The sequence below is a fragment of the Papilio machaon genome, chromosome 18, assembly GCF_912999745.1.
Source record: "Papilio machaon chromosome 18, ilPapMach1.1, whole genome shotgun sequence".
Classification (NCBI taxonomy): Eukaryota; Metazoa; Arthropoda; class Insecta; order Lepidoptera; family Papilionidae; genus Papilio; species Papilio machaon.
Window position 1 is genome coordinate 786,661 of NC_060003.1, and position 119,245 is coordinate 905,905.

At 33.2% G+C, this 119,245-nt stretch overlaps 6 protein-coding genes across 11 annotated transcripts; 2 read left to right on the top strand and 4 right to left on the bottom strand.

Moving 5' to 3' along the window:
- Positions 1 to 1,652: 1,652 nt before the first annotated feature.
- Positions 1,653 to 9,997, bottom strand: LOC106714339 (E3 ubiquitin-protein ligase TRAIP). Its single transcript, XM_014507362.2, has 9 exons — positions 9,944 to 9,997; positions 9,673 to 9,790; positions 9,268 to 9,480; positions 5,008 to 5,166; positions 4,420 to 4,521; positions 3,912 to 4,025; positions 3,230 to 3,386; positions 2,647 to 2,769; positions 1,653 to 2,033 (listed from the first exon to the last, which is right to left on the bottom strand). Exons 2-9 carry the CDS (start codon positions 9,783 to 9,785, stop codon positions 1,719 to 1,721), a joined length of 1,296 nt encoding a protein of 431 aa, XP_014362848.2. The 5' UTR covers positions 9,786 to 9,790; positions 9,944 to 9,997; the 3' UTR covers positions 1,653 to 1,718.
- An 825-nt stretch (positions 9,998 to 10,822) lies between these two features.
- Positions 10,823 to 26,730, bottom strand: LOC106714332 (putative peptidyl-prolyl cis-trans isomerase dodo). 2 transcript variants are annotated; one of them, XM_045682144.1, is made up of 6 exons: positions 26,580 to 26,730; positions 14,052 to 14,086; positions 13,460 to 13,582; positions 11,920 to 11,959; positions 11,426 to 11,629; positions 10,823 to 11,101 (listed from the first exon to the last, which is right to left on the bottom strand). In XM_045682144.1, the coding sequence occupies exons 2-6, from the start codon at positions 14,052 to 14,054 to the stop codon at positions 10,896 to 10,898; spliced, it is 576 nt and encodes a 191-aa protein (XP_045538100.1). In that variant the 5' UTR covers positions 14,055 to 14,086; positions 26,580 to 26,730; the 3' UTR covers positions 10,823 to 10,895. The 2 variants fall into 2 exon arrangements, with proteins under 2 accessions (XP_045538100.1, XP_014362845.1); XM_014507359.2 differs by lacking the exons at positions 10,823 to 11,101; positions 11,426 to 11,629; positions 11,920 to 11,959; positions 13,460 to 13,582; positions 14,052 to 14,086 and adding an exon at positions 25,586 to 26,290.
- Positions 19,666 to 24,104, top strand: LOC106714334. Its single transcript, XM_014507358.2, has 2 exons — positions 19,666 to 19,767; positions 22,940 to 24,104. Exon 2 carries the CDS (start codon positions 22,944 to 22,946, stop codon positions 24,006 to 24,008), a length of 1,065 nt encoding a protein of 354 aa, XP_014362844.2. The 5' UTR covers positions 19,666 to 19,767; positions 22,940 to 22,943; the 3' UTR covers positions 24,009 to 24,104.
- Positions 26,731 to 29,677: 2,947 nt separating the features above from the next.
- LOC106707937 (tachykinins) lies at positions 29,678 to 72,379 on the top strand. Its single transcript, XM_045682114.1, has 3 exons — positions 29,678 to 29,872; positions 71,045 to 71,759; positions 72,072 to 72,379. The coding sequence occupies exons 2-3, from the start codon at positions 71,054 to 71,056 to the stop codon at positions 72,098 to 72,100; spliced, it is 735 nt and encodes a 244-aa protein (XP_045538070.1). The 5' UTR covers positions 29,678 to 29,872; positions 71,045 to 71,053; the 3' UTR covers positions 72,101 to 72,379.
- LOC123720931 lies at positions 37,041 to 42,146 on the bottom strand. The gene is made up of 2 exons (XM_045682113.1): positions 41,809 to 42,146; positions 37,041 to 41,286 (listed from the first exon to the last, which is right to left on the bottom strand). The coding sequence occupies exon 2, from the start codon at positions 41,193 to 41,195 to the stop codon at positions 37,053 to 37,055; it is 4,143 nt and encodes a 1,380-aa protein (XP_045538069.1). The 5' UTR covers positions 41,196 to 41,286; positions 41,809 to 42,146; the 3' UTR covers positions 37,041 to 37,052.
- A 4,185-nt stretch (positions 72,380 to 76,564) lies between the features above and the next one.
- LOC106707921 (MAP7 domain-containing protein 2) lies at positions 76,565 to 117,763 on the bottom strand. 5 transcript variants are annotated; one of them, XM_045682125.1, is made up of 20 exons: positions 117,624 to 117,763; positions 104,660 to 104,844; positions 104,087 to 104,125; positions 95,472 to 95,674; positions 94,674 to 94,712; positions 91,229 to 91,323; positions 88,504 to 88,683; positions 86,220 to 86,360; positions 85,689 to 85,835; positions 85,208 to 85,320; positions 85,002 to 85,073; positions 84,566 to 84,670; positions 83,943 to 84,177; positions 83,338 to 83,452; positions 82,495 to 82,633; positions 81,462 to 81,671; positions 80,275 to 80,524; positions 79,246 to 79,418; positions 77,638 to 77,742; positions 76,565 to 77,018 (listed from the first exon to the last, which is right to left on the bottom strand). In XM_045682125.1, exons 1-20 carry the CDS (start codon positions 117,667 to 117,669, stop codon positions 76,743 to 76,745), a joined length of 2,868 nt encoding a protein of 955 aa, XP_045538081.1. In that variant the 5' UTR covers positions 117,670 to 117,763; the 3' UTR covers positions 76,565 to 76,742. The 5 variants fall into 5 exon arrangements, with proteins under 5 accessions (XP_045538081.1, XP_045538086.1, XP_045538085.1 ...); XM_045682128.1 differs by having other exon boundaries at positions 76,566 to 77,018; positions 85,208 to 85,281; XM_045682130.1 differs by lacking the exon at positions 104,087 to 104,125.
- Positions 117,764 to 119,245: the final 1,482 nt, after the last annotated feature.

Sequence of the window (119,245 nt, forward strand, 5' to 3'; positions counted from 1 at the left end):
TTTGGTATGGTTAACTGTTAACGATTAACTTTAACTTGCGTTAAATTTTCGAGAATTTAACGCTTTAACGATTAACGAAGTTAATTTTTTAATTAACGAATTAACGATTAACGAAGTTAACTTTTCGATTAACTGTGCCCACCTGTGCTGTTACCTCTACAAACTGGATATAATAAAAAATTAAAACTTGTTGTATTAAATTCAATCTTTGTATTTTCTTCAAAAACTACAGAAAAACTACACACAAAAGTAATTCAAACAGTAGATTGATTGATACTCTAAAACAGGGATTCCCAAAGGGGTTCAATATCAAACTTAAAGCATTGCTAATTCTCACTCTGTCTTCTATTGACCTAAGTCAGAATGAATAATAATAATAAAAATAATTGATCTTAAAAGTAGGTAATTTGGCCATGGGGGTCTGTGGTAATAGTTCATTTTGGAAAAGAGGTCAAAATAGTTTGGGAATCCCTGCTCTAAAATATAACTTACAATAATTATACAACTAAATTTGTCAATAGATTTTAAAAAAATCAGGCTTAAATTGCCATGATGGGAAAATTGAACGTTAGTCATCATCACCCTGGTCTTATCCCACTCATGTGGTGTTGTCACACAAGGGTTAATAAACCCTAGAGTTTGTCTTTAACGTTTTGACTTTTAACCTTGTTAAAAATAGGATGTGAGTTGTATATTAATTAGTTTATTTTCAAGATATTTTTGAAAATGGAGTGAATATTGCATTATTATAAAAAAACTAATTTAGATTAAGAATTTGCAGTAAGTAATGTAGAAGTTTCATTATAATTATGACAGAATTCATATTTAATTAATAATTAGTCAAATGTCTGTAATAAATGTTTTTATAACGTTAAACTTGTCTTTTTACAAATTATTGATATTTTATATCAACTTATCCAATGAAAAAATTACATCTCTTAAAAGATCCAAACAAAAGTGAAATACATTTTCATCAGATATCAAATTTTAATATTTTCCCACAAATTTTTACTGAAAACACAAAACACAGTCAATTCAAAAATGAAAACTCAATCTCATTTTATGTAATACACAAATACACAATTTTCTAAATTCAAATCTTTGTTACACAAAAATAAATAGCTTGTACACATTTACACTTACCGAAACATGTAATTTCACTGCATTGACACTTGTGTAATATTGTCTCTGTTTTGTTAAAGAGATTTAAAGAAATGGTTGATTGAAGAAATGATTTAAAGAAATGTATTAAAAACAAGTGTCACAGTAATGTTATTCTGTGGTGCCCGCACCAAATATTTTTTAGTTATTAAAAAAAACTTGTATTTATTATTCAAGATATTAAGTATTAAGTTTTATTTATTCTATATTTACGAATGAAAATATTAATGAAAAAAAAAAATTGCCTAAAATAGGTAAAATGTACACAATTGAAAAAAATCTACTAGCATTGTTGATTATATTTGAATTATATCTCAAGTCAAAAAGCATTGGAGAAAATGTATTAATTGTTCTTTTTTTTTTTAAATACACTTAATTTTTTTTAACTTTTTTATAATACTTTTTACAAATCATTCCTGTGAGATTTGACAGCTTAAAAAAATTGTAAAAAATAATATACATAATTTTTTCTCATTTACTCTGAAAAAAATAAAATCAGTGATGTTTTAGGTGGGTCGAGTATTTAATTCTTTGCCTACATCAATATAGACTTTTTGTTACGAATCTCCGTCTGATAATTTCTCAAACATTTTACTTATGTCCCGACTGCCTGTAGTATTAGTAGGTCTTCTGAGTTTGTGCTTAGCTGTCAACTTAGGTAATCTAGGCTTAGGTGATTTAGTCACAGGGAAGAAACTAGGCTTAGAATGTCCGCCTAGGCCATCATAAGTTACATCTAAGTTAATCACTTGATCATTATTCTCAAAGTCCAGTCTGGCGGGCTCCTTTTTGTGGAATATACTTGTGTTTGTGCTAAATGTTTTTTTTAATATTGAACTTTTTGCAGGCTTCAGTATTCCAAATTCTGATGGCTGTAAAAATTTTAATAAATTAATATTAATAAAAGTTTTTAATTAGCTAAACATAACTATTTGGTAGAACTTCTAAATCTTACTAATAATTAGATGAATGTATGTATGGATGGATGTTTGTTAGAAGGTATTTCCGGAACAGATCAATGAATCTAGATGAAATTTGGCATAGATGTAGAACATAGTCAAGAACACATAGACTATTTATTAATTTTATTTTATAATTCAGCCCAGATGGAGTTGTGAGTGACAGCTAGTTAAGTGTAGAGCTAAATGTCAAAATTCATACATGACTGCCATAAAGTTTTTTTATTATTTAATAAGAATTCTGATATAAAATAGAATATGGATACCTAATGTTATTTCTGTGAATAAATTATGTTAAAGTAAAATGTACTGTTTTTTTATGCTTAAAATTACTCTGTTATGGAACAATTTTTTTTTGCCTTATGGTGAAAGAAAACATCGTGATACAATCCAAACATATCTGTGATGAAATTCAAAGATAATTAACCCGCACTGAGTCAGCATGATTGACTGGATAGGCCGAGTAGACCCTAACTTGGATTGACTCCGAGCTAATCGGTGAGCAATTATGACCTGATGGTGGTACCTTTAATGCCTTGTTTGTGACAGCGGGTGGATTCCTCTGTTGCAATGCAGCAAGAGCAAGAGTACTTTGCTTCAATCTTAGATATGGAGAGTCCGAGTTCTCGATTGCATCCACAAGAGTTGTCTGAAAGTAATTTCAATAAGTTTTTTTTTAACTTAAAAATTAAAACTATTACGGAATACAAAAAAAATAGTCATGTAGAAGATGTAATTGTGTTTTTTTTACAACCAAAACACAGATAATTTTTTTTTTTAAAGATAATGTTGACTTTTTTTGTATATGTTTCTTGATAATGGAAATTGAATGGAATGGAATTGGCCTCGCACGGTGAAATACCACGACCACATAGAAGACTGTCGTGAAGTGGAAGTAATTCCGCGTTTCGTATGATGAGTGTGGTGCCTAATTATAGTCCTCTTTCTCTTCCCACCCCCTTTCTTATAAGGAAAGGATGGGAAGGGGAGGAGGTGATGAATAGGAAGATGAAATATTCTCTTTTTGTGCGTCTCTTCCTTCATCGAATGATGGGTAGGCAACATATCTGCAATTGCGTATATATATATAAAAAAAAACATACACTTACAACACTAGGACTATCCACTTTGATTGCATCTTGATCCAACTTTTGCACTTTAATTTCAGTAATATTTTCAGTTTCAACACCAAATGCTTGTGCTGCATCACGTTTCTGATCTTGGAATACCCGAAGACGGTATTCTTGGATCTCATCTTCTGCTAACCTGATTTTAAATGTTAATTTTTTTTTTTATAAGAGAAGGGGGCAAACGAGCAGCGGGAACACCAAGGTGTTCATCGACGCCCATGGACATCTGCAATACCAGAGGAATCGGAGATGCGTTGCCGGCCTTTGAGATGGTGATACGCTCGCTTCTTGAAGGACCCTAAGTCGTACTGGTTTGGAAATACCGCCGAGGACAGACCATTCCACAACGCGGCCGTGCGCGGCAAGAAATTTCGTGAGAACCGATTAATTGATTAATTTGGTAGAAATTTACAATGGCATTAGTTAAGGAACGCATTTGCAACTATGGATTTTTATGGTCAGTAGTCATTTCGCTATTTCAGCGAAAACAAGTGACCCCTTGCTTGTTTGCTATCTTATAAACATTACACTTTAAAACACTCAAAAATAAGCATAAAAGTACTGATTTTAAAACAAATTATTTGTGTATTTTTTCCCTAAGATATTCAGATTGCATTAGTAAAAATAAAGTTATTTTAAGAAATTAAGTTATAAAAACTACCTTAAATTTTGTCTCGCATCAGCTAGTTTATTTGATTCTTCTACAAGCATTTTAGTAACTTCATCCAGACGATTGCGTAACTCATTTTTCTTTGCTTCCGATTCACATAAGGCCCTTTAAAAATACAGAGAACTTTGGTATTAGTAAGGACGTCAATACTTATAGAGTAAAAATAATTAATTTAATAAAGAGAATTTAAAAATTTCTTCTTATAAATAACTAGCCTTTACCCGCGACTCCGTCCGCGCGGAATAAAAAATAGAAAACGGGGTAAAAATTATCCTATGTCCGTTTCCTGGTTCTAAGCTACCTGCCCACTAATTCTCAGTCAAATCGATTCAGCCGTTCTTGAGTTATAAATAGTGTAACTAACACGACTTTCTTTTATATATATAGATTTTTGCTGTTTTTTTTTAATATCGATTTTGCTTATATTTTTTGTATTTTAAAACTCCAAAAGCAATTTTTTTTTGGTAGAACTAGATCGTTAAAAGCTATAGATAATTACCTTTTTAGTGCTGTTGCAAAAACTGCAACAGTTTTAACATCAGAATAACCTTCTAACATTGTCTCCACTTCACTACTGGTTGCATTCAATACTTTCTGTAGACTAAAAAAAAGTGAAATAAATTATAGCTAAGTTACCTGCAAGTTAGAAAGTAGTTAGCTTCATGTAAAACATAAAATTTGTAGAATTTTTTTTTATATTACAAGGTGGCAAACGAGCAAGCGGCCACATGAATTCATCGAAATAGCGAAGCGACCGCTGCCCATAGACATTCGCAATTGCAGATGCGTTGCCTACCCTCAATCGACGAAGGAGGAGATGCACAAAAAGAGAATATTTAACCATCCTATGCATCTCCTCCTCCATCAAATCCACCTCCCCTTCCCAACCATTCCTTATAAGAAAAGGGGTGAGAAGGGAAAGAGGACTAAAATTAGGCCTCTGCTATTTCCACTTGACGCCTATCTTCTGTGTGGTTGTGGTATTTCACCGGGCGAGCCGGCCAATTCATGCAACAGATGTTGCTGGCGTCTACAACTGTGAAAATGAATGTATCAACTTGATAAATAAAAAGCAAATATATTTTACCGATGCATTGTGCTTATATTCTTTTTAAGGTTCTGGTTCTCTTCCCTTAATGCGTTCACTTTTTTACTTTCAACTTTAAGACAATTGTTGTATTCCTTCAATGCTGTGATAGCTGATTCCTGCTGCACCAATCTTTGCTCACAATTCGATAACATCTCTCTGCAATAGCACAGAGTTAATACTAAAATATAATTTCAAATATGCTTGCGGCCCAAGGTCTTCAGAGTGTTGTGCAGTGTCATCCCCCTGCATCAGACAATGCTCCTCTACTCAACATGCACTCAACATTGTATTTGACGTGCGAGATGCTAAAAGCCGTCTAGTTATCAGAAAACTACTATAATTAGAATAATTGTGAACACCTTTCATCAGAGATGAAGTAAAACAATGAAATTAATGTCCAAAACAAATTATCCTAATAATCAAAGGTGGGCATTAACTTGTTAATCCGTTAATCGTTAATTAACGAAGTTAACATTTTCCTTAACGGATTAACTTTTAAGTTAAATTCAAAAAGTGTTAACGCTCTTGTTAACTTCCGTTAAATTCTACTTCCGTTAATTTAGTCCGTTAATTGTTACAATAGACACTTATTGACGTGTTGTCATATTATTTAAATTATGCATCAGGCTACATTCGTAAGTTCGGCTATGTTCGGCGACCGTCGGCGAGTCGAATGGTGAACGAGAACGAGCGAGTGTGATGCATGTTATACAAATACAATACACCGAGCGGCCGGGATAGACGTGATCAAAAGAGTACCACAGAATCCTTGTTAGAAAATAGTGACGATTTAAACAAACTTACCTCTATCAAATATTGCGAAGTTTAGGCGCTAGACACCTTCAAAGTTTATTTCACATTTACACAAATGTCTCGAAAAGTCTTTATTACATTTGATTCACATTAAAACTGGTTTTCATTTATTTAACATCACTTTTTTTAGAACAAAACTTTGTTATAAAATCAACATAAGGTTCGAAAACACTTTACTCTTAATACAATAATTGTTATACGTGAGACGCAAAATCTATTAAAAAAGATAAACTCTACGTTGAATAGCAATCAAAATAATCGAGAGTGCATTACTCTTCAACGTCGTACCTAAAATATAACTAAACTTTGTTGCAGACAAAATGTTTATTTTAATGTTGGAGTTTAAAGACAACAAAAAATATAAAAAAAAGATAGTTTATGGTTCATTTGAAAAAGCGTACAAATAGGATTTTTTTGTCATTGCGTAGATAAGAAACAAACAATGAAAAATAAATTTAAAAATTCGAAAGACGAAATGTGCACGCAATAAACGTTCCTCAAAAACAAAAGGGATTTAGGTGTTTATTACCGTCGTTTGTTTTTTGGGGCTTCTTCGTAGTAAACGAAAAATAATTTTACATTTTAAAAATATGAACAAAGGATCAAATGGACAGCCGCACAGAGAATACGATAACGAACTCGATGGATTTATGGCCCCAACTCTTCTAATGGTCGGGGATGCACGTGCGCTGCGCAAAGACAATAGCGAAGATAATTTGTTTGTTTACAAAAAAAAGTATACGATAAAACGAGAAAGAATGAGGAAAAAGATGAAATGATCATGTTAGTGAAATAATGTTAAACTGTGTTATACTAAATTTAATATATGAAATGTCGCTACAAGTGACCTTTACAAAAAGACATCGATTTTTTTACGTATATCGAAAGTTTATGTTAAAATTAATCGATTGTCGTTGAAAATAATTCAAAACATATTCTTACTAATTAACTATAACGATTTTATAGGTGATAAGAAAGAGAGAAGACATCACCCGCGATCGGTTGTTTTCGTTATGTCGTGTAACTTATGCTCTATACACTGAGAGTAATTTAACTTGATTTAACATATAACAATAGATCGGACGATAAATCATTAGATGATAGAAGTTATCGAAGGCATCTCAGTTGTATAGTCGATGCGTTGAGATGTATCACTGGATTGGTTATATAGTTTATTTATCAATGTTATAATAAGTTTCCTCTGATGTTAGAAGTTTTATTAATAAATCTATATTAATAAATAAAAAGTACGTAAAAATTGATAAGTCTGTTCGTGGGTCCTTAGCTAAAATAAAATAAAAAATACTACCAAATTATTACATAAAATTAAATGTTCAGTTGTTGGAGTATGAGCAAATGAATATCCGGGTGCAAATAGTAACAGATAAATGTAAATACTGCACAAAAGTTTTGATTGTTTTTTTTTAATATTATCACATGTCTTAACTGTTTAATAGAAAATTTGTGTTGTCTAAATTTAGTTAGCTATCTAATTCCGTGACGTCGGATTGTCGATAAAAAAATTGACTGAAAAAGTCAATTGTCCATCATTGTCACTGTAGTATATAAGTGTGTGTAACTAGTGTATGCTATGTCATTGTTATGGTACAGGCATTAGTACATCGCTCCTATTGTCTAAATTATATTTTAGTATATTATATAACTAAACTATAGATAGGATTAGAGATCGCCCGAGATTTCGTAAGCGCAGTAAAAAAATAGCATAAGTTCTATTGAAAGTCTCGACAAAATCGGTCCATACGATTCGGAGATTATTCGTATGGCCATTTCCCGCTTGCGCCTTATCGTCGTTGAAGTTCTATTCTAACACCACGTATGTCAAAAATAGCAACTTTTCAGGAGTGAGAAAAAACTGCATAATTTTGTATAGATACTATAATAATACAAATTTACTATATACGTATACTTAATTATAGTTCTGTTTAATGTAGAATTATTTACTATTTATAAAAAACAGTTATTAACCCAAATGTAATGACATACGTTGTTTTGTCACTTTAATATCTAAAATCGACGAATTAAACAAGAATGTTATATTTATTAATTTATTTTATCACAATGCAATGAGTCTTTTTATTTATTAAACACTAGCTTTTACCCGCGACTCCGTCCGCGCGGAATAAAAAATAGAAAACGGAGTAAAAAATATCCTATGTCCGTTTCCTGGTTCTAAGCTACATGCCCACCAATTTTCAGTCAAATCAATTCAGCCGTTCTTGAGTTATAAATAGTGTAACTAACACGACTTTCTTTTATACATATAGATTATACCTATTATTTAAGTATTTAAACATTTACCCTTACCAAGTATTTTAAATTTAATTGCACTTTTATTACTATTGTCCATAAATTTACTTTGTACTGGAGGACATCGATACTAATTGACCAAATCACATAAAGCCTTACATACATAATTATACTGTAATAATAATTATAACAGTTAAATATTTAACATTTATTATTAAACAAAAATATCTTAAAACAATAAACAGTCTCAAAGACATTTTAAATATTCCCAAAAAAAACAAAACTCAACAAACTTCAACAAAACTTTTCATGAAATAAACCTAATAACATTACACAATATCAAGATAAAATACCTAATAATAAAATTTGAGGTCTTATGTGGCAAACCGTCATAAAAGCTATGACAATCACTAGGTATGACACATTTTAATTCTTGTAAATGGGTCCATTTTATCTGAGAAATTGGTATTCTGCTTTGGTACAACTTTGGTTTTGGCAGAGTGCTTCTTGGTTTAGGTATTTTGGGTATTAATACATAGTCGTCATCATAGCTTAGTTTGTATTTTATAAGCCCTTAAGGTGTAACTAATGTGACTTACGTGCTGTTTCCAAATATAACGCCGATTTGGTGGATTCCGTGTAGATGCATTTTCTTAATTTCACGAGTTTCTATGGGCCGATACGTGTTTCTGATTGGCTAAATAGATGTGTCTTTCGATTCTCTAGCAAATGGCATCAAAATGTCAAAATGGCCAAAAAATGACTTACGTGGTGTTAGAACTTCAACGACGTTATACTCGTAATATAAACAAAAATTAACTTTAACTGTTAACTTTAACTTGCGTTAAATTTTCGTAAATTAAACGCTTTAACGATGAACGAAGTTAAATTTTTATTTAACGAATTAACGATTAACGAAGTTAACTTTTTGATTAACTGTGCCCACCTATGCTAATAATAAATATTGAATTAGATTTTGTACTATAATAATATACCATTTTAGTAAAAAAATACAAAAATCTAAAATTGTTTGGTTGCAATAGAAATTTTATATAATTTTATTTTGGTTTGTAAAATTGTTTACTGTTTGTTTCATACAAGAATGTGATTATTAACAAAACACAATAAAACACTGCCTCATTAGCACCCTACTTTATATTGATACTAAATACTTACTTATTAGTAGCCAATTCGGATTTCAAACTATTGAGCTTTTCTTCCTTTTCTTTGCACACCGACTTTTGTTCATGCAGCTGGAGCTGAACATTGTCCAGTCGGGATTGAAGAGTTGCTGCATCATCTCCCGTATTGTCATTACATATTGTGGGGTAAAGGCGGAACATACATTTCTCTGTTACCTTGTTACGACATTGAGGGCATGATTTGGACCTTGAATTAAAAAATAATATTGGCTGTAATAAAGATTTTACTTTGTTTTTTTCAGTGATAGTTTTTTTATTTATTTGTATGGGTAAAAACATAGGTCACAGTAAATTATGCCATTTAAAATTAACAATTTTAAATGCATAATACAAGATTTAACATTGATTCAACGTTTTTAACCAAACCATTAGAACATACCTTGCTATCCATTGCGCTAAGCAATTATGATGGAACATATGCCCACATTTTATCGCGTATATACTCTCAGTTTGATTCAACAAATCGTTACATATCGAACATAACATATGCATTTTTTCTGAAAACAAGACATCAGCAACATAAATATGACAAACTTGAGGTTAGGAAACATATTTAACAAGATGATAAATTACATATAGAAATAAAGAATTCATGAATAAATAAATATTTTTCTACAGCAAAGGGTATTCACAATTAAAATATAACCTACCATTTAAGTATTTGTGGTACGTTATTAAGTGATATTTGTAATAGCTCGGAATTATATCCCTTGTTTAAACTTATTTTAATATAAAAACCATTTTAATAAAATCATTTTACTTTATTTAACGTACAAACTTGGAAAACAAACTTAAAAAATTAAAATTAAAAACGTAAACAATAAGTAAACAACTTTCAAATTCAAATCAAAGAGTAGACATTTGTCACGAAATGTCACGAATCCAAAGACTAAAACCATAAATATAAAAAAGGATAACCTTACCAAGAATTTAAAAATCCTAGTGGCCTCAGGACGCTATAATCAGTTTCATATAAAATTACTTTCTATATTTTCCATAATATGACGAAGGTTCCTGGTCAGTCTATAGATCATTTTTTACCCAGAAGTACAATCAAGTACTTTATAAAATAAGTCCATGTACACATATAGAAGTTAGTTACTGTAAAACTCCTCTGCCAAAAGACATGGAGTATTCTTTATTAACATGTCAATATTTTAACATTCAACTAAAAATTATTTTCAGAAAGATTCAGATTTAAACAGACCTGGGCGGAGAGCAGAGCAGATTTATTATCGGAAATAAAATTGGGCTGGATATTATTGAAACAAGGTTTAATTTTACATTGTACATATTTTTTATTGTGAAATTTAAATTAGGGGAAAATTAAACCTTTTTTCAATCGTTTAAAGCTCAATTTTCATTAAAATAAATATCTACTATGCTCTCCACCCCGGTCTGTGTGAACAGACGCTTACAGTTACTAGTTACACAGTTATTTTAGTACGTAAACAGAAGCTCAATATTAGTTCTATTTATTACTTGATTGAGGTAAGAAGGATATTTAAAAATTAAGTGCGAATTGCGGAATGATTTATTAAATTAAAATATAACGAAACTAACATGTTACAAGCTTCAAAAACATATTCATTCTGTGATCGATTAATTTACTTCTGAATTAATTTCCTCCATTTTCTTTCTTGCAATCTTCAACTCTTCGAGCATAGTTTTCAACATAGACTTATCAACTAAGAGATCTGTAATCCTCTGTTCTCCGCTGAACACTTCGTCAGAATGAAACGTCACTTTAACAACATCTATTGTCCCATCAGGACCTGGGGCTGTAGTAATGTCTGTTAGTTCATTCACTGGAATTTAAAATATAGTATATTATTAAAAAAAACAACTTAACTTAAAAATACGCAATCTTACTTCTTACTAATATCAAAAACGCGAATGTTTAGATGGATGGATGGATGGATTTTTGATATTAGGTCTCACCAGAATAGCTAAATGGATCTTGATGAAATTTGGTATATATGTAGAACATATTTTTACAGTTCCTCCAGATATAGTTTTTGCTTTGCGACTTGCTGTAACGATTGACAATTTAAAGTTAGGTGGTAAAAGATTAAAACCTGTACATAGTACTGTGTATAATGTGGTTTATGTTTAGGGATCGGGTTACTTACCAATAAAAGCTTTTTCTCGAGCATTCTCAACGTATGCTTCACGTGTATTATCCGCGGCCTCAGCGAATGCAGCGGCGTGCGCGCGCGGCACTCCCAGCACTAGCAGGTCTCGTGCCAGCTGCACGCCGCTGCAGCCGCAGCGCTGCGCCTGCTGTAGCGTCCAGCGGATCACTGCTGCTGCGCGCGCACTCTCATCGCGAGACGCTGCAATTATTGTTGCTAACTAACTGTTGCCCGCGACTATTGCCGTGCGGAATTAAAACAAAATCTAACTATAAATATAGCCTACAGCACTTTTTCAAATAGGTTCAGTAGTTTTGGATGCCTATTTAATGCAAAAAAACAAAGACAACGATTATTTTAGACACACTTAATATATTTTTCCCACTAACTGATTAGTCGATTCCTATGCAATATTATGGGCTGTTGCGCCAGTGGAAACGAGACATTAGTCGCTTAGTGGAAAAAGGGTCTACGGGACAGACAATACTTACATAAGTTGGTGTTCTTTAATATCTCCATGATGCCATCGTCCTGAAACAAACATAAAAAATGAATGCATTATTTAAAAACGTTGATACATTTAAACTTTTAATTCACTTTTAAAAAAAAACAATTTTTTTTATATCATAAGCTGACAAACGAGCTAACGGCCACCTGAATTCGTCGCAATAGCGAGGCGACCGTTGCCCATAGAAATCCGCAAATACAGATGCGTTGCCTACCTTTAATCAACTGAGAAGGGGACGCACAGAAAGAGGATATTTCTCCTTCCTATGCGTCCCCTCTTCCGCCAAATCCACTTCTCTTTCCCTTCCTTTTCCTAATAAGAAAAGGGTGGGAAGGGAAATAGTACTAAAATTAGGCCTCTGGCACCACAATCATCAGGAGGAAACGCGGAATTGCTTCCACTTCACGCCTATCATCTGTGTGGTCGTGGTATTTCACTGGTCGACCCGAATTTAAAAGAACATTGTTGCAAATATAATAAACATTTACTAAGATACGTTTTACATTTTTTCACAAATTATTTCGAGAATCATCCAGCGATCATAAATATTAGATCATAATGGACGTTACTAATTATTTTATACAAGAACTAAACATAGACCATAATAATACATGTTTGAAAAATATCACAGTATCGTGTTCTAGCAACAAACGGAGGATTTCTTGTGATACATTATTATATTAAGGTTAAGGCGAGAGTATTCGAGTGGGTGACCAAATGTTATTTGTCAGCTGAATATTTACAAAGGTCTGACATATTGTCATTTTCTTCCAAAGTCCCTAAAGATATCGATTTTAAGTTATTTACGGACAACGGAATTAACATCAAATTTATCAACAAGTGCTCATTTTTGGCCCGAAACTAATATATAAGGCACTAATTTGTGCGTTTGTGCATTTAATTCACCTTAATAAAGTTAATTTTATATGAATAAAATTTATTTTTAAAAGTTCATTCTTTACCTGAAATATTGGAAAATATAATTATGTTTTCGAAGATAGGTGTCAAACTCAATTTGCCAATTGATTCAGTGTCTACGTGCACATGAACGTGCATATGAACATTGTAGTGTACATTAAATATTTTCAAATTGCTACTACATCTCGCATGGAATTATTCAAACAAATTTTATCTTCGTCTTATATTGAAGTCTTTTTAGTTTTCAAATGTTTAGAATAAATTGTAGAACACGTCAGACTTGGTTGAAGACGAAATTCTAGCGATACCTGTTAATAATTCAGATCAATTAAGCAACTGCAACTAAGATGTGATGATGTGATGTCCTTTAATTTCAATTTCGGGCTCTGAAAAATTCTCTGAAAATTATGAGAATTTTCAGGAAATAATTACTAAATAATATAAATTGTCTAATGGCCGCCATGTTAAAGCCATCGATTCGTTAAATTGGAACGAGGTAAGATATTTCACGGTTCATAAATAACGATCAGGATTGCTCCAAACTGGAAGTTTTTGCCTACTTGGTCTATAAGTTACAGGTATGATTGATATAATCTATAGCAAACCGGTTGTTCCTCGGTGATATGATGCAGCAGGGTCCTGAAGAGTTGTGCGGGTAGGCCGCCGAGCGCGTGCAGCGCTGCCAACGCCCACAGCGGGCAGTCTCCCTCAGAGCAGAACTTGAATTTCTAACAATAACATATAATATAGCGTAAAGCATAATTATTTTATAAGATTCGATTTTTCGTCAAGATGAGCAGGCAAATCTCCAGGTTACCTAAGGTCCTTTCAGATAGACGTGGGCGGAGAGCAGAGCACAAATAAGATTAAGCTTTATTGAAACAAGGTTAATTTTACTTTACATGCCTTTTTTATCAAGAACAAGCGTAAAAAATAATAGAAAAGTAAAATTAAAGCTAGATTTAATCGTATAAAAATCTGCTCTGCTCTCTGTTTTCGTCTACGTTAACGGACCTTTATTGGTAAGAGATCATCAACGCCCATTGACATCCGCAACACCAGGGAAACAGTGGATGCTTTGTTTAAAAATTATCCATGAAAAATGACAGGCCTATGACAAAAATTCCTCCCACCCCAAGACTTTTGAAACCCACGCCTCAATCTTATAAATCATGAATTTAAATTCAAATGACTTACCATATCTGAGTTAAAGTGGGCAACAGCTCAACGATCTGAAACAATTGCATATTTTCATGTTATAAAATTAACATGTAAATTCATATCAAACGTATGAACAGCACATAAACATACATGGGCGGTTAATTTTCAATGTGTCAAAATTACAGCCGCCATTTTGTTTAGACGTCATTGTATTCTTGTTTAATAATTTTATGCTAGAAAACTAGTGTAACTAACCAAGGCTGTTAACTTTAATTTTATTGTTGAAACTAGCTGTCGCACGCGATTCCGTCCGCGCGGAATTAAAAAAACTTAAAAACTTCTTCCAGACTGTGTTCTACATCTATGTCAAATTTCATCGAGATCCGTTCAGCCGTTCCGGAGATACTTAACAAAAAAAAAAGTTCGTCTGTGTCTGTCTGCAACTACCCATTTGTTCCGCCTAATCTCCGAAACGACTGAACCGTTTTAGTCACAAATTCTAATGGAAGGCTAATGTATACAGGAAGAACATAGGCTTATTTTTAATATAAGAAACATGCAGAAGACGCGGGCAACAGCTAATCTATATATAAAAAAGAAAGTCGTGTTAGTTACACTATTTATAACTCAAGATCGGTCGAACTAATTTAGCTGAAAATTGATGGGGAGGTAGCTTAGACCTAGGAGACGGACATAGGAACTTTTTTATCTTGTGCGCATTTTTTTTTATTCCGCGCGGACGGAGCCGCGGGTAAAAACTAGTATGTAATAATTTAAATGAATCTTTCTAGTTTCATTCATAAAATCGTCTAAGATGGAAAATTGCGAACTCAATGAAAAGAAACTGCAATATTGTTCCTTACATTAGAAATCTGAACTCAGGGCACAATTTTAAATCGTTCTATTTTAAAACGTCGAAGCCTCTTGAACAAAGCCTTTTGAAGAAAATATATTAGTCTTATATATAAAATTTCCATGTCACAATGTTAGTTACCATACTCCTTCGAAACGGCTTTACCGATTTGTACCAAATTTTATATGCGTATTCAGTAGGTCTGAGAATCGGCTACTATCTATTTTTCATACCCCTATTAAGTTTTTTTAATTGCGCGCGGACGGAGTCGCGGGCGACAGCTAGTAATAATATAAATGGGAATGTTTGGATAGATATTTGTAAAAGGTATCTTAATAACTGATGAATGGATATCGCTGAAATTTACTATAGATGTAGAACATAGCTTTAAGTACAAAGGCTACTAGTTAAGATTGTTTTTTGGTTTCGCGCGGATGAAGTCGCAGGCGACAACTATACTAGTTACTACTACTAACTACTACATCCGCGCGGTTCATTTTAGCTAGATATCTGTAACACGGAGCACTTTCACAATTTATTCTTTCACGACGAATAAATATAACAACCACCGATCACTTTCATGAGATTTTTCTACTCTTTGAATTTGCCTAGGCAAATTCCAAATGGGCGACATTTACAATAGGACGGTTACTTATACATATTATGTTATCAATTAGAATCTGAGTTGCATATTTATGCTATATTCACACGAGGGTAGTAAACTGATATTAACAGAAGAATATCCATCTCTACGTAAAGAAGGATTATTTGTTCCTTCAGTACTGCAATCTCTACTGCTTTGTCATATTGTGCTGCCGTCGTGTGAAACACGCATTAGTCATCACATCCATAGAGTATTAACTCCCATCAAAGCCATAAAGTAAATATTATATAATAACAATTTCACTGTCTGTTGGTCCCCATCACATTCCTTCATACAAGCATTCCAGAAATATAATAAAATTGCACAAACAAATTCACGGGCGATATAAATCGCATTGAATGGAAGCAAATCTTTGAATAATAAAAGCCATAAACTATTTAAAGTCTGTTTAACAGTTATTTGATTTGTTCATAAAAATATTGCACTCAAGACCAAAATGAGATATTGCAGTTCGTCCAAGCATTATGGCGACAATCAAATTCGAAAAACGCTTGAGCTTTGATCAACATTAATTTCAGGATATCGGTTAAAAAGAATTTCAATTTGAACCGATTCTGGAATACCCATCGCTTTTATTATATTAATTACTTTATATCATTGACACAAAAGGTGACAAAATTCGTATAAAAACTGAATTATACTTTAACTCAGTTTTACCGGAATTAACGCGAAAAATAATAGATAATCGTCCGCGGGGAATTAAAAGAATATAGCTTGTCACCCGGGGATGTCAGCTTTGTAACAATTAAAGAATCTTTCTTATCGGTTCAGTAGTTTCGTAGTATCAATGCAAACAAACAAACGAACCTTTTCTCTATATAATACTAGCTTTTACCCGCGACTCCGTCCGCGGGAATAAAAAATAGAAAACGGGGTAAAAATTATCCTATGTCCGTTTTCTGGTTCTAAGCTACCTGCCCACCAATTTTCAGTCAAATCGATTCAGCCGTTCTTGAGTTATAAATAGTGTAACTAACACGACTTTCTTTTATATATTTAGATAAGTATAGAAAATCTTGTTTAGCATATAAATTAACTTTTCTTTGGTTAATTTTATAAGTAAATGAAAACGCGTAAAAATTACAAACACATTTTTTTAAATCTTCTATAATGTCTAGGCTATGATAATATTATATTAATATTATAAAAACGAAAGTTTAGATAAATGGACGTTTGTTCAAATGTATCTCCGGAACGTCTCAACTGATCTTGATGAAATTTGGTACAGATGTAGAACATAATCTCGAAAAACACATAGACTACTAATAAAGTTAATTTTAATTCCGCTGATTTCCTTCACCGTAAGAACTTCGGATAAATGTACATATGTAAACCGAAAATCAAAAATCATATTAGTACATGGCGGAATTCGAGCCCAGGACCTGCAGATTGCAAGTCAAGTGCTTAACCTCTGAGCCACCGACGCGACGTTCTTGTAAAATGACAATTTTCACTGTAGTAAAAATATTACGTGCAATATCTATTAGTTATTTAGTCTGTGGGCGGGTAGGGCAGATGAAGCCGCGGTACGCTAGGCGTGTTTTCATTCAATCAACTTAAAAGTGTCAGGTGCCGGGCCCTGTCAAAATACTCCCATTTATTACGAATCGTCTTATCTTCACACCTTGTTAATTTTATCATCTCCTAAAAACGACTAGGTACAAATTAAAGAAAACAACTGAATTAAGAAATCTAAGAAGCAGACAGTTTGGGCGGTTGTTTTAAAGCAAAATCGTATTACATTTGTTATGTAATAATAATATGCTTATTTAATTCATTCAGAAAGTAAAAAATAATAATGTAATAAAAAAAATACTGAAAGGAGGGAAAAAACACAAAATCTATATAAAAAAGCAACATGCATGTACATATTAACAAGTATAAAGATCAAGTTCCTACTAGGTTTGCAATGCTGAATGGACAAGGCCTTTACTCAGCATGTCGAGGAAAACGTTATAATCTTAAGTCTATTGCATAGACTCCTTTTAACTATTAATTTATCTTTAATAGATAGTTAGATTATAACAAAAAAAATTCAGATTTAATTAATGCATGCAATGTATGACGATAGAAATAAATAATTTAATGAAAACTTTTTTTTAATACATCTATGATAACATAGAAAATTATTCAGATCTGTGTAACGTTTAAAAATCCAATAAAACAATGAAATGTATCCAATAAGATCTTATATCATCTTCAGTTTAATAGGAATTCCAAAAACTTTATTGATTCCGTAACGACATTGAATCGAGAACAATGGATAACGTTCGTGCGGATTTTCAAAAACAAACGTAGGTGTATATTTGTCAACTGAGAGCTCGCGACGATCGCGTGGCCGATGGGTACGAATGGATACAAATACTTTGGATACCATGAATCCTAGTCTGCTAACTTTTACAATATGATGGAAAGTCCTTACCCTATCGTTGTTAAATAACACACTCTGATAGAGTTTCTTATACAAAACCTACACTAAAACCTCCCTTAGTAATCACTTAACGTTTCTGAGTAAACGGCAGTATTAAGCCTAGAAAACTATATTACAGAATGAACTTTAAAATATACTACACAAGTCGTAATTATACCTAAAAAAAATTCTTACAAAATATAAAGGATTTTTTTTACAAAGTAAATAATTATTTTTTGCCTTCAAAATGGTTCAATTCTCTTTGAGGTACAAATTAACTGGAACAAAAATCTTGCAGACATTTTTATATAAAATACGCGGAAAAGTGAAACGAAATTTTTATAAGGAGAATTAACCAAAATAGATTGTTAATTTATTTGACCAAGTATTCGGTCAAAATTTACTTGTATATATTAAATTAAGTTCCATTACACAAGTTTTTACAATGGAAGCCGAAGTTAATAGCATGCAGGAGTTAGGCAAAGAAGGTAATTAAACAAAATATCCCATATCATCGAACTTGGATTTTAGTCTTCTAGAAGCAAAAGGTTAGCAAGATGTAGGCAATGTTATGAAAAAGGAAGATTCGCATAAGACTAGGAGAACTTTAATTATTAATGTGGAGCGCTGCACTGGTAGGGATAAGCCTAAAAAGAGATGGATAGATTTCATGAAAGGAAATGCCGGAAGATAGATCGATCGAAGTTTCAATCACAGATTTCTTAGTCATTTGTTCATCGAATTCGATATTCTAAATAAAAAATCGTAACAAGATAAATAAAAAAATATAGATATTTTTCAAGGAAAATGGATGTTGCGAATGCCAAGGGGTAACAATGATAGCAAACAATTTTAGCACAGCAAACTAATGAATATGAAGTATGGGGTTGGCAGAGTCCTACGATGCGGTGGGAATGGCCCATTGCAATTCAACAGTTGATACAGATAAGTACCGTCCGCAAAACAGATTCAACGTAACGAAAATGTTACGTTCATTATTTTATTTTGTCCAAAAATTATCTTAGATTAAACGGTTGTTAACTTTTTACAAGAACATTTAAATATAAACCTTTAAATATAGCTGAGGAAAAACTTGGCAAAAGACTACGAGAAAATGTTTTTAACTACACAATTATGTATGTGTCATCGTATTTCATTTAAAGTTTGGAAGTCAAAGTTCCATTACAAAAACATACTAAATATTAATATTTACCTATTACCTGTAATATAATATAAAAAGTGCTAAATAAAGCAATATAATAAACAGTAATAGTGTCCAAGTTAGTCCCAAAATACATGTACTAAAATATACGGTCATCGTCAGCCCACTATAAGTCTCCACCGAAGGTCTCTGAAGTCTACCCAATTTATGGTTACTAGGCCATAATCAACCACGTTGGTTGAGTGCAGTTTGGTTGAATGGACATATATTTTTTCGCAGATATGTGCAGGTTGATAAAATATCGAAAAATTTACAATCCGGACAGGTCAATAGCTTAACAACTGCGCTACTGACGCAAATTAAATACATATAATAACATATATAAAAAAGCAAAACATATAATTGACGTTTATTCTCTTGAAATAGATATAAAAATTTATTTCATACAATTTCATACAATATATTGCGAGCTGTTTTTGCTGACGCTCCTCATTTGCTGCTACAGGCTATATAAATGGTGGCGCGCTTTGTTCCGATCACAACACTAGCGTTGGTCGTCGGCGTTGTTCCTGCGCCGACTATATTTTAAAAATTTACAGTTTACACGTGTTGAGTGCTGTGTGTGTAATTCTGTGACTCGCTGTTATGCTGTAAATTATTCAGGTGAGATATAACTTTTATATGCGGATTTGCTAGAAATATTATTGAATTTTATTTTTTAGGAATAATTTTTCATTGTATTAATTCAGCTTTGTTTCTTAGAGTAAATTATTAGTATATTTTTGTTTAAATAATTATTTCTATTTGCATTTATAATTAGAAATAAATTATAACAAGGAGGTTGCAGAGTCTAAGAATTTGTTTATAACTTTATTTTTTAATTATTATTACCAATTGTTTAATGAAAATATTAATTTTTATCGTAATTTGTTATTTATTTTGGCATTATTATTTATTATTTTTTTAATAGAGGGAAGAAATATTTTATTATTTTGAGTTGTCTCTTTATCGCGATTTTTCTTTTGATAATTTCCACATTAAACTTCTTTTATACAGCATCCTACTTAATTGTTGTCAAAAACAATTTTTTTTGTTCATAAATAACTAGCTGTCGCCCGCGACTACGTCCGCGGAATAAAATAAACCAAAAAAACGTAATTAGTAGCCTATGTGTTTTGTGCCAAATTTCATCAAGATTCGTTGAGCCGTTCCGGAGATACCTTCAAACAAACATCCATCCATCCGCATTTGAATTATTAGTATTATGTCCTTCACAAAAAATATTAATATAATAATGTTTATTTTTACTTTCTATGATATTTTACTTAGGGATCTAAAAGCTTCTAAAAAGTTTAAACTTCAATAAATTAAGGCGATAAAAAGTTTTCGATAAAAACCAAATACAAAGAGACAAAGATGTAAAAAATGATTACAAAACAATGATTTACCGAACGCTTTACGTTTCGTCGTAGGTTAAAGTAATTATAACAAAATAATTTTACATTAGAACAAGGGAAAAGGGTTAATACAAAGGTAGAAAAGGTTAGGTGGTAAACGAGTTAGCAGCCATTTGAATTCGCCGAAATAGCGAGGCGACCGCTATTGATAGACACCCGTAATTGGATGCTTTGCGTGCCTTTAATCGACAGAGGTGTTGCACAGAAAGATAATCTTTCCTCATTCTATGCGTCTCCTCCTCCGTGATATTTTTTCCCATTCCCCTCCTTACATTATAAGAAAAGGGTGAGAAGGGAATAGGACTAAAATTAAGCCTCCGGAACGCACACTTATCACACGTAACGCGGAATTGCTTCCACTTCACTCCTGTCTTCTGTGTGGTCGTGGTATTGCACCGGGAGAGCCGACTGATTCTTGCAACAGATGTTATTGCTGGCTTCTATCATTGTTAAAATATTTGGCTATCCTTTCCTCTATCTTTATCTCAAATAATAATGAATGGAAAAAATATATTTACTATTTTTTATATATTATTTGTGTTTGCTATAATTGTGATAAAAAATTTAGATGTTATTTATATGTTTTTTTACACATAAACCTAGTTGATATACAGACGATTTATTTATGCCAAGGAATCATTGGAAACATATTTTATGTACTATATTAATGTAATACATAAATATTTTCTATATAATTTAATTCTTGTTGTTAAATTTGAATGGTAAAAAAACATAATACGTCAGTGGTTCAGTAATTATTGTTTCTGGATGACATCATAATTATGTGATATTATAAAACGAAAGACAACAATTGTACACCCATTATCCTTTCTTCCAATTCAAACCTGAACTAACTAGCTTTCCCTATATATAAGGTCCTATGTATAAGGGCCAAAGTAACAACTTGATGATTTTTAATTTTTTGTGTTAAAAGTTACCTCTTAGTTTAGTAAACAACTGAAAAGTTGTCAATTTGCACATTGGCCATCGTAATATCCACCCATACTTTCGCATTTATAATACTACAGTTGTCGACCGCAACTCCGTTCGCGTGGAAATAAAACAATTTTTTTTTTTAGTAGCCTTTGTGTTCTTTCAGACTATTATCTACATCTATGACAAATTTCAGCCAGATCCATGCAGTCGTTCTGAAGAAACCTTCTAATAAACATCCATCCAAACATTCGCATTTATAATATTAGTAAGATTTTTACTAAATAACAGAGAAAGTGTAACGCAATCACCCCTCGAACGTTTCTCTGTTCACCTAACTTTCATACTATGATTGCAACTAGCAAGTTTGCACCTGCATATTTATGAATGAGATTCGAAATCAAACAGAGTTGATTCAACAGTTCAAGAGTTGTTATAACACCAGCTTAATAATATCTACGAGTAGATTCTGGATGGAGTCATATCAAAATACGTTGGCTGTTGTAAAAACATTTCAAACAAACACCGGAAGTATCAAGCAAACGCATACATTGTATTATAAAGAGAAGAGATATATAGAGAGGCTGTACGCTTTAGTTTTTCACTTTATCAAACCTTTTTTATCCCTTATTATTATCAGTTTTCACTATAAACATATCACTGTTTTTTTTGATTGACCGTGGATTTCTGAAACTTAAATCTCCGTTCAAAACATATTGTCACCTTTTCAAAGATGACAGGGATGAAGATATGTTATATACAGAGACTATGGTCTCAGAAACCCACGATGAGAGAAACTATGAAATGTTGGAACGAAGTTCCTTATCGCGCGTTGTGAAAGGGGGCTGGACGGAAAAAATTCTTACGAAAAGTTGTCACGACACTTTTTGCTATATCACCATGGCAACGACGTGACAATATATAACGAAAATTCATTGGAACTTCGTTCCATCCGGGTGTCCCTTGACACCTCTCAAGTTTTTTTTTTATGTGATGATTTAATGATGAATTCATTTTCATTATTTTATTCAAGTAGATCTGGTAATATGTTAATTTTAGAAATACGTGGCAAATTTGTAGGAAGAAATGTTTTCTTAGCGCAAAATAAACTCACACTTTCGTTAAGATCGCAAAACGAACAAACTGTAACAAAAACTTATATTATCTTTTGGAATATCTTATTGTTTTATCAGACGTATCTCAACCCGCTGCGGAGGGTTAAGTTGATAGACATGTGTTAAACTTTCAACATTAATGTAAACAGCGAAAATAGACTGACTTCTTTATAATAACTAGGATAACTACAATTAAAAAGTATATTCAACGCCTTAATTATTTTCAACGTATATAATATTTCATTTAATTTACATAAATGATTGTCTTCTGCTTACATTAACTTAATGTTGAAATAAATATTTGTTCATAATACTTGTATATTGTTCCAGAAACATGACGTTTCATTGGCTCTTCCTAACGTGCTGGTGTGTTGGCGGTGCGCGGCTGCAGTACGTCAGCAGCAGCGGCTCCGGCACCGACGCCTTGATCGATAACTTCGATTCCGCAATCTCATACCCTCAGCTTCCCTTCGCAGCATACTACAACCTTCCAGCCCGGAATGAATTCGACTACATCAACGACGTACCCATCACCGACCCTCACACGCAGTACTACGAAAACGATGACAATCCAACGACCGATCTTAAAAGAAATCGACGGATGGTTGATTACGATAACGCCGGGAGAGAAGGCAACTGGCCTCCTAACGTAGCCGCCATTGCGGACATAGACAAAACGGCGTACGGCCCCGAGGAAGACAAAGAGGATAATGGCGTCATGATACAAAACATCTCCAATATCCCCGATGAAAATGCTCGAGAATTCAGTCTAGTTAATGATTTTGAAAAGAAGAACTTCAGTCCATGGGGAGGGAAGAGAGACAAGGCGAACATCGAGCACATGTGGACGTGGAAGCGCGCGGCGAACGTTCGAGAGCCGAACATGCCAAAACGAGTGCGCTTCAGTCCCTGGGGCGGGAAACGGAGCGGACAAATGGTCTACAAATCGGGAACTAAAGGAACCAAATTCATCTTTTCGACTACGGTGCCCGAACTCACGCGTATTGTGACAAATTATTCTCCGAATAGTAAGAGGTTGGATTTAAGAGGATTCCAGTTCGTTCCATCGGTGGACAAACGGCATCCTATCAAGATCTTGGCGCTGAGTACTAAGGTTCATGATCGTGCGCTCCGAGAAGCCCTTCCTTATAAGAGCTTTATGGAGAGTCTCCCGCGGGTATTCAAGCCTGGCCACACGTACTCAGATGTCACATTAAAAACTGACGGCAAAAGGAAAGTGAAATTTAGCGCTTGGGGAGGAAAACGATCTCCACCCATCATAGGTCCGATCTGGACTCCGGCACCTCAGAATGTTAAGGAATCAACTCTTGATGCAATTCTCGTTATCCGAAATAACCCAGACCAAACGCAGTTGTTAACTAACCCGAAGCAAATTTAAATACGGACATGAGTGACGAGTATCATTTTTTTTAAAGTAATCGTAACTATGGCTTCATAAATTAAGGTGTTTAAAATTAAGTGCCATAATGCGTACTGGTCGGAAATATAAAATTAAAAATATAAATTGTCCTCTGTGAGGAGGCTGGCTTTACAGAGGACGAGCTTTGCTTCTTTAGTAATATAAAAAAAATTACAACAGATTAATAAAAATAATAACAAATTAATCAATTAATTATCAAATTTTTGTTAGCGGTTACTTGTTAGTTATGTAAATTAATGTTGAAGTTGTATTGTTATTAAATAATAAAGTGGTGAGCAAAGATTAAACAAATAAAATTAATATTGAAAATGTATTCATTTCATACCCAAATCCCTGGTAAGTCATTTTTAGTTTAATAATTGCAAGACTCATTATGTCTTTGACAATAATCAGCCAATATTAAAAAAAAATCACTTATTACTATTAGACAGGAAAAAATATTTTGGAATATACTCAGTTTAGTACAAAATATGAAGCTTGCCCTATATTTACTAGGTTAAGTTCCTGATTAAGGGTTAGTCCATCAATTCATCATAACTCTTAAGGGTAACAGTGTCCAAGTATAGGGAATACTTGGACACTGTTACCCTATGAAAAATATAACATTCTGTATAATGTCAACTCACTGTCATCGGTACAATCAGAAACAAAAGTGTTATTTTTTTTAATGAACATTAATTAAAAATTTTTTTTTAATTACTAACCGTGACTTTTCGAATAGATATTGCTATCTCTGTGTTGTCAAAGATAATGACTGGGATGATGATGTTTTATACAGATATTTTGGATTTAGAAAATAACGGTTACTTAAGTACAACTTATAGTTCTGTTTGCATGTTATAGAGTTAATTTTCTTAATAACTGTAGGTGTGACTGTACAATACTACACAGGATGTTATAATTTTCACACGAGGGATACTTGGACATCTATAATCCGTAGGGTTTATAATTCAGGTGCAAAATATGGACTTACCCATACTAATAATGTTGACAGAAATGAGACATGATCTACTGGAAAATTAACATATATGACATTAAAGGTTTGGGTAAAATAAATAACATGGAGCCAAATGCTTTTTCGGGCCTTGTTTTATTTAAGGAAAAAAGGATGATTGAAATAAACACAAAAAATTTATGACATATTTATTTAAATTAAATTGACAACTTCAAAGTAATGTTTTAACTGCCTTAGTATAAACAAAATGAAAATTTAACAGATGCTTTATTAATTTTTAAGACAAATTACAGTAGTTATAGACATATCTTGAATGTTGTTTTTATTTCAGAAACTATTACCACACATATAAATCTTTTTTTTTTTAAACGATACTGCCTGGCTATATGCATTTGTTGAAAAAAAAAAAATCAATTTGTTACTAAAAGAGAAGAAGGAATAAGGTTAAATATTATATTTTTATAATTTTACTTTCTCCAACATACAGACATATGATCAAATTTTGAAATGATGTATAACAAATTGTTTTTTATGTCCGGCTGAACTAATAAAAATTATTTATTTTTAGATAGGGACTCCGAGCCCCTCAGTGGGTATGTATGGTGAGCTGATGATGATGATGATGATATTCATCATCAGTCAGATATTCAATCCATAGTCTCAGTATCAATCAAAAAAGACAATAAGAATTTCTATAGCTGAACCATTTCATTTTATAATGTTCCTAAACTATCTAAATTTTAAATGTTGTGAACTGTTCTGGAAGATAACAAATAAAGTTGACAAAAGATGGAAATAATAACTTGAATATGTTTACATAGTTCTTAAAATAATATGAAAACCAGAATCTGTTTCTACTGGCTTACTTAACTGACCAACTTTAAGTTTGAAAGCCTCCTCTTCAAATGGTGCTTGCATTTGTCCACGCTTGAACATTCCGAGGTCTCCACCCCGTTTGGCAGATGAGCAATCGGAAAATTTTGTTGCAAGATCAACAAATGTGGCTTCATTGCCAACAATCTGCTTACGGTAAGTTTTTAACTGTTCTAAAGCTTCTTCTTTAGTTCTCGTGATGGATTCCTCGCGCCACGACGATGGACGACGACTTTCAGCATGTTTCACCAGTATGTGCCTGCAACGGATTTCTCCAGCGTCAGCTGGTGCCTCAGGTCTCTCCCACTGAGACTTCTTCGTGTAGATGTTGAGAAAGTACGTCATGCCCGTCGACCGACTCGTTCTCATCTCCCAGCCCTCGGGTAAAGGCGATTCCTCTTGGTTTGACATTCTGGAATTTTCGTTGAAGATATTGCACAAGTTTTAAGCACTTAAATTGTTCAAGCTTTATGTTTTATTTCGTTTTGGAGGGTTACGGTAATTTTATTTAGATGGTATGAAATAACGGAATGGGTCGGTAACGAATTCAAAAATCGTCGTAATGCATCTACGCTCATCATTAATCTATTTAGAAGTATAGTACGGTAAAAGTTGGTGCTTTAGTTAAATTGCAAAATAACAAACCGGAGTTAAAAAACTTAACCTAGTTTTATTTAGAAAGAATGGTGTTTAAAACTTACCTTTTGGTTTAGCAAGGTTTTTTGAATAACGACAACCTCCGTAACCGTTTTAATATCTTCCAAATGTCCTTTTCTTTAAAAATCAACGAATAATTACAATACAAATTGCAATTTACGGCAGGAAAACGACAAGCAATAGAAACCACAGATTCTAGAACTACAAACAACTTGCAAATAGCTTGGGCTTGTCAGATTACTCAGATTCTTGACCATAGACATATTTTTTCTTAAAAAAAAATCAAAAAATTACATTACACTATGATTTCTTTGTAATTTTTCAGCATAGAAAACAAACAATAAATTTTCCCATTAGTTAATCAAGCATGTGAGTTTGTGCCACGTAAATTTTACATCTTACCACGCTATCTTTTACTTTATCATGGAAACTTTAAAGTACACAACTCTTTTCTTATGGTCTCGTAGTACAAAAGATGGCGCTGTTAAATATGTTCAGGTTTGATTTGGAATCTGACAATGTACATTTTTTAAATCAAGAAGGCAAACAAGCAGCTTGGGAACAGAAAATCCACGGATTTTAGTGGACACTATCCGTATTACTCCAAAAAATACTGTTAGACACTGTTTAGTCAAACACGTGATTTAACCCTTTGACCGCTGCTACTTCATTATTTATTAGTAATAATTATTTATAAAAAATCTGCGCCGGGAGCTAGAGTCACGGTATAAAAGGGTTGACGTATGTTTAAGCTAAAATGTATTTGAAACACTGTCTAAGTTTTTTACGGTAAACTCCTATTTCATTATTCAAATACTGATTACTATTAAATGGTTACTGAAATAACTAAACCTTAGTAACAATAGATGTCTCTGAGTATAGAAGTAGGAGGAGCACAACAATTAACAACATCCACATGTCATGAATATGTTATAGGATGGAATATTATGATATGGGTAATAATTAAATATTCTCTGTGTAGCCCAAATTGTCTCTGGTAGGCATCGGGTGTTCGTGCAATCGGCGCAAAGTTGATTATTTTGACGTGCGTAGAAACAATGACTAGATGACCAAAATTTATTTTATTTCAAACTATCTAAAACCAGTTCCTATTCGAAATCAATTCCACTCAAAGCACAAAAAATCTAAATAATAAAAATAGTAATCTTAGTTACTTAGTATTTGTATAATTAAAAAAATAAACTCTTTTTTTAAATATAAAAATTCAAAAAAAAATTCAAAAAATTATTGAAATAAAATAGCAATAATTCTCTCAAGATTTCTTTGCTTTTATGTTCTAGTTTTAATTTCTTAGTGTCTTTTAGTAGAACGCAGGGTTCTTATCCTAAACCTAAAGGATTTTAGTACATAATTAAAACTAATTAAAAAAAATAAGTTAGATTTCTTTATGACGAAATGAAGCCGGAGCTACGCTTATATGAAATAAAATATAATTGTGTAAACTCAAAACCAATTAAGATTAAATACTTAGCGGATTGAAAGTTTTCGATTGAATTTTTCACATTATGAAACTTTAAGTTCATTGCGAAATACGATATCGATTGCGGACGGGGAAGCCCCTTATAAATGTTAAGGATACCTTTTAGTATATATTTTGGTAGTTTACAATATTACTAATAATTATATGAACTTACCATTTACAATTTGACTATCAAGTTATAATAGCGACCTTTAAAATATCATCCATTATATCTAAATTTCTATATAACTTAAACTTACTGAATCAAAATACAGTTATCAATTAGCCGATTTAACTAATACACGTCAAATTGTCAACCTTTAATTTCCAAATTGCAGTCAATTTATAATATTGCTAGTAAGATTGTAAATTAACAAAGTTCGCAATCTAACAGTGGTATAAGTCAGCAAATTACTCTAATCACGTTTTATTTTCATAAGACTTGATCGACAGTTATTAATTTAATTGAATTTTTTCTGCAATATTTTTTTACATCAAATAATAAGTAATGTTCTTACTGCGAACGAAAACATTATGTTGCAACCTGCACATATTCAGAATTCAAAATATATGTAAGTCAATCTGCACTGAGCGAGCGTGGTTGACTATGGCCTAATCACCCCTTTTTTTTTTTTAAGTCAGGAAATGCATTTACGCACCCCTACGTCGAGCTGTGCAATGGCGTAGGGAGTGTGGGACTCGCCGGCCGCAGAAGGCGACCGGAAACCCACTAAAACCTGACTGCCCTCTGACGCGTTACGGCGGGGTCACGGGAAACGCGTGAGCTTACTTCCGTGACCGGCCTAATCACCCCTAACTTAGGTTTGGCTCCAAGTCACTTGGGAGGGAAGTGATAAAAGCTGACATTAAAAGCTTTATTTACTTATCTTTAGACCACTTTTTACTATGTTGGGTGATATTGAGCAAGATGTTATGAGTGTCCCACTGTCGAAAATCTCTGTTTCAAGGATTACTTTGCTCCCAGCTTCCTGTTAAATATTAACAACACCATTGCTCGTCTTTATCAAAAAGCCATATGTAATGTAATCTTTCGGCGAATTTACAAAGCTTTTTGAATGGATTACTGACAATTATGTTTAGTCATAGATTCCAGCGAGCTCTGTGATTATCAGCTGTATATCGTTTGATGTATTTATCTGTCAATGAAAAGCTGATATTGACAATTACTACTCATTTCAAGCAATTAAGCATAATACGGTAACAAATATAATAATCCTATGTACTTATGTCAGGCTGTGTTCTTTATTTATGAAACATTTATTTAAATTGCAAAAAACAAAAATCCTAAAAAACTATTAATGACATTTCAAAAAATTACAAACACATGATTGCATCTACCTTTTGGCATACAAGTTGTCAACGCATAGTAGATAGGAGACAAACCAGTGGCTAAACTTATATGAACGTAGAAAAACTGTGATAGTTCGACCTTTTTACCCTATCCTGAATATATGTAAAAAAAAAATTGTTTACTAATTTTGTTAGTGTAAGTTACAAAATATCAATTAAAATGTATTGATGGAAAATAGACAAATCCGAATGCATTCCGCAAGCTTATGATAATGAAAGTGATTCAACATGGACATGAAAAAACCTTTAAACCTTTAATATTTCGCCTTTCACTCGATTGGTGGAGATAACTTCGCGGAGGCGTCCGACGTCCGCCATTGGTTGAGAGAAGGCGTAAGTACGTGCGCTTTCCCGCGTTTTCCCGCAGTTGACAGTTAGTTTCCCGCGCGCCGGACAACACGCGAGCCATTGCTGCGTTTAGAAGTTGCGATCAAAGTTATGAAGAGCGTCTGATTTTTATTTTCCCGACGAAATTTACTGTTCAAGGTAAGTGAATTCAGAAATATTTATACTTATCATACACGTTATGAAATTGTTTTAAACAGTAATAAAAAATATAACTACGTATATTTATCATAATAAAGGAATAATTAAGTTCTGTAAATTTATTTCAAATTTCTGAAAGTCACATGTAAAGTAAAATAAATTTTCTTTTCATTAGTTTGAAACATTCAACGAAACAGAGGCAAAATGAATAGGATAGTTGGTACTTATCTATATATATAAAAGAAAGTCGTGTTAGTTACACTATTTATAACTCAAGATCGGTCGAACTGATTTAGCTGAAAATTGATGGGGAGCTAGCTTAGAACTAGGCGACGGACATAGGAACTTTTTTATATTGTGTGCATTTTTTTTTATTCCGCGCGGACGGAGTCGCGGTTAAAAGCTAGTTTCATAACATAATAAAGAAGAAAGTACTTAATCGATTTTTTGATCGAATATTTTTATTAGTAACTAGCTTTTACCCGCGACTCCGTCCGCGCGGAATAAAAAATAGAAAACGGGGTAAAAATTATGCTATGTCCGTTTCCTGGTTCTAAGCTACCTGTCCACCAATTTTCATTCAAATCGATTCAGCCGTTCTTGAGTTATAAATAGTGTTACTAACACGACTTTCTTTTATATATATAGATTTTATACTACATAGTTTTATATTGAACATTTAAAATAAATGGAAACGCTGTATTCACACGCATAAAACTCTGGTTGTGATTTATTTGCGTCATCAACAATGTTGTATATTGCAAGCGTGCCTTCTTTGACAAATGAAGTGTACGGAACACTATACAGTTTAAATGTTATCATTTCTTCTCATTTTATATTCACTATTATGTGATTTATTAAATTAACTGACATCAAACCACAGACTTCATGATGTACAATCGAACTTGAATATGCGACAAACTTATGCTAAGTCCCGACGGACGATTCCTGTTAAATATGGCCGTAAATAATCTAACCAAACTCTTTATAAATTTTTATATACTCACTTCTTTGTGACAATTCTTTATCAATATGTCAAATAAATAGAAAATTTTAATATGTGAAAAATATATACAGTCTGAATGGACCGCAAGGACGAAATAAGTGTTTTATTTTAGTTATTCCAACAAACCCCCATAACCGAGAAATTCGCGAGTATAAGCGAAAAAAATGTCGCGGTCCCTTACATTGTCTGTTAACCAGGTTCGACTGTATATATTAATTTTCATTCCTTTGTCTGTTAGGGTATCATGGCAATTTATTATTTACTATTTTCGCTAACTTCTCTATCTTAATTTTACTTTGTTCTTCAAATATTTGTTTTCTGTGACCTTTAAAAAGCATAGATAATGTTAATTTCAATTTAACTGGATACCTTTTTTCGTGTTCAATTTCCTAATAGCAAGTTTAAAAAAATTAAAACTAAAATTTTATGCGTATAGTTCACGTGAAAGGCAGTTTGTTTTATCGTTAATATCTTTCCCAACTTGGAGTCATCTTTTGTCCTCTAGGCTATTCCCGTTATCAGGGGAATTTTGACCTCTTTCCCGATGATAAGAACTTGGGGACATTACGAGATAATTCCAGCAATTAAGTTTCCCCTACAATAGTTATTTACTTTTTGGATATTTTACAAGTTTTACATAGTTAGAATCGGTTATGATTACGTAAGATATTTATAATTTTTATAGAAAAGCCGGTAGCGATTATTTTTTTACAGTGGTTTTCCACTACTGAAAGAGTCGTAGAAAAACATTGCCATTTCCTTTAAAAAAATTAGATAAAAGCATAATTTTATAGCCACTCAACCCGTGTTTACATTTTCAATTCTTTTACCCCGAAAAATGTGTATATTTCTAGCTTCCGAAACAAAAGCAACTTACTCTTACAAGAACATGGTATCTTAATTTTTACAAAGATAATAAGAAGGATAATATGTTTTTGTACTTGAGTCTTGGGAGAAACTCATGTTTATCAATGGTAGAGCCAGCAACAATAACATAAGTTGAACAAATGGGCTAGCTCAACATCTGCGTTACCACGACCACACGGAAAACATGCTTGAAGTGGAAGTAATTCTGCGTACAATCTGATGAGTGTGCGTACCGAAAGCTTAATTTTGGTCCCCTTTCCCTTCCCACCATTTTCTTATAAGGAATGGATAAGAAGGGGATTTGACGGAGAAGGGAAAGCATAGATAGGGGAGATATCTTCTTTCTGTGTGTTGCGATCTTCAACAGTCTATGGTATGCATGGTATTGCACATGACCATGGGTGTCTGTAATCATCTCGGTGTTTCTGCTGCTCGTTAGCTTTTTTTTATATGTTATAAGGTGGCAAACGAGCAAACGGTGACCAGTCCGCCTAATAGCGAAGCGACCGCTGCCCTTAGACATCCGCAATTGAAGATGCGTTGCCTACTTTTAATCGACAGAGGAGGGGATGCACTGGAGACATATCCTCTTCCTATTCGTCCCCTCCTCCGTTAAATCCACTTGCTCTTCCCGTACTTTCCTTATAAGAAAATGGAAAAGGAACGTGGACTAAAATTAGGCTTTCGGCACTCATCAGACGAAACGCAGAATTACACCCACTTGACGTCTGTCTTCTGTGTGGTCGTGGTATTTCACCGGTCGACCCGTCCAATTCGTGCACCTAACAAAAATTGTTGTTGCGGGATCTACCACTGTCAAAATCTCACTTATAACAAAAAAAAATGGCGGATGTCTATGGGCAGTGGTCGCTTTTTGCGAATTTAGACGATCGCTTTCTCGTTTTTCATCTTATGAAATAAAAAGGGTAATAAAGTTTATTATATTTATTTATATTTAATATACAGTTACCTGTAGTGCCTAAACGACATAATTGCCTACAGATTTATTACACACTTGAAGTAAGTAATTCTAACAACGGTTAAGAAACTTTATAACAACATGTTGGCTTGTTTTAGTTATGCTAATGCCTATTAATTAATAATCATAGCAAAAGGATTATCTTCAATAACTTTATCATATCAAGTTACTTTGGTTAAGTGGGTCGTGAATGTACAAAGTTTTATCCATGTCTGTTTGTTTGTCTATTTCGATATACAAAATGTAAATATATAGAAGCTAATAATATTTTCTCATTTAAAGACATTAACACAAAATTTTAATACATGAAATAAAATTTAGATTTAGAGGCAGAGACAATATTAGATACAAAATAAGTAAAAAAAAATCCTTTTCAAACATTCAACATATTATTTTTTTATTTAAATTCATTTTAAGTTGTAATTATGGGGCTTTTAACAAAGTTATATTAAATAGATAAAATAAAATCTAAGTGCGCTAATCGTCAAAGATTAAAGATGGTATAGGAACTTTTAGAACAAAGCGAGAAGTTACACAGAAGCAAAGAGAACATGCGGACAAGCTATTGTTCATGGCCTACTTTTAAAACCGTGTAAATATAGCTTTATTAAAACTATTTGTCGTTAATCTGCTGTATCTAGGCCTAAGAATAGTTATTTTTCTATCATGTCTTATAAAATATGAAAAAAACATTGATTTTATTTAAAAAATGATTTTTAAAAAATTAAAAACGTCAATATCATTTTCCTACATAACCAAGCTTATGTTCTTAGGCATTTTTACTCCGTTTATTGCTTTCTTAGAGTATTTTACAACAAAACTAGCTGTCTCCTGCGACTACGTCCGCGCGCAATTAAAAAAACTTAATAGGGGTATGAAAAATAGATGTTGGCCGATTCTCAGACCTACTCAATATGCTCACAAAATTTCAAGAGAATCGGTCAAGCCGTTTCGGAGGAGTACGGGAACGAACATTGTGACACGAGAATCTACTCGTATCTATCTATATATATAAAAGAAAGTCGTGTTAGTTACACTATTTATAACTCAAGAACGGCTGAATCGATTTGACTGAAAATTGGTGGGCAGGTAGCTTAGAACCAGGAAACGGACATAGCATAATTTCTACCCCGTTTTCTATTTTTTATTCCGCGCGGACGGAGTCGCGGGCGACAGCTAGTTTTATATATAAGAAGATGTATCAACTTTTTACGGAAATATATAAATTTGCGTATATTTATTACGTAGGCTACTACAGAGGAACGAAGCAAAGGTTTTAATAATATCTCTCATACCGCTCGGATTACGGGTTGAAATAAATAGGCAAATAATACCGTAATAAAAGGAACGACAACCAGCGCCACCTGTCGCCTTGATTAAACCACTCACGACTCTAGGGATCATTTGTGTCATGGTAATAAGTTTGCTGATGATCCACAGTTCTGTATGTATTAATTCTACTCGGATTTGTGACGTAGGATGTATTTGAGTGAACTCATATTGGTTGGTTGTCTTTACCTTGATATTTTTAGTCATGGGTACCTAAATTAACTAAAATTGATGACCTGTAGATCAGCGATTCACATGTGTGAAGCAGATCAGTGAACCGGTTCGTAACTCAGCTCAATTAGTACCTATGGCGGTTATAATTTGCGTTTCGAGCTGCGAACTGCGAGTTACCAGGCAGCTCGCGGCTTGTCAGCTAGTGTATCGCGATGTGCCGTGAGCTGCAAATTTAGTTGTTGAGCTGCAGCAGTTCAAGTCTGTGTGACCGGTATTTATGAGTGGACTGTATGAACTCAAATTAAGGCCGGCAAAATTACAATTGCGATAAACTATATAGACTAATTGGTTCTAAAAATGGGGCCCGATTGCCGCGCTGAAGTGACGAGCAAGTGACCCTTGCTGTCGTTCAGTGTTGCCAAATTAATTCGAGTTTTGCTTTTTAATTTGTCATAGACAAGTAGTAAAAGTTTTCCCTGAAATTAAATGTTTTATGCACGTGGGAGGAAACTGTCGATTGTCTTTGTTTTTTTGTGTGCGATTATGATAGTTATAGAAAAAAATGTTCAATAATTAGGTCGGCAAAGCATCTGCACTACCGTTAAGGGTTCCCCATTTCGTCTATAAAAGGTTGATGTACGTGTGTTAATTCGTAAAATAAAACATTTTAAATCTGTGTTAAAACACTTAAAGATAATACAAAGTTTACGTGAAAATACAAGTCTTTGACGTCCCTAAAATAATTCTGTTCGAGAGAAAAATTACTGTAATGTAAACTTTTATTTTTCCATGCATCGGCGAAGTTTTGTCAACGAAAAGTTTAAGGATATTTTTCCGGATCAATTCGATTTGTAAGTTTATAAAAGTAATTAACTTTTTCCTTTTAGTAGAATGATGTTTTAAATTCCTTCCACGTGGGAGACAATCTTTTTAATATGTTTCGTCAGATTAATGATTTACCAAAAGGCTCTAGTCTAGTTTGGTTCCTAAGCCTTTTTATCCTTTGACCTGATTCTCTTCATAAAGGTAAAGTAAGCAACACACAATTGCCCGTTCATATCAATTGTTTTTTTTTTTCAATCAAAAGGTGGCATACGAGCAACGGCCACCTGAATTCGGCGAAATAGCGAGGCGACCGTTGCCTGTAGACATCTGCAAATGCAGATGCGTTGCCTATCTTTAATCAGTGGAGAAGGGGAAAGAGGATGCATCCCCTCTTCCGTCAAATCCACTTCCCTTTCCCATCCTTTATTAATGAGAAAAGAGTAGGAAGGGAAAGAAGACTAAAATTAGGCGCCCGGCATCACACTCATCAGACTAAACACGGAATTGCTTTCACTTCAAGCTTGTCTTCTGTGTGGTCGTGGTATTGCACTGATCGACCCGGCACATTCTACCACTGTTAAATTTGTTATTTCACATGATCGCACTGAAGAAACATTCACATGAAAACGCTATATATTTTTATGTGACAGATTCGACTGTGTTAATCCACAATATTGTGTGATTTTTTAAAATTTTAATCGAAAAAAACGCACATATATTTAGTTTGAACTTTAGAAAAACTATTTTTCCTCACATAAAGAGCGAGTTGAACGTTAAAACACGACATGTTCATTCACAAACTTCATACCGCATCCGTCATACGACAAGAGAAAAGGTAAAATTATTTCAGTTTGCATCACGTTGTGTACAGAATTCTGTTTTTAACGTTCAATGTTTAAAAGCTTGCACTATGTCATCGTGATTTCCGTACATGTCAACATGTTATGTAAAATTGTATGATTCTTTTACCTTTTTTATCTTTCTTGTAATTTTTATATCATAAAAAAAGAATTGAAAATGTAGTACTCAGTTTTTCTTTTTGTTTTTCTCTGTATCTTTGACAAAACAGAGATAATTTGTTTTATACAGGGATATTGGTTTCAGAAATTAACGATTAGATGCTTGCAAATTAAAAACCTTTTGAAATTATCTTTAGTAAAAAATTTATCATAATATCACGTTTATGTATGTATAAAAAAGTAATATGAATTATATACTATAAGTGATGCTTTTTTATTCTTTGCTCAAAGTGAAATTATTTAAATTTCATATTTAATTAGATTTAAAATTGAATTCTAAAATCAGACATTTAAAAATCTACACAAAATAATTCTAAAACTGCCTTTCTGTCTGTTACACTATTTATAACTCAAGATCGGTCGAACTGATTTAGCTGAAAATTGATGGGTGTTACAAAAGTTTCCGCAAGGAATTAATAATTTTTTTTACATGTCATAGACATTGACTTTTTTTTTTTTTATTAATCCGTAACATACACCCCCTTGCTGACGAAGTCTGAATATAAATCAAATGTGAGGTGATGTATTAAAGTTAATTTGAATTTGACAAGTATACAAGTTTGACATTACAATTGACAATTAAGTGACATGAGTTATTGACAGCTATTGAGATAATAAATTGAAGAAAATAAATAAATGCTTTAATTACAATTGCTAAATTAATGCTAGATAAAGTAATAATTGAAACAGAAAATAATTTTAAAGTGATGTGAATTTACAAGTTTACGTGACAGTGTTGTGCTATTTGATAAATATGAAATGAAAAGTTGCAGTAATTATTTTAAATCATTCTCTGTTTGTTAATTAAAATTAAAGTTAAATTACAATAAATTGTAGTATTATTTCTATTACAATCTTAGATCTATCTTAAATATAAGTCTAGGGTATAGGATATTACATCTAGGAGCTAAATTACATAGTTATAGTAAAATTTAGAGTTAGATTTTAACATTTGTTTAAAAAAAGAAAATATAAGCAGAATTACTGAGATGGTAATAAGACAAGTTTATGTATAGGGCGCTTGTACTGTCCCTTAGCAGTTTTGACCAAGACTGACCGGGTTAGGTGGTCATCTTTTGAACTATAAATCTCGATAATTCTCCCCATGGGCCAACACATTGGCGGAGTGTTTTCATCTTTAATAAGAACTATATTTCCTACTTGTAAATTAGGAGAGTCTGTAAACCACTTTTGTCTAGTTTGAAGTTCAGACAAATATGTTTTGTAAAATTCTTTCCAGAATTGCTGTTTAATTGATGTAATCTTTTGCCAAATATTAAGTCTATTGTCTGAAATTTTAGCTAGACTGGGCTCTGGTATATCTAACATTGTTGTGCCAATAAGAAAATGACTTGGACTTATATAATTAATTGAATCTATATTATCAGTAGTTGCAAATAATGGTCTTGAATTTAATATTGCTTCGATTTGACAAAGTATGGTAGACAATTGTTCATAGGTCATCCTACAATTACCTAATTTTCTTTTGAGTAAATATTTAGTTTGTTTAATGCAAGACTCATAGATTCCTCCCATATGACTAGCGAGAGGTGTGGTGAAATTCCACTTTATATTTAGATTGTTAGTATAATCCATAATCTGACTGTAAGATGTCTCATTTTTGAACATATTATACAGGTCATGTAGTTCATGATCTGCACCTTTGAAATATAAAGCATTGTCGGATAAAATGCTGCTGCAGATACCTCTACGAGCAACAAATCTTTTTAGGCATGAGATAAATGATGGTGTTGTAAGATCAGTTGATAATTCAATATGTATGCATCTAGTTGATAGACAGACTAGTATTAATATGTAGCTCTTTATAAATTTAGCATTGCGTAGATTTGAACTTTTAATGTATATTGGACCTCCATAGTCTATTGCTATGTGTAAGAATGGTCTTTCTAAATTGACTCTATGAGATGGTAGGTTAGCCATCATTTGCCTACAGGTTTGACCACGATATCTGGTACATACTGTGCACTTGTAGACAATTTTCTTAACTTCAACTCTAGCATGGATAGGCCAATATGTAAGTCTTAAGTTTGAGACTGTGTTCTGAATGCCTGAGTGAAAGAGTTGTATGTGATACCTTTGTATGATGAGAGATGTGACATGGCACTTGGGTAATATTATAGGATATTTCTGATTATATTGAATGTTTGCATGTTTAATTCTACCACCTACTCTTAATAGAGAGTCTTGACTGTCTATAAATGGGGATAGTCTTTTGAGTGGACTATTTGAAAAGGTATAATTAGTTTTACCTGACTTTAGTTCTAATATTTCTCTTTTAAAGTGAGATGCTTGTACAATCTTGATTATGAAGTTATGACTAACTTTTAATTCTTCAGGTGTGAGAGGACCTGTGATTCTATGATTGTGTTTGAGATTATGACAAAATCTGTGACACTGAGCAATTGTGTTTAATAATCTTTGAAAACTTGAAAATCTTTCAAATATGTTCATAAAGTATTCTAAGTCATCATCATTATAATATTCTGAGACAGTTTGATTTTTATTAGGGCTTACTACTTTAATGAGATAGGTTTCTACTTCGGTTTTTGTCTGAGCACTACCGCATGGCCAGTCACTAGGTGGTGAGAGCAAGTATGTCGGACCGTGCCACCATAGTGATAAATTATTAAAATCTTTAGCGTGTACGCCATGAGTAAGTAAGTCTGCAGCATTGTCATAAGTTCTAGTATGATGCCACAAATTAGAATCTGAGTTTTGTAATATTTGCGAGATTCTATTTGATACATAAACTTCCCATTTTTTGTAGGGTGAGTTTATCCAATTTAAAACTATACTTGAATCTGTGTAATAGTATACAGAATGTATTTTAATAGCTACCTCTAAGGCAAGTTTGACTTTTTTCATTAATTTTGAGAGTAGTGTAGCGCTAGAAAGTTCTAATTTTGGTAAGCTGACTGTGCGTACAGGGGCAACTTTGCTTTTGCTAATAACTAAATTAGAAGTTGGCTTTTGATTAGGATAATGTGCTACAATGTAGATACATGAGCCATAAGCAACTAGTGAGGCATCACAATATCCTACTAAGTAAATTTCATTTGGTATATCTGAGAAACAATATCTAGGAATAGTAATATCTTTTAATATCTGAATATTATCATAGAAGGACAGCCATTGTTGAAGTAAATGTTTGGGTAAGGGTGTATCCCATTGTATGATATTGGATTCTTTCCATAGCTGTTGCATGAAAAGTTTTGCAGTGATAGTAACGGGTGATAGGTAACCGAGTGGGTCATATATCTTGGCAATAATTGAGAGTACAATTCTTTTAGTAAAATGTAAGTTACATTGCTGAGAGGGAATGTTAACTTTAAATGTATCTGTTGCGGGTTCATACTTGAGACCTAATGTACTAGTTTCATCACCAATAATAAGACTGGTTGGTGAATGCTGACCTTTGTTGCTTTCAACATCTTGTAATATCTGAGGATTGTTAGATGACCATTTATGTAGTTGAAAACCACCTCTTTTAAATAGGGAAATTAATTGATTGCAAAGTTCTCTAGCTTCAGAGAGTGAGTTTGTTCCACAATGGACATCATCCATAAATGTTTGATATAAAATGCATTGTGCTGCTAATGGATAAATGTGACCATCCTGATGGGCAAGCTCTAGTAATGTCCTAAATGCTAGATAAGGAGCACATCTAGTCCCATATGTGACTGTATTCAGTCTAATAACTTTAAGATCATCGTTAGGCGATGCTCTCCATAGTATACATTGTAGGTTACGATGTAAGGGATCTATGTTTATATTTCTGAACATTTTAATTAAATCACATGATAGTACATATTTATAGGTTCTATATCTTAATATAATGTCTATTAAATCTGTGTAAATGTTAGGACCCTCATGTAAGACGTCATTGAGAGAGATAGATGTAGATGACTGACTGCTTCCATTAAAAACTACACGTAACTTGGTTGAAACACTACTTGGTTTTAAAACTGCATGATGAGGCAGAAAGAACCTTTTGATTTCCTCTTGTGTGTCTGCTGAAAATGAAGAGGCAGGTATGTAAGATGCATGGCCTAAGTTTATGTATTCATCAATGAATTCGGAATATTGTTTATGAAGTTCTGGATTGTTAGTGAATCTTTTCTCTAAAGACATAAAGCACTTTTGAGCGATACTGTAGGAATCACCTAGCTGATCTAGCTTGTCTTGTATAATTGGAAGTTTTACTGTAAAGCGACCTGTGGGGTCTCTAGTAGTTGTGCTTTTGTAAAGTTCTTCGCAAAAGATGTGTTCCGGTGTAAGTATTGGGGAAGGTTTTAGTTCCTCTTGCTCCCAAAACCGTTTTAATAATTGATCACAAGATTGTTCACAGGTTAAATGTGCTGATATAACTGAGTGTTTGTAAAAGTGTGCGTCTGCATGAGTTGAAGTGTGGAGATTGTTCGATGTGTGGACTGTATTATGATATAAAGATTGCATTGTTAATTCAATTTCTCCTGTCACTACCCATCCAAAGACTGTATTTATGAGTGTGGGACGATTTTTACCTAATTGTATACTGCCCTGTAGAAGAAGCGAGTAGAATAAATGTCCACCAATGAGCAGGTCAATGGCCTTTGGAACATTAAATGTGGGATCTGCTAATTCATATTGTTTAGGTAACTTGAAGTTAGCAAGTGGTATGTAATTCTGTGGTAACTTTGTTGAAATTTGTTCAGTAACTACACAAGTTAATGCTGTGGCATAATTGCTGTTGCAAGATGCAATATTAACTATTGTTGATTGAGATGAGTGTGTGGGATCGCTACCTACACCATATATAATGTAACCTTTCTTGTTAGAAAGTGGCAGGCTGAGCTTGTTAGCTAGCTGTTTTGTTATTAGAGATACTTGGCTTCCGCTATCCAGTAAGGCATGACATGTAGTCCATTCACCATTATCTTGCTGAACTTTAATAACAGCTGTAGAAAGGTAAACTTGAACTTGGTTTGAGTGTAAATGCATAACTGAAGCTTGTTTGTTATAACTTAAATTATTGGTACTTACCTTTGATTGGGACTCAGGTATCTTTTCTGTAATTAATTTGTCTTGTGTATTGCCTACACTTGCAGCAGTATTACCAGACATTTTAGCCAAAGAGTAATTGTCAATATGAATAGCTGTATGATGCTTTTTAGAACAGATAGAGCAGCTGTTCTTTGAACATGTATGTTGAATCCTGTAAGGTTTTAAACAATTGAAGCATAATTTATTAGATTTTACATAATCATTGCGTTTGACTGCACTCATTTCAAGGAAAGATGGACATTTGTATAGTTCATGAGACATATTACATAGACTGCAGCTAGAAGTAACAGTTCCTACATGGGTGGATACTCGAGTCAGTTTAGGCTTATTATGTATCTGTGTATTAGATTTTGTAACATTTTGATTCTGATCATACATAAGTTCAAATGCTCTTGCACGATGATTTAGAAAGTCTAATAATTGTGAAAGCTTTGGTAATTCTTCACTTTTATAATCGAGTTCCCAGGCAGATCTGAGACTCTGGTCTAACTTTTGAATAATAATGTACATAAGTATTAAATCCCAGGTATCTACTGGTACATTTAATGCTTTGAGTGAATCTAGGCTTTGTTGTAATGTTATAAGGAAATTTTTAAGATTAATTTTACTAATAGATGTAACAGATAATATGTTTTTTAAATGAAAGTTAACAGTAATTAGTTTGTTGTCGTACCTCTTAGTAAGTATACTTAATGCATGTTGATAATTTTCTTCTGTAACTGTTAAGGAGTCGATGAGACCTGCAGCTTCCCCGCGTAGTAATGACTTCAGGTATTGGAACTTCTGGAGGTGTGTCAGTTGCTCATGTGAGTCGATTACTCCATCGAATAGCGATTTGAAATTGGACCACTCCGACAGGTTTCCATCGAAGCTTGGAATTTGTAAATTTGGAATTTTAATAACTGGTGATTTTAAGCTGGGTTGTAGAACCGATTGACACGAAGATGCAGAGCGGTTGAGTTCGTGTTCTTTCAAGATTTCTGCGATCTTTGCTGCATACGAGAAATACTTTTCTTCAATTGGTTCTTTAATTGTTTCTAATTAATTAATAATTCTTTTAATTGTTTCTTTAATTGGTTCTACGGTTAATTAACCTTTCTAGGGTGTCTGTAGACATGTTGAAGTCTTGTTTAAATGCTGGAAGTGCGCTATTGCGCGGCAGGCGTTGCGGGCGTGATGCCGCTGTACTCCGATGCCGTTTGTTTTAAAATAATAAATAATCACTGTATAATCCGTATCGATGGACCAAAAAGAGATATGTTACACTATTTATAACTCAAGATCGGTCGAACTGATTTAGCTGAAAATTGATGGGTGTTACAAAAGTTTCCGCAAGGAATTAATAATTTTTTTTACATGTCATAGACATTGACTTTTTTTTTTTTTATTAATCCGTAACACTGTCAATTGCAATCAATTCCAAGTAGTCCATATGACCGCAACCTTCTCAATTGGACTGCACTGCCAAGAATTTACGACGCATCTCTTGAATAGCTGGAATAACTGTTTGTGAATATGCTCTGTTGTGTCTAAAATTATTCGAATAGGAAATTATTGTCATTTTAAAAATAAACTATTGAAATTGATGGCGCATGATAATAATTTTAATTTACGAAATATCTAAAGATTTTTCAGTCAAATAAATATTCAATTAACAATCGTGATAATTACTGAAACTGTCTTCAAATGTCACAGAGTTCTCATAGGGAATATTAAGTATGAAACTGGCTGTCTCTCTGGCTGAAAGTATGAGGGGCTCGGAGCCTATCCCAAGTTTTTTGGGGTGACTAGGCCATAGTCAACCACGCTGGCCCAGTGAGGGTTGGTTGACTTCACACTTATCTTTGAATTTCTTCTCAGATATGTGCAGGTTGCATCATGATGTTTTCTTTCACCGTAAGAACGTCGGATAAATGTACATATGTAAATCGAGAGTCGAAAAACACATTGGTACATGGCGGGATTCGAACCCAGGACCTGCAGATTGCAAGTCAAGTGCTTAACCCCTGAGCCACAGACGCTCTTGAGACTGTGAGTGCGGCATCTAAATAGTATATACTGCGACTTTATCTATTTTTGATAAACTAAGGGCCTTTTAAATTACAAAGTTTGACGTTGTGCCCATTAACCAAACAGATTGAAATATTTAATATTAGTTATAGAGCGGACATTCGATAACTTTCGTTTTAATATTTTAATCATAATTGGCACCTAATTCGCAGTACAGTTATCTGTCACAAGTGTCTAACTAGACAACTGAAACTCTACTAGTAGAGTTTTTAAACCTACAGCTTGGTTCGTAACGTCTTATCTATTGATGTACAGTAGTGGAAAACCGCGGTGTTCCACTTACAATATACATGTCTTGTTTCTTGCAATAAGATAAACACCGTCTCTTCTTACATACAGGGGATTAAGTAGCATTGAGTTGCGCAAACGACGGTATAAAAATTAAAAACAATTAGACGTATACGTTATTTCGTAAAGATACATTAAAAGGAGCGTCCTATTATTATTCCGAAACGTAATCTCAATGTGTACAAAATAACTGTAGATTTTTATGTGGCACACCACCAGATTCCTCTATTGTATCTATATTTATTAAATGCCTTGGATACTAAAATATCGTGAACTATTGTTTTAATAGTTTAACTTCACGTTCCTAAGTTCAAAGTCATTTCAATATATGAAAACTCAACGCTTGCAACTTGTATGCAATGAAATATGAATCATGAAATCAAATTTAAATTTGGAAAATTTTACGAGAAACAACGCATTTGATCGTCATTTGTTTTTGATGAATTGGCGAAATTGAATGGAAAATCTCTTATAATCTTACTAATATTATAAATGCGAATATTTAGATGGATGGATGGATGAACGGTTTGTTAGAAGTTATAACGGCTCAACTGATCTTGATGAAATTTGGCATGGATGTTGAACTTAGTCTGGTAAAACACACAACACAGACTAGTAACTAAGTTTATTTAAATCGCAGACGAAGTCGAGGGCGACAGCTATTTTTAGCTACGAGTAGATATGTTTAGACAGTGTCAACTTATGTTATACTTTTCTGTACAATATCAACAATGTAAATAATGGTGTTTGTTTATTAATAATCCAATTGTAATGTAAATGCGAGTGTTACGTTACATACGGTGTCTCAATAACGCCGGCTTCCCCTCCGGTCATAAATTGATACGTGCCTAGAATTGAAATATTATTTATCTTATTAAATTATATAGGGCCTTTTTTATTCTGTGACGTATAACTATAAATATGGTAAACTTTTTTTGCTCGGCTGGATTCTTAATATTGTCCACGATAAAAGTCCAGGCTCGAATCTATAACCACGTGATCGGATGTCCATGCCCTCAACCAAGCTATTGACGCTGCAAATCATTGGCCCGCTTGTAATATGTTCTAGAAAAATTACCAGTATAATGGTGTGAATTTAGTAACTTAAATTTTGTTGCCAAATTTTTTGTTCACTTTCTTTTCTAAATCAAATATAAATAATGTTAATGTAAACGCTACCTATCCGTGGCGTTGTTTGAGCTCGGCTCATGCATGATTGCCTGTGTAATAGAGTTTCTAACTTGTACGTAGACTGTTAGTTTTTACTAGGATATATAGGTTGTTGCACATAATTGTTTAGTCAAAAACTTTTCGAAAGCTCGTTGCAGTAACTTCAAAAAAGTTCTTTAAGTTATGATTGAATTTTGTTAAAAGTTGTAAAGAGTAATTTTGGTAATTTTTAATTATTGATTTTTATAAATGGTTAGTTTTAGTTATTTTTTTATTAAATTTACCACTATTATAAAATGTTGCTCTTAAGAAGAAGTCGGAACTTAATTCAGAAGTTATATTCTATGTTAAATGTTGATCTTCACTAAAAATTTCTATATACCCTAAGGGTAACAATTAATAAAAGGAAGGTCTAATATTTTAATTAGGTTTTTAAGGAAATAACACAAAAAGAATTTCCTGTTAAATAAAGCCAAAAGCTTTTTATTTTACTATTCACAAAGAGAAGTCAAACATTTTATTTCGTGTTATTTTAACCGATTTCTAAGACTAATTAAAGACTGATTAAAATACTGTTTCATTAATAATAGTCTAATGGACGTAACTGACGCATTTTTACATTTCGTTTTGTATTTTTAATATACATTAAATACTTCTTTCTTACATAACATTATTATGTAAAAACTATGAATAACTTCTTTCTATGTAGGGCTAATATTTTATACGTTTCATCAAAACCACGCCACAGAGTATCCAACTGTTGTGTTACGGTCACGTGACAGTCACGTGCCGGGGAAAAGTTTTTTTTTTATGTTCGCGACGCGTTGACAACGAATGGAAATAACAATTTGCATTGTCTATTCGTATAATATAGGTCAAAATTATCAGAATGACATATTTGAAAGCTTTTTAAATATGTTTTATTATAGAAAAGCTTTTATTATAATTTTCAAAAAAGACTAAAAAATATTTAATTTATAAGTATAAGAAATGTGAAGAATACGCGTGATTATGAAATTTGCGTATTTTTAGTAAGTTAAAAAATGAAGAATATAATAATGTAATGATTAATTTTAATGAAATATTAACTTAAATATTATGTAGAGGAAATGGTTAAGGGTGTGGTTTAACAGTTAAGTGCTTTTAACTGTAGAACTTGATGTCACTCGTTTATAATTAACCTTTACTATTACATTATAGATGGCGACATCTAGAGTTAAGCTTGTATAAATTGAAAATAGCAACACGGCAGTCAAAAATGTTTTTTTTATTCGTTGTTAAAATCACTTATTCTTACACTATGTACATATTTTCGCTTAACTTCCATAAAACTCTTATAATTACTACATTCCTTTGTTAACACACTTTCCGTGCTATTCTTCTACCATTTCGTCAACTATATTTTTTTAATACAAATGGCAAAGGTCTTGGTGGCCAGTCTGCCACCTCTTTGGCAAAACGCAAACTTCTTGTCTACCAAAGAGATGGGATACATAATTGTCACTTACTTCGACCGATAAAACTCTTATAAAGTTTATACAGTAATCTTAATTTTTTAAGTTATTTCCTTCCTAGCCTTTTTTAGGAAGATACATAAATATTTTTATAGTAAAATTTGTATGTACTGTAAAACTTTAGGTTATTACGTCATTAATCTGTTGATCAGTACTGGAAATAGGAATTACATTCTCTTCAATTATAATGCTAGTCACACACGATAGTAGAATTGTAAATCGTACTGTTATACCCTCGTGTGAAACTAGTTTCAGCAATTAGCCAAGTTGATTATGACTTATCTTCACTAGCTAATGACAGGAGATAGTTCACGTTAGTCCCGACAGCCGCCAATTAACCTCTGCAAGGAATATCCGATTGATTTGCAGAGTGCCTTAGTGTCCATCACCTTGTATGTGATTGGATACATTCATAATTTATGAGGGTAATAGCTCTAATCGGTATTATTTATTATTCAAACCAAGGCGATTGCAATATGAACATTTATATTGGACTGCTTCTACTGGAGTAACTATGTCAGTGGCTGACAAGTTATAAATGTGTAGCTGTTATTTTCAATTACATGCTTTCATCTAAATTCACCTGTCCCTGTTCGTCATCAAATCTTGCAAATTTTGATTCACTTCTCGGTTACTGATTGAGTTGAAATTTTGCATTCAATGTAAATCGCGTGACAATGCAATATTATGATGGCATGGTGTTGATCTGATGATGATGCTGGAAGATGGTCATAGGAACTCGGGCTCGTTTGAATTGTCTTGACTCGATTTTTTTTTATTAACTAGAATGTAATAAAAGCTAAAAATCTTTTTATTTTTTACAACAAGAACTACAAAATGTAGTATTGGTTGAAGAATTGATTGAAGACAAAAATTTAAATTCTTATTTTAATACGCATGTACTCATAAGGAAATAAATTGGTGTTGACAAGATTTAATTTGTTGATATCATTTGTCAGCTTTTAAATGACGGCAAAACCTATCACTTAAAAAAAACTCAATCATAAAAATGAGATCCAAAAATACTTACCTTATTGTTAGACGTGAATAAGACGGCCAGCCTTTACCCTGTCCGGCCTTTCCCTAGGGAATTTCAACAGATAAAGTTGGGAATGTACTCGTCATTCTGACGCTCAAAAGAACCAATATTTATGGATTGAATAGTATTTATAACACATTTTTTTTGATACAATTATTTTTTTGCCAAGGAATAAGTTTTTTTTTCTTTAGATAAAAATGTCGTACTTATGTCACTTTCTAATGAACGCATTTTGAAACAAGAAAATGTAATATTTCACAATCATTTAAACATAACCTTTAACTGGAAATATTTTCATAAATTTAATCGCCCGTTAACACTCAAATGTCGACGTCGGCCGAAAGAATTATGCAATTAAAACTTGTTCCGCGGCGGCTCAAGGGTTAAGTAAATTAGGCGGGAAAATGACGTTTGAGTGTTGCCCAACTCGTTTTTAAATACGCTTTAATTTATTCAACGATTGTTTTCGCCCTTAACCCTTTAATGCGGATAATTTAAAAATATTTAATTAATGACTTAAAAAAGAAACCTAATAGTTTTTAGTTCAACTATTATTTCCTTATAAAATCGCTCGTTTAGAAGATAAACAGCGTAACCAAATTGTTAGCACATTAAAAAGCTTTCACAGTGAAAGCCGAACTTTAAGCTGACTGTCAACACTTGACTTGAAATAGTTCGACTATTGAATTAAATTTATTCGCATAGAGATTTTGCGGTGACTGGAAATGCTGGTCGTAATTTAAATATTCATAAAAATGATTATTTGACGTTTCAATGAAGCAAACATATAGCAATAGCTTCATCATAAGTGTACCATTTTAGTAGGTCACATTTCACACTTGATAAAAAATTAACAACGTAACCTTGTAACGGCGGGAATAAAATATTGGAACGAAGTTCCTTGTCGCGCGTTGTGAAAGGGGGTTAGACGGAAAAAATTCTTACGAAAAGTTGTCACGACACTTTTTGCTTTAGTAAGTATGTTAACGACGAATGAGCGCTACTTCACCATGGCAACGACGTGACAATATATAACGAAAATTCATAGAAATAAAATGTACTTCTTGTGAAGACTTAAGTTTTTTATTCATAGAATAAACATTGGTTCCTTCACTAATTAATCGAAAGGAACTTCGTTCCATCCGGGTGTCCCTTGACACCTCTCAAGTTTTTGTTTTAAAGAACTACATAATTACTTATCTTCTTTTCAAATTTCGGTTACATATTTATTGTAATCATAGCAATCGAACGTCGTTACAATGTTGCGTCAGTGAACACTTTATCTGAGTGAATAACTTTAAGTTATCTTGAAATTGTGGCCAATTATAATGAAGCCAAGTTGTAACAAGTTGTGATAAGTCGCCGCGGGGTGGCGCTGAGTTGCGGTCAGTTAATAGTGAATAACTTAAGTGAATTGACAAGTTACCGTTTAGAACTACTGAAAGTTAAAGTTGGTAATTGTTGCTCTGATTCGGATACCTTACTTCTGAGAAAGCTATGTCGATATTTATAATTATATCTTGACTAGCTGTCGCCCGCTACTTCGTCCGCGTGGAATTATAGAAAACGTAATAAGTAGCCTATATGTTTTTCCACACTATGTTTCTACATCTGTGCCAAATTTCATCAAGATCCGTTGAGCCATTCCGGAGATACCTTCAAACAAACATTCATCTTTCCATTCATCCATTCATCTGAGTATTCGCATTTGTAATGTTAGTAAGATAGCAAGATTAACAACGTTGTTAATACAAAATATTACATTCAAATTTATTTTCGTCTTTAAAAATTAAACCAAAACATTGAGGTTTTTAAATCCGTGTGCCGACCCCACTTGAGTGGAATAAGGCCAGGGAGATGATGATGAAAGAAATAGTAAGAATTGATGAAGTTTAGAATTCTGATTTGAAACAAAAAGGTAAAGAATAGACAACAATGTCTATTATCATTATTGATTTGTAGGTCTGACAATTAATATAATAACCAACAGAGACAAGAGACAAGTTTAAAAAGTGTCAGGAGGGAGTGAAAAATAAATAGCGAAGTTAAAAGGCCCTTCATTATCAGGCTGCATTTGACTAAAAGCCTCCACCGGCGCGGGCTGACCAATCAATTATTCAGGCAACATTAAAATTCTGAAAACATTCTGTGTTCAAATTAACAATTGATCAAAGTGGAAAATATAAAGCCAGCTACACACCTTCAATTTTAACTTTACAGTTTTAACTGAACAGTCGGAGAACAGTTTAAGTACGTGTCTTGGCAAAATTTGATCTGTCAATTAAAATGTACGGTTCTTAATTTTTCTAATTCACGTTTTATAGTTAAACTGTACAGTTGAAACTGTACGTGGGTAGCGGCCTTAAGAGATTATCGTTGGCATTTTGAATAGTTAAAATTTTGTTTTAATTAATATTTCAGTGTTTATCCCACTTAAAACTAATAAGGTCGTAAGTTTAACAACAGGTTTTTTTATATATTTACTTCGAGTATTATAAAATCGTTATGTCTCACATTATCTAATAATTTTATTTTGCATTATTCATAGTAAAAGACAGTGGTAAATGCAAAATCGCATGCAAGAATGCAGTGACTCGCCTGGTGAAATACCACGACCACACACAAGGCAGACGTCAAGTGGAAGCAATTCCGCGTTTCGTCTGGTGAGTGTGGTGCCGGATTCCTAATTTTGTACCCGTACTATGTAAAGGGAAAGCCCTTTTCATCCTTTGCTTATTAGATAAAAAAACAATTTCAAACAAAATGCATTCAAAAGTACCATAAAAAACAATCTCAAACAAAATACACTAAAAAGAAACAAAATAATGTCATGAAAACTTCTTTCTTTCTTTCTTCTCTCTTTCAAAAACCCTCTAAACTCTAAAGAAAGTTCTCTTCTTTCTTGTAACATGTCTATATTGTATAATTATTGTTATTTCGCAGTCGGTGTCGGCCGAAGTAAATAGGTGACATTTTATATTTGAGATGTATTAGACATACTTACGTTTATGTCCCTACTTAGGCCGAAACCGACTCCAAAATAACAATAATTATACAATATAGACATGTTACAAGAAAGAAGAGAACTTTCTTTAGAGTTTAGAGGGTTTTTGAAAGAGAGAAGAAAGAAAGAAAGAAGTTTTCATGACATTATTTTGTTTCTTTTTAGTGTATTTTGTTTGAGATTGTTTTTTATGGTACTTTTGAATGCATTTTGTTTGAAATTGTTTTTTTATGTTACTTTTGATTGAATTTTGTTTGAAATTGTTTTTTTACGTTACTTTTGAGTGCATTTTGTTTGAAATTGTTTTTTTTAAGTTACTTTTGAGCGCATTTTGTTTGAGATAGTTTTTTTTGTTTTGAAGTCGGCTATTTTTTTTTCTTAAAATGTTTGTTTTATTTCTCAATTTTTAGTGAATTTGAAATTTAATTACAAATTTCCTTAATACGTATAAGGACATAAATAAGACAAATAAAGAAAAGGACTTTCCTATTTAATATGTGTGTACTTCAATTCAAAAACTAATTTAGAATACACCAGATAACCACTTATCCTTTAAACAATGAAATAATTATCAAAATCGGTATACAAATTGAAAATTAACGAACTAATACATCGTAGCGTGCCTTTAATTTTGTCCAGCCGCGCGCCGCACTAGCATTTTTCGAATGCGCGTAGTTTTTTAATTATTTAATATCTTCCAAACTATTGATCAGAATTACATAGTTTAAAGGCTAATGTAATCTGCATTTAATACTCTAGCCATCAAACATATTTATTTGGATAAGGATTCATATCGAATATAATATAATAGCGCCGTAAGCTTACGACGCTGTTTTTCGTGTGCAATTTAATCGAAGTTTGTTCATAATAACATGGTTTTTGTGAGACATCCATAGATGATAGATATATGCCACCTGAGACTTTTATTTAGCAAATTTAAGGATCTATAATTACTCGATACATCATTTTAATGTAGGTCATATAGTTTGACCTACGTAAGCCCAGAAAGCAAATTTGTGCTATTCATTGTAACGCGATGTAGCATTTTTCGTTTCCGCGTAATTTTATTCTTACGATATCTCCTAAACTATTAGACAGAATGATATAGTTTCAATTGCAAATATAATCTACATTTAATTCTCTTGATAATGAACATATTTATTTACATAAGGGTTAATACTGAACTTGAATAATAGCGTCGGAAATAGGGCATGAATTTAATTAATGTTTCTAAAGAAAAAAATGGTTATTGTGAGAAAACTATAAAAGATAGATATATGCTATCGCGGACTTTTATTTAGCACATTTAAAGAGCTACAATTCGCCATACATCATTTTTATGTAGGTCCTATAGTTTAGCCTACGTAAGCGCTGAAAGCAAAAATGTCCCTAATTTCCGCAACAAATTTTGAAGCTATATTCAAAATCTACTAGTCTTCTAGTTATTTTAAAAAAAAAACAAAAAAATGGGACCCACCTGCAAGCACTTCCTTTCGATTAAAATAATTTTTATCAAAATCGGACCACCAGGGGCCGAGTTTCGCGGTAACACACATAAAAAAAAAAAAAAAAAAATACAGTCGAATTGATAACCACCTTCTTTTTGAAGTCGGCTAAAAAGGATCGGAAGGATCGAAATTTGACGGAGGACGGGACGCATAGGAAAGGGTGTATTTTCTTTCTGTGCGTACCCTTCTCTGTCGATTAAAGGTAGGCAAAACATCTGCGATTCGATATTTCAGCGTGGCTGCTTGCTCCTTTGCCACCTTATGATATAAAAAAAGAAAACGAACGTTCATTTCCCATTATTATTTTCATTACAAAAATAAAATAAATATGTAACTGGTTTTAACTTATAACTTTGATAAATATTACTGTTAATATTTAAGAGTTTTGTACAAGTTTATGTAGACTCGGTGGGATCATAGAGGTTATGTAACCTAATAGTTGATTCTAAAAGGGGAGAATGTTACTCATATTAATTAAAATAGTAATTCAATCTCCTCTACGGCTATTTCCATACATCATTAGTATCATCTCCAATTTTATGTATAAATCCGTCTTCAAATATTAAAGTAATTTTGATGCGAGCAAAGAATACATTTTGTATTGGTAATACATCAGGTTCTTAATAAAATTGTGTTTTTTTATAACTAACTAGCTTTTACCCGCGACTCCGTCCGCGCGGAATAAAAAATAGAAAACGGGGTAAAAATTATCCTATGTCCGTTTCCTGGTTCCAAGCTACCTGCCCACCAATTTTCAGACCAATCGATTCAGCCGTTCTTGAGTTATAAATAGTGTAACTAACACGACTTTCTTTTATATATATAGATTTTATTTTTAGATGATCTACGATTTTATATTTTACCAACTTTATAAATTCTGATTTTAAACTCATGTTTAAAATACGTAAAAAATATGAAAGTTTAAAAATATTTTCCCAGCAGCACAATTCCAATATTTATTCAACTTTCTAACAGAATAAATACATTTCAAATGTAATAATATTCCTATTTTTCCAAAGATGGATACCTATAAAAATAAAAACGATATATTCGAGTGTTAACATTCTTTTATCGCATAAAAACTGAAAATAATTTCGACTTCATGGGGTACCAACTGTAGCCCGTGACTGTGTCCACGCGGAATTTAAAAAAAAAACACGTAGCCTATGTGTTCTTCCAGACTATGTTCTACATTTATGCCAAATGTCATGAAGATCCGTTGAGCTATTCCGGAGATACCTTCTAAAAAACATCCATCCATATGTCTAAACTAGACTTTCTCATTCATAATATTAGTAAAATTTGACATCAAATAAGAGTTAAAAATTAATTTTATTAACATTAAGTAATAATGTGTGATGTGACATTTTTTCTAACCTCAAAACGAGATACATTTTGATTGTTATTTGAACATTAAATTAAAAAGAAATTTTATTATTATGCATTAAAATAATTCCACATTGACATTAAATGAGATTTTGTTTTCTTCTTCAGCTTAGTTCTAATTTGAAAAACAAGTTACATAATTTTCTTGAGTCGAGTCGTAAAACTTATTCACAAGTTTCTTGTTTGTTGTGGAAAAAAGCAAAACCATTTTCCATATGCTGTGAGATTTGTCGTGATTAAACGCTAGCCTATACAAAATTTATCACGCGGATTACTTAACTTTATACAGATCTTTAAATTTGTTATTTTTTATTTTGATAAATAGAAATATATTGCAATTTTCCATTTGGCGGGACCTAGGTTTTCTTGATTTTCTGCAAGAAACTATCATTTGGATTATACTATATTTACTACATTTATTTTAAGGATCACCTTACGCTCTTAAAGTGTGATGTCAGTCGTAAAATCAGATCAAATCAAAGTAAGAACTAAAAGTAAAGGGTTGAACAGTCGTTCAATAAATTAACAGTGAGACGGAGCGTGGATATAGCCGCTTGTAATGTTAGGCCGTAAATATGAGAGCAAAGTTTACGGTTACACGTCGTATAGAAAATTAGCTGCAAAGAGATAAATGTTATCTGTAAGTATTATTACTTAAGTTAATATGTTAGCGTAAAACATTCACTGCCACACTCAGAGAAGTTATACTTACTGCTAATTGTAAATTTAAAAACTTTTGACTGTAAATGTCCGTTCTAAAGAAAGGTTTGAACAAGGCGTATTCTAAGCTAGTGGTTAAAACAATATAAATTCAATTCTACATGTAAAAGTGTGTCAAATCATCAGTTCATTTTGTTGTAGATCTGTTTAATTTTGGTACCATAATTGAGAGTTTTCCAGTACCTTTTAGGTTAATTAACTAATAAATAATTAATAGGTTAATTATAATTAATAACAAGAGTCGTAACAAAAACTTATTTATAATTTCTTAAAAAATACATATCTGTACTGCCTCTTTACTGCCTGTGAATGGACCACTATTGCCAGCGGTGAATAAATTTTTCACTCGGCACAGGACAGGGATGAGTTCGCACAGGTGACGGCCAACTTTCAGTAATGGTGAGACATTAGAAGAAGAAGGCTAAGGTTTAAGGTTTTTTTAAATATTTCATTATTTAAAATGTTAAAGCTACTTTTTAGTGTTAGCTTTACGTGAACAAAAACCTCAAGGTTAAGTAAATAAATAGCGCGAAAATTATATCATAACGTCACATGTCAAATTTCCCGCCATAATGAATTTTGACATTGTCATTCAAAAAGCGTAAGCAAGATGGACGCGCCGCCGTAAGTAAAAAGTGTCACTACGGCCAAGCATTTCATCAGTTGAAAGGAGCGAAAGGGTTGTATGGTAATTCGGAAAATATTTTCTTATGTCGTTGACCGTGAAGATATTTTACATGATATACAAAAAGGTTAACAATAAAAAAATGTTTGTAGGACGCAAACATTTTTTGAGATTATTTTTATGAAAGTTTGTGTATCTGTGGCTTTACAATTCCAAAACTTTGTTTCGAGAACATATTGCCATCGCTCTAATTTCCTTTGGAAAGACAGAGATAACATAAATAAGTTTTTGACAGTCTCTCATAAATAAATATAAATTGGTAGGAAATAGAAACAAAAATTATTATAAAAGACTAGCTGTCGCCCGCGACTCCGTCCGCGCGCAGTTAAAAAAAAAAGAAAAATAGATGTTGGCCGATTCTCAGACCTACTGAATATGCTCACAAAATTTCATGAGAATCGGTCAAGCCGTTTCGGAGGAGTACGAGAACAAAAACTGTGACACGAGAATTTTATATATTAGATAATAAAAGAAAGACCATTTTCATACCGTATATTCATAATATGAAGTTGTATTTTACTTCCACAGCCTAGCTACAGAAAAACAAAGTCATTGTTATAACAATACTGAAGATTGAATAAAGTTAAAAAATACTGGCAGCTTGCCGGCGGCGCTTTCATATTTATCTTTGTTCAACTAGTGTTTTCATAGTCAACTGAATTATAACAGCTGTTAAGAATAAACCTACTCCATATTTAAAAAAAAAAGTATTCCACGATGTACTTACAATAAAGGAAAGGAAAAGAAAATAAAGGAAAGGAACTTACAATAAAAAAAAAATACTAAAAAAACAGTGATGAAAAATATTTAGTAAAACAAAACTTAATTAGATCTATAAGTATTACTAACTATATGGTATTATTTATTTTACGAATATGTTATTAAACTTATGTATATAGTTTTGATATGTCACTTAAATACTTATATCTTTTGTTATTTAGCATTTTATTGTGATACTAAGACAAAAGGTATGAAAGAAACAACAAAAAAAAAAAAACCTAACATTTCTTATTGCTGTTAAAAACAAACCCGACAAAATTTATCAAAATACTAACTGTCGGAAAAGTGCTATTAAAAATTCATACAAACATATGTAATTCACCAAGATCACGTTCAGCCGTTCTGGAGTTCCATACAAAAACTATCCATACATCGATTTATTTAAAGTTACAATATTAGTAAGTACAATTTTAACTTTAAATAAGTTTATTAAATTTCAAAAGGTATTATAATCATTGTAAGTATACAGAAATAAAGTTAATACAGAAGCATTGAAATCGTTTCAAATTACCTTTAAATTGGACTTTGACGGTTAGCCGTAAACTGAACAAATATTCGGCTCGGTTCGCGGCGAAAAGCTATAAAATGTGGCCATAAACAACGTTACTTTACCTCTGTTATTTACACTCTAAGGTGCCTCGAATGATTATTATTTAATAAAACTCCGCAAAATAACACCTTGTCGATTGGAATTGTTAAATTGTAGGTCGTGATGATTGCTATTCGATTTTATAATTCACTTAAAGTATGCTGGGAAATTTGTGTTCTCTCATAAAATTGTTTAACGTCCAATTGTTAATATATATCGAGGTTGTACAGATATGTTGGTTAATGGAAAAATCATATTCGCAGCGTGTATCTTAGATTATATTATACGTTTTTACCAGTGTAAGCCACGGGGTCATTAACCTGTAACACCGGCAATAAACTTGAAATCTGTCCGCTTGCTAACTCACTTACAACCGTAGATTGCAGCCGGATGAGATGTCCTATTAAAATTAAAAGAACCCCACCGACTTCAACTTAATTCCAACAAATTTTACAAACATAAACAGTACAATCATAAAGATACTCTGTGGTTTTTTAACAGATTATACAAAACCCTATATATACTCTGTGGTTAATTTTGAGGTTCGCTATGTGACGTCTGAATGTATTCATAGTTCATCTTTGTAATACCTATATTTAAGTTCAGGTTTTAACATGTTTATACAAGAATTTAAAAAAAGACTGGATTAGATTATTTCGGGATCTAGTCAAACGAAACAGCAACAATTGTATTTTTACAAAAAAATTATAAAAATAAATTGATTAAAGATTAAATTTTTTACGCCAGGTGAATAAAAAGCTTCGTTTGCAGCGGACTTTGATTTCAAGTTTTGGACATTTTGCCTCTATGTTTGGAATCGAAACGCCCATTTTTTACCAAATTTCATTTGTAAAAAATTCAAAGGAATTTAAGACAACATAAAGCGTCTAACTTAAGGCTCATAAAACTAGTTATTTGCTGTTATATTTAAACTATTTCTATGTCTACAATAAACTACGTACACATTTTTTGATATTCAATTTAAGTCGACAAGTTCGGTAGTCACAAACTTACTTAACAAGTTAAATTAAAGTACGCATTAAGTACTAAAGTGATTTATGGTTACTTAGTAACTTGTTAACGTTCAAGTTTACGTAAGTGAAGTGTACTTATGATGACATAGAATAAAGTAAACATCGTATAAACGTAAAAAGGAATAACTTTTTCAGTTACGGTTTATTGGAAGTTCATAAAGACAAAAGTTGTTTGTGAAACTAAACCCCTTCGTACACAAGACAACGTAAATCTTAGAAACCAATATTGTATCCTTGCCTCACGAGTCACGAGTATCGTGTTGAGCCCACTCCGTACATAACGTTGAATCGTCGACACGTCATCTATTCAGTTAATACAGGCATAGGGACTACATGTCAACTGTATTTTGCTCCGACATCTCGAAAATCGAAGCAATTTTTCTCTCAACGATCTTTACAAACAATTAGTGAACGACTGGTTTTGGTGACTAAAGAACAATATGTCGGCGACGCGTGTCTTTGACATTGTATTGCGTAAGTTGCTTGGCTTGAGGGTGACGTTTCTCGTTTCAATGTTAAAAAAGTGTTATTAAGTACTTTGTATGTAAATCATCGAACCTTATTTTTAGACGAAAAGCATTGAATTATACTAACGTTTGGTTTTTATCATAATGTTATAAAAACCCTTTTCATTGAATGCTTTTATCGCAGTAATATTTAGATCCATTTTTCAAACTCATTTCATACCAATGAACAGATAAATGTCATTTAAATGGTAACATGTTCTTTGTATAAATATTGGTTTTTACTGCGACAGCATCGTTGTAGGTTAGATTTTTTTGAGGTTATCTTTATGATTGATGTTTTTTTAAGTAAAATATTAATTACGGTGTAAACAGTGAGTTTTAACTGTCAAAATACTTGTATAAAAACTTGTTTTCATTCTCTTTGAAATATCGGACCCAACGATATTTCAATTCAAGTATTTTGAATGGAAACTTATATACAAAATGACATGCTATGTTAACTATATGTTGTACAATAGTCTTATTTTTAAATCAAGTTTTCAAATGAATATTTTTTTTAATTAAATTTAGGATGTTACAGATTTAATTAGACACTATAATATGTTGACGTCGGAATTTAAATATGTATTATTGAATATAAGTACTGTAGAGAGGAGACAGAATATATAGAATACTCACAGGAGACCGAAGAGCTGGCAGCTACCTCGGACAAAGAATTAGTTTAGCTATTCAAAGGGGGAACGCTGCCAGTATCTTCGGAACCTTGCCTAAAGGGACTCCTTTTAATGATATATTTTAGCTTTTATATTATATTTAAGATAGTTGATTACATTTAATTATTTTCCCTTTAGTTAGTACTGTTAAATTATAATGCCTACTTCTAACGAATATTTTAAATAAGTCTTGTTAGCGAACAATTTATCGAGCTCATTTAAAAACTACTTCACGTTGAAGTTTCGAAGTTTATTTCCATAACTGATTGATGCAGGCGTCACGGTCGACTAGTCGAAAAAGTCAAATTACTTCTTTAAAAAGATTTATAAATGAACAAGTATAACTGAATCCTGAATATAAATTTAACGACTGGCAACAATGCACTTGAAGTCAACAAATTGTAGTTATAATAGAATTCATTTGAAAGAAAAGCTTGAATTACAGATATCGGTGATCTAGATTCATAAAAATTAATCAAATATTTGAACAATTTTATTTTTAAAAAATGATATCTTATTTAGCAATCGAACCCTGGTCACATTTAATTGTACCAACCTCAACCACTCGTTTAAATTCAAATTATATAACAAGACATCTGGCAACATCTGTGGTAACTGTAAAGTTCAAACCACTTGTTGCAGGTCGTCGAAAGCGGCACGCAGAGTTAATCCATTATGGAAATAATTTCGTAAACTTCGCTTCTTTCCTAACGACCTCACTGCTAACAGAGATGTGGAAAGAAACTTTAAACTACTTATAAAACTAGTAAAAGAACTTGGTTACAATGTTTTAATAATTAATTGATTTTAATTAATTCAAAATATAATACGGACAAATTACCAAACGATTAGTTCAAGATTTATTACAAATATTTAATTAGATGAAATAACTTCATCAAGTAACTTCATCTTATTTATATCATCATCAGCTCACTATAAGTCCCCACTGTTAGAGTTTACCATAAGTTAGTAGTGACTAGGCCATAGTCAACCACGCTGATCCAGTGCGGGTTTGTTGACTTCTCAGATATGTGCAAGTTGCATCACGATGTTTTTCTTCGCCATAAGAACGTCGGATATACATATATTATAAGAAATTAGAAAAACACATAAGCACATCTTATTCATATCTATTACTAGCTGTCGCCCGTGACTCCGTCCGCTCGGAATAAAAAAAAATTTAATTTATAGCCTTTGTGTTCTTCCAGACTACGTTCTACATTCATATTAAAATTTACCGAGATCCGTGTAGCCGTTCTGAAGATACCTTCAAACAAACATTCCATTCATCTAAACATTCACATCTTATCTTATTAATATTATAAATGCGAATGTTTGGATGGATGGATGGATGTTTGTTTGAAGGTATCTCCGAAACGGCACAACGGATCTTGATGAAATTTTGCACACATGTAGAACATAGTCTGGAAGAACACACAGGCTACTTATTAAGTTTTTTTTAATTGAATGAAATGAAAATATAAATTGAAATGATTGTTCTTATGTTAGTCTCCTCGTAGAATACATATTCTCTATCTTCATTTAGTACCTTACAAAATGAACAATGGAATAGAAATACAGATTTGCAAAGTTGCGAAAGGTTACATAAGTAGTTGAGAGAATTTACAGCCAAGTTGTAAAACACGAAAGATATGCCTTATCAAATACTTCCGGGCTCACTTATGTGAGCTTTACGAAACTTGTTTCCGCATAAAAAGGAATAAAAGAATAAAAATAATATGTTACTAAATAATGTTAGAGACAAAAATCAACACTGTGCCGGTGTATCGGCGCAGCACTAGACATGTCAAATATCTAACAGACTGTTGAGGGTAGTCTCACAAAAGGTTTTATAAGGAAGCGTGCGCTGCTGCTCGAGGCAGTCTCTCTCCATCCGTCATTGCGGAACGTCTGACATTCTTGTTACATTTTTGTTTACTTACGTTCGGTTTGAATTTATACTATTGCGAGGATTATTTAGAAGTAGAGTTAAATTCACTATTTCGCTGTTAGTTTATTTCTTTTAAAATACTTTTGCATCAAATATCTAACATCAGAAGTGGGATAGGATCCGCGTGATTCTATCCACTTTGCTCACTCTGTGGTTGTGTTTGTATTTTCGTGAAAATAAAGGCTAAGAGAAAAATGTCAGAACGTTACCGTGATAATCGTTGTAGTCGCAGTAAGTTGAGTCGACATCAGAATCATACCAGTGTTCGCGAATCAAGGGTGCGCGGAATGCCAGACACATGATCGATAAAAGAAAATCAAAGATTGCCTATGGGGCGTATGATTGGTAATAATAATAAAACTTTTATTTCAGACACATGATCGATAAAAGAAAATCAAAGATTGCCTATGGGGCGTATGTCTAGCCTCCGGGCGTATATGTTGCCTCCGGGCGTATGTTTAGCCTCCGGGCGTATATGTTGCCTCCGGGCGTATGTTTAGCCTCCGGGCGTATATGTTGCCTCCGGGCGTATGTTTAGCCTCCGGGCGTATATGTTGCCTCCGGGCGTATGTTTAGCCTCCGGGCGTATATGTTGCCTCCGGGCGTATGTTTAGCCTCCGGGCGTATATGTTGCCTCCGGGCGTATGTTTAGCCTCCGGGCGTATATGTTGCCTCCGGGCGTATGTTTAGCCTCCGGGCGTGTATGTTGCCTCCGGGCGTATGTTTAGCCTCCGGGCGTATGTTTTGCCTACGGGGCGTATGTTTAATAACAATTATTATTAGTTTTATTTCAGATACATGGTTGATACAAAATGTGCTATAAGTTGTGCCTACGGGGCTATATGTTTGCCTACGGGGATGTGTTTTGCCTACGGGGCTATATGTTTTGCCTACGGGGCTGATTTGCTTTTAGGTCCTTTTTCTTGGAGGTGTTCTGGCTCTTCATGGCGCTTGGGACAGCGTGTAAAACGATGCAGCAAGGATCAATACTCCTTCGAGGACGAAGGAAATGCAGGATGGCCGAACTGTTAGAGACAAAAATCAACACTGTGCCGGTGTATCGGCGCAGCACTAGACATGTCAAATATCTAACAGACTGTTGAGGGTAGTCTCACAAAAGGTTTTATAAGGAAGCGTGCGCTGCTGCTCGAGGCAGTCTCTCTCCATCCGTCATTGCGGAACGTCTGACATTCTTGTTACATTTTTGTTTACTTACGTTCGGTTTGAATTTATACTATTGCGAGGATTATTTAGAAGTAGAGTTAAATTCACTATTTCGCTGTTAGTTTATTTCTTTTAAAATACTTTTGCATCAAATATCTAACAATAATACACAATTTAGCAAGCTATTAACTTAAAGAATTGTTGAATTAATTAACGGTCACACATTTTTTTTAAATTAGAGAATAGAAAATTAATTATATTCAGTATTAAATAATACATAGATCAATTCATTACGATACCTTTCGATATTTTTTAATAGTTTTATACAAAAAATAGTGTATGATTTTTCTTTCTGCCATTCTTATTCTATTCTCGATACTTAAATGTCTACGGATCTGTCTACGTTTAGTGCTACGAAATATGCTACGAAAAGCATCTCAAGGTAGCAAATAAATTATCCTATAAACTTTGAATAAAAACTACAAACCAAATAACGTAAATTTACTAATGTTAAGTAGTTTTACTTTTCAATTGTGTCTTTACTTGTTTTAACCTTCATCGAGGTCTCAACAGGTTACTTTCAATTTATTTGGTAATCATTTGAGCCGAATATGCGATCGAAAAGGGCCATTTCCACTGGATACACGTAAAACGATAATGTCCTATTCCTGCGTGCTGCACATCCTTGAGTTTGGGCTGTAATGAAATTGATAGCAATTTGGTAATATTAAAAAACGTGATCCGTTCACTAATAAAGTAATAATAGAATCGGATAAAGTATAAATTAACTTTGAAGTTATACTTAAGAGGGTTTTTACTCGATTTATAGAAAAATATAACAATGTGTTTCACACTTATTACATATTAACTAAAAGCATAAAAAATATTTTAAAAAAATCTGCGGCGCATTTTAATTTGATGTATTATCGAAGTCTTATATAGCAGACATGAAATTTAAAATATATTTCTAACAAGCCATAGTTACATAATTCTGAATTTAGTTATGATTTTCATATATGATGATATATTAAAATTTAATGTGTGGTTAAATGAAGGATAACTGTTGTTTATTTCTAACCCACAAAACATCACAGTATCTATTTCAAAATAATTAAAGTCGGCTAAGTGACGTGCTTAAAGTTACTCTCATCAACTTAATGCACTTTGTGGTAACTTTTAACTGCATTTCAGGTGACTTGATATCTGGGAGCTTAAAGTCTTATAAAAGACTTTCTAAGCATGAGTATACTCAAATTTCTTTATGTAACATTATAAGAAAAAAAGTTATTTTATGTAGCAAACGCTAACGATTAATTAATTAAATTAATTTAAACATATATAAAGGCATTTTTCCAATTGTAGTTTTAACTCTAAAAAAAATTAAGGTTACAACAAATTTTACATCAACTTTCTGCAGTGGGTAAAGTGAAAATAGGGTTGTTACTTTATGACCTTATATCTTACTATATGTTATATTAAATCAAATATCTAATAATAATTTGTATATTATGTTGTTTTCTAAACGATTGTCCCCCGTCGTCACTTTACTATCTTAATCACTAAACGTGCTTTTAGCGTAAAGTCAAGACATAAAATGTTTCGTGTCGAACAAACGACGCAAATTGTTCAGTTTTATTGCCTTATTTTTGTTAGTGTGGGTTTATACAGCAGTTACACATGCATTTACACAATAACATGTGTCTATACAAGAGACACGGCAGTGGAAACCCAATGTTAGAGACGTACACTTTAACAATGTTGTTTCCGTGTTAGCGCTTGTTAATTTTGTAGTTGTGATTTTACCTACTCCGAGTTTCTATTGTCGAAATACTTGTATAGTACTCGTACAAATTGTCATCCCTTAACGTTCTCTTTAGAATAACTAAGACAACAATTTGTTTTAATTTTATAAGGTGGCAACAGCTGCCATAGACTTATAGGAATAGGAGACTAAACTAGGCTTCCAGTACCACACTCATCAGACAAACGCGGAATTGCTTCCACTTGTCCGCCTGTCTTCTGTGTGTCGTGATATTGCACCGCTCGGCCTGGCCCATTCGTGCACCCAACAAATATTGTTGTTGCGGGATCAACTACAATATGAGTTTTAAAAGGGCGGAATTTCACGGCAAGAGAATACCGTTAAGTTTATCCCTTCTTCTGTCTATCTTTGTATAAATCTTATCTATAACTCATGTAATATCTTTACCGCTACGAACGAAGCAATGTCTTCTTTCTAATAAAACTATAAACTTCTTCCTTACCTCTACAGCCTCCTAGGCCTTGGATTTGTTGAGCAAATTCTGTCATCTCGATCTATGCTGTAATAATATGATTCATAACCGAGGGTTTCTGAGATTAAAATTTCCGTTTAAAACATATTGTTGTTCCTGTTGAATATAGAGATTTTGATGTCGGAAACCCACGATAAGTAAAGCAGTTTAAAGTATCGAGATTATATAATGCATAGTGCTTTATTTTTATCCACTTGATTTTGCAATCGAAACACAATCCGTATAAAGAACGTTGAAGTGTCCACTATAAAGCCATTATGAATACAACATAAGAGATAACTCGATTAACAGACCATTAGTGACAGTCTGTCGCAAAAGGCCCTATCTGATTATATGTATTATATTCGCAAAAGGCCCTATCTCATTGTATACCATTAGGGCCCTTTCCACTTACCGAAAAACACACCGAATTAATCCGATGTGATGGATGTACTAATGTATTACTATCTAATGCAAAGTTTTATTATCTTGTAATATCGTCTACACAAGTGTTAATTTAAAAATAAATATTTTAATCTGTTTTGGTAATATGCAAGCTCTATTAAGTATGTTGACAAACGTTTAACGTTTTTCTATCTTTTTCATTTTTGATAATGACCTAATAAAATACTTAACCTTACCACAATACATTTTAAATGAATATAAGAATTGATTATAATTTAAGTATACATAAATAATATTTTGAGTTTAAAATGTTTTACCAAAGTTTAATATAAAAAAAATATTTCAAAAACAAGTTTCGATTGTAATATTTGAACCTAAGAATTGCAGAATTGAAAAACAGTTATAATAATTTTTTAAACGCATTTCGTACACGACTGTACCTATGTATGACGTGTTATGGACACTACTTAATGCGGCGCTTTGGGCCGCGTTAAGTGAGCGTGAAAGCATTGTCCGTGAGTGTACCGGTGTATGTAACGGTGATTGTATTTGATTGTACTCGAAATTTTAGTGTGAAGTTGAAGGGCCATACGGTAATTTTAATAATTTTTCTAGTGATTTTCCTAGTTTAATTAGGGCAAATTTATAGTAAATTAGTGGTTAAAACATTGGAAAATCAAGATTCTAGTCTAGATTGTGTTATAGAAAAATAAATTCGTTTGCTAAACAAATTTTTTTTTTTTTTTAATGGATGGGTGGCTCAACGGATCTTAGATCGCACAGCTGTAGAACATGGTCTGGAAGAACACATAGGCTACTTATTAAGATTAAGATTTTAATTCTGGGGGGATGAAGTCGCCGGCGACAGCTAGTGCTTAATAAATGTAAATATATATTTTTTGAAACCTAATAGAATGTTTCAAATTAAAATTGACTTATACAAATATTTTTATTTCCTTCGTCGACAAATAATTTTTATACTTTTAACTTTATTTTTATAAATTTATACATGAACTTGTTGCTACTGGTTCTAATATAACGTAAGACACTTTCATAAGGTTAAGGATGGCATATTAAATTTTTTTCCCAGGAAAATTGCAATCTCGCTACTCTAGCGCCGCGGAGATTTGTTGGCAAAACTGATATGTAAATAAAAATTTGTTATTACAATATTTGGTGTTGTACTTTCTACCATGGGTAAACTAAAATTCTTTTATGTTATTTTGTTATCAAAAATAATTAATTGAATAGAAATCTTGTACAAAATGCATCGTATCTAGATGAAGTATCGTTCGATAAACGCGTGCAAAATTTAATTAACAATGGACTTAAGCCGTCGGACACTCGGACAAAGACTAGAGTAGGATTATTTTCAACATAATTGGCTACGATTCATCGAATTGCCATCTCAATATTTACTTCCAATCTCAATCAAAGTAAATTAAATTAGTAAAATATACTTAGGTTAATAAAAATGGTCATTTTAACACCAAGACAAGAAATCACTGCGTGATGAATGTTTCATTATATGTTAGTTTACTTCATGAGGTTTAATTCTATGTACAGCGACATCTATTTTATGGCAGAGGTAAACTAATGTTAGTACCTTATTACTATTGCTTACCTTCTCCGATTTCGTTTGGTATATATTTAAGAAAGTTCTTTTACCTTACAAGATTAAATCTTATTTATGAGTATTGAAATTGTAATAGTGCTACTTTACAGTAAATATTTATTAAATGTAATTTAAATACATTTGAATAATAAATATCTCTATTAACCTTAAACTTACCTTCCCTTACGTTAAAACTTATTTGAATAATCTAGATACGCTCTAAAGGTGGCTGTTATAACTTCTTAAATGATAAGATGAGCGTCTTTTGGGTTTCTTAGGTGTTTTATATAGACTACGATATAAATGTCCGATATTAATGTCTGTGCAGTTTATTGTACGTATTTTTAAATAGCGGCTAACTGATATTATGATCCGTAATCACACTCGTGTTCATACAGAGACATTCTGTATATTAATTAAGTTTACCGTCTATAGTATCATAACTAATCGTACATTTAAGCTACATAAATCATACCTAATTTAGATATTTTTAGTGACGGACTAGCCACTTTTCGTATGGTCATTTACTTTACAGTTTCATCGGGCTTGACTTTTAGCATTAACATCGTAAACTTGGATCGTATTCGGACCATAGTATGAATACGTGTAACGATATCGTGATTTAATCTTACAACTACTCCATCTATTAGTCGAAACTAAAAACAATTGCTTACAATAACTAAAAAAGACATCTGTACGGGAAAAATTACCTTGAATAAGTTAAATAATATTTATAACGACTTCCATAAGCCATTAAAATTATCAGAAAACGTCTAAAAGTCGAACAAAGCGATTTCTTAACTTGAGGCTTTTGTAATTTACATTGTTCAAACACAAACTTAAGACAAATTGACAAAGTTCCTAAAGATCAATTTCCATAAGCAACTTCGCCATATTGAAATAATTAAAATACGAAAAGCATTATAAAATATTATTATAAAAATCTATTTAAATTTTTAAACTAATATTTTTAATCACAATTTTTAATTTGCGATTATTTTTTGTGTACATACAAAAAATACAGAGAATAAAAATTAATTCGTCATATTTATTTTTCAAACAGATAACAACAGATTATTTCTTCAATGGGATTTTTTTTAAAACTGTTCGTGTCAGTTATCAGGGGTATGATCCTTCATAATGTTTGTATTCGTCTCTTAAATACAAATTGTAACAATTCATCCAGACTTTATCTTTCGTTATATTATTTAAAATTCTTAGACTATCGATAGATAATATTTCTCATTTTTAGTATTATAACTTCCGTATAATCAAAAAGTAAATTGTAGTACAAACAGACAAGTCGATTTGTTTATTACTTAACTAGATGTCGTCCAGGACTCCGTCCGCGCGGAATTAAAAATATAAACCTTAATAAGTAGCCTTTATGTACAACATAAGGCTTTTACTTTATCTTTTTGTTATATACCACAAATTCATATTTCTGCAAAATCATTTTAATAATGGTAGATCCCGCAACAACAATATTTGTTGGGTGCACGAATTGGCCGGGTCGACCGGTGCAATACCACGACCACAAAGAAGACAGGCGTGAAGTGGAAGCAATTCCGCGTTTCGTCTGATGAGTATGGTACCGGAGGCCTAATTTTAGTCCTCTTTCCCTTCTCATCCTTTCTTAATAGGAAAGGATGGGAAGGGGAAGTGGATTTGGCGGAAAAGGGGACGCATAGGTAGGAGAAATATCCTCTTTCTGTGCGTCCCCTTCTCCGTTGATTAAAGGTAGGAAACGCATCTGCATTTGCGGATGTCTATGGGCAACGGTCGCCTCGCTACTGTGGCGAATCCAGGTGGCCGTTGGCTCGTTTGCCACCTTATGATATAAAAAAAAAAATTACTTTATTACTTCTACAATATCAAATGCTACCAAGAAACAGTAACTTAAGTCTGTATAATTTTATAGTTTTAATTTTAACTTAAGCAAGTTAAAGCTAGTTGAGCTTAAAAGTTAATAAGATTGCAAAACTAAAAACGGAACTCTTAAACTAAGTGATCGTCGGCCTCGTATAATATGTTACGTGAGATTTTTCTCGGAAACAAATTAACTTAAGTGTAACTTAGTGTATAGAACTTTATTGCAAGCGAACCGTCAAGTTAGTATAAAAGTTTATTATAATCTAGGATAGTCTGGGAAATCAAGTTGAGTGTTAACTAGATCTTTAAAATTAAGTCTTTAATACCAACTGAAATAGACCACGAAGAAAAAAGTCAGGCACTTTGCAGTAGTCGAGTATAGATTAATACTGAGTTTTCACTGCCGAAACATCTGTACATATTCAAATTGTGATTATCATTCTTTTTGGAAAAAAGGAATAAAACCATTTGTTTTCTGTTGGTGTTTCGTCACATGACCCAACAAATCCAAGGTTTTAACAGTGTAAAGATTCGTGAAAGAAATGTAAAAGAAGTCATGAAAAGAATAGATTATAAACCTTAATATCTTACTAGTTTTATAAATGCGAATGTTAAAATGGCTAGATGGATGGTTAGAAGGTATCTCCAGAACGGCTCAACGAATTTCGATGTTTCGTACTCATCAAATTAAAAAATAATTTTCAAATAACATCTTCGTAAGTAAATCTGTGACTTTCTAGTACATATAACTTTAATAACGTATTCTACAAGTTATTAAAGACAACAACAATCGTTGTTTAAAATTGTTGATTGTTGTTTTAACAAGATTCAAGAACGGCAGTTAGCTTCGGAGATGCGTACGTGAGACGACAAAAGTTCAGCCTCGAGTTAATACCGTTACTACGAGTTGTAAGACGTGGTCGACTGAGGACACAATTGTCAACGGTGCACAAAAGTTGAGAGCTGATTTAAATTAACCTGAAGTTTTCACTGCCGTAATACCTTTATTAAGATGATACGATACTCGTCTTCTATTTCTTTCTTTCTAAGAGAATTTGTCGAATTACAACAATCTATTTTTGTCCAAATGCTTAAGCACACAAAATTAAATTAATATGTTTGGATCAAAATAATTTTCCATTTATTTGATTACTAGCTGTCGCCCGTTCGTCCGCGCGGAATTAAAAAAAAACCTAATTAGCCTATAGCCTAAGTAGCCTATGTGTTCTTCCAGACTATGTTATACATCTATAACAATTGTATTAATTTCAGTGAGATCCTTGCAGCCGTTCTGGAGATGTCTTCAATCAAACATCCAATCCATCCATCGAAACACTTGCATTTATAATATTAGTAAGATTTTCAACAGTACTTACAATTTTTCTACTTAGATTGTACCATTAAAGAAGGGCTGTTTATCTTGGCACTATATATTTCATTTATCAGTTTATAGAAAGGAAAGATACAACATATTAAAGTTTTTTCAACAAACTGCATTGTGCCTCCACGACGCATTAGCCTTTGTTTTATATTATTAAAAAAAAATTACTTCATATTGACTTTAATTCAACGTATTACAAAGTAGCACCACACTAATAGGATGGTTGTCGCTGCGAGTTCCGATAGATGTTTGCGGTGTCAACTTAACAATGGAACTTTGCTAGAGTTTTATTATAAGTTTAAGAAGTTGGTGATTCTCATTAATGTAGTCATATCGATTCCCAAAGGATAAATATCAACGTTACTTTCGTTTATTTTAACCCCTGAAGCAATGTTTAAGTTACAAATCGTTGGTTTTTGAGACCAAAATATCTCTGTATGAAACAAATTGTTATCTCTTGTCAAAGATAATGAGAAGGGACGATATGTTTTATACAGAGATTTAGGTCTCAGAAACCAACGATAAATGCACCTACTTAAACATGAACACACTTTCTTTTGACATTTAAAAATGAAATAGTATGTAGGTGAAATTACAATTCGTATCAAACATATCATCATCATCATCAGCTCACTATACGTCCCCACTGAGGGGCTCGGAGCCTACCTCAAGTTATGGGTGACTAGGCCATAGTCAACCACGCTGGCCAAGTGCGGGTTGGTTGACTTTACACGTATCATTGAATTTCTTCTCAGATATGTGCAGGTTGCATCACGATGTTTTGCCTTCACCATAAGAACGTCGGATAAATGTACATATTTATATCGAAAAAAAAACACATTGGTATATGGCGGGATTCGAACCCAGGGACCTGAGGATTGCAAGTCAAGTGCTCAACCCCTGAGCCTATCAAACATATGATTGTTATAAATCGTTTCGTTCTTTATAAATTTACTGAGGTTGATTTCCCATTTTAATGTAAAATCTCTGTAAATTCAATAAACTAAAGCTTTTTAGTATTTAAGTTATTTAAACGGTGATATGAAGTTTACAAAACGTATTAAGTTAACAAACTTATGCACGCGGCACTCTCCAAGTTAGATAGTTGTAGATGGCGCTCGCGTCCATTTTGGCGAGACGTTGAAACGAATGCAATATTTCGAGCGGCACTTAGCACATAATGGACGCTCGGTTCACGACAAATATATTTACGAACGTTGTGACTATGCATGCGATTTTAAAATGAACTTACGCGCTTTCATTACTGTTTTATTCTATTTGAATTAATAATACTTTGTTGAAAAATTATACAACATCTTAGTTCTTACTAATATTATAAATGCGAATATTTAGATGGATTGGATGTAATTTTTGGATGTATGGATATTTGTTTTAAGGTATCTCCGTAACAACTTAAATTAAAAAAAAATGTACATAGATTTAATCTGTAAAATTTAATTTATAAACGAAATTGTTAGTATAGGATCTATATATATATATATATAAAACTATGATCTGATAAGATATGATATATAACATTTAGGAATCTTACAGACTGACATTCTTACAACATTCATGTTTTGATTGAGTTAACATTAGTCAGTCCTATTGTTGATTGGGGCTTTACCTTAGCCGTCTAGGTTGTTTGAGAGAGCTCTAATGAAATAAATAATAAACTACGCTGATTATACTGAAAATTAGCTTCGCTAATTCACATAGAAAGTCCACATTACAACATAACAATGTTCAACTGAACCCATTTTGACTTTATTATTTAAAAGTAATGACTTCCGTAAGTTAACCTTGATGTTGTGACGTGACATAAAGCCTTGTTCACACACTTTTAGTCCCAATGGATCTATGACATTTCTTATATCAACATAGTTTGACAACTAACGAGGTATATTTTTTTTGGAGTTTGCCTCATATCAGTCTATTGCTATGTTGAGTGTTATGTGGTCGGTGTGCAATAAATAATATAATTATTAAAAATACATTGTTCAATAGTATTGTAATTTTTTTTTTCTGTAACACAGTACGGTATTCTTTCTGTCTATATTGTTGGTCTAAAAAGTTCAATTCCTGACGATCTAACTACTAACAAGCCAAACTACAACTAGCCTATGTGTTCTTCCAGACTATGTTCTACATCTGTGCCAAATTTCATCCATATCCGTCGAGTCGTTCCGGAGATACCTTCAAACAAACATCCATCTATCTAAACAAACAAAAAAAAAAACTATAGTCGTCTCTTAAAAATAAATATTTACTTTTGTTTCAGATATCAAAGATGATTCCCCCAAAGACCTGTCTGCTCTTCATCATCATCAATCTGATCTGCATGGCCATCGCGCAGGATATGGAAAAGAGGGTGCCCCAGGGCTTCCTCGGCATGCGCGGTAAAAAATACCTAGACTCCGAAGAGATCGGAGAATTCTACAAACGAAAACCGCAATTCTTCGTTGGTGTTAAAGGAAAGAAGAACTACGCTGAACCAGATATATATGATAAACGTGCTCGAATGGGATTCTTTGGTATGCGAGGAAAGAAGGAATATCCTGAACTGTTGTTCCCGGATAGTTATCCCCAAAGAGTTGGCTCGTTGTTCGGACAAATCGAGTACGCAGCTAATGAGCTACCTATTAATCAAGAGCCACTTGACGATTTGATTACTGACTATATTCAAAAACTGCAAGGCTCGAATCTAAGTCCTGAACATATCGACACCGAGATTATACCGGATGAATCTGAGATGACCAATGAAGTGGATAAGCGAGCGAAACTTCACCAGTTTTATGGCGTGCGAGGAAAGAAGTCGGTTCAGAATAAGCGGCCGTACGATCTATCTTTCCGCGGCAAGTTTATCGGTGTTCGCGGGAAGAAGGATGTTAAGAACGCGCAGGAGATTAAGTTCCTTTTGGGAGAGAACGGGCCCTGGCCTAAGAGGAAGGCGCAGATGGGATTCTTCGGAATGCGAGGCAAGAAGTGGACCGATGGTAAGTACAACGGCTCTCAAATGTTCACCGTTGAAGAGTTTTTTTTTAAACCATATGAACAATTTCGTACAAATCCGTTCAGCGGTTATGCAGTCACGTGGCCAATAAATATACAAACAATATATTACCAATGCGAAAATTTAGATGGATGTATGTTTGTTAGAAGGTATCTCCACAACGGTTTTAAGGATCTCGCTAAAATTTGGCATAGATGTAAGTACAATTAGGCATAATCTGGAAGTACACATAGGCTACTAATAAAGTTTTTTAATAGTTTTTTAATGGATATAAAAATTAATTTATATGTTCCAGAATCGAGCCCAGAGGAGACACCGTATTAGACACAAACCAATCCGAAATCCAAAGCGAACTCTTCCGTCTTGAAGACTTCATCTACTGACATATCTTACTCGTAAGAACGTTTTGCCAATTTTAAATATAAAAGTGTATTTCCACTGTTGTAACACATGAATTAAAACATGTCTTTTTCAAAGTGGTAGAGTAAGATGACATGTTTTTATACAGGTGTTGGGACAATGAAAACTCACTTTAAGCGATGCTTAATAGCGTTTTTTTTTACTAGTCAATAGTTTAAGATGTTACAATGTAGTCCTAAATTATCTAAAGAGTTTAAGTTGAAAGTGTTTTTGTCTATTATATTCAGTAACTTAGACGTTTTTAAATTAGTTAATATGAAACTTAATGTTTAAACTTAGATAGTGAAAAGTACAATTAAATGTATTTACCGTGGGTTTTTGAGACCAAAATCTCCGTTTAAAACATATCTTTGTTTCTGTTTTGTTAATGACAGGGATGACGATATGTTTTATATAGGGATTCTGGTCACAGAAACCTACAGTTAGTATTTTTCCATTCTATTTATTCTTAACGGTATAAAAATAAATAATTATATTATTAAAACGCCATTAAAAGTTCTTTTACAATTTTGGTTTTTTCATATAAATTATGAATGTATCTTGTATTATTAAAATTCGTAAATTACGTCTGAAATATTATATTACTATACAAAGGTAATCTAGGTTTATTACTATCTATGCTTCGTCTTTTATTCAGTACTTCTTTAACCGTTGGTTTCTGAGACCAAAAAGTCTGCATAAAACACATCGTCATCCAGGGATGACAGGTCATTATCTTTAACAAACCAGAGATGGAAATGTTTTAAACGGGGATCTTGGTCTCAAAAACCCACGGGTATTGTATTATTTTAAATCCATACATTTAATTACGTGGATACATTTTGTAAGGGCTGGCAAAATGTTATCGATGTACCATAGTAATTGTATCTAATAAAGTTTAAATGTAATAATTATTTAATAAAGGCAAGTGTCAATTTAAAAGAGTTTTATTTGATACAACTTCTACATTCACAATATTTGCGTCAGATTTTATTACCGATGTACAGTCACGTCCTTTCGCAGTGTTGCATTTACAGAATTGTTTTGTTACTTGCAAGGATACAAACTTGGTGACGCAAACGACGTCATCAGAGTAAAAAGCAATTAGTCATATACTACTTTTAGTATCGGTCAATGTCTTTCAGTGCTTATGAAACGTTAAATTTACTGTCGCTTTTAAGATGAAATACCGTCATATTCCTTGATAGTACTAAATACAAAAATTTAAAGAAAATAAGAGTTGTAATGTGTAACATTCAATTTTTGGACTAACCTTCCTTGTGACTTGTGAATAACCAGAATGTTTTGACATACAAGAATTGGCGGGCACGTGGCGTTAAGTAACACGCAATTGTCACAAGACAATGTCAAGCTAGAATATATTAAATGAATAAGGAACAACTATTTAACGTAATTTATGAAATAAAACCTCCATATAAATTTCATATTTTTTATTAAAACTTTCTCCTTATAAATCCATCGATTGCTAACATAATATAGAACGTACATAGAAGCCATGTCTCAATGTTAGATATATATAAATACATACAATGCTCGTTACAATGACAGCTAACAAACGCCGAACGCGCGGAACCGTGGCGGGAACTTATATGACAGGACGCCATCTTGGTTTTATTCTACAAAATGACCTACAACCATGTAATGCGAAACATTAAATATCTAAATAAAACGATGCATACCAATAATTTTTGGTAATTAACTCATATGTATGCATACATAATTAAATTAAAAAAAAAACCTGTCACATAAGTTCCGCATTAGTCGATTAAATAAAACGAAATGTTTCATAACAAAAAAAACCTTCAAAATCTCCAAAAGGCCGTCGATTTTAAACATGATTTATTTAATAAAGGAAAATATTAAAAATGGATCAGCGAATATAAAAAAAAAAATTATACACAAGCTAAGAAATTCATACCACACTCCTTTTACTCTTTCAAACAGTATGTGCTTTGGAAAAAAAAGTACTAGAAAATCTATACAAGCAAAACGCTAAACGAACAGACTAACTAGTTACAGCAATTTAGGAATATGAATATATTGTCCGAAAATCGCACTAAAATCGGACGGTTCAATTGTTTACTAACAAAAAAAAAACTATCGCAAGACTGAAAAAAATTGAATACAAATAACCCGGTTATATTTTTAGTGTTTTTTTTAATTTTTTACAGTTTCAATTATACTTGAAAAAAAAAATGCTGCAAATCAACAATACAACCATCTGTCAAAAAATGGCGCCATTTTGAAATTAAATTTATTAACAAACTTGATCAATTTATACATCAAATGAAAATATAAGATAAATTAATTTAACTTGACAAGTTAAAAAAAATATTAATTTCCACTAGGAAAAAAATTTAAAATTTATACAAAACTATTCAAAATATATAATTCGATGAAACGTTTACAAACGCAAAGCACATTTTATCCGGAGCAAGAACGATTACAAAGTATTCCCCCAGATAAACCAAATTTTTAAATACAATAAAAAAAAATCGCAAAACACTGAGGAGTACTAAAAAGGAGGCACAATTTTCGTTATTACAAAAAAAAAAAAAGATAATAGAATAGATTATATATTTTTTTTCAAAGCTAACTACTTATATTACAAAAATTGTTTATGCATGTCGTTTTTAAATAACTTATAATTAATTAATATTATTATTATTTATTTCTTTAAGCAATATTAATAATCCATAGCCGGGTCTGTGGTTTTGATGACGTCACACGATTCACAAAATATCGCCGTCTCTATTTTTTCAAAGAGAACGAAAGAGATGGCAACAGAAATGTCAAAACCCAGTCAAAACATCAGAATGTTAAAATTAGATCCAAAATCAAAACTTTACGTACATTTTGATTCATTGATTATATTTTTTTCTGGCGAATTTAAAAGCATCATGTATTATTTAGAAAATTTTAATTATTATTATTTTCAATTAGTTTTTTTTTTTAATTTATTAAAGTACTAACAGTCGAATCTAAAAGAACAATCTAAGACTTTTAGGGAATTAATTTATCGATTTTGGTAACGTTGTAATAAAAAAAAAATCATAAAAAATAACCAAAAAAAAATAATTTTTTTTTGTTTAAAATTCATTAAAAAAATTCTAATATTAATTACAGTAATAATGAAATTTTAATTCATGAGAAATGTAATTTAAAACAAACAAAATATAAAAATCAATTATTACAACGTTACCGAAATATGTCAAAATGTTTTCTTAAAAAAAAAAAATGTTTAACGATTTCGTATTATATTTGAAATTACGATTTTATTTATTAAAGGATATGTTTTGGAATTAAATATTTCATGTTCTGTTCTCATCAGCCTTTCCATAAGTCGCTTTCAAGTTACAGCCATCTTTGATTTCAATGAAGCGGTAAAAAGCAGATTTATTATTTAATAATAAAAATCACAATAAATAAAACTTACAATTTAACTGAATCGCAGTCGTCTATACACAACCTAGTAATGAATATAAATGAAAGAAAAAGTATAGTTCAAATATTCCGAATAGACCATAGACAAAGTTTCATAGATAAAAAAATAATGCAAAAATTAAAAAAAAAAATTGAACATTGTCAATGTACGTAATATATGAAAATAGAACTATATAGAGGTTAATACAATTATCCGAATAGAAGGACCAATATATATATTTGTCTCTGTTTTTTCCAATAAAAATGAACGGGATAACCAATATTTGTCAATACAACTTTAAACACACAAAGATGGATGTTATTATGCAAAAATGAAAAAATATTAATATAAATATATAATGCAATAAAATACACAATTAAACACTAAAAATACTAAATTATTAGACAATTGAATTTTGTTTATAAAACTTTGTCTATGTTGTTATTCTCAAAATTTTTTACCTAAAAAAAAAATTTTCAATTATCGAAGTTGACAATATGACTGCGTAACACATGTTTAATTGTCGTAAAATCGTGAATAAATGCATTAATCGATTAATTACATAATTTATATTAAAAAAACCCGCACAACAACGTTCAATGCAATCTCATTCAAGTATCTTTGAAATTTGAATGAAATCTACCGTCTCGTTCACTCTTGCTGTATTCACCTATGAGTGAAAGAGTAGTACGTACATGCGTAAGTTCCCAATGCATACATATTGGCTGTTGGGTCATTTTATATACAAAATATTCAACAAAAAAAAAAAAACAACCACACACAACCATTTTAAGGTACTTTCCCTTATTCCCCTTTATCTTTATTCCTAGTTAAAAATTTGGACACTTCATAAAAAAAAAAATTAGAAAAATACCAACTTCATAGTCAAAAAAATAACCAACGGACAATTTCTTGCAAATAATTTTAATTAAAAAACGTCAATTTTAGAATCATTCGTTTAGAATTCATTGTCAATATAAAAAAAATTGTAATACTACAATATTATTCAAAATCCAACTTTCTCCCAAAGAGCATAGAGTTCAAAATCGCTTCGACTTCGACACGTCCAGCCAATATATACACTATGAAAACCATTCAATATTCAACCTTAAATCGCTTGTATTAGATTGCATTTTGCAACGTTAGCGGGTGGCCGTGCGTCGCACTGTGGCCGTTGTGCGTGGTGAAGTCGTCGTCCAACAGCTTGGGCATATCGGCCAATTTGATTTGTCCAACTTGCTGTGCATGTTGGTCGTGTTCGGCCAACGTGCGCTCGTTTTGTATAAAGTTGGCCGATATGTGACCAATGTGTTGGTTACCATTGTTGGAAGGTAATGGGGTGTTATCATTCTGTTTGGTAGTGACGGTCGTCGACTGCGTTTCAGAAGTGTCCTTGTTCTGTTAACAAATAAAGATATAAATTGCGATTAAAATTAACATTCATTTGTAAATACTAAAAGCAAAATTGAAGGTATTATGAGAAAATAAAGAAATAAAATTGTATTTTGGTCTTCAATTACGTTTAAAATCATTCCTACTTTTCAAACTTGGTAAAGCAAATATTAGAAGTGGCTGAAATTAATTATGGGTACAGTCAAGGAAATCCGCGGTGTTCCACTTACAGAAAAATTGCCTTGTTCCTTACAAGACAAATACCCCTCTTCTTAAAAATAATCAATAAGGTAGCAGTGAGTTACGCAAACGATACTATAAAAAGGGATAAAAATAAAAAGCAATTAGTCTAGTATAATAACACTGTCAGATTCCCTGATTGTACATTTAATTATTTTACTGTTTCTTTTATCTTACTAATATTACAAATACAAATGTTTGGATGGATGGATATTTGTATGAAGGTATCTCCGGAACTGCTCAACAGATCTTGATGAAATTTGGCATAGACGTAGAACATAGTCTACAAGAACACATAGGCTACTTATGATGTTTTCTTTTTAAATTCAGCGCGGACTGAGTCGCGGGCGACAGCTAGTATGACATATTTCAATATCTAACTCACATCAGTTGTGTCGGACATTCCCAACAGGTCGGCAGTGACGTTGCCGTTGTTGACGGTCGCGGGAACAGCTTGCTCTATCTCACTCTCTGACTTCAAACTATCTTGCTGTAAAATACAATTACCACTAATAATAATCGATATTACGTTTCGAGAAATAATTATCAGACTTAAAGGTAGTGATGCAACGGAAGTGTCTTACCGGAACCAGAAACGGAAACAGATGTCAAAAATAAATTTTAGCAGAAACGGAAACGGAAACGGATGCGGAAACAGAAGTGTAAATAATAATAAAAAACATATTTACAAAAATATTTTTTTCGGTAAAAACAGTTTGTATTCGTTTTTAATTTATTAAGGCATTGGATATCGATGTCCTTTAGCCTTCAATGTATGTATTTTTACTGCGCTGCTATAAGTTAAAATACGCGTTTTTTTAAAATTTATTTTCAGGAAACAAAATTACACTATTTACAAATTAAAGTTCGCCAAACCACTCGTATTGACAAACGACAAATATATTTCTAACTACGTAATGATGATGATATATTACATGGTTATCACTTATTCAAAAGTACATTTAATAACTCGTACGTATGAAATAGTCACATTTTGCCAGTTGTCAAATTATATATGGACAACAACTAGACAGTTTACTCCAGCAAGAGAAACTGATTGTTTCAAACAGCAGCAGAAAATATTACGCGCTTAAATTCACAAAATAGTACGTAAACAAACAAATGCGACAAGTGCCGAAAGGCCGCGCACGGACTGCGCGTCTCGCGCCGCGCATTTGGATCTCTCAGTCGTCGTAAAGTTCCGTTTTATCTCCGTTATAAAAGTTGCGGAAACAGAAGCAGAAACGGATGTTGAAAAGCACGCGGAACTTCCGCACTTGCGGAAACGGAAACAGACATCCGTTGCATCACTACTTAAAGGACCAGAAATTTACAAGTATTTTTAAAGCTCTTATGTATATAATATTGAGAAAGCTTAGTTGCGACGCTACTCAATTTTAAAATGCAAATCTCAGTTTAGAAACTAATCTAAAATTGCTTTACAGTCTGTCATATATCAACCAGATACTTCAAACTGTAGCAAACATTGGCTGCTGTTACAATCGGTCGGGTAAATAGGACACATAAGATAGGCATGAAGATTTTTTTTGTGACTGATTAGTCACTGTTTGCCTTGATGAGGCATTTACAGTTTCACCGGGCTTGAGGTGGCCGAGCGCAGATAGCGCTTAGCCTAAACCTCTTTTAACCGTGAATAAGTAATTCCGCGAAGAATACTTCCCTACTGAGGGGCTCGGAGTCTACCCCAAGTTAGGGGTGACTAGGACATAGTCAAACACGTTGGTCAAAGTGCGGTTTGACTTCACAAATATCATTGAATTTCTTCTCAGATATGTGCAGCATCATGATGTTTTCCTTCACCGTAGGAACGTCGGATAAATGTACATATGTAAATCGAAAAACTCATTGGTACATGGTGGGATTCGAACCCAGGACCTGCAGATTGCAAGTCATGTGCTTAACCACTGAGCCACCAACACTCGAATGTTTGTATTAAATTATGTCAGCAGTTAACTCCTGTGTGGAACTATACCTGAGTAGAGGCGAGCTGCAGCAGGTCGTGTGTGTACACCCTGTTGCCGTTGTCTGCGGGCACGTGCACAGACACTCCCTGCGCGACGGGCACGTGCTCCTCACTGCTGCGCTGCTCGTGCTGCGGCGGCGGCACGCTGATGTTTACGTGCCCCTGTGTACCACTGCTCACACCTGGTACCAGTTCATAATTCATTTTTAAATTTTATTTATAAATGAAAAATATGACAATAAAATAATTATAAAAATCTTGTTTTTTTATTTTATTTATAAATGATAAATATATATATATATACAGTCAAAATCTGTTATAACGACATCGAAGGGACTACTCATATTGAGTCGTAAAAACCGATAGTTGTAACAACCGGTGACAGGTATTAATAGGAAAGATATGTATATAACATTCAGCCAGGACCTTTGATTTTGGTCAATTTAACCGGTATGTTGTTCTAAACGATGTCGCCATAAACGGTTTTGACTGTATATATATATATATATATTTATATATAAGAAAGTAATGTTAGTTACACTATTTATAACTCAAGATCGGTCGAACTGATTTAGCTGAAAATTGATGGGGAGGTAGCTTAGAACTAGGAGACGGACATAGGAACTTTTTTTATCTTGTGTGCATTTTTTTTATTCCGCGCGGACGGAGTCGCGGGTAAAAGCTAGTATAACAATAATAAATATTCTTTGTTTTCATTTTCTTTTATTTATAAATAAAAATATAATTAATAATTTTTTCAGATTTTTTGATTTGAACTTATAAACTATCTTAAAAAAAATAACTTAATTTTGATTTATTTTAATGTAATTTTTCAACAATCATTGCTATGACTAAAATACACAGAATAATTTGTTTATAAAAATGTTTTTTTTTATATCTGTCTTTAGTAAATTTAGTGCTGTCATTTATGTCAGGAAAAAGGACTTTATTCGTTATTGTCAACAATTTAATCTGTACATATTATCTTTATTTGACATTCTTTAGACAATTATAAAATAAAATAATTTAAATACTTACTTTCTTGCATAATTACATCAGGAACTTGTGAGATTTGTTCTGGTTCTACTGTTTTGCTTTCTATGACACTGTTGTCTTGTAAAATTGCACATTGTGTGATATCACTCGACTGTGAGATGACTTCACTGGGTTGTGAGACTTGTTCGGTGACTTGTGTGACTTCGTTAGTCTGGTTGTTTGACTGTTCATTGCTTGCTTGTGTAGGTACTTGTGCTTTGTTCTCTTGTTGTTTCTTTTCTTCTTCTGCTTGCTGTAAGTTATATAGTTTAGGATTCATGAGAAGAAAGTAAAATCTCACAACCGTTACTGTAAGAGTACAATTCAAAATATACGGAGAAAAATGCAATCCAATTCCAACTCTGTCGGTATTGTTTATAAGGGTAGTTATAAATAAAGTAAAAATAAATCAGTATGCATCTGAAGGTCGCAGCTTTATTACGTCTCCCTTGTCGACATGGCGCTGCCGGTAGGATTCGAACCTACGCTCCCAGAGGGAATCTGATTTCAAATCTGTTTTTATATCAGACAATTCTTTTTTTTCATACAAAAATTGAGAACTTATAACAATAAAAACCTAAACAGTGTAAACTTTAGGAACATTGTAATCACAGACTTGTACAACTTGAACTTGCCTATGTCTTCGTACATGAGGAATTAAAAAAATCTAGTAATAAATATAGCTTATAAACCATACATAGTATAGCTTTCCAACACTGAAATAATAGTTCAAATCGTTTCAGTAATTTCGTAGCTAATGCGAACAAATAATCAAATCTTTCCTATTTATAATATTAGAAGATATTTTTTATCTTTATGAATGTTATATGCAATGCAAACAATAAAATTTCCAAAATAAATCCACAGATTTAAAATAACCACAGAAATGTGAAAATACAATTTCTCATACAACATAATCACGCCTATAACACAGAAGAGTAGGCAGAGACCACAAACTTTGTTGCAGTCTTAACTCAGTCTTACTTAATCTTACTAATATTATAAATGCGAAAGTTTAAATGGATGGATGTTGGTCACAAAACACCAAAACTTAAGCTTGATGAAAATTGTCACAGATATAGAACATAGTATGGAAAAATACATAGGCTATTAAGTATTTTAATTCCACACGAACGGAGTCGCGTGTAAAAGTAATATAAATGTCTCATATCCATTGAATTCAAGTATACCTTCCGGAGCCTGGTCCTCGCCATGATGGCCTCAACCCGCTGCTTCCTCGCGAGACGCTCCTTCTCCTCACGTTCAGCTTCCTCACGCCGCAGCCTCTCGGCCTCATTGGCAGCTCGTCGCTTCTCCTCCTCCTCCTTCAGACGAGCAACACGCTCAGCCTCCGCACGAACCTTCTTCTCCGCCTCCTGACGCTCCAACTCCTGTTGCGCCTAAAAACGAAGTAAGGGAAAATAATTAAAAATGTTAATTACTTCATAATAATAAAAAATAAATACACTGTTAGTTCTGACATTCAAGGAAATAAGACCAATCGAGTGACACCTTTTCTTTTTATTTCTTTATTGCATGTTACAGTACTTAATATAATTAATTAATTATATCATAACTTACATGTAACACCCTGTAAGGGCATAGCAATATATATGTAGATACCAGAGTCTTGTACAATAATAATTAAATTCCATTAAACATTTTTCAGTTTACATAATTAGTAATTTCAAAATCTATAGAGAAAGTTAACACGAAGCTAATTATACAATACTTCAACAAAATTTTATTTTTGCTAATATTATATTAAAAATCGAAATTTAACATTCTTTTAAAATATATTCAATCAGTACATCTAAATTTTAATGATTTCCCTACTCTTTTTTTTCTTTTTTTTTTGTATTTTTTTTTATAAATTTTAATTTGACATTTTATCATTAAAGAATTCGTTCAGGCTATAATAACTTTTTTGTATGAGAAATTTTTTGAGTTCTTTTATAAATTTAATAATCTTTTGTATATCTTTTATGTAGTTAGGTAAATTGGTTATAGATTTTAATTAACATTGTATGTGGTGAGGTTGTCACTAGAGTCATTGTTGAAAAAGGAATATTAAGTTTGTTTCTATATCTATTGTTACGTTTAATTGTTTTCATGGGTGAATATAAATAACACCTTAGTTATCAAATTCAGTTCAATAGTTTATTCTACAGAAGGTGACAAAGAAATTTAAAAAAAAAGTTAAAGATTCAATATAAGACTTACTTCGATAGCCTTCCGAAGCTTCTCCTCTTCAACGCGACGCTGTAACGCGGCCAACTCACGCGCCTCCTCCTCTTCCCTCCTCTGTCTCTCTTCTTCTTGTCTCTGCCTTTCTGCTTCTTCTTCTGCCTCACGTTGGAGACTGAAAAAGGAATATATATGGTTTTTAATGTTTTTACTAAATGTTAAAAACTAAACCAAAACCGTGAAATGCGTGAATTAGAAGTAATTCCGTATACAGGCCTAATTTTAATCTACTTCCCATTTGGAAGTAGATATAACTTCCTGTACATCCCTTCCTCCGTGGATTAAAGGTAGGTTCTATAATTGCGGATGTCTATGGGCAGCTTTTCTTTTTGATGTGAAACATCTATAGGATCACTTGTAAACCGAATTGTTGGCGTGGCGACGCTTGCCGTGGCGACGGGTCGCCACGCTATACTAAGGTACACACGCGATGTTTCACATCTGCCAGGTGTCCCATGACGGCTCACATTTTTTTTTTTTTGAAAAGGGTTGCTTTTTGAAAGCACTTGACCACGATCCTACCCGATGAGGTGATGATGATCATTAGTAAAAAAAAGTGGATTTGAATTTATGTTTTGTTTGTATAAAGAAATTGTTTGAGTTTGTTTTTATTTTGTTACTAAATATATGTATACTTGAATAAAAGTGCCACCTTATAATATAAAAATAGCACTATGATGTGGTAACAACACTTGACAACATGTAGTATAGTGTTAAGTTATGGTAGTGTGATGATGATGAAGTGATATAATGTGATAACACCACGTGACAACATCTAGTATAGTGTTAAGATGTGGTAGTGTGATGAAGTTGTCTCACCGCTGCCTCTCCAGCTCGGCCTGTCGCTCCAGCTCCTCTCGTGCTCGTCTCCTGCGCTCCGCGAGCGCCGCCTTCGCCTCCTCCTCCGTGGTGATGCGACGCGCCATCATTGATGCTGAAAACACACAATTCACATCATTCTTATTTCATCTATAAGATAAAAGATAAAATTACTGTAGTATCTTTAAAAAAAAAAACATATTTCTTTTTAATATTTTTGTCTGTTTGTCCTGAAGTCCGGGTTTGTTCCGGATAAAATCCAAAATGGCTGGATAGATTTTCAGGCTTTAGGCTTTTTTTTTAATTCCGCATAGTCAAAGTCGAGGGTGACCTACCTACCTAGCACTAGTCTATCTTGCAATTTTATATTTAGTATTCATTTATTACCTATAAGAGGTTTAAAAAAGTAGAAAATATTATATAATGTATTTGTTTAGTAAAGTAAAACGTATTAAACCTCTTTGGTATTCAAGGAGTTTGAATACTAACAGAGAGTTGGTATTGGCCATTAAAAACATTATTTTAATTAAAAAAAAATAAGTGAAAAAAGAAATGAGAGCTTGGCGAGAAGTTAAATAAAAACAAAAAAATCATTAATTGCTTACCCGTCATTTCATTCTCCTCGGTCTTCTCTTGAGAGGGCTCCTTCTTCTCTTCTCTTCTTTCCTGTGTCGGCTCCTTCTTCTCCTCTCTTCTCTCTTGCGATGTCTCCTTCTCACGTTGTTCTTCCTTTTCGACTTGCTTCTGTACTTCTATCGGTTTATCTTCTTTATTTTCATCTACAATTTGTTCGGGCTTCGGTTCCGGTTTACTTTCTACATGTTCTTTGTTTTCGTTTACCTGAAATAGTAATTAAAATCATTTTTAAGACAAAATTTACGACCTGGCAGTGAAAAGTAAACGATAGAGAGTATCTACGATTTTTTAAAACTTAAGAAAGTTGAAGACAGTATGATTTTATTTAAACCTATGTAAGTTTACGAGAAGCAATTATGATTTTTCTAAACTTAGAAAGTTTACAACAAACTTCAATATAAAATGAAATTATTTTGAAATGAAAAAGTGCACTCTTACTGAGACACCCTATACATTCAATTAGATAAAAGTCACCTTATATTTTTTTTACCATTTATAGTTAACTACTGTGTGTTTGACGAAACATTTGTATATAATATTTCAATGTAAGTTTTTTGACACTAGAATTTCAAAGTTAGAAAGCTGAAATGACCTTATTGTCTAGTACTTGTTGTGTGATGACGTCACCAATCTGCAGGGCTTCCAGCTTCTGTGTCACCTCTATGGCGCTCACCTGACGCTTGTCAGAACTCACGCTCTGAAATACAATATATATATATGTAAAGTCTGATCAGAAATATAATAAACCTCGCCATATACCAAAAAAAACATCGCACTAATTTGAGCATATTATTAATGTAATAAAAAAACTGATAGAAGTGCCACCAGAACAAGATTTTTATATTCTCGGTTAGGCTTTATAATAATAATAAAAAAGTAACATATACACTTTCAGACTATGTTCTACATATGTGCCAAATTTCATCAAATTCCGTTGAGCCGTTACGAAGATACCTTCAAACATACATCCATCCATACATCCAAACATTCGCATGTATAATATTAGTAAGATAAATAACATCATATACCTTATCCATAATGTCAATGTGTCGAGGCGGTGTTGGAGACAGCGCCCGACCTGGAGACTGCGACTTGCCGCGCTACACACAAACAAACAATCACAAAACTTTGACAAAAACATAACAAAATGGACAAACAATTCACGATTAATATTAGACCTTGAAATAGTCTTAAAAGATGGAAAAATATAGGTAAAAAACATGAAAAAAATCACCTTTTCATATTCTTTGGCAGGCTTTGGTTTCCTATGCAGCGGCGGTTTGCCCTCCCCCGGGGTGGTGGGGGGCGCTGTTGACCAAGTACAACTGTAACTTAACTGCACTGAAACTGAACAACACAGCAGTAACTTCCCGCCGACAACTTAATTGTAACTTGCCCAAGCTCGACATGAAGCTATGTTACATATAGGACAAAACGATGGAAGATGCTGCGATGTTCTGACACGATAAAAGAAAACTCTTAAGATTTTGTAATAACTTTTCTGTCATATTGATTTCGAAGACGTCATTTTACAAAATATTTCTCTCATCTCATAATTAACAAATCATTTTGCCAATCTTTTAATGTTTACTGTGATTTTTGAAAGTCTGTATTTTACTGTATGGATAAAGTATGGTATTTTCACATTAAGAAATACGAGCACAATGTATTTTGGCTAGATCAGCCCATCACCAGGCTATGATAACTCATCTCACCAGGTCGGGGCGAGGCGTGTAGTGAGAGTGGGCGTGGCTTGCGCGCAGTGGGCGGTCTCCGCGGCGCGTCTCCGCCCGCTACTGTAGTCGCGTCGCGCGACACTGACGGCGTCGTCGCGATACTGTTCGCACCTGTGTCCCCACCGCCTGAACATATACGCACCAGTGGAGTAAGTAGAGATTATACATTTCCATTTTGGACAAGACATTACTAATATTTATAACGGCGATAACAGCTTCAAATTATAGTAAGTCTTGGATTAAAATCTCTCAACAATTTCAACCTTAATATTATTTCATGTGTACATATTTAAAATTTACTTACACTAATTAAAGTTATATACAAAAAGCAAAGCGCGTACAGCGACAACATTTAAAGCGAATATAAACATGTTCAATGAGTATTCGTAATGTGCACGACCCTTTATGTAAATGTTATAAACAAACATAGGACTATACTATAAATACGAAAAAGTAAGACTTAATTAACGTGAGATCAACAGTGTAAAGTGAGTGTGAGTGCGCGCGTACCTCTGGGCGTGTTGACGCCGGTGCCGGCGATGGAGGCGGGGCGGGGTTTGCGCGGGGCGGAGACGGCGCGCCGCACCACGCCCGCATTGGACAGCGCGCTGCCGGGACGAGAGCCGGGCGTCGTCTCCCCGGACCGCGTCTCTGTGTACAGCCACCCTTGTATCCTACTCTATAGCCTTGTATCCCACTTGTATCCTACTGTATCCCCCTTGTATCCTACTGTATCTCACATGTATCCTACTGTATCTCAATTGTAGCCTACTGTATCTCACTTGTATACTTCTGCATCTCACTTGTATCCTACTGTACCCCGCATGTATTCTACTGTATCAAACTTGTATCCTACTGTATACCACTTGTAGCCTACTGTATCTCACTTGTATACTTCTGCATCTCACTTGTATCCTACAGTATCTCACTTGTATTCTACTGCATCCCACTTGTATCCTACTTTTTCCTAGTTATATATACCAATCTATTGACTTATATCTCAGTATATCTCTTCGTATCCACTTTGTTTATGGTATATTGATTACTTACCTATATACGGTGTTGATGAAATGTAACTTAAATGACATTGGTCTAAGTATTGCTTTTAAATTGTTTTTTTTTCTAAAGTATGTTCTCTATATGAAATATTGAATAAAATGTACTTAAAGTATAGAAAAAAACATAAAACAAGTGAAATAAGGCGAAAAAGCGTAATTGCGTAAGAAATAAATCCATGAAAACCCATATAAAAAAGCAGGTGCGGTTTTTAAAAAGAATATATGAAATTTAAATGACAGTTAAATTGCACGAATGTCTTCTTAAAACTAAAAAAAAAAAAGAGTTATTTATTGATATTAGTATTTCCACTCACCTTTAGACTTGAAAAAGTCAACTGCACAAGCGATGAAAGAAAATTTAAAAAGAAATATACAAAATTATATAGATTCTAGAAAATTAAATAAAAAAACTGGCAATTTGCATATTTCTCTTTAAAATAAAGTAATAAGTAAAAAGTACCCGAAAATACATCCTCGTTGTTCAAGAAAGTTGTCCATAGATTCCTTAGAGTAGAGATGTATTAGAGTTAAGAGAAAAGCCCTCAATCTATTTGTAAAACACGAGTAATAAACCTTTTTATAAAACACACTTAATATATGAGTACATATATAAAAAAAAACACACTGAAAATGCAATAAGCCTATTTCACTCAAAAATCTGTACAAAATTAGCATCCAAATATAGTATTTAATAAATAAGGAATACTTTCTTTTCTCGAATTCAATCAAGAAGGGGGTGAAAATTAAGATGACAGCAGACAGATTGATTCGGAAGACGGAAACCTGGTGCACTCTACGTAAGTGGGACAAGGTTAAGGAAGATAATGATTTTCTTTTCTCTAATTTTGATAAAATGCAGCGTAACTCATTATTTAATTTAGAATAACTGAAGATATATTGGAAAATAAGATCAAAGTTGAGTTCACACATTCTTGAAATTATTAGAAGTGTACATAATTTTTTCATACATTGAATTGTATATTATAAAAAATATCAATTATTTATACATAACTAGTGAAGTCAAAAATTAACTAATCTCAAAACAGGATTAGGTCAGGTAACAAGAAATCAAGACTTAAATCTAAAACTGATTAACAGTATTTGTTAATAAACTTTACCAATTATGGAAGTAAAGGTAAACCAACCAAAAAATTACACTTAAAACGACTATTATTATTAGTATTTATTGAAATTTACATACAACATTTTACATGACATTTAGCATAATTGAACCCGAATGTACATGACAACTGGTATATCCATACTGACATGTTATACATGACACTTGGTATTACCGCACAAGCATGTTAAACATGACAATTGGTAAAACCGTACAAGCATGTTAAACATGACAATTGGTATAACCGTACTGGTATGTTAGACATGACTCTTGGTATAACCGTACTGGTATGTTAAACATGACTCTTGGTATAACCGAACTGGCATGTTATACATGACCATTGGTATAATCGAACGGTCATGATATACATGACACTTGGTATAACCGTACTGGCATGTTATACATGACCATTGGTATAGCCGAACGGGCATGATATACATGATACTGTATAATGGAACTGGAATGTTACACACGTCTTAGCACAATAAAACAAACTCCAATATTATAAAGCGTTACTGAGCACTAACCGACTGCAGAGCCGGAGGTTATTGACCAAGTTATGCGGTAGCTCGACAGCGAACCCAAGCGGCCATAGCGGTACCTGCAAAGTACTCACGGGCGCGGTTGAGGTGGTGCATGGAGGGCGAGGAGGTGGGCGTCAGACGTGGCAGCTTGTCCAGACGCGTCATGGAGTAGGCCCTACCTGGCGCGCGCGGGGCCGGCAGTGTGGGCACAAGGTCGGTGCGCCGCCGGGCCACTGATGACCATACAACTGTCGGCTGGCGGTCGGGTTCGTCTGCGGATACCGGTTGCAATGTGTACTGATCGTTCTTACAACCTTTCAGTCCTTCATTACCGTCGGCTTTCACTACCGCAACACTTATACCAACATATATTGTCACACCCTTAGTTCTCTTTAGAGAAATTATAGATAATAATATTTTTAATACTGGTCCTTTAGCTATGGAAATCAACATTTACATGAGTTAGAATAAAGATTATTTATCTCCCTTCCTTTCCTTACCTATCCTTATCTATATATAGCCGTCAGTATCCGTATTCACACTTGTGGTCAAAGTCTATAGTCAAACAAGGATAAGAACCGGTGAGAGGGGCGCTGCTATCGCGGTTGGTTCTGTCATAATATAAAACCTACTTAGACATAGAAAATTACATAAAAGAAAAAATGACATGACAGCTACAATACAGAGGATTTTGCGCTAGGGAGCTGTCATAACTTATTTTGACTTATGCCCACCGTAGCCTTGTCGATCTATATATATTATTTTTTTTACAATTGTCCAGTAATGTATGCCATCGTTTAAAACAGCTTGTAATCGCAGATGACATTATTGAATCCTTTCAAATTACAAAAACATACAAATACATTACTCTTACTTCTATATTCATAAAGACTATTTTCCTTTGCATTCGAATTTGCACCTTTTACATCGGCTTAGTTTTCTTGACTGCACTTTTACGAATATGAATGTCTTAAGCAGTGGTATTAAGAGTTATATTCGCTTATCAATTGTGTTTTCAAGTAATCCAATGCAAGGCCAGTAGAGATTATGCCCCAAGTGCTAACATTTTCTTTACTCTCAAGATATTAACAGGCATTCGTTGTGTACACTTCATGACGTATAATTTAAACAGATGGTTCTAGACTGGTTTAGTAAATAAAATCATATAATTTGCATACACAAATTTTGTACGTTCACACATAATTAATGAAAAATTTAAATTTCCTTTTATTTATTCCGAGACAAAAATTTTGTTGTAAATCTTTAACTATTATATTTTCTTAATTTCACCAAATGACATATTTGTTGGTATTTATATTAGATTGTACAAAACTTCCATACAAATGCAATATATTATCTTATTTTTTTTTAAAGAGATTGACAGGGATGATATTTTTTGTACGAGTGTTTGTATAGTGAAGCCTACTTAGATAAAAATATTTACTTACAGTAGCTTGTGAACATGAGTCCTTAGCAGCGGGTAACAAATAAAAAAAAGACATTTAAGTCGACTGAATTTTTGCTATCATACATACGTTTTATGAAGATTAGTTTGACAATTTGAATAGAGAGAAATAGAGTATGGGGTTGGATGAAATCAGTTATGAATCTATTCAATTTTCGATTGTTATAAACACAGAATTTCTATTCGATAACTTTTTTAATTTTTATTTTATTCGTAATTTATTTTTCAAAATCAAAGATTAAAAATTTAAGAGTGTTGAGGAACAAAAAAAAAAGGTATTACTTGTGAGATACATAGCCCAAATAATTATAATAGAAAATAAAAAAGTAATAAAGCTACCTATTTTTTTTAAAATTTCATTTATTTAATTATTTTTTCAAGACTAATTTTAGTTGATTTGTAATTCTTCGTTGTGTTCACATGTCAATTAAGTACGATATAACTTCTATACAAAAAAAATTATACTACATAGGCATAAGTTGTCAAACTAATCGTCATAGAACCGACAAACTAAAACCGTATTTCTTAAAATATTTAGATCTATTTTGTTGTAAATTACGAAGAGATTTAACGATATAGGTTTAAGATTATTTGAAGTAATTACTTACATACTAATTATCCGTCTCTATATAGATTCACTTTTACTCCATTAAATTCAAGATATAATCTAATCTTCACAGTATCAAGAAGCGTAAAGCGTAGTATATTTTCAAGTATAATAATACAATAAATGGCAATGAGAAACTACTTAGACTAGAGAAACCAGCTGAATGTATACTGAAACTATAAGAGAAGCTAAAAGTAACCTTATCCCACATCAATAAGATCGAAAATGGCTCAATAGGTGAAAAACAAGCAAAAGTTATATATATAAGACAGTAAAGGCGTAGTCGTTAGCAATGACCTTTCTTACACAAAAGAGAAAATCTTTACCTATTATTTGTTGACAAAAAGTCTGTTGTTGTGTATAGATATCCATAAGTGGGTAGATGAATCAATATGGATTTCTTCCCCATGGATATCTGATATCCATTCAAAGTTAAAGATAGGTTGGTATTAACTCTCTCTTCCCTAGTCATTGGTTAGAGTGTCTTCCCCTACGCATTCCTTGTAAGAATAATCCGTGACCTCACCAATTGGAGGTGAAAAGTGTTTACACCTTTACCTAAAGGTGGACTTTAGTGGGTCAACCTTTAATAAAGTTTCTCAAAGAATATGTATACCTGTATTAGGTTGAAGGTAAAAAACTGCACAGTCAATTTGTCATAGCAACGTACAAACGCTAAATTAAAGTGCATATGTTCAGTTTGCTGATATCTAAAGTGGGAAGCGATTTTAATTATTTAACTGACCTTTATTATCTGTATCTGAGGTATCGAGGTGTAACGCCGACGCTCGTCTCGTGAGCGGCGCAGACGCGAACATCACATTAGTCGTTGATGCCGCCCTGAAACGTCAAGCGATTATATTAATAATTTGTATTGAAAACACAAGTCATAAGGGTTAGTTTTCATTCCCGATCACAAATTCGAAATGCGAGAGTAAAATATAATTAAAAATAGAACAAATTGTATGTGCATATAATACTGGTTGCACACAAATGCAATTGATATCTAAAAAAAAAGAAAAATTAGTTCAGAGATGTCCAAATAATCAGATTTTTGGCATTAAATAGATTATAAGCGTGTAAAAAAGGCAGAAAAAAAAATAGTTTTCAACAAGAATCATGCAAAAATTGTATCGATTCAAACAATAATGCCCAAAAAACCATATACCATTTATTATAAAAAAAAGCGAATTAGATTTCTTTAAGTTCGATTTACGTTGGTTTTCCAAAATCCTTGATTTGTTTTCCAAAATAGTAGTTTAGTATGCAAATGTGACCAAATCGCAAAAATTTACGGCGGCATAACCCCATAACCGGTGATTTGTGGTCATTGTTTCTCGGAGACAATGCTGGCTGGTGTAACATCGGAAGGAAGATTACGTCATCAAGTCTTTAGACCGAACTAGTGAATTAAGCATTACAAAATTTTTAGTCACCATTTTTATTAAAATATAGTTATACTGAACTAGCTATCGCCCGCGACTCCGTCCCTCCGGAATTTAAAAAAAAAACTTAATAAGTATGTGTTCATCCAGATCCGTTGAGCCGTTCTGGAGATATCTACCAACAAACATCCATGCATAAATCTATCGATATGTTTAAAAACACTATCAAACTATCGATACCTATACAGTCCACCACTACATAGTCACAGTGCAGTTAATATAGAATAGGCTTGAGAGCTTAACGGCGACACTGCATTGCGCCACTGGACTATAATTATTCACGCGTGCCAAATTATTTATGCCTATTATCCACTCTGCAGTGGTAGCTAATCTATGTTTTATATTTTTAATTTACTACGGAGAAAAAGCAACGTTTAATTTTTTTAAAGTCATCATTAAAACCAAAATGGTAGACGTGTTGTTAAAAATGATTATCAAAATGTGTCAATTTGTAAATCTTACAATCTGAAGGCGGAAAGATAATATCAGAATTAAATAAATAAGATCCCTTTGTTTAAAAATGGCTTCCGTGCCAAAAAAAATTCCACGTGTTACTATCGATTATTACTTTTATATCTAATCTTAATCCAGAACGTTGTGATAAAAAGTAATATATAACAGATAAGTTTCAAAACAGGTATTATGTTAACGATTGAATAACAAAATTATATTTTTTGCAACACGTATACATTATATGAAGACTATTTGTTGCGTTTGAAGAGTTTTGTTTGCTAAGATATTCAAGATTTGAGTAACAATTAATTACTTATGAGTCTAGATCAATTTATGTTTTGTACAAGTTTGATTTTTAAAAGTAAATATGACATTTAGCAACTTTTTTACTTCTTCAAAGCTGTTTTTTTTAAAAAAAAAAAAAAAAAAACATATCGAAATATTAAACGATTTGTATGTAAATATTAAACCTCTTTCCTTTTTACCTTTGCTATCTCTTTGCGATCTTTAAATAATCAAATCCCTATAACACAAAGCATAATATGTTTATTTACAACCAGGAATGTCTGAAATTTACTAGTTATCTAGATTTATTATCCTATTTATATATAAAAGCAGCTCAGCTTGCATTTCTCGGCTGGAGGAGCTATTTGGGTCGCAGCGATCGCGGCGTAATTGAGTATTCACGGACTATGGTTTGCAATGTCCTGCGAGCCATGGCACAGAGTAGTTATGTTTAGAGGGAACATTTAAACCATTTTAATAATGTAATGTAGTCTTTTATACAAATCGTGTAGCTAACAAGATGTAAATGGTGTTTCAAAAAAGTCGACAATTTTTCTTTAGATATAACAATTGCAGTTATAGCAATTTGAATAAAAAAGGCAAGGTCAATGACGAGCTACGTCTGCTCAATAGTTTTAATGATTAACAGCAAATCAACTGATTTTTATATGAAATCTCTAATGTTTAGTTAGTCTGTGGCCGTGACTAAGACTACAGGTACGGATATTAAACGGTACAAACACTGCAATGGAAACGAACCTTTAAGCCTTGCATTACAATATAGACCGTAATGTTTGTTGATAAAGATTAAATTCCAATAGCAGATCAGTTACATTTTAGGACATGACGTTCAGCGGTATACTAACGTACGTTCGATTTCCGTGTTAGAACACGCGACTAATGTAATAAAAAGTTTACAATCATCCGTCAAATCTATGAAAAGAAAATGGCACATAACGTTAAATCGTTTAATAATAGCTAATCGAGTCTAGTCTGCAATAAAGTTACCCCAAAAGTATTTTAAAGCAGAGGAAAAGGTCTCAAAACGACCACAGAGTAGACATCAAAGTTTAGAGCAAAATATTTTTGTTTAGTAGATAAAACGCAAAAATCTTACTAATCTATATATATATAAAAGAAAGTCGTGTTAGTTACACTATTTATGCCTCACGATCGATCGAACTGATTTAGCTGAAAATTGATGGGGAGGTAGCTTAGAACTAGGCGACGGGCATAGGAACTTTTTTTTTAATCTTGTGTGCATTTTTTTTATTCCGCGCGGACGAAGTCGCGGGTAAAAGCTAGTACTATATAAATATAAATGAGAATGTTTGGATCGACAGATGGATGACTATTAGAAGGTATCTCCAGAACAGATGAACGAATCCGATGAAATTTGGCACAGATATAGAAAATAATCTGGAATAATACATAGGCTACCTAACAAGTTTTATTTAAATTGCTCGGACGCAGTCGCGGGAAAAAAGCTAGTATGTTTTACTTATTTATTTAGTTTTATGAGAAAATATACAACATAGTACAAAACATAGAACATACACAAAAAAAAAATTAAATAAAAGTACAAAATATTTAAGACTAGTTGCATGCATTACCTACTCTATGTAGCTACTAATTACTTACGTCATTCAAACTCATGCGCATCCTTCAAAACACAAAGCAAAACTAATCAACTGTATTCTACAAAATTACTGGTGTTCAACATAAAGTTGCATAAACACTAGAGCGGTTCATTTAAATAGAGTTTAGCTGATTTTTAATTCAAACTGTCTTTTTCAAAACATTATAAACATAAACAAGAAAACATAAAGGAGGAGAGAAACGATTAAAAACAAAAAAAAAAAATGATGCAGAACAAACGCTCTAGTGAATACACACCTCTAAAACTTTGATTATTAAAAAAAAGTATAATTTTTAATGTTAATACGACAAACTAAACAAAAAAAATAAAAAAAAACAATACATAAAAAAAAACTTTAAATTGCTTACAGCGACTCAAAAAAGCTCATCTGATCGAGTGGGTTGGTACTGGTGGTTGGAGAAATAAAAAAAAAACAAAATTAGTGCTGCTCAGTAAAAATGTGCCAAAATATATGGGGGGTGACAATATTCTTCGTAGTCGAATGGCTTGAAGAATGAACCCCCACCTTTTACGAGCATATCGCTTCTAATCACATAAAAAACAAAAAAAAAAGATTTCCATACGCCAAGCACTAAAACACTTTTTTAAATACTTTTTATTAAATTTTTCAAGTGTCCTAATTTTCTGAGAATTTAAATATGTTGTATTTTCCATAAAATATTTAATAAAACTATTCGCGTGGCTTATGAAAATCCTTTAGAAAAAAAAAATGAAGGACCAACACCTATAATTTATATAAAAACAAGCGAAGCTAATTTAAGAAAATAAAAGTATTTTCTCTCATTACGTCTGTTGTACACAGTTATTAAAAACATATGAAAATTCACATTTTACACAAAATTAACAACAGTATGATAAAAATAAAAAATAATTATCTACAGAACTTAAGCTTCTCAAATACAAAATGTGCTCCAAAAACATTATTCTATCGTGAAAAAGCTTCCTAGTTGATACTTAAATATTAATAACAAGTTTTATTAGCGTTAAGATTAGTAAATCTTCAAAAACAATAAAAAATGGGTCACTATAACCCAAGACATATCTCGACATTCGTCTAGGGGGGCTGGAATCTGACCAGGTAAATATCCTTGAGTCTCACAAAGACCAGGTCGAAACGACCTGGTAGGACATTAAGTGTATCTCACCTGCGCGCGGCCCAGAAGAATCCAGCTGAATCAACCGGCTCCAGAAGTCGTGGTGTCGAGGAACCGAAGGCGAATGCAGGTCTGGGAGTTGACCTCGCCGCTCTGGCTCGTTCCAGGCGTTCCGTGCGTTCCTTCTCTCTTTGGAGAAGTGCCTCCCGTCGGGACACTGACGCCTCCCATATCGCACGTTTGCGTTCTTCCACCTGCATACAAAGGTTATCATTATTTTCAAAGAGACTTTGTAACTTGGACTATGTTTTCTAAGGAATTCAATTGGTAATCGTAGATTTTCAATTAAATTCTTCCTCAGATACCTAGCATTACGAAGAATTGTCATTTTTTCAAGAAATGGAGAGTTATGAGTTTAGTTTTCAATTTAACATACTTAAAAATAGCATCATATTTCTATATTCCGTCACTCAATGAACCCACTACCTCAATCTTTACCAAATTCTTCACTCGACCATCTTCGTTTCTTAATACAATATGACAACGAGAGATCTAAACTGATGATTATAAAGGACAGGGTAATACCGTCTTGCTAGCTTTTCTAATCAATAATACTTCTTGTATAGATTGCATTATTCTAAAAGATAATATTTCTATAACTATTCGGTGTTGGGCGAGTGCATCGGAATGCAGCCGGTCCTAAAGGAAGGTCTATATCCGTCCACTCCTTGCTTTTAAAAATATTCCTAAAGCCATCGCCACCGCTGAGGTATTTCCGTACGCCGTATTGTCGACTTGTTTCCGTGTGCTGAGGACTATAATATTAACGGGAAAATATACAAGAAGGATTGAATTAGGTCCGATATCAGCCAGATCTATTTCAAAGTTTAGCTTCAAATTTTTTAATAACAATCGAAGAACCATATCTTATATCCTCTTATACTACACGGACCATAGACAAGTTCCATTGATATAGTACAAGTGAATTAATGGCCGCGTGTTGCAGATAATAGGGTCAGGTCCGAGACTAGTACGGAGTGACCCAGCTTACATAACTATGTCACTTTCAATTATCATCTAATGTACATCTAGTGTTCACATAGGACGATTGCAGATGACTTGGATATCTATTGAATACAAGAATGACACACGGACATCTTGGAGACATTTCAAAGCGCGTGTTACCCTCTTTCTTTTCTTCGTCTACTAAGAGAGAGTCGTAATTATTTTTCCAGCCTAATTGCTATAACTACCTCTACGGTGGAAAAAAGAGGAAGGGACAAAGGATGATTTATGAGATTATACTTCACCCATCAGACAAAACCTAAATTTCTGTTATACTCCTGTCTTCTGTTAAGTCACGGTACTTTCGCCATTATTACATTTTGATTGCCCATTATCAGAGTATAGACTATCCACGCGGCATAAAAAATCTTAATTGATTTAAATGTAACCTATGTGTTCTTCCAGGCTATACACCTATGCTAAATTACAGCGAGATCCGTTTAGCCGATGCAGAGACCTTCTAACAAACATCCATCCATCCAACTAAACTTTCACATTTATAATTTACTTAAAGTAAGATTAGTAAGATTTAAGGCGCGATCTCAACCTTATAAAATTCGTCGCAATTCAGCATAAGTAATGCACAAGACTTCGCATTACGTCAATGTTTATGCAAGCTTTGTCAACGGCATCTCAAATATGCGATATTTGAGATTGTGAGAGAATGTTGTACAAGATTAAGGTGCGGTTACACTTATAACGGATAATCTAAAAGATTTGCCTGGTGGTTACGGTGAAAGTGACTGCTCTAAGTTGATTACCATCTGTGACTTTACTTACCATTATAAATTTTGGTGAAAAGTCATCAACATAAATACGTTTGCATTCTTATTATTTTCAATCTAAAAAAATAAACCTTTTTACTCTGTCATACAGATTACAAGTGGATTATCTCATTGATATTTGCTTGAACCGTGTCCATATATTGGACACTACTTCCTTTAGCAAGTATTTTAAAAATTTCATCAAAAAATGTCAATAAAATCGTGCTCTTTATACGCGGAACATATTGGCAGCGAGCCAGCCCTGTTAGACATGAAAGCAGGCGAAAAATCCGAGCTAGACTTTTAGGTCAGTCTCTGCATTTAATAGTATTGAATCTCGACTAGAAAGATTATTGGTTTTACATAGAAATTTATGTTTTTTTTTATATTATATTGAAAAAGCTAGCGCTTGAGCACGATCCCATCCGATGAGGTGATGATGTGGTCTAAAGATGGTACGCGCTAGCTTTGTAAATGCCTATTCACTCTACTCTTGAAGGCCCCCAAGTCGTTATGTACAGGTCTGAAAATAATTTTAGTCCAACAGACCTAATTTGCCTTCCAAAGGTACGTAGACTAAAATTTCTTAAAAGAAATGATGGGTAGGTATGGATTTGGCGGAGGAGGGGTCGCATAGGAAAGGAATATATTTTCCTTCTGTGCGGCCTCCTTCTCCGTTGATTAAAGGTAGATAATGAATCTAAAAAAGCAAATGTTCATGGTTAGCGGTCGCTTCGCTTTTGACAAATTGAGGTGGCCGCTTGCCCGTTTGCCACTTCATAATATACAAAAAGATATCTTAAAAATATTTTCATATTATAAATGATTAGACTTTTAGTTTAGAAATTCAGCCGTGATACTGAAGATATCTCTGGCCTTTGTAACAACACTTTAGCAGCAAAAACCCACCATTATTTCACGTTTCAGAGATCATACGCTAAATATTCATACTTTGGATCCTAGATATCGTAAAACTCAAAATAAAATACCTACATAAATATTCCAGGATTGTTACGACCGTAAACTTTGCCTACGTTCCCGATTCCCGGGCGCGCTTCGAAGCGGGAATATACCCAACCTCTCCGCATTGCGTCATTTGGTATTTACTAGGAAATGCAGTATTCATACTTATATTAGGCAAGTAGATTTTCCACTATCTAGGGTAAGTAGAAATCAGACTTGATTAAACTTAGGATTATATACGTAACTCCATTCAAGAATAGATAATAAGACTATAGATAGATTGTATCAATCAATACATAGTATAAAACAAAGTCGCTTTCGCTGTATGTCCGTATGTATGCTTAGATCTTTAAAACTACGCAACGGATTTTGACGCGGTTTTTTTTAATAGATAGAGTGATTCTTAAGGAAGGTTTGTATGTATAATAAATGCATAATATAGTAGAGAAACACTGATAAATTTAAAGTTTTCTAATGTGATGTCGTAAATAAGCACGTTTTTTTGCGCTTATATTGCAAACGCTGGCTGAACCCTACGAGATAGACCAAAATAATGTACTACAGTATTGTTCACCTTAAAAAGTTCAACAAAAAAGTCCGCGATGGTATATGTCTATCTCTTAGGGATAACCCAGCATAACCATTTTTATTCTTTTACGAAGTGATTTTAAACAATACAGCATTAATCCTTATCCATTTAAGTACCTTAAATAAATTGTGCATTTATTCTGTAGTAGGTATATTTTGCATTGCACCCGTGCGAAGCCGGGGCGGGTCGCTAGTTGAAAATAAAAATAAAAGGTCATATAATTTCAAAGTTTTTATATTTGAATTGTATAGCGATATGCATGAGTACATATCGCTATACACGCTTTTACGTACTGAGGTACGTACGTAAAAGGTTTAGTCGAAAAACCGCACTCAAAGTCGCCCGCGCTAATTCTACTCTAAGGGATCTCTAACGACCCATTGACTCTAATTTCAGTTAAACTATATACGAGCCATCAACAATAGACTTACTAATTGTAAATTGGCGGTGAGTGTACCAGTACAATGCGAAAAGGCGGTGGAATTCGCCGCATTGTAATGCAAATGTCTGCCGAGCTGACGACTGACGAGAGTGTCAACAGTGACATCAGCGCGCAAGGACGTCAGTTACGTAACTGCGCGTGCGCAGGCTCACGGCGCGACTATCCTGCGTAATGCAAACCAGAAGAATTTTTGCCATAGACAGCATTTTTTGCTAAAACTCGTAAATTCCAAAATATTTTAAATAACGGCTAAAGGAAAACGAGCAAGAGGTTCATCTCATCTCTTTCTCTCTGAAGTCTGCATCTTTCTGCATAAGTTATCTTAGTTATCTTTTAAAATCTTTTCCCTTCCTTTTTTTATATAAATCGCATATAAACATAGCGTAAGTTATGTACAAATTCGACTGTTTAAATCAAAGACCTGAATCTGGTTAGTGCAAACATATGTATACGTAAAATATGCTGATTGCAAGGATTGATAGGATCTAATTAGATACATAGAATACTTTATATAAATCAGGTAAAAGATTTATTCTCTCCAGGTAAGATATAAACAAAAAAATGTTCAGACACCAACTATTGAAACAAAATTATGTAACTTCATCATCAGCTCACTGTACGTCCACCACGCTGGGCAAGGGCGGGTTGGTTGACTTCACACATATCATTGAATTTCTTCTCAGATATGTGCAGATTGTATCACGATGTTTTCCTTCACCGTAAGAACGTCGGATAAATGTACATACGAGTATGTAAATCGAAAATCGAAAAACACATTGGTACATGGTGGGATTCGAACCCAGGACCTGCAGATTGCAGGTCAAGTGCTTAACCCCTGAGCCACCGAGGCTCTTATTATATATTGTGTAATCATTATATTATATATTATGTAACTTGCAATGCATTATTAACCTTTTCTGATAAGGATGCGAAAAGTGGATAAGAGATGAAACAGTTATGGAACAGATGTAACCCTTGTGTTACTAATATTATAAATGCGAAAGTTTAGATGGATGGATGGATGTTTGTTAGAAGGTATTTCGCTGAAATTTGGCATAGATGTAGAACATAGTCTTGGAAGAACACATAGGCCATTAAGATTTTTTTTATTCCGCGTATAGTGTCATGGTCTAATCGTACCTTTAGAACAGTTGTTCCAACATTAATAACACTTTACATGCTATCAACTCGCCCTCGCATTCAACAATCCGTAAAAACCGTAGTGACATTGAAAGTGTTAAACGCCACAACAATGTTCTATTGTACATTTAATACTATGGCAACAACGTTTACTCTAATCTAACTGTGCATTGTCACTACATTGTATTGTTGGATTTGTGTTAGTAAATATTAAATCCTAGCTGTCGCCCGCGACTCTGTCCGCATGGAATTATAAAAAAATCTTAATTATTAGCCTATGTGTTCTTTCTACTATATTCTATATCCATGATAAATTTCATCCTGATCCATTGAGCAGTTCTGGAGATAACTAATAAACATCCATCCATCTAAATTTTGGCATCTATATCTATATATATAAAAGAAAGTCGTGTTAGTTACACCATTTATAACTCAAGAACGGCTGAATCGATTTGACTGAAAATTGGTGGGCAGGTAGCTTAGAACCAGGAAAAGGACATAGGATAATTTTTACCCCGTTTTCTATTTTTTTTTATTCAGCGCGGACGGAGTCGCGGGTAAAAGCTAGTTTATAATATTAGTAAGAAGTTAGATATGTCGCACTGTTATAGGCATTTTTTATTGACCATGTATGATTGTAAAACGTCACGTAATTCACTGACCGTTGGTTTCGGAGGTCAAAATCTCTGTATAAAACATATCGTCATCCCTGTCATTATCTTTGACAAAAAAGAGATAACAATAATGTTTTAAATGGAAATGTTGGTCTCAGAAACCCACAATGATAAGTACCAACATATACACTTTTAATATTCCCGTTAACTGTTAAATGAAAAATATATGTTTATATTAGCTTGTGATTATAAGAAAGATACCAGACATCCGAATGAAACTTACAACTACGCTTTGACATACTTGGAATGACAACAAGTTGCAACTTGATGCTCTTAATTGCGTTACACATAGAATTAACAAAACTAGTGACTTTAGTTGTGATATGTGTGGCAAAACTACATACTGCAGTGCCGCCGACACACTGTCTGTGTGGCTTTTAGTACCGCATCTTATTGTTATACAATAAAGCAATCTAGAAGGTGCGGGCGTCGCGGCGCCGACACTTTCACTTCGCCACACCACAGCGGTCAGCAGACGATAGTGAAATTTTTGAAAATGCCCCTCTTAACGTTATATCTACGAATAGCAATAAATTGTACGCCTCTTCGTGATGAAAAAGATAAGATGCATATACTAGGGCTGGTTGAAAAGAATCCGAAACGACAATAAAAAAAAAAGAAATAAAACAAAATTTTACTAGAAACGTAATTTGCAGTCTTTTACGATCTCAATACATGTAATTTTAGGAAATAATAATTATTTGTTTAAAAAATATTCAGCTTTATAGTGAGACAGTTTTCATTTTCATGAAAATGGAGAAAACGGAGGTTCGTGCCGTCATAAAGTTCTATGTTTTAAAAGGGAAATCGGCGACCCAGATTCAAACTAAGTTGAATAGTGTGGTAGGGGGTTCTTCACCTTCATTTAGCACTATCCACTCTTGGGTGGCAGAATTCAAACGAGGACGAACGAGCTGCAATGACGCTCCCCGTAGCGGAAGACCAAATGAGGTAACTACCCCAGAAATGGTCAGTAAAATAAAAAATATTGTATTAGAAGACCGTCGATTAAAACTCAGGGAGATAGCCCAAATTGTGAACATCTCATCTGAACGCGTTTTGAACATATTACATGAGCATTTATCTATGAAAAAGGTTTGTGCCAGATGTGTGCCGCGGCTTTTGAACGACGAGCAAAAGAAACAAAGAGTGAATGTTTCAAAGGAGTGTTTGGAACTTTTTAGACGGAATCCCAATGAATTTCTTCGTCGATTTATAACAGTTGATGAGACCTGGATCCACCACTACACGCCGGAGACCAAAGAGCAGTCTAAACAGTGGACTAAAAGCGGCGAACCCGCACCAAAGAAGGCGAAGACGACATTATCGGCAGGCAAGGTTATGGCAACCGTATTTTGGGATGCTAGAGGTGTCATCTATGTGGATTACCTTGAAAAGGGGAAAACAATAAATGGCCCATACTATGCAAACTTGTTGCAAAAGTTGAGTGACGCAGTGAAACAAGAAAGACCCCACTTGAATAGGAAAAAAATATTGTTCCACCACGATAATGCACCGGTCCACACTGCAAAAGTTGCGATAGCAAAAATTAAAGAGTTACGCCTCGAATTACTGCCCCTCCCGCCATATTCGCAAGATTTGGCCCCCTTCGACTTCCATCTGTTCCCAAATTTGAAAAAATGGCTCGGAGGGCAGAAATTTTCGTCCAACACTGCAGTGATTGACGCCGTTAATGGCTATTTTGAAGGACTTGACAGTTTTTTTTATAAAAATGGAATAATGGCCCTGGAGAAGCGTTGGTCTAAGTGTATTGAGCTAGGAGGAACATATGTAGAAAAATAAATTAAATTTATTCAAATATCTCTTTTTTCTCTTCTTCATTCCGGATACTTATCAATCAGCCCTCGTACGTTATGTGAACCAACAATCAAGGTCTCAATTTACTTATATTATTAAACAGCATTGTTTGTTACGAAAAAAAATATAACAAAAAAACACATTAAACTGGCAATGAAATCTTGGTCGTGCCTTTTAGAGGCAAAATAAAATAAATAATTTAACTATAAACTTCCAAAATAAAGCGCTTGTAGGACAAAATAGTCTAGATGTTACCGAAAAAACACAACATTATCTTTGATTATTTTAAAGATAACGCCAGATGACATATTTTTATACATGTTTCCGCAGCATATTAACAGTATTTACTATTCCTTTCATAGCCGTATACACGGGAGTAAGTGGGATGTGACGTCACTGCGGTTAATTGGCTCCCAACGCAAGATAACCGCAGATACAAACGACTTAAGACGAATCTATAGATGAACGTTTATAAACGTACAGATAGGATTCAGACCCACGTAACGTGTAAGAATCTCGAAGGAAAGGTATATTCTTGTACAAAATCCCAAAAATTATTGAATATAATTCAAAGTCGTGAGATTGTCTTTTTTTAGTACAGTTGCAAAAAACAAGCGTAATTACAAAATCCATGTTTTGTATTAATTTGTTAGTAAGACAATGTCCACATTTATATCTTAGTTATTTTAGTTCATGCTATTAAACACGATTGTACTGAAAGCCTATAAACCAACGGCAATTTATTGCAACGTGCAGTTTAGGCGCGCCAGGAATTCCAAAAGCAAGGTCTTTGACTATTGCGGATCTTTGTCGTTATTTCACAGAAATAATTTTGCTAGCTCCTAGACTATAGCATATTAAAATAGCACCTAGATAGTGGGAGCGTACGGCTCTAGCTAGACTTGATAATGCCTGAGTGCTTAGAAGTTTACAACAGAACGATAACTTTTTAAATATTTTTGAACTTCATGCATTATACGATAGCTGTAACAGATGTTATTTTTTTATTTACGGTGACATATACACGCACATTGCCTAGCTCAAACCAAAACAATATTTCACTCACCAACATAGAAGTGACAAGTTGATAGAACGGCTAGTCCATTGAAAGTTATTTTAAGTTTTGGGGACAGTTCAAAATATACGAGTCGAATATTATGTTCTGTTCTTGGTTTTTGTAGTGGGGATGGTGAGGGCTGAGGGGTACGAACCTGGAGCCTTCTGTCGCTGTCCCTCGCTCGCTGCTCGGCCTGTCGGAGTAAAGTCATACTTGAGAGTCATCTGCCTCGAAACACGGGACTGTATATGTGCTTCTTGCAGGCGACAGGAGTTTGTTAAAGATTCCCATTTCAAATAGACGAAGGACCAAAATTCCGTAAATTAGGGGGTCGAAACAGGCTGTATTTGTCATTATCACCTGCCTTACTTATAAACAATATTTTCTTCCGTTGGAGCCTTTTGGGATTGTCTAAACTCTGGACTACCGAGAGAATGTCGAAAAAATGACTTCATATACCACAAGTGTACTTACACTAAACCTCCTTTGCACCACTTAACACTGTTTTACTGATTTTACCGTGCATCAAATTGTCTCTGAGAGACAGAAAACACTGCAGAATTCTCTATGGTGGTAGTTAGTCTTTGTGACTGTGGATTTCGAATGCTGTGACACTTGTATTGGCACTTATTTGACTCTTTTTTGTCAAAGAGAATTTGAGTGATCAAAACATATGTCAATGAAGTCGAACACATTAAAGAAGACTGGTGAGTGACTGTTTACTGACCTGTTGCCTCCTGTCGTCATCTCTTGCGCGCTGCTCCGCTTGTCTTCGTCGGCGGTCCTCATCTCGTTTCTCGCGCTGCGCCTGCGCCGCCGCCGCGTGTGCACGGAGCTCGTCGAGCCGCTTGCGTTGCTCCGCCTCCCGCCGCTCGCGCGCCAACCTCGACCGGTCCAAAGCCTCTGACGACACTGGCAACAACACAATATATTACAACAGAGGAAATACCCTTGCTTAAAAGGGTTTGTTTAATAAATGTTCAAAATAAAAACCTAATAAATATCATTAACCTTTGAAGTCTTTGAAATGGGTAATAAATACGGTATTGAATTTGATCACGTAATTGAAAGATTATAAATCGAATTGAATTATGTAATTTATAAGGAGCAAAGTTCGCAAAGATATGCCAAAGGAAGGGAAGGGTATAAAATGTAAATAATGACTTCATGTATTACTTGTGGAATTGTTTATCATCATAATCCGTGGTGTATCATAAATATCACTGTGATGAATCATTTTATGTCGCAATTAATCTAGACCAGAATGTCCGAGACCGACATATTAAGACTAAAATTGTGCGTAATACGAGACAAGGAAACATTGTCACATCCTAAGTACGTGTTAGGATAAATTTGCATATCATTTGGTAACATGCCAATTTCCAGCTCTACTTCTTTGTCTTGGTACGGCTTTTTATATAAAAAGGTCTAATATTTTCCTTGTTTTTTATCGTAACGTCAATAAAACAAGAAATCAATTCTATGCATCATCATCATCAGCTCACTATACGTCCCCACCGAGGGGCTCGGAGCCTACCCTAAGTTAGCGGTGACTAGGCCATAGTCAACCACGCTGGCCAAGTGCGGGTTGGTTGACTTCACACATATCATTGAATTTCTTCTCAGATATGTGCAGGTTGCATCACGATGTTTTCCTTCAGCGTAAGAACGTCGGACAAATGTACATATGTAAATCGAAAATCGAAAAACACATTGGTACATGGCGGGATTCGAACCCAGGACCTGCAGATTGCAAGTCAAGTGCTTAACCCCTGAGCCACCGACGCTCTTCTATGCCGATTATGTTTAATATAGAGCAGATTTTTTTTAAATCGTAAGTACAAATATTAAGTTGTGTTAAGTTTGTATTGTCTAAAATGGAAATCAATTATTTACATTACATTTGTATCAATCACATAATATACGGAATTATATTACAAATATATTTGCAGTAAATATGAACTTATGTTCATATAAATTATTACGAGTAAGGTATAGTTTGCTTATATTGCGTGTAACATAACACCTACTGTACTGACAGATAACAGATGTTCCGAGATTACCTGACATCTGGCTTTTTTACTGAATACAGTAATAACCCTGAATCAATTTAAACTGCATAAAACATAATATATCGAATAATCTTAACATTTTTCACGTTGTCATTAATATCATATAATCTATCTATATATATAAAAGAAAGTCGTATTAGTTACACTATTTATAACTCAAGAACGGCTGAATCAATTTGACTGAAAATTGGTGGGCAGGTAGCTTAGAACCAGGAAACGGACATAAACTTTTACCCCGTTTTTTTATTTTTTTATTCCGCGCGGACGGAGTCGCCGGTAAAAGCTAGTCATTAATAAAAACACATATAAAACCTTAACTTGTTAATTAAAAATAAACTAGTTGGTTTACCGTGGGTACATATTGTTGTCTCTGTTTTGTCAAAGGTGTAACAGAGATGACGATATGTTTTATACATAGATTTAAGTCTCAGAAACCAACGGTAAGTCTATTGTTAAAAAGCAAAAGCAAATATTAGGTTCAATTCAAATAAATTAAAAATCATTTACCAAATGACATAAAAAATAGTCATTTGGTGAAGTCTGGTTTATAATTTTTTTTTTCTAATTCTGTAGGCCAACCAAAAACAATCAAAATCGAGGAAAAGCTCAATCTAATAATCATGATCGCATAAAAAAACAATATCGAAATTATCAAATCGTTTCGGTCGATCTATAAAATCGATTCTAAGTCGTATCTCGCTTAATGTTATTCATTGTCGGCGTGTCAGTGAAAGTGTTAAATTGGGAACGCTTTCAGCAATGCTTCAGTTTCCATTTTATTATTTTAATTGTAATACGGTCGGTTAAACGACATGTGAATGTCTAGCTGTGAGTTGCCACTGCCGAAACAAACGTACATTTAAGTAAGAACTAAGATACTCTATCTAACTTCTTACTTATAATAATACTAGCTAACGACCGCGACTCCGTCCGCGCGCAATAAAAAAAAACTTATTTAGTGGCCTATGTGTTCTTCCAGACTACTTATGTTCTACATCTATGCCAAATTTCCTCGAGATCCATGCAGCCGTTCTGCTATCATAAATGCGAATGTTTAAATGGATGGATGGATGTTTGTTTGAAGGTATCTCCACAACGGCTTAACGGATCTATTTATTATATTTTTTCAATTCCGCGCAGAAGGAGTCGCGGGCGACAGCTAGTTTTGTTTATAAAACCCAACAACCAAACTGATTCTAACATTCAGGGGAAGAATACGAGAGGAAAAACATCACATTTGTTAAAACTGATTCAATCTTTAAGGTTGTAGCGGTGACAATGAAACTCACATACTCAAATCCATTTAAAAACATACATTCGTGCGAAAATACTCTTGTCACTAGAGTAAAATAAATCGTAAATCTTAATACGACAATGGAAATTCGAATGTTAACCACATTAGCGTGTCGGAACAAAATTTTTGACCCAATTAAACCGCCCCACCTTGATGTTATCCTTAATCAATACTTATGAATGAAACAACTGAGGTCATAGTACCTATTATGCGTTCGTATAATAATGTAAAAATAGACTAGTCTGTGATCAGATCATAAGTTACGGTGATGTAATGTATTATATATAATAGTATATAGATTTTAATATTTATATTTTTATTTAAACCAGTAAAACTCAAGAAGACATAATGTAAATAAATATTGTTTAGTAGTTTTAGAACGCGACTCCAAGAAAGTTGAAAAAAAAAACTTAATATGTAGCCTATGTGTTCTTCCAAACTAACTTCTATATCTGTGCCAAATTTCATCAAGATCTGTAGAACCGTTCCGGAGATAGCTTCAAACAAACATCCATCCATCTAAACATTCGCATTTATAATATTAGTAATAATAACAATAAAACTATGATCAAGACATGTAGAACAATGAAATATTCCATGCAGTTATACAGAGCGAGGTCGTGTTATTTGGTTAGCGTTAGCGTATATGCGCGTACGTCGATTAAACTGCCTAAACATTAAAGACTAAAATAAATCGAGTATAGCGTCATAAATTACATACCCCTACGTCACCGTTAATGTATCGACTGGTGTTTATAATGAAACATTCCTGTATATGATAACCTCATGATAAAAATTGGTAATCTTAAAATAATTTAAATTTTCATCTTCAAACAGTCCCTTAAAACAGTTAACAGCTTTCGTAACACCATCTTCCTGACCTTATCGCACTTACGTGGGGTCGGCCCACAAGGTTTTCATAAAACTTAATGTTTCCATAACTTAACCCCTCCAGGAAAGAAAACAACTAGTAGTTATTACTACTATTGTACTAGTAGAGTAAGTAGTACTTACTAGTAGATTAGTTTCGATCTATTATAACGTGGGTTTCCATAGCAAAAACAGTTTTTACAAAAATACATTATCTCAATATTCTCTTTAGAGAAAACGACCAAAATGTTTCTACAGCATTGGATATTTACGGTACTATTTTATAAGGTTGTCATTTTTATTTGTTCATACCGTGATACATTTAATCTTTGGTCTCGTTCTCGAGGATAATTTCACGATCATCTTAACAAGAAGATATGCGGCAGGTTTAATTTCATATATACATTTGAAGCGAGCCAGACGCGATAGGGCGTCGCATTTCTCTGATATCGGACATCGATAAGATGTTGATAAATAACATCTACGAACCGATTGAGAGCAAAATAAGTGCACTCTAGTATAATATTAATGTGTATTCTTCTAGTACTTTTAACCTCAAATATTCGTTTAAAAGTTTGAAATAAACCGAAATGGGCCTAAAGCAACTTTTTCAAAATATGGTGAAAGTAACATAAAATCAAATAATTACAGCTTTATTCTCAAGTAGCTTTTGCCCGAGACTTCGCGCACGCAGAATAAAAAAAATAGTAGCCTATATGTTCTTCCAGACTATACTCTACCTTTATGCCAAACTTCATCATGCATCGTAACAAACATACATCCATTAAAACTTTCGCATTTATAATATTAGTATGAAGTATGGTATGAAAACACAATAGAAAATAGTTGGTCCTTGTCAAACCGGATAAAAAGCACAACTTTTTTTTACACAAAATAAGAATGCAATATAGGTAAACAATTAGCTCTTACCAAAAATTTAGCAATAACAAATCTTAGTATTTCGACATTTCTCTAAATTCAAAAGCACGTGGGCATTCATTAATATGCCAAACACCTAATATTGCCTTACGTAGGATTTAAGGTTGGATTCCAAACCTAAACGACGCCCACACGACGACCTTAAACCATTGCAACAAAGTCCAAATTCGTATATTAAAATTGGGATACACGCAAAATAGAACGTTATACTCATCTCGATAAAGTTCATATTGTAATATCAATTAGGGATGGTTAAGCGGACCATGACAAGGTCATATTCTCTAACGAGACTGTCATATTCATGAGCGAGATTATATTAGCAAGTCGATGTACCGATAACTGATAGTATATTTAATAACCAACTCACCAACATGACAGCCTCAGGGTACATGTAGTCAGAAATCCAATCAATGGACACAAATTGGATGACAAGATTATAATTACTGTGTCAATATACAAATAATCATTATAACGGAAAGAATTATAATAGAAAAAAATATTTGCCTTCGACCTCAACTTACATGTTAAATTAAAAAAAAAATCATATCAAGAAAAAACAGTTGAATGTGCAATATGAATGGACTTTTCCTTTTATACACTGAAGTCAAAAGAAATCCTAAGTACACTGCAGTTGCAAAGTGTTAGAAATATAAAAGAGGAGCAGGAATACTAGGTCTGGTCTATTTAAATTAGACCTACATAAAAGTACTGGAAGGTATCTCGACAATCCATCGAAAAGAGTTGTATCTATCAAAAGATCTCGTAACATGTAACTCTTATTATCATAGCTCGCTTTAGGTCCCTAATGAGTGGCTCGGAGCTTACCCTAAGTTAGAGGTGACTAGGCCATACTTAACAACGCTGGCCCAGTGCTGGCTGGTTGACTTCACAGATATCTTTGAATTTCTTCGCAGATATGTGCAGGTTGCAGTGTATATATCGAGGGGTGAAAGGCTATTTGTTTTAAGCGACATTTTTTGCGATATTGACTTATATATACTTATATAAATTGAAAAACACATTGGTACATGGTCGAATTCGAACACAGGACCTGCAGATTACAAGTCAAGTTCTTAACACCTAGGCTACCGTCGGTCTTAAAATAGATAGGTATAAGTAAATTCATCAATCACCACTTTTCTATTGGAATAGATACAATTTTTACATGAGAAACTAATCGCTGCATACTGAAACATAGACTTAGTCCCAAATGGAAATGTACAAGATTCTTTAATGCCACGTTTTCAAAAGCAATCGCTGGATTAAATAAAAAGAATTACTTACTCATATAATGACATTTTATCTTAGCCCACATAACAGATAAACAATTAACAATACGAATTAAAATACAGTAATTAACACTTGTCTTCTTGCCCTCTGTCAACTGTTTAATAGAAAATGTATATGTAACATCAACATGATTCACAAATTATTGTTTGGATTAAATATACCATAAACTATTTCAAACAAGATTGATAATGGGACAATCATATTATTATATATTACGTATATACATCTTTCTTTATTTAAAAATAATAACTGTATATCAGTGAATCTCAAAGTAGTCCAGACCACCTGACGTAAGACCCGGCGCGAACGTTACATGACGATAAACTTGAGGGTTTACAAGGGATTCAGAGAAAGCAATAAATTTGAAGGGGTCTATGAGAAAGTTTGGGAATGTCCGGTGTAAATGATCGTATCTCATTCTTTTTCTCAGTCACTTCAGTCTTTAATGATTGATCTTGGTCAACAAGTAGGTGCAGGGACCCTTTTCACTCTTCCCGGACTACTGTTGTTTGTATCTCATAGGGTCCATTTAAAAATTATTTATTAGCAAACTGATTATGCAAGAAGTTGCTTAGTCCATTACATTTTAAAAAGCAACCGTAAAACCCTTTCTAAGCTATTATATAAACGTAAATTTTAACAAATACGTCATATTGTAAAAGACGCGTCTCTCGTATATAGTTTAAGATTTTTAAATTTTTAACATTATACAAGGGAAATTGAATTTATATGTTTGTAACGAACTACTGGAACTCAAAAACTACTGTACCGATTTTAAAAACTCTTTCACCATTTAAATGCTGGATTACCTCTGAGTAAATGTGACTTATTTAATATAGTTATTAATAATAAAAGATATAAGAATATTAGATAGATAAGAACTCTGGAATAGAGAGAACTGTCTAGCAAACTTAACGCTTCTCAAACACCAATTAAATTTTACGCCCACTCTTTAAACTTATACGACTTCGAAGTGAATATTGCAATAAATTGAAAATTCAAAATTGGAGTTGTAGAAATAATGCTCGGAAGCCATATTCGTTGAGCGCACAAGACGTCCCACTACGCCCACTCTCAATTATGTATAGAATAAGAAAGGTTTAAATACAAATACCATTGCATTGTTTACATTAAAATTGCTTCGTGCTCTATATACAAAAGTATACAGGGAAATTATATGACTTTTTTATATTACAAGGTTGCCTACCCTCAATCGACGAAGGAGGAGACGCACAAAAAGATAATATTTAACCTTCCTATGCACCTCCTCCTCCATCAAATCCACCTTCTCTTCCCATCCTTTCCTTATAAGAAAAGGACCATAGTTTTAGTCCTCTTTCTCTTTCCTTCCTTTTCTTATAAGAAAAGGGTGGTAAGTGAAAGAGGACTAAAATTAGGACTGAAATAAATGCATGGTAAAAGGTTGTCTGAAATGTTCGGAATAGAATGGATTTGAATTCCTAGAATTCAAAAATAAAATCGAGACTGCACTCGCAATTCGTGCCCAAAACTATTAGGATGTCACACGAGCAATGGAGCTCCAGGAAGAAGCTGCATTGGCCTGCGGTTTAATGCCACTTATGTAATTGGTACTCTGTAATTTTAAAGCCACAACTTCAGATGTAGAAAAACACAAGTATTCGCAATCGTCGAGTGTGGAACACGCATCAGTGCTGTGTGGCATTGCTCTTAAATTATTATGACAAAAAAAATTGCTCCACAGACATTTCACTACTCGAAAATAGTTCAATGCAAAACCTTTAATTGAATCGCCACCGTATTCTAGATCCGAATGCAACCATTCCAACAATGATTATGTTTTTATTTCAAATAACTGTCATCTTTAACACAATGGACTTAGAGGTCGTTGTACCGTGAAGGCCAGACACTAGACTTGGAACGGGTTCCTCGGTACCCTTGGGCGATGAATCACTGATATATTATGCATACGATGTCAGCATCACTTTCTTACGAATAGAAATTGCCAACTGACTAAGATTAGGGGTGTCGCAATTAATAAATAATTATTTACGTATTCAAAGCAGCAGTTTCCATTTAGCGCAGCCCTGGCAAGAGGAGTCTAAAAAATTTTCTTTGATATATGTTCATCCTTTCCTTCAACTTCAACTTTCGCAACACAAAATCATTTTTACCAACAATTTAGTCATATGGCCGTAAGACATTATTTATATGCAATCTAAGGGCATATATTGTGATAAATACAAATAGCAGAATCGTCAAGCAAACATGTCACAAAGAATGAGGTAAACACCTGTCTAAAGGCTCAAGATCATTCAGTCCTCAATTTACATTACAACATTCCTAATAAAGATTCTTAACACAACCCACAGGGCTGTCAACATAACAATTTTGTACAAATAGAATAAACCTACTCATATGATGTATAACTGGCTTTCGCCCGTGACTTCGTCCGCGCGGAATTAAAAAAAAACTTAGCCTATGTCTCATTCCAGACTATGGACTACATCTGTGCCAAATTTCATAGAGATCAATTAAGCCATTTTAGATCATGGTAACAAATATCCATCCATCCAAACTTTCATATTTATAACATTCGTAAAATTTAATCCTCTTATACATTTTCACTTGTTCCATTTTGTACAAACAATTTTTTTACAAAAAAATAAAAAATCATATCAAAAAAAGTGATTTAAAAAACTTAAGATATTAAAATAATTTATTTTTTTATTTCTGTCTAATTGTCAACCCTATCACTTTAATTTTTCACATAATATCATTAAATATTCCTATAACCCACACCTGAATGAGTCATAATATTAATATTAAAATCAGACAAATACATGCCATTATGTCATTGCCGAAATTCATGCCACACAAGACATGCCGTTTTAGAACCAAACTTGATTGGGCTGAGTTTATTTAAACAAATATCAACTGATGATTTTACGAAATTAAAAAAAGATACCAAATCTGAGACAGCATAAACAGTTATTTGAGCAATATCATTATCCCCTTTCTTATACTAGTCATTATTATAATAGACGAGGGAATGCCATTACAGATTAGAATAATAAGCCATTGTTGATTACATGTGGGTAGATAAAGAATTTAATAATTAGTCATAATGCTAATTGTTTGTAGTAGACAAGAGAGACACCTTACACAGAAGGTCAAGAATTAACCATAATCAACACAATCTGAAAAATCTACAAATAACCAGAATCAAAGAGAATTGAATTAAAATCAAACATTTTTCAAGGGGTGTTTATAATTATTAGATGGATTAATTATTGTAGAAATTGAAAAAACTAATTTTAGTAATACTATAAACTAGCTATCACTGACTGCGTCTGCGAGGGATTAAAAAAGAAAGTAATAAGCCTATGTGTTCTTCCAGACTATGTTCTATTTCTGTGCCAAATTTCATCAAGATCCATTCAGCCATTCCGGAGATACCTTCAAATAAACATTCATCCATCCATCTAAATATTCGCATATATAATATTAGTAAGATGTAAAATTTGTATCAATAAATGTTTGGTAGAAGTTATCTCCGGATTGACTGAAGGGATCTCACAGAAATTTGGTATACATGTTGAAGATAGTCTGGAAGAAAACATAGGCTACTAAGTTCTTTTTGTATTCCTGCGCAAAGAGAGTCTTGGGTGATCGTTATAAGACATATATTTGAAATCTAACATAGGCTCTATTATCCTAACATGATTGTAAAATAAAAAAAATAAAAAAATACAGTCGAATTGATAACCTCCTTCTTTTTGAAGTCGGCTAAAAAGGCGCAATAATATTCAATAAAATTTTACATTAATCATTAATATTAATAAATATTTTTTTTGCACTTTTAATGCATATAAATCAACAAGTAATATTAATCATCATGATAAGATTAACTTTATCCTAATGACATCATATAATATTTTGCACTCGGAAAAACAAAATATTGTATTTTAAAATAAAATAAAAATAATTCAAAAATCTATATATCTTATATATATAAAAGAAAGTCGTGTTAGTTACACTTTTTATAACTCAAGAACGGTTGAATCGATTTGACTGAAAATTGGTGGGCAGGTAGCTTAGAACCAGGAAACGCACATAGGAAAATTTTTACCCCGTTTTCTATTTTGGCGAATCCAGGTAGCCATTTGCTCGTTTACCACCTTTATGATATAAAAAAAAACTGTCATAAAGCCATGGTCCGTACTTCTCTAAAAAGTATTCGGAATAAAATAAAATCAATAGTTATGATAATAAACATTAATATATTTAACATAGCTCTTTAGGAACAATGTTAAAACTTTGGTTACCTAATTATTAACAGCAGAGATTGCAAGATTATTAAATCTTGAAATCAGTTGTGAACAATTATGTATACAAACTAGCTGTCGCCCGCGACTCCGTCCGAGCGCAGTTAAAAAAATCTAAATGGGGGGGGGGGGGGTTATGAAAAATAGATGTTGGCCGATTCTCACACCTACTGTATATGCTCACAAAATTTCATGAGAATCGGTCAAGCCGTTTCGGAGGAGTTCAAGTTCGAACCCCGTGACACGAGAATTTTATATATAAGACTAGCTGTCGCCCGCGACTCCGTCCACGCGCAGTTAAAAAAACTAAATGGGGGCGGTATGAAAAATAGATGTTATCCGATTCTCAGACCTACTCAATATGCTCACAAAATTTCATGAGCATTAGTAAAGCCGTTTCGGAGAAGTTTAACCACAAACACCACAACATGAGAATTTTATATATTAGATTAACACGAATGCAAAAGACTGTGGTAAAAACTATATCAACCCATGGACTAATATTAACTGCAAACTCAACAACACTACCTAGCAATAGAAGGTGCTACATTTCATTATAACATTAATTAAACACTTTCCAAATGTCAGTGTAACCTAAATTTCTCTAAAAAGTATTGTATTTAGGTGAATTGTTAAACAAATTTACATTAATTTAAGTTATCTTAAATTATCTGATATCATAAACTGAATGTCCTTCATATTTAAATGAGCACAAATGTGTCAGGTTTCCAAATATATTAATACAACTGTTTTCGTTTATCTAATATATAAAATTCTCGTGTCACAGTTTTCGTTCCCGTACTCCTCCGAAACGGCTTGACCGATTCTCATGAAATTTTGTGAGCATATTCAGTAGGTCTGAGAATCGGCCAACATCTATTTTTCATTTTTTTTTTTTAACTACGCGCGGACGGATTCGCGGGCGACAGCTAGTCTATATATATATATAAGAAAGTTGTGTTAGTTACACTATTTATAACTCAAGATTGGTCAAACTGATTTAGCTGAAAATTGATGGGGAGGTAGCTTAGAACTAGACGGACATAGGAACTTTTTTATCTTGTATGCATTTTTTTATTCCACGCGGAAGAAGTCGCGGGTAAAAGCTAGTTTTTAATAATTGGTCAAAAATATTAAATCACCACATTATAAATTGAGACAAATATTGTTAAATTCAATTTTGTTTGTGTCTCAAACTGTTTGTTTTTTAAAACCATCAGGAAAAGACTATTTTCATTATCATATTGATGAAGTCTTCCCCGATGGGTCCTTTAGCACCTAACCTTGCTATCTCATAGGTCTAGACTATCGGAGATAGGTAACAAATTCGATCTTAGTTCTGATGGTCAAACCACCTGAGGAATTGGTAACATTGTGTATTACTCGCCAATGACATAATAAATATTAGATTTGTTTTATTGCCACAAACCTCTATAAATGGAAAGGCTATAAAATATGGTATTTTGTGCCTAATTGATTTTCGTCATTTTGGCTCTTATAGTTTGTAGCGATGGCAAGGATTCAAACTAGTAACAAAGATAGAGTTGTCAGTAAAATTAACAGACGAATTTAAATCGAAACAAAACTGTAATTTCCAAGCAGTGATCTATCAAATTACCATAATAATAATGGAAAAAAATGGAGAAAAAATCTGATACCAAAACATTAACTTCCCTTTCATTCTTGAACAACCTTTCAAGTGTAAGTTTTTCAGCATTATAAATTGATGTTAAAAAGAATCAGTTAAACTACATGTGTGTACAAACAAGACTACAACAGCTGTATTTTACTCTGTGGGGGGTCAGAGTAGTGAGGGGTATTAACCTAAACTATTTATAACTTCATATAAGGGAAGTGTTGTTTTGTTACAATTAAAGAAGTTTAATTTGAAATCTAAATATTCTGCTTCTTGCATAATTATATATTCCATAATTTATATAAAAAAGCATTGACATTGTATTGAAAATTTTGTTACTGCATTAAGTGTGTGGTAAATTTTTATATTAGTAAGTATTAGCTGATTTGTTTTGTACATATTTAAGTTATTGAATATTCCAAAACTAATTCAAATTATTGTTTTTGAAGTTTATGTAACTCTTGTGACCTCAAATGGCATGGTACAGCCTTTAACCTTAGCATATGGTAAAAAGGTTTGCATATTTTTGTTTTATTTATAGAAAAATGGCTCTTTGAAAGTTTACTTTGACATTCATAAGATCTTCAAAGTGAAATTAGTTTGCCTACTAAACCATAAAACCTTAATTTTCCATTTTATGCACGGTTTTATTTGTTCTCATGTAAAATAATATCAAAGATGTTATAAAATGCAATTTCAGGAAAGTGATATATTGCAATTTGCACATACGGCTAAAGATAAAGTTGATAAGATAAACTAGAAAGCTGGTTACAGCTGTGTGAACGCACGCTTCAAAATACATATGTACTCATACATGCAAAAATATGTACTTACGTCAGGCTATATCTTGATAAAGTGACACATAACTCTAGTGGCAAAATACGCCCAATTAATTATCAAAATTTTAGCCTAAAAGGCATTATAGACGTGTAAAACTAAGAATTTTGGACTAGAGTAACTGTAACAATTCATGGAATCCGGCAAAACTAAAACACCGCCGACAATATGACAGACGGTCCTAACATTTTTGGCACATTCCAGAGCACTCATCACCGTCTGGCGCCCGCTTTGCTAATTATAGAACATACCACGACGTTAAAAAAGACGCCCAAATGTAGACGAAAAACAAAACATCGAATTGCGTCGACCACATCCCACTGCGGACGTTCTCGAAAGCCGTGCACGAACCCACGACGTGGGGCCACGATGCGGTTTAGGGTTGGACAATTTTAATCACATTTCACACTTTAACGACACATATCGACTTTAAATGCACATAATACCTTTACTTTCAGCGTTTTCCGTAATATCTTTCACGTCATCAACCATCTTGCTCGATGACAGTCACTCACTGTTCACTTTTTATTCGAACATATTTCGAAAACTCATACTTCGTTCACTATTTTCAGACAGACGGCCAGCCAGCGATCTATACGACAGCGCTTCGTTCCGTTCACTGCCAACAAAGTATACTGCAGTTTGTCGACCAATTTTCTCATGAAACCGAATATAGCACGACTTAATACTTTAACTTAATTTTATAAACATTTTTTACTTTGCTAACATTTGTTTATAGAGCATAATTGTAGTAAAGCTTTTATTAAATAAATAAAAAAAAGTTTTTCAAGAATGGCATAAAGTTAAATTCCTTCACATCTAAAACTGAGAAAATTATTTTTTTAATCTGTAACGGTAACGTCAAAAGTACAGAGAGCCATCTATTAGAAATTTAATCAACTAAACAGTGAAAGAACACTTTAGCCACAAATATTCAATAGATGTCGCTTACATCCGAAGGTAAAAAAAAAATTGTTGTTATGTTTTTCAATATCTCAAAAAGTTTTCCTCCACTGAATAACAGGTGGCGCTGTATCAATAAAATGTTACAATACAAAATCTAAGATTATTTTCAAAGCTCTAAATGTTGGCGGCAAGCTTGTAGAAAGAATAGAGTTCACGTAAGGGATGGAAAATATTTTAATATTAATTATTGTTAAATGCCTGAATGATTTTTATAAAAATCGAACGCTCTTTTTCATAACTCTTTGCTTCCTACTTTTTCTTTAAATCAAAACACTTAAATTTATACGTAAGAATCTTTTGGAAATCTAAGTTTTGTGAAATGTTGTTATGTCATTGATATCCGAATGCCTTAAATTGAAATATATTTATTCCAATAAGATACAACTCAATAAAAAATATAAAGGATTGTTTCTATTCTTTGTTAAGGAGCAAGTGGCGCTAATAGCGTAGTGGTTAAGGATACGATGTAAAAATGTGTGGTTGTGGTTGCAAAATCCGTTTTTTTTTAATTTTTTGTGACTGAGTAGTCACTGTTTGCCTTGAAGAGGTATTTACAGTTTCACCGGGCTTGAGGTGGCCGGGCGCAGATGGCGCTTAGCCTAAACCTTGTTTAAGAGTAACTAGGCTTGAGGGCTCCCTTAGGAGCCTCGGCTCGGGCTGTTACTTCGTTATTATTACCGGATTGGCGCAAAATCCGAATGTTATCGGATGTTTTAAGTTGAAATGCAGCCTAATCTCAAGCACTATAATGTTATTCAAAAAATAATAAACATCTTAAAAACATATTCTTTTTTTTTCTTCATAAATTTGTAAGTACTATCGTGTAATACGGTGGCGATTCAAGAGTTCAATGTTAGCTCCGCGGACGATTTCCAATTGGACAGGTTGTCGACGAAATGTTGATAATGTTGTCATACGCACACTTGTTTGAATTCAACTTACTCCCTACTAGGATAACCACACATTATTACTTATTCCACACAAACAATAATATATACTCTTACTGCTAAATCAACCTAACTATGCATTGCTATTTTAGTATTAGAAATTATAACTCACATGGCTCACATTGTAATAAGCGAAACGTGGATTTTGGTGTACT

Coding starts and splice junctions, on each gene's coding strand:
- LOC106707921 (XM_045682125.1), bottom strand. CDS start 117,669: ATGGTTGATGACGTGAAAGATATTACGGAAAACGCTGAAAGTAAAG. Junction 104,845..117,623: donor GGAAAACGCTGAAAGTAAAG/GTATTATGTGCA, acceptor TGTTGTTGCCAG/TGTCGTCAGAGGCTTTGGAC. Junction 84,671..85,001: donor ACATTGACATTATGGATAAG/GTATATGATGTT, acceptor ATTGTATTTCAG/AGCGTGAGTTCTGACAAGCG.
- LOC106714339 (XM_014507362.2), bottom strand. CDS start 9,785: ATGCATATGTTATGTTCGATATGTAACGATTTGTTGAATCAAACTGAG. Junction 4,522..5,007: donor AATATAAGCACAATGCATCG/GTAAAATATATT, acceptor ACTTTTTTTTAG/TCTACAGAAAGTATTGAATG. Junction 3,387..3,911: donor GATGCGAGACAAAATTTAAG/GTAGTTTTTATA, acceptor ATTTAAAATCAG/GTTAGCAGAAGATGAGATCC.
- LOC106714332 (XM_045682144.1), bottom strand. Junction 11,960..13,459: donor ATATCACCGAGGAACAACCG/GTTTGCTATAGA, acceptor TGTTTGTTTCAG/GACGATGGCATCATGGAGAT. Junction 11,102..11,425: donor TCGAGAAAAAGCTTTTATTG/GTAAGTAACCCG, acceptor TTTAAATTCCAG/TGAATGAACTAACAGACATT.
- LOC106707937 (XM_045682114.1), top strand. CDS start 71,054: ATGATTCCCCCAAAGACCTGTCTGCTCTTCATCATCATCAATCTGATC. Junction 71,760..72,071: donor AGGCAAGAAGTGGACCGATG/GTAAGTACAACG, acceptor TATATGTTCCAG/AATCGAGCCCAGAGGAGACA.
- LOC123720931 (XM_045682113.1), bottom strand. CDS start 41,195: ATGTCTGGTAATACTGCTGCAAGTGTAGGCAATACACAAGACAAATTA.
- LOC106714334 (XM_014507358.2), top strand. CDS start 22,944: ATGACGTTTCATTGGCTCTTCCTAACGTGCTGGTGTGTTGGCGGTGCG.